At 35.8% G+C, this 144,179-nt stretch overlaps 3 protein-coding genes across 4 annotated transcripts in view; 1 reads left to right on the plus strand and 2 right to left on the minus strand.

Moving 5' to 3' along the window:
• Positions 1-1,638: 1,638 nt before the first annotated feature.
• On the plus strand, positions 1,639-27,838 carry LOC142334862 (epithelial sodium channel subunit alpha-like). The gene is made up of 3 exons (XM_075383188.1): positions 1,639-1,706; positions 17,091-17,272; positions 27,354-27,838. Exons 1-3 carry the CDS (start codon positions 1,639-1,641, stop codon positions 27,749-27,751), a joined length of 648 nt encoding a protein of 215 aa, XP_075239303.1. The 3' UTR covers positions 27,752-27,838.
• A 4,413-nt stretch (positions 27,839-32,251) lies between these two features.
• Positions 32,252-107,796, minus strand: LOC142358447 (programmed cell death 6-interacting protein-like). 2 transcript variants are annotated; one of them, XM_075409848.1, is made up of 17 exons: positions 107,571-107,796; positions 107,124-107,181; positions 106,977-107,037; positions 106,669-106,796; positions 102,305-102,458; positions 101,946-102,067; positions 96,472-96,609; positions 95,712-96,055; positions 95,215-95,392; positions 67,295-67,516; positions 57,640-57,802; positions 57,020-57,297; positions 56,579-56,673; positions 42,621-42,889; positions 33,884-33,919; positions 32,971-33,116; positions 32,252-32,694 (listed from the first exon to the last, which is right to left on the minus strand). In XM_075409848.1, the coding sequence occupies exons 1-17, from the start codon at positions 107,768-107,770 to the stop codon at positions 32,590-32,592; spliced, it is 2,697 nt and encodes an 898-aa protein (XP_075265963.1). In that variant the 5' UTR covers positions 107,771-107,796; the 3' UTR covers positions 32,252-32,589. The 2 variants fall into 2 exon arrangements, with proteins under 2 accessions (XP_075265963.1, XP_075265967.1); XM_075409852.1 differs by lacking the exon at positions 33,884-33,919.
• A 5,861-nt stretch (positions 107,797-113,657) lies between these two features.
• Positions 113,658-144,179, minus strand: part of LOC142358495 (proteasome subunit alpha type-1-like) — a 209,505-nt gene continuing 178,983 nt past the window's right edge. The window contains exons 2-7 of the mRNA XM_075409895.1: positions 115,304-115,348; positions 115,094-115,138; positions 114,628-114,993; positions 114,435-114,564; positions 114,158-114,351; positions 113,658-113,892 (exon numbers count right to left, since the gene is read on the minus strand). Coding sequence (XP_075266010.1) covers positions 113,794-113,892; positions 114,158-114,351; positions 114,435-114,564; positions 114,628-114,993; positions 115,094-115,138; positions 115,304-115,306 — 837 coding nt within the window. The 5' untranslated portion in view covers positions 115,307-115,348 and the 3' untranslated portion in view covers positions 113,658-113,793. The remainder of the gene's footprint in view (positions 113,893-114,157; positions 114,352-114,434; positions 114,565-114,627; positions 114,994-115,093; positions 115,139-115,303; positions 115,349-144,179) is intronic.

Raw genomic sequence — 144,179 nt, forward strand, 5'->3', positions numbered from 1 at the left:
TAATGAATACTTTTTGTAGAGGTAGACAAAATAATTGCAATATGATATATCCTAATCAAAATTTATTCACAATAGATAGACAGAGTGTTAGAGAGAATTGTAATCTATTTATTTTAATTGAACAAAGAGGTAAAGTCCTCATATCTATATATCAAGATTTCTTTAATAATGTTGAACTTAGTTATAAAGATTTTGCTAATATATGTAATAAGGTATGGAAAGAACCTTATAGTTATATTGTCATTGATATAAAAAAAGTAGAAATTTTAATGGTAAACTAAGAACTAATTGGGATCGGAGAGTTTTGTAGTTTAGTTTAAGTTTATATCAATATCTAGAGTTAGATCTATAATTTAGACTAGGTCAACGAAGTTGCTGGTTACACCAGATCTGCGAAGCAGCTTCACTGATGGGTCTTCGACTAGCTGTTTTAATACAGATGGGGCTTCGCCCAGCTGACTACGTCAGATCAACGAAGTTGTTGCTGGTTACACCAGATGTAAAGTAAAACTTAATACATCACCATTAAGGTCTATAGGCCTCCCATGCTCATCTTTAATATGAAATTCTATATATTCTATTCTATCTTTAGTTTCATTTTGATACAAGACATTAGTTGGTATAATATTTATCAAGCAACCTGGTGGTTCTGTTAGAGTAAAAGTATATAGTATGTCTGTGTTATTCCCATTATCTTTAACACCAGATATCACATTACAATGAATGGTAATAGTACTGAAACCCATAATATCAACAATTTTCTGAGATGTATATTTACATTTTTATAAACTATTTTTCTAAATCCTAATATTGGGGCTATTGAATTTTCTATGTCAAAGTTAATTGCTCCTTGTTTTATTTCCATTAAACTTTTCATTTTATTCTTATCAGGTTCTATTATAACATTACCATTAGTTTCTTCTTTTATTAATTCTACTGTTTCGATTAATTCATGTGCACCTGGTATAACAGCCAAATTACGGGTATCTGACCATGTTTCACCTTGGGTATCATATGAGAATTGATTGTTCCTTCTATTCACATTAAACAACGAATTATAAACAGATAATCTAATCAAACCTAATTTTGATGAGTTAAGGTTCAGTATAGGTTCACTAAAGTTAAATTTTTCTGTTGGCTTTATCATTCTAAAGTTTAGTGTATGTTCTTCTTTAGTTTTAGTTAAAGCATCATGTATCTTTTGCAGTTCCCATAAGATTAAGTTATCGGAGAAGCCGCTTCGTGGATCCGTCATTTTTTGGTTTATAAAAATGGATTTAAATTTAGATAAAACTTATGGTTATAATAATGATATATATAAGAGTAAGATTATAATATATAAAGCAAATAATCTGGCAACAATGAATACAATCAATACTAACATTAATATCATACTCAATAGAGAAGAGAACCATTTAAGTTTGCGTGATTCATATCTAGAGATAGAGTTTGTTGTATCAGATGATGCTGTTGGTATATTTGCTAATGATGCTAATGTCAGATTAGTTAATTATGGTATGATGGCATTGTTTAGTTCAGTTAAGCTTGAAACTAGTGGTGGTAGGACTATTGAATATATAGATCATTGTCATCCTAATCTATTGATTTAAATGTTATTAACTAGTATTGATGATGAATATGAGAGTGGGAGATAATGGGAATAGTCAACTCAAAGGTGATCTGGATGCTGCAGAAAGAGGTCATATGTACATGAAGGTTAAGATGAGAGATCTATTTGGTTTCGTAAATGATTTAGAAAAGATTATAAATGGTTTAGGATTCAAAATAATATTAAACAGAACGAATAATGATAGAGCTCTATATAGAATTAATGCTAGTCCTGCTGCAGTTACTATTGATGCTAATATAGAAATTAGAGATATATCATTGTGCGTACCTAGTAATGATCCTAGTAACGATAATAGAATTATTGTTCAAAAGGGTTTAAGTAAAAAGAATAATGTAGACTTTAGCTATTATGAAAGGAAAACATTTTAAAGGATTGCACCCAATGCTACTAACTTCTTGCTTGATCTTGGTATGGAAAGTGGGATGGAAACAATATATAACAATTGATTTTGAAAAAAAAAATGTTAATGAACAAACTCATGATGCAAGTACAATTCATGTAATTAATGTTACTGAATGTTATTGTAAGATTGGTAGTGAGTTTTATCCTGAAGATAGAATGAATATAAAATATGGTACTAATAATTAAAATGAGGTTTTTAAAGAGATTGTTAGCTTTAATAAAGATTATAATGGGCTACCACATAATATAAAACCATATATAAATCATAGAATATTCAAAAGTAGTTATAGAATATATGTATTCGATTTTAGATATCAAAGTGATCATATAGTTCCAGAACCAAAACAACTTAATTTTAAATTTAGTGCTGCAGTAGTAGATGTTTTATGTCATGCATTAGTATTAACTAGAAAGGTTATTAGTGTTAATAGTGATGGTAATAAGATGGTTGACATTAAATCATAATTATAATTATAGTTAATGACATAATCAATGACTAAATCGATGACTAAATCAATGACCAAATCAATGACTAAATCAATGATTAAATCAATGATAATCAAACTTTTTCCTACTAGTCTTAACAAAACTTTTAGCATAAATAGTATCCAGTTTCTTTTTATTATCTAGAGTCAATCCCTTAGCTTCAAGTTCAGTTTTAGGCTTTGGCTTTATCTTAGTCTTAGGTAATGGTTTAGCCTTAGGCTTAGATTTAATAACATTAAAAGGATTATACTTTTTAACTTCCATTATTTTTTATACATAGAAATGAGTCTTTTAAATAAGTTCAAAACTAATTCTTATTGTGTTGGTGGCAGACATTATGGTAGAATTAATGATATAAGTGGAGCTATTACTTCAAAAGGTACTAAAATATTAAGAGGATCCTGCACTAAATGTAGAAGGAATATATCAATGACAGTATCTGATGCAACAATAGAAGCTGAGGGATTGAAAGATTTCTTTAAAAGTGTTGGTAAAGCCACAGTTAACTTCGGAAAGAAAGTTGCTAATAATCCTGTAAGAGCATTAGAATTAGCAAGTAAAATATGAAGTGCAGCTGCATCTAGAAACCCTAGAGCTGCTTTATCAGCCACACCTGATTTAATTAAATTTGCAACTACTGGTGAAGGTATAAAGGTAGTACAAAAAGGAAGAGGGTTATACTTAGGTACAAAGAAAAGATAATTTAGTTATGGTTAAGGCTAAGGTTAAGACTAAGACCATAATTTCAATAATAGTTTTAATCTTACCGATAAATATTAATACTAATAGTATTATTACTAAAAACATTGTTATTACAAAGCACTAATAGCTTTAATCTAAAAAAACACTCAACATATTTTTTTAATCAACGGAGTTGCGGCTTCGCCGATTCTTCTTATATTCTTCATATACCTTGACTAATTCATTATATTCATCATTATCTATTTTATTATCTTTCATTGATTTAGTATATAGTTTTTTAAACTTGTCGCTAAACTGTCTACTTAAAATAAACATTTCTGAATACTTTATAATTTTATTTCTTATTTTAGTATTAATTGTTTCTGATAATGAACCATAAACAGTTGCTGTAGCAGAGGCTGTTGGTATAGAATAAGGTAATGCTATACCTGTTAATGCAACTGATATTGTTGTTGCCGTTGTTGCTATTGATGATAATAGTTTTCTGTTATCGCAGCTACGTTAATATAATTTTTATATCTACTTAACTTCTTATTACCGTATTAGTTTCAGTTTCATAATAATTTCTAATATCTTTTATAATGTTAATTTTGTTGTTAAATTTATTATTAGCTTGAATCTTTTTGTTTATTAATCGTTCTGATACTGATGACAAATCTGGATATAGTAATCTCTCACTCGGAGCTGTTGGATTGGTCATGGACTCCGTCATAGCAATTATGCTAGTCCTGGTGCAGTTACTATTGATGCTAATATAGAAATTAGAGATATATCATTGTGCGTACCTAGTAATGATCCTAGTAACGATAATAGAATTATTGTTCAAAAGGGTTTAAGTAAAAAGAATAATGTAGACTTTAGCTATTATGAAAGGAAAACATTTTAAAGGATTGTACCCAATGCTACTAACTTCTTGCTTGATCTTGGTATGGAAAGTGGGATGGAAACAATATATAACAATTGATTTTGAAAAAAAAATAATGTTAATGAACAAACTCATGATGCAAGTACAATTCATGTAATTAATGTTACTGAATGTTATTGTAAGATTGGTAGTGAGTTTTATCCTGAAGATAGAATGAATATAAAATATGGTACTAATAATTAAAATGAGGTTTTTAAAGAGATTGTTAGCTTTAATAAAGATTATAATGGGCTACCACATAATATAAAACCATATATAAATCATAGAATATTCAAAAGTAGTTATAGAATATATGTATTCGATTTTAGATATCAAAGTGATCATATAGTTCCAGAACCAAAACAATTTAATTTTAAATTTAGTGCTGCAGTAGTAGATGTTTTATGTCATGCATTAGTATTAACTAGAAAGGTTATTAGTGTTAATAGTGATGGTAATAAGATGGTTGACATTAAATCATAAATATAATTATAGTTAATGACTTAATCAATGACCAAATCGATGACTAAATCAATGACCAAATCAATGACTAAATCAATGATTAAATCAATGATAATCAAACTTTTTCCTACTAGTCTTTACAAAACTTTTAGCATAAATAGTATCCAGTTTCTTTTTATTATCTAGAGTCAATCCCTTAGCTTCAAGTTCAGTTTTAGGCTTTGGCTTTATCTTAGTCTTAGGTAATGGTTTAGCCTTAGGCTTAGATTTAATAACATTAAAAGGATTATACTTTTTAACTTCCATTATTTTTTATACATAGAAATGAGTCTTTTAAATAAGTTCAAAACTAATTCTTATTGTGTTGGTGGCAGACATTATGGTAGAATTAATGATATAAGTGGAGCTATTACTTCAAAAGGTACTAAAATATTAAGAGGATCCTGCACTAAATGTAGAAGGAATATATCAATGACAGTATCTGATGCAACAATAGAAGCTGAGGGATTGAAAGATTTCTTTAAAAGTGTTGGTAAAGCCACAGTTAACTTCGGAAAGAAAGTTGCTAATAATCCTGTAAGAGCATTAGAATAAGCAAGTAAAATATGAAGTGCAGCTGCATCTAGAAACCCTAGAGCTGCTTTGTCAACCACACCTGATTTAATTAAGATTGCAACTACTGGTGAAGGTATAAAGGTAGTACAAAAAGGAAGAAGGTTATACTTAGGTACAAAGAAAAGATAATTTAGTTATGGTTAGGGCTAAGGTTAAGACTAAGACTATAGTTTCAATTATAGCTTTAATCTTACCAATAAATATTAATACTAATAGTATTATTACTAAAAACATTGTTATTACAAAGCACTAATAGCTTTAATCTAAAAAAACACTCAACATATTTTTTTTATCAACGGAGTTGCGGCTTCGCCGATTCTTCTTATATTCTTCATATACCTTGACTGATTCATTATATGCATCATTATCTATTTTATTATCTTTCATTGATTTAGTATATAGTTTTTTAAACTTGTCGCTAAACTGTTTACTTAAAAAAAACATTTGTGAATACTTTATGATTTTGATTCTTATTTTAGTATTAATTGTTTTTGATAATGAACCACAAACAGTTGCTGTAGCGGAAGCTGTTGGTATAGAATAAGGTAATGCTATACCTGTTAATGCAACTGATATTGTTGTTGCCGTTGTTGCTATTGATGATAATAGTTTTTCTGTTATCGCAGCTACGTTAATATAATTTTTATATCTACTTAACTTCTTATTACAGTTATTAGTTTCAGTTTCATAATAATTTCTAATATCTTTTATAATGTTAATATTGTTGTTAAATTTATTATTAGCTTGAATCTTTTTGTTTATTAATCGTTCTGATACTGATGACAAATCTGGATATAGTAATCTCTCACTCGGTGCTGTTGGATTGGTCATGGACTCCGTCATAGCAATTATGCTAGTCCTGGTGCAGTTACTATTGATGCTAATATAGAAATTAGAGATATATCATTGTGCGTACCTAGTAATGATCCTAGTAACGATAATAGAATTATTGTTCAAAAGGGTTTAAGTAAAAAGAATAATGTAGACTTTAGTTATTATGAAAGGAAAACATTTTAAAGGATTGTACCCAATGCTACTAACTTCTTGCTTGATCTTGGTATGGAAAGTGGGATGGAAACAATATATAACAACTGATTTTGAAAAAAAAAATAATGTTAATGAACAAACTCATGAAGCAAGTACAAATCATGTAATTAATGTTACTGAATGTTATTGTAAGATTGGTAGTGAGTTTTATCCTGAGGATAGAATGAATATAAAAAATGGTACTAATAATTAAAATGAGGTTTTTAAAGAGATTGTTAGCTTTAATAAAAATTATAATGGGCTACCACATAAAATAAAACCATATATAAATCATAGAACATTCAAAAGTAGTTATAGAATATATGTATTCGATTTTAGATATCAAAGTGATCATATAGGTCCAGAACCAAAACAATTTAATTTTAAATTTAGTGCTGCAGTTGTAGATGTTTTATGTCATGCATTAGTATTAACTAGAAAGGTTATTAGTGTTAATAGTGATGGTAATAAGATGGTTGACATTAAATCATAATTATAATTATAGTTAATGACTTAATCAATGACTAAATCGACGACTAAATCAATGACCAAATCAATGACTAAATCAATGTTTAAATCAATGATAATCAAACTTTTTCCTACTAGTCTTAACAAAGTTTTAGCATAAATAGTATCCAGTTTCTTTTTATTATCTAGAGTCAATCCCTTAGCTTCAAGTTCAGTTTTAGGCTTTGGCTTTATCTTAATCTTAGGTAATGGTTTAGCCTTAGGCTTAGATTTAGTAACATTAAAAAGATTATACTTTTTAACTTCCATTATTTTTTATACATAGAAATGAGTCTTTTAAATAAGTTCAAAACTAATTCTTATTGTGTTGGTGGCAGACATTTTGGTAAAATTAAAAATATAAGTGGAGCTATTACTTCAAAAGGTACTAAAATATTAAGAGGATCCTGCACTAAATGTAGAAGGAATATATCAATGACAGTATTTGATGCAACAATAGAAGCTGAGGGATTGAAAGATTTCTTTAAAAGTGTTGGTAAAGCTACAGTTAACTTCGGAGAGAAAGTTGCTAATAATCCTCTAAGAGCATTAGAATTAGCAAGTAAAATATGAAGTGTAGCTGCATCTAGAAAGCCTAGAGCTGCTTTATCAGCCACACCTGATTTAATTAAGATTGCAACTACTGGTGAAGGTATAAAGGTAGTACAAAAAGGAAGAGGGTTATACTTAGGTACAAAGAAAAGATAATTTAGTTATGGTTAAGGCTAAGGTTAAGACTAAGACTATAGTTTCAATTATAGCTTTAATCTTACCAATAAATATTAATACTAATAGTATTATTACTAAAAACATTGTTATTACAAAGCACTAATAGCTTTAATCTAAAAAAACACTCAACATATTTTTTTTATCAACGGAGTTGCGGCTTCGCCGATTCTTCTTATATTCTTCATATACCTTGACTAATTCATTATATGCATCATTATCTATTTTAATATCTTTCATTGATTTAGTATATAGTTTTTTAAACTTGTCGCTAAACTTTTTACTTAAAATAAATATTTGTGAATACTTTATAATTTTGTTTCTTATTTTAGTAATAATTGTTTTTGATAATGGACCACAAACAGTTGCTGTAGCAGAAGCTGTTGGTATAGAATAAGTTAATGTTATACTGTTAATGCAACTGATATTGTTGTTGCCGTTGTTGTTATTGATGATAATAGTATTTCTGTTATCGCAAATACGTTAATATAATTTTTATATCTACTTAACTTCTTATTACAGTTATTAGTTTCAGTTTCATAATAATTTCTAATATCTTTTATAATGTTAATATTGTTGTTAAATTTATTATTAGCTTGAATCTTTTTGTTTATTAATCGTTCTGATACTGATGACAAATCTGGATATAGTAATCTCTCACTCGGTGCTGTTGGATTGGTCATGGACTCCGTCATAGCGTTGTTTATTTTCATTAGTAAAAATTCTTTCTATTTCTTTCATTATATCTTATTGTTTAAAACCATAATGCATCTCAAGTCTTGCTTTCTCTTTATTATCAACTAACGTACTTTGTAAAAGTATAGCAATTATACACTGTACTATAATTTTTCTAAGAGATTTATTGTAATGTTCCAATTCATTTAGTTGTAATGTTTTGGTTGTGACTTTATCAAATTCACCTTTTCGTAGCTCAGTTATGTTTTTACTTAAAATATCTATTTTATTATTACAAGATAATAAGTTATTGTCACAATAATCTTTATTAACAACATCTTATTCATCTATCGGAGGATGTACATTTGTAATTTTATAGGTATCCTTCATATCAATATTATCATTATCTTCTAGGAATAACCCACGAACCTTACTTAGTGTAAAGTTGTTTGTTGATTGATGATGCCAGCGCCCAGTGGACCTATTTGCTTGGTTAAATCTATTTCTTGTCATCTTTGTATTTGTTTACTGAAAGAAACTGTATCCAGCTTGCTTGCTTATCAGAGAACCTGCTTCTCAGATGACCGAAGGTCATTTTTTAATGATTCCAAAACCTTATTATTAGATTTGAAATCAAACTCAGATTTAAATAATTCTTGTTCATAGTATTTACCTTCAATTATCTCTCCATTCATATCTTCTATCTTATATGTTGGTGGTCGTGTTTTTAGAACTTCTTTGACTTAAACAATTCTCTATTCCAATTAGAAGTGTAACCTTTAGAAAAGATATTACGTTTATCTGCATTTCTAACATAATCACCGACTTTAAATTTTGATGTTGCTTTGGTAGATTTAACATTGTATTTAACTTTATCAGCATTATTAGAAGCATCAACTGGTGTCTTATTAATTGTTGAATGAATGTTATTGTTATATGTTATGACTGCATCATTTAGTATATTTACCCAATCACCATCACCATTGATGAACATTGGTTTATTTATTATATGTAATAATGTTCTATTGAATCTCTCTATAAACACAGCCTTTAAATCACTATAAGTAGAATATAGTTTTGTTTCATATTCTTTAAGTAAAGATTTAAATGTTTTTTTTGTAAAACTGACTACCTCTATCTACACATAACTTTTCTGGTTTCCGACTTTCAGAGCCACCCTATGGATTTTCACTTAATACTATTTTAAAACCAATAGTTATAGATAAACCAGATTTGATCTTTAATGGAATAGCCCATGCATATTTTGTGAATATATCTATAACTGTTAATATAAACTTATAATTATTATTGGGTTTACTTAGAGATGATTTATCAATTAAATCAGCTGACCATGTTTCATCTTTTCATAATGATATTATTCTTTCTCTTCTAAACTTTGTTATTTGAGGACTGAATACTTCTTTAGCTGATAGTTGTTGTTGTTTTTCCGTCATATTTTATTTACCATAGTTGAAAACAAAATTATCTAGTTGCTCTTGGTTAATAAGATTCATAGAAAAGAGTGGCTTAGATATATCTAGCATTTCATCATATAATCCATCATGAACAGCTTTTGTTTCTATTATTAACAATTCTAATCTTTCTACTAAACCATTTAATTGGCAACTTTGTTGATTATTTGGGTTAGGGTTGCTATTTAAACCCCTGCCAAATACATCATCTTTTACCACCAATATACGTTTTATTGTTCTATATCTAGCGCTTTTCTTATCCCCTTTTCCTAAATCATATCTAATATCCTTTAAAAACTTTTTAATTTTGTTTTCATCTTACTCAATATTATCATCATATGTTACATATGATTTTGTAAGAAAGTTATTAAATCCTTCTGAAACCTCATATACCTTAGCCTTAACTAAAATTGCACCCTGCTCTAGAGTTATACTAACACCATTCATTTTATATCTCCTAGTAGGTAAATCTACTAATTTTAATTGAGGATTAGTTTGCGCCCCCATGTCATGAAGAAGTTTGGCTGTTTTTGTATCAACATAAACTGGTGCTATATCTTGACTTTCCTTTACAGCTTCTTTTAACGTTTCACTAATCTTGGAAGTGTTTTCACCCATCCGAGAAGCAGTTTCATTAAACTGGAAACCAGCTTGCTGGATCATCTTAGTTTGTTTATCTAACACTTGAAATTGCCAACCTATTGCTCTTAATGTTTGTTCACTTAATGCTAGATTGTGTTCATTATGGGCTAGCCATGTTTCACTGTTTGCATTTAGTGTTTTAGTTAAAGGATCAAATAACTCTTTTATTTCACCATAATATTCTTGTTGTTTTAATTTATCTTCTAAACTATTTCTTCTGTTTTGTTTTTCTGGATTGTTTAATTTTATGAGTGTTTCTATTTTAGTCATTTTTTTATTGTTATAAAAAATCATTATATATTGTAATAGCAGCTTCAATTAACTTTCTATCATCATTAATGGTTAGTTCTAGAATATTATTAACCATAGGTCTTTGTCTCCATCTAACGATACGCGAAGCAGATTCACTGATGCATTCTTAATCAGGGAAGTGGCTTTGGCCTTGGTTCCCAACCTGCTTCGCAGATTTTATTTATTAAATCTCTTTTGAATAGATATAAATTCTCATCATGAGGATAGCTTTTAATGTTACTAACATAAAATCTTGTATCATCAAATATGTTTAGACTAATCTTACTTGTTTTTGTTGTTGTCAATTTATCACCAATTTTTTGTATTCTACATTCATCTACAGTTCTCTCTGTGTGGTACATTAGTGCATTATAATATTCTTCATGTTTAGCATTGTTACAATTCTTTATTCCTTTCTCTTTAGTTTTATTTGGGTAGTCTTTGAAGCTATATGTCTTTGGTGATAGTGCCACAAACTCTTCTATGACATTACTTCCCATTTCATGTTTGAATTTACCAGGAACTTTAATATTAGTTTTGATTGGGCAATCTAGATTGGACAGATCCATGTGCTCGTCACTAACTTTACCTTCAGTATAACTCAATACAAAACTATCAGTATCCATATAGTGGAGTCGTAGATCTTTGAGTGATGGTTGAAGAATATTATAGAATACATCATACATGTGTAATTCACTTAATTCTAAGATAGTAACACCTATATATATTGGAGAATCATATTCTATTTTTTTCTTTATATATTCATTTTGGCTATAATCCTTATATCTAGTTATAATCTTAAATGTTGGTTTAATTATAGTTCTCATTATCTTTTCTTCATCATGTAAGAACTTACTTGCTTTTCTCACTTACTTTTCTTCATCATGTAAGAATGTGTAGGGGATTCATGCACATTCTTCCATATAGGGAGCTGTTCATTAATTCCCTTACATCCTTCTCTGCTTCAGTTTTAGCTGTTGCTCTTTTATTTGTATTGTTTTGTATAAAATCTTTTTTTAAATTTAATTACTCTATGTATTTTTGTTACTTTTACTCCCATCTTAACATAGAATTTTAGCATCCTATAATGAACCATGTATTCTGTTTTGTTGTTTTGGTCTAAGACTAGTTTCTCTGTTTTTGTTTTGCCTTTCTCTCTTTCTCGGTATCCCAATTCATTATCATTTATCTTTCTTTTATGGGGCATTAATGCTAGTTGCTCTCTGTTCTATCTTTACATGTATCAGTATAATTAATATCGCAAACTATATAGTAACCATGATCACTATCATCTGGAGTATTTAATATAGTATCAAGAGTACTTGTAGTAGTAGTAGTAGTAGTAGTAGTAGTAGTAGTAGTAGTAGTAGTAGTAGTAGTAGTAGTAGTAGTAGTAGTAGTAGTAAACTGGAAGTCCTTATAAGGTAGCTTTTGCATCATTGCATAGCCGTATAAGTTGTTTGCATCAATATATCAGATATTTCTGTTGTGGTACTTCATCCCTGTTTCACCCTTGTTGACTATCTTATCACCCATTTTACCACATATACCACCTCTCTTTGCCTCAACGAAATCATCTAGCATTTGTTTATCTTGTAATGTATCTAATGTTACCCCGCAAGACATTAACCAAGAATCAAAACTATAGCCTGGCAGACTTACATAGTGTAGGGGATTGAGCTTGAGTTCTTTCATACTTAGTTTAACATATTCATGCATGCAGTAGTCTAATATTTCCACATCATTTTGTAAATACTCTATAATTAGATCTTTACCAGTTTTAAGTCTGTTGTCTTTATTAAAGATATCTACTTCTTCTTGTGTTGATAAATTATTCGAGAGAGAGGATTTGAAGTCTTCTTTTTTTAGATTACCTATAACTTCATCATACGAGTCCAAAACCAAGGTATTTATATGGATATAATGTTTTAGTTTTACATCCGTATATCTTCGCCATTTGATCTAGAGGCATAGCTAAGTAGTTATGTATCCAAGAATTTGAGACAACCGATGCTAAACATCTTAGACTTACCAGCAGCTAGTGGTATGTTATCTACTTTTATTTTATCATTATTCTGTTTAAAGAGTTCACTATATAGTAGATTGAAATCATAACCAGAGCCATTGTGGAATATTACAGGATTGAAGTTTTGTTGTTTGTACCTCAGATTACACATTCTACATGCTGGTCTTCTATTTTTAGCAGTTCCATGATAATGGTCTCTTATTTTATTAATACATGTTTTACTGCAGATATGACAAGTGTTATTAGTTTCATGATATAATTGATATTCTTCAATATATATCATTTGTTTGTTGCGCTTGAAGTTATTCTCAGTTTCTATTTCTAATAGATCACTAGCAAATCTTTTGATACAATCAAGAAATAGTATTTGAAATTACACTGCCAGATGTAACCCACACCTATCGGTATGTGTTCATCTTTTACATACATACAGCCATTAGTCGCGACTTCAACAATGCAACATTCTATATCAGCAGTTATAATATTTTTTATATTCTGACGTTTGTGTTCATTTATAAATGTAATTTTCTTCTTCTTAGGACAAACAACCTCGGGTTTGAATGAGTTGTTACATTCATGATTGTTGTATTTAATTTGTGAATCAAACCAATATGTACATCTATCACAATAATATTAATTAATGTTATTTTTATTTGGTCGATCTAACAAGGTTTCTATGTTTTTAATTAGAGCACAGTGTTCTGTTAGCCCATTCCCCCGAAACCAATAGTCTGACATCTTTTCTATCTTTATCAAAATCATCCACTGGTTTAAACAATTCTACTTTGCCCCAGCCACAAGGTGTGTATACCCAAATATTAATATTGTACAATTTTTGTATTCTTAATATATAGCCGAAGTCATCTTCATCTCGTTGTCGTGCTTCAATTAGATTATTTACATATTTACTCTCGTGTGTTGCATTATTGAGAAAGCCACGTCGCGGATCGATAGCAGGATATAGCCAAGCAGTAATAGCCAGTTGCAAGCCTTTATACTTGGAATTGCGTAAATTCAATATTGATTTAGAGTTTTTGAGATCGGAGGGTAAATCTATATAACTACCAATAGATGCTTTAGTCGGTTCAATATATATCTGAATACTTCTTAATCCGAGAAACTCAAAGTCATAGCCATAACCCTCATATATTTTCTTTTCAATGTTTAACCATTGAGTGAAGTCTCTTTTTTCATATATTGCGTTATTAATAATATAGTCAGAGTTGAAAAATATTTTAGTAGTTTAAACTTCTTCTTTGGTTCTCTTTTTAAATTCACACTCACCTGTGATCTTATATTTAAAACTCTTATTTTTTCTATACTGGTAACAGTTTTTAATTTCTTCTAAAGAGTTATTTATGGTTTTGTCTATGTCTTCAATGTAATTTCCAGCCATATCAGTGTATAATGTTCTCTAATATTCAGGCTAGAGTTTGTATCAAAGTATTCTGTGTTTTCTAGATACTTGCGATTATGACTACATGAATTAGTAGTTAGCGCTATTTTATTCCTAAATTCTTCGTGACATTCTTTACACTGATACTTAACTCTGGTGTAGATATTATTATCACCATGGGTCTTTGACCATCCGCGAAGCGATTCAACGGAGTTGTTTTGCAAATAACCGATGTTTCACTATCAGTTTTAGTTTTAGCTTTAGTTTCAGTTTTAGTTTTAATAATATCCTTAGTATTATCTTTAGGTTTGTGAAATTAATCATCTTCATCTGGATTATACACCCTCTCCAGGATTTCATCTTCCACTTCATACTCAAACTCTTTTCTCGCCCTGTTTAAGTGTTCATCACTTAAATTATGTTTGACAATTTGTTTCCTTGTTTCAAAGGCCAAATCGCAAATATAGCAAAAGTTTACGTTTTCTACTTTAGACATTTTTATTTTTATAGACAAAAAATTCATTTTTGAATACATACAAATTAAAAATGTCTACATCAGTAAAATGTGGTGTTTGTAAAGATAAATCATGGACAAAATGTTGTGATAAATGTTTAGATAGTTTATTTGAATGTTATATCAGTAAGGGTTACTTTAAGAATAGAGATTATATTAATCACATGAATATACATTATAATGACCCTAGTCTATATATAACCTGTATTATGTGTAATGAAAATCAACACATCAGCGGATTTAGATTTAAAAACTTTAAGTGTAGATTATGTATTTATTTAAATGGATATAGATATACACATACCAAAGATTGATTCGAGGAATATGCTGAAAGAGTTAACATAAAAGTCTGAAAAAACGAAAAATTGGTGAATTTGCAAACGAGCTTAATATCATTTTCTAGAATTAAGCCATTTCATAACTTAATGGTAGACTTAGAGTGAATATGTAGTAGTGGATAAAACAAGGAAACCAACAAGCAGTAAAATTTGGCCCTATTCGACATGCGCGATTAGCGTTAGGAGAAAGGGTCAAATTTTACTGGTGGTTGGTTTCCTTGTTTTATCCACTACTTAAAAATTCCTTTCTTAAGTGTATGTACCCGCTATGTAACAACAAGCAATTTATTCCTGCAATTCATGAATTGCAAAGAACTCAAAGTACATTAATTAAAAAGATCATGTTCTGTCGCATTTAGTATAATTTTTATTGAGGCCAACTCTTGAAAACGTCACCTACTACAAATTATTTCTAAATTATTGGGGTCTTTGTTAATTGAGGAAATTATTCCCTAATTAACCAATGCCAAGAGCATTTCAATTTGTTTCCATCGCGCAAACTTTTTACTCTCGTGCTTTTAGAGACCTGTTGGAAGAAAAATCGTATTTTGTTTCATGACAAACGAAAAACTAGATTAATAGCGGATGTTATTCCAGCAATCCCTGACCTCATTGCCTGGCTAACTTTTACGCATGTTCCCTTTGCTCAGCTGCCTCGTCGCAGCGCCAGCTCACGACTTAACTTTTTCATCTGGAGCTCCTGGTTGAACTGTTTGAAATGTTTTCAAATGAGGAGAAATATTTCTAAGGATTTTCGATAATAGTTTCTTGCAGTTAGAATGCGGCAATTTTCACTGGAATCTTACGAAAGAGCATTAACCAAGCCAATATATATATCATTATATATCTTGGCTGCCTTTGGGGCCAAATAATATGTGTTTTTATCCATCCTGCGCTACTGACTGAATTGTTTGACCATTTTTCGCCAGCTGGCAGTCGATTTCTTATTTCATATTTTTACATCAGATTTCCATGCCACTTGTCAAGTTCTTAGCAAAGTGTTCGTTTTCGCTCAAAGTATTTGATTTAAGATAAAGCGCGAATTAAAGCGTGAAAGATAAAGCGACAAAAAACAAAAGCAAGTCAGCATTAAATCAAAATCTGGTACACAGAATTCATAAAAAAAAATTACTGGAATAGACTCAGGGTATCTCAGGTGACGGAATTATGTAAAAGTGGGGCTTAAACTAAGGGCTTAAAAATGTAGCTGAAAACTCTTAAACCGTTTTGGAGCAAGGGGCTGTCAAAGGGGTTAAAAGGCTATAAAAGTAAGGCCGCAATAAGAGTGTTTCCTGAAAAAAGCTCTCCTTTTCCAGCCCCACCTTTAAATAACATTTAACCACCTTGCAATGTTAATTACCACGCCTTATCTCCGTAGAAAAATTACCCCGTCACTCACGAGAAAATGGAGGAACTTTTGGAGGACATTCAGTCCAGGGAGTTCTTCGACGATATGAAACAAATATCTTGATAACAAAAACGAAAACAATTCGAGTTTGGACAAACAGTCGCTTATTTTTTTTTGCAGCCAAATACAGTGAGAAGGACAATACGTTTTTTTAGAAGACCAAACTAGCAAAAAGTTTTTCTGTATTTAGAAGTTTAGAAAAGAAATATTTAATTTTCAAAACTTTTTTTAACAGGATAATTCTGTTGTGCATAAATCAAAGATTGTCCCCTATCTCTTCAAAGAACAGTAGTGGTAGGTATTGAAATGGTCATCAAATAATCCTGATCTCAATCCAATTGAAAATTTATTGTTGTAAGTTCAAATCAACAATTAATCAAACTGAAACTTCCTGAGGAAACATAGAAAAGAAACTGCCAAAATTTTACTCAGATGTCTTTCCAAAACTTTACAAACAGTTTATTAGATGTTAAAAAAACTAAAAAGCGATCATTAGTTACCGGACAACCGATTATGTTGTTCTTTTGATAGCTGCACTTTTTGAAAGCTCTTCAGATGTAGCTAGTCTTTTTTGTAACATAGTTTATGATTGTTACTGTGGCTGCTCAGAAAGACATTTCCTATATTTTTTTCCCATTTTTTACCATTTTTTGTCATATTTTTTCACATTTTTTCCGTGTGATGATTCATTATACGATTTTTGGTGCAATTAAATGAATGAGGACAACGACTTGTTTTGATCAGAATTTTTTCCGAATCTTTTTTGGTTGTTTGGCACCGTCTTGTAAAATTCATTGTCGGACACAAATTCCGTTTGACAGCAAAGAAAACTAAAAGCTACTTTATTTTGCTATATCAACTGTTTCAGTGTATTACGTCACTATGACAAAGGGTACTCCCAGATGTTGTGTATTAGTGAGTGCTACAGTGAAATTGAGTTCGATCTGTGCCAGTGCAAAAGTCTAAGCCAGCTGTTCTTCACTGAGACAACCCTAGAGTGTGGTACCACCACGATGACCATGTGTCCAGTCCTTCAAGAAGAGTTACTCAGTTAGTTCCATGAAAATCGATAAATAACGACAGTAATATTGTTTGAGTGTGGCGAAAGGATTTCTCAGAATGATTTCTGACAAAAAATTTGAATTTATTACTCAGCAAAATGTAAATTTTGGTCGAGTAACTTTGCTCAATCTTGTTTTCGGTGTTAATAGTTGCGAACTTATCAATTAAAGTGGTCATCAAAGAAAGGACTACTAGACTAATGCTCAATCCAATGCAAATAAAAAAGAGCTAGGAGTTCTCTGGAGTGAGAAGAGTTAAGGAAATTCAAATAATAGTACTATCCTACGGGCTGGGATCGATTAGAGGACTGGACTGCATCTGAATCTCCCCACATAGGGGCAAACCAAGAAAGCGAAACCCCTATTTTGGATTATTCCATTTTTTATTATTTTGTTTTATTGATAATTGATTGCAAAAGTCCCCCATACTAATTTTGGATTCAGAAAACAAATTGCAGATCAGCTCTTGCACAAATGATTGCTCTTCACAAAATTCGTTTTAAGAGTGGAATTAGTTAACAAGGAGGCTCGTTAATATGCGTTCGCACATGATGTCCCGACCCGAGTTCATCTACATTTTTGACTTAACTGTCAACCAAATGAAGAGAAAATCAAAAATAGATCTTTGAGTTTTAAAAAATTAGTAACACAAACTTCCAAATGAATTACAAAATGACATGCCTCATTACAGCACCCACGAAACCTGCCGTTAATGACACTACTACAGAAAAAAATAAACAACAAAATATGCAAAACAAAATCGTTTTTTACCAAAAAATTCAACATCTAAACTTAAAAGCACCTAGTAACAACGTCAAATTACAATCAGATAAAAGCTTAGCTACACAAATTTAACTTTTTAAAATAAAGAGAAGATGGGAATTTATATTGATAAGACTAGGTAACAAATCGACAAAAAGAAGAAATAATGAGACCTAATTCAAAAAATAACCAATATTTTTAAAACCAAATATTTTCAAACGTCCTAAAAACCTTAGCTTGTAACGGTAAAATTTTTGATAAGTTTCTTAAAAGTCATCGAGAAACCATTAGAATTTTTTTTCAATTAAAATAAACCACAGAACCCGACTAAAGATGAAGAAAAAAAGGACAAAAATTACAAAATAAAAATTGAGAAGACAAATTATTGAAGCGACTAAAATCTTTCGCTGTTTTCGAAATATTATGTTTTTTCTTTCAATTAAATTCACAAAAACTACTTCAGTTAGAATTATACTGAAACGGTAAATATGTTCAGTTAGGCCCCATTTGAAAATGATTGGGATCTGTTACTACGCGAATGTGCTAAAAGAGAAAAAGGAACACAGATTTTGACCACTAACAAAACTTTTACGAAACTGCATGTTCTCCAACAAACAAAGCATCAGTGACGACGTATTTTCAATAGGCACGTTCATAATCGAATTACAGGGAAGGTATGGTGGCCCCAAATGATGACAATTAGACATAAGTTGACAAATAACAAAAATTAAAAAGTTTGAACAATATTTGATATCAAATAATCTCATAAATTTTAACGCTGTTTGCTATAAACTTACTGCATTGAGCAACTTCAATCAATCACTTTTCAGTTAGAAGCTTGTGTGAGCTCTCAACACTTTACGAATAGATAAAGACTAAAAAAACGGGCGAAAACAAAACAGTAAATTGAAAAAAAAAATTCAGATAAAACTGTCGAAGCCATTAAAAAATGAACTATTCAGTCAAAACTTTTTCAAATATTTTTTGATTAATAACATTGGGTATCTCTTTTTGTAACAACATGACTTCAAAAAACCAAGAAGTAAGAACAAATTTGTTTGAAGAAATTTTTCAGAAAAACCGTAGTATCAAAGTCAATAAATCCAATAGCTTTAAACGGAAATGAATAAATAATAAGTTAAGAACAATTATGCCTTGTTGGAAAGGCAGAAGTGTGTGTTTTTTAAAATCATCAATAAGTCGTCGAAGCCATTAAAACCATGCGTTCTCTCTAGAATTTTTATTTCCAATTATTTGAACGTTTTATCTAAGCCAATGGGAGCCCCCAATAGTGGAATAAGCTAAAAAGAATTTCAAAAGGAACCAAAAATTATGATAAAATAGCCAATAATTAAAAAAAAGATATGATACGTCATAGTATCGAAGTCATAGCCGGATTAATTTTGGTTGCAGTATAAAGGCAGGGGTTTTGTCAATAGTGAGACTGACTCAGAGTTGACAAAAACAAGTTTAAGATCGGATAAGGTAATTTTGAAAAGTTATTTTTAAAGTCTTCACAGCCATTAGCTGTACACTCAAATTACTAAATATGTTCACTTACTGCTCTTCAGTAAGCTTAATAAACTTTTCGGTAACGACTATGTCTTACGACTACAAAATTTTATTATAATCTCAGAAATCAAATCAACTATTCAAAAAATTACGAAAACTCAGAGTCGGAGCCATAAAAAACACGGACGATTCCTTGAGTAAGTTGTTTGTTGATTGGGCATAATTTGACTGTAAATGAAATTTGTCTTGAATTTAAATGTGACTGGTCTTTAAGTGACCTGACAAAAATCTAAAAAAATATGAATTGGTTTTCAAAATAAGAGATCTCAAATAGAAGTCAATTTTTTTTAGGAGTAAACATCCCTATGAGACGAAAGCTAGCCTTTTTATGGACTTTGTCTGTTAAAAACACGCAATTGTTTCATTTTTAGAATAAAATTTATTTTTGAATTATTATTTTTATAGAAAAAAAAGCCTTCTTTAAACACGAAAGTCGCTAAAACTGAACAAAATCATGCCAAACATCTCGTGTTCACACAAAAATTTACTCCTCGATAACTCCTAAAAACGAAATCCAAAAAAATCTTTTTAATTGCGAACTCTGCTCTGGACGGGCTTTTTATTGATACCACTCACATTTATCTACAATGAATAAATCGGCCAAAATTGACTGAACAAAAAAATCACTTGAGTATATAGTTTGTCCCCCCACAAGTGGGGTCGAAACAATAAAAAAACCTTCTCGATATCACGGCTTCGGCTAATTGAAGCAAACTATGTGGGAACCGATTGCGTCAATTATTAATCGAAATATGTACCATTTGCAGCGTATAACTATAAGGCGGTTAATATGAAAACAGAAAATCCACCACGACCTATGGGTGAAAAAAGCGGTTTTTAATCACAATTTATTCAGTTCATTTTTAACCGAGTCGATCAGCAGAAAAAGTGAAATAGGAAGAAAATGGCAGTGAAGAAACAAGAAAGATAGCGAAAAAGATGCGAGCATCTGATTAAACAGTTTTCTCAGATATCAGTATTTACACCTAAGAAACTTGATGAAAACCTGATGAAACCTTTTAAATTGGCGGAGTGTATCTGAGTGCCATTATGAAGAACACGAATCTAAATGCATTAATAAGCATTGTCTACTGTCCCAGAACGACAAGCATGGTTATAGCCTTCATTTTTATGGCTCGAAACATTAGCAATTATTGAAAACAAGCCAATAAAACTAACGGATTAATCCAATAAATTTTTTTGCGCAAAAAACAAAAATAGGGAAACATGTGAGAGAGAATAAGATCTGAAGTCAATAAAAATTGCTACGCCAATGCTAAGAAGCTCACGACATGAAACATGCATAGATTTTCTGAGATAAAAGTATTTTATTGTTTTATGGAATAAGAGAACAAAATCAATTTCTACACGTTTTAGAGCAACAAATATGAGGAGAGAAATTAAATATTCGCATGTCCCACAATAACTACAGTGTAATTAATTATTTCTCCGCTTCAACTTGCTTTTGCTAGTAAATCATATCCCTTTCTCTGAAAAGCTCTGCTATAAATCGTTAAAAATTTTCTAGTCTCATTTCCCTGAAGATTTTTTTCAGATTTTTAAATTATTCATTTATTATTAGTAATTTTCAGCTCTTTTAACCTCACCTCTTTTTGAAGTCACCAGTTAGATTAGATCAATGCTTTTCGATTAACATTTATAATAAAACTTTCGAAATCATGGTATTGGAGCACAGAAAAGAACTTAGAAAATATCTTAGAGCTTAGAAACTTAACTTATGTTGATAAACTCAGAAAGAAAACAAACTTACCAGAATTATAACGACAACTGCAGCTCACAATTTAGAAAATGAATGTAAATCAGTTTAGATCTGTATGTTTGTCAAATATTGATATTTATCTACTAATATTGAATAGGAAATGCAACTTTGCGAACCATCTCAAGTGAACTAAATTTTTGCATGTAATAATGAAATGACGCCCACTCATACGCCCCAAAATCGCCTGATATTTGATACTTTAACCTTTTAACAAATGTACACTGTAAATGTTATATTTATTTTTCCGACTATATATACCACTGATTTTTGCTAAATTCTTCACAATTTTCTTCTCTTTTGAATCTCCTAAAATTAACTCTTATTCTCTCAAATATCTTTTGAGCTTTAACAGCTTCAATCTCTAACGTGCCAAAACTCGTCCCGCCTCATCGGGGTTGTTGCGCTACAGTGTTCGTAATCCTGCTAACAGGTTATGGGCCCAGCCATTAGACCATTGACAAGCTAATAGAGTTTTGGTTGAGATTGAAGTGTCAGTGTTGGCAGTTTTAGCTCTTCTAGATTGACGAGAGTTTTAAGATAAAAAATTTGAGATTTCCCTCGTAAATAAAAACTAAATCAGAAATTGTGAAAGAAAAGTTGAAGTTTAAACTTCATAATGGAACCATCAAACAATAGTTTGAAGTGGATGACGTTTAGCGGGTTGGCTGAGGACTACCCAACATGGAGCACTCGTTTCTCTGCCTTTGCACAAACCAAGGGCCTCTTCGAAACGCTCACAGACACAGTTGAGCTACCTGACAGGCCAGCACCACTGAGGGAAGATGCCAATGATGCGCAAACGCGAGAACACGAGGCACAGACTCAAGCTAGAGCTACAGCTGTACAGGAAGATGAGAGCCGCAAAAATCAGATCTGGTGCTAACTGGCGATGACTCTAGACGCCAGCAGCCTCATGCTCATCCGACATGACTGTGTGAACAGCAAGGGTCTTGGAGATGGCCAGAAAGCGTGGCAACTTCTCCAGCAACGCTTCAGAAGTGACGAGACTACCACAGTGATAAGTCTGATGAGGCAGTTGGCCAGACTACAACTTCGAGAGGACGAAGCCATCCACCAGTACTTCATCAGAGCGCAAGAACTGGTCACCCGATTGCATCATGCTGGTGAGGAGCTTTCTGAGACGCTGTTTAATGCAATGGTATTGAACGGACTTCCACAACGATACGAGCATTTTGTGGTGCAGGAGAGCTTCAATCCTGCAGAGAACTTTGTGGAACTGAGGAAGCGTCTCACCAACTTTGAGGAGAGCCGCAGACAGAGAGATGATGTGGAGGAGGATCAGCACGTTGCCATGTCAGCAAAGAACGCTTCTCATCAAATTGGTATACACTCTTCATTCAAATCACATCCTAGGAAGACTTTTTCTAAGCCTAGTAATTCCAAAGGCCCTAGATTGTGTTTTGTATGTAACAAACCCGGACATTTAGCAGCTAGTTGTTACAAAAAAGACAACGCTGTATGTAGTATATGCAAGGCTAAAGGCCACCTAGCAAGTGCATGTAAACAACAACAAAAAAGTCCTCATAAAGGCTTAGCATCTAGTTTAAGCGCTGAGAGCTCATTTGAAGTTTCAAAAACTGATTTAGTAGTAGATTCAGGCAGTACTGATCACATGATGATAGATAAAACTTGGTTTAAAAATTACCAAAAACTAGAAACCACAGTTAATAATCCAGATGGAGGGAAAACAAAAGTTGAAGGAATAGGAGATGTAGATGTGGAAGCACGAGACACTAAAGGTGTACTACATAAGTTGGTTTTTGAAAAAGTTCTGCATGTACCAGAGTACAAAACAAACTTAATTTCGGTTTCAAGTTTAGTTCAAAAGCAACACGAATTATTTCACACAAAAGCTAAGTCAGTTCTAAAACTCAGAAGCAAAGAAAGCTTCAGACTGATAAGGAGAGGCAAATTGTTCTTCTTACCATACAGAAAAGAAAATAAGCACCACTTTTCAAACTTAAGTGGGGGCACGTGTCAAGCAAAACTTTGGCACAAAAGACTTGGACATTTGAACTTTAGAGATGTTGCAAATACAACAGACGAAGCTTCCCAAGCTTCAGATTTTTGTGAAACTTGTGCTTTGGGAAAAATTTCGAAAAAACCTGTTCCAAAATTGAGCGATAACAAAGCAACTCAAAAACTAGAAAGAGTTTACTCAGACGTTTTTGGACCAGTGAGTCCATCAAGTATAGGTGGCAACAGATATGCAATTAGTTTCATAGATGAATTCAGTGGCTACGCAGTAGTAAAATTTATGAAATACAAAACGCAGGCATTGCAAACTTTCAAAGAGTATGTTGCACAATATGGCCGACCAAAAATTTTGAGAACTGATAATGGAACAGAATACAAAAACAAAGCCTTTAAAAAATTTTGCATAAGCAAAGAAATAGCTCGGGAATTCACAGTTCCTGAAACACCCGAGCAAAATGGTGTTGCAGAACGTTTTAATAGAACAGTAGTAGAGGCTGCAAGATGCCTTCTAATAGATTCAAAATTGCCAAAAAGCTATTGGGTTCGAGCAGTAGATACAGCATGTTATGCTAGAAATTTAGTTGTCAAAGACTAAAATACAAAATCAGCCTTCGAAAAATTTTTCGGTAGAAAACCAAGAAGCGACCATCTAAAAGTGTTTGGTTGTGTAGCCTATTCAAAAAACCGCGATGCCAGTAAGAAATCAAAGTTTGATCCAAAAGCAACAAAGTGCCTGTTCATTGGTTACTCTGATAACACGACAGCTTATTTGTTGCAAAACATAAAAACTAGGCAAATTTTCACTTCTCGAAACGTTAGGTTCAATGAAAACAATATACCAGGTTTTCATAATGAAACCGAAGATATAGAAGACAGCTTTCTATATCTAGACTTAGACGAAGTAAGAGAAGAACTTCAGGATACAAGCAACTCAAGTGAGTTAAGTTCAGAGGTTGAATTAACTGAAACAGAGAGCGTTCAAGAAAGTGAAAACAATACAGAAACTGAAGTTGATCAAGAAATTAAAGAAGAAAAACCAAGTCCTAGCGTCAAACCAAAATCCAAAATTAATGTACAGTTTAATCCAAATGTTGCAGTGAAAAACATAGAAAAAAAGCCTTCAAAAATTCCAGTACCTGTCAAAAATTCGCAACAGAAAAAAGTAAAACCACCCTCAAGACTGCAAATGATAGGTAAGCTAGGTCAAATAGCAATTCCCTCAGGAGACCAAAAGACCTTCCAACTTTGGTCAGAGTACGATGAAATGAAAAGATTGAGAAAGGAAGCAGCTCAAGATAGAGAACTTAAGCGAAGTGATAGGTCTAGAGCGCCTCCGGAACGTTTTGGTAAAAGCTATTCTCATGCTGTTCAAAGCACATTAACAAAAAATTTCATCGAGCCTGAAAACTTTGAAAACGCTATTAATTCTGAACAAAAAGACAAATGGCTTGAAGCAATGAAAACAGAGATAGAAAGTTTAAATGAAACACAAACTTGGGATTTAGTTCCGAAAGAAAAAGGACAAAATATTATTCCTGGCCGATGGGTGTACAAAATTAAACATGACTCAAACGGAAATATCGATAAGTTTAAAGCTCGTTATGTAGCAAAAGGTTTTAAACAAATTGAGGGAATTGAATATTCGGATACCTTTGCCCCCACAAGCAAACCTGAAACCTTTAAAATTCTACTAGCTTTATCAGCTATCGAAAACTTTTTTTTGAAACAAATGGATGTAAAAGCAGCTTATTTGCATCATAAAATAGACAAAGAAGTCTATTTAGAGCAACGAAAAGATTTTGAAAAGTTAGACAGCAATGGCAACAAGTTAGTTTGTAAGCTTAAAAAATCAATATATGGACTGAAGCAAGCAGCCAAAAATTGGTATCAGGAGCTTTCAAATTTTCTAATTCAGCAAGGTTTTGAGAGAAGTAAACACGATTACTGTCTTTTTCTAAAAAACAAAGAAGATGAAAAACTTTATGTTCTGACCTGGGTTGATGATTTAGTCATAGCAGGAAACAGTCAAACCGAGATCGACAAATTGAAAAGTTCACTAGAATCAAAACTTAAAATGGACGACAGAGGAGATCTTGAATGGTTTCTCGGAATGCGAATTCTGAAAACAGAAAAAGGAATAACTTTAGATCAAGAAAAGTACACTCAAAATATTTTAGAACAGTTCAATATGCAAGACTGCAAACCAAGCAAAACTCCAGCAGAAAATAACCTAAAGCTTGAAGTAGCTCAGGAAAATTCAGTAAGAGTAGATTCTCATGAGTTTAGAAGTCTAGTAGGTTCATTACTTTACCTAGCTAAGCAAACTAGACCAGATATCATGTGGATCACAAATGTCTTATCACGCTTCATGAATGACCCAACTGTTGAGCATTTCAATGCTGGCAAGCGCGTGTTGAGATACCTACAACATACTAAATCTCTTAGACTCTTTTTCCCATCAACCAGCAACAGCACTCTAGTTGGCGAAACAGATTCAGACTGGAGTGGAGATGTAAATGATAGACGATCGACCACAGGATACTATTTCAAGCTGGGAGACAGTGGGGGATCTGTCAGTTGGCAAATCAAGAAGCAACCGACAGTGTCACTCTCATCTTGTGAGGCAGAATACCAAGGTTTAGCTGCCGCGGTGCAAGAAGCCATTTTCTTGCGTGGTCTTCTTAGAGAACTGGGGTACGAACAGTTTGAGCCCACAACCATTGGAGAGGACAACCAGAGTTGCATAAAGCTTGCAACTAACCCGGTGCTTCACAAACGATCCAAGCACATCGACACGAAGTATCATTTTATCCGAGAACGAGTTGATGACAACTCAATCAAATTGATCTACACACCAACAGATGAAATGGCAGCAGATCTTCTGACAAAAGCTTTGCCACAGCAGAAAGTAGAACAACATCGAGAATAACTATTGGAGGAATCCAGATTCTTACCTAGCGGCAACAATCTGAGTGGGGGTATTGGAGCACAGAAAAGAACTTAGAAAATATCTTAGAGCTTAGAAACTTAATTTATGTTGATAAACTCAGAAAGAAAACAAACTTACCAGAATTATAACGACAACTGCAGCTCACAATTTAGAAAATGAATGTAAATCAGTTTAGATCTGTATGTTTGTCAAATATTGATATTTATCTACTAATATTGAATAGGAAATGCAACTTTGCGAACCATCTCAAGTGAACTAAATTTTTGCATGTAATAATGAAATGACGCCCACTCATACGCCCCAAAATCGCCTGATATTTGATACTTTAACCTTTTAACAAATGTACACTGTAAATGTTATATTTATTTTTCCGACTATATATACCACTGATTTTTGCTAAATTCTTCACAATTTTCTTCTCTTTTGAATCTCCTAAAATTAACTCTTATTCTCTCAAATATCTTTTGAGCTTTAACAGCTTCAATCTCTAACGTGCCAAAACTCGTCCCGCCTCATCGGGGTTGTTGCGCTACAGTGTTCGTAATCCTGCTAACACATGGAAAATTTAGGGATAAGATAATAGACAAAAATTGATTCGGCGAAAGCATGTTTTTTAGACTAGGTGACAGTTTTTCGACTTGAGCTTTGTCGGACTTAGATGAACATTTACAATATTTCAAGGACTCTTTAGATTACTCTTGAGAATAATAGGCCGGCAGGTGTTCCCAGCATCTACAAAAGAAAATATTACAAAATACGTTACAAACTCGATATCTATCAAGTTTAAATCCATTTGGCAATTTTTCTCATTTTATTGCCCACTGGCTATACAAAATAAGATAAAAGCAATGACTACTTCATTTCAAAATTTTCCCTAATTTTGTTTTGTTTTCGCCAAAATTTAGGGCCGAGCGTCATAGAGGGGTGGTGTTGGTCTAAATTCTATAAAATCTATGATTAAATGTTTGCCTAGTGTCTACAAAAATTGAATCTGAACCGGCCTTTTAGGGATATGCTCAGATAGATGCAAACCACAGTGCAGTTTCACAAAATACAACTTTCAGCTGACCTCATCTTCATTTCCCAACCAGGGGTTTCACGCCAACTACAAAATTCTAGACCCACACAACAATGTATCATTTCAATACATGCGAAAGAACTATGCCGAGCTGAATATTAACATGGCATCATTGATCATACAACACACGCATTTGTACCCGAAATACGAGATATTCTCGGCTGGCAGTGCAATGGGGGGTCTATTCGGCTTGCTCCTGGGTGGAAGCGTCCTTTCTATTTACGAATTGGTGGAACTCTTTCTTCGTCTAATTGTTTCGGGATCGAAAACATTTCTAACTTTTATATGGGTGCACAAACAGCGCCATAAAGTTTATCCTTGTTTGTGATGAGATTTGTGTTAACCCTGATTGCACCCAATGCTTCCCCCTTTTCTTCTTACTTACACCTCTTTGTTAGGCTTAACCTGTCCTCTCTTAGCCAACCGCTCACCAGTCGTTTGAGACCAATGCACCCAATTTTAGAATATAATAATTTAATGAGTGAAACAAGGTGAGAAATCTTAGCTTCAATTTCAGATCAAATTTGGTTAGGTAGACTTGGTTCTTTTAGTCAAGGCACACGAGGGGCAGTTAATCAGCTAATCACCTATATTAAATGGTACCCCATGACAATTCCTAGAGAGGGGAGTCCAAGACCTGATAAATCCGAGCAGCTCAAATACACGGCTTCTGCGTAAAAATTCGAGCTGTTTGTTTTTAATTCGAGCTGTTTGTTTTTAATTTGAGCCGTTTGTTTTTAATTCGAGCTGTTTGTTTTTAATTTGAGCCGTTTGTTTTTGCTACAAAAACTCAAGACATATCTTTACCAAAGAGATCCAATGTTTTAGGCCACAATGCGAACCGGAAGTTCAACTTTCGGGTCACTGGAACAATCATTCTTTGAAGGGAGCGAATTAAGAACAGAATGGATAATTTGTACAAGCTGACAAGCGGTTGCTTTCAGTAGTAGCTATTTTAGGCTTAGGGAGGTGGAAGGCTTTGACATGGGCGGAAATGTGGGAATAGAAAGAGATATTAGGGGGCTATAGTGTTGGGGTGCATGGAGCTGCGGGGAAAGTTTGACCCCCTCAGCATAATGAGGGGGTTAAACTTTTCAGATTGAGAACCGCCTTTCACACAAAGAAATTGTCACCCTCAATACATTTTTGGTGCATCGCATACATTGAGACTGGTTAGATGTACGGCTCTAATAGAACTTCATGCCCTCCGAGCGTTACTTAATGCCCTCCGAGGTCATACTGATGGGGTCAAACTTTTCAGATTGAGAACCGGCTTTCACACACAAAAATTGTCTCCTCAATACAGTTTTGGTTCATCGCATACATTGAGACTGGTTAGCTGTAAGGCTCTAATAGAATTTAATGCCCTCCGAGCGTTACTTATTTGTCACGTTTTTGTGGACAACTCCAATGGGTCAAACTAAAAATCGATCAAGCTTTCTGGATTTCATTTTCTGAGTCGTTCATTTTGGGTTGTTTTGCTGATCTACGGCTGTTTAAACGTGCTTTTAGCGAAAAATAAGAAAAGCCTACTCAAGTCAAAAACGCAAAATATTGAGCAAGCTGTGACCTAGGGTGAAGCAAAACTTTTAATCAACGAAAAACAGCAGAATAAGTCGTAATCGAAAATTTTCCTTGTTTTAACAAATCTTGGAGAAAGAATGGACTATGAGCGGATTCGAAAACCATTTAGAAAAAAAAATCCCATCAAAAATTGAACAAAGAGTTAAAATCACAGACAAATTGACGCATGTTTACAGACAATTACCAGCGAGAAAGCAAATTTTTGTTCAAACACCGTTTTCTCTCTCAAATTTGATATTGGTGTGAAAACCCACTCCTCGCAAAACCACTCGCGTTTTCCCTCCATTTACTGTTTTGGCGTGACCAAAATCATCAATTCAATTTTACTTCAAAAATCATCAAAATGTCCAAAGAAATCTTGAAAAACCAGCCGGAAGAATTCTGGAAACTACTGGATGTGGAAACTCACCATATTCATTGAACTAATGAAAATCCTAAATAATATAAAACGTTTTTAAACAACAGAAAAAAAACATGACATGACTGTCAAACATGTAGTGACATGTGATAAAATGACCTTTTAGTTGTGACCTCGAAAAATTGATTGGCGAAAAAACGAGCACCTTGTAAAACAAATATTTTGCTACAATTTACTCCCTTTTAACATACAATCTAACAAAATTTCTCCGAGTAGTAAAAAGACTCTCTGCCAAAACTCCTTTTCGAGTCGTAAAAAGCCAGTGCCCCGAAAAATCAAATTCTTTGAATCACAAAAAATAGTGCCGTTATAATGGCGGGCCGAGAACATGAGAACTGCTATTAAACAAACATAAACCGACAAATGTCGGAAGAATTGCTCTTGAACGACAGGCGAGGCAAGTTAATTCAGGGTCTGTAGACTAAATCAATTTTTCTTCATGGGTGCAAAAAAAACCTGCCCCAACGGGATTAGCACCACTGACCTCCTGATTAACAGCAACCCGCATTACCAACTGCGCCGTAAGTCACTTAGTTTTGCTGTATTGCAACCGATTATATATTAACAACATTACGTCGGAGTGAGAGCAATAGAGATCACTCAAAAATGATGAACGAAAGCATAAAAAAGTCACTTGAGAAGTCAAAGAAAGTTCTAGAAGAAAAGCGCAAAACTGTCAAGCAAAAGATTTTCATAAAAAAAGACACACACGTTTACAATAATTGCTATGAACTGCGTTTAAGAGCAATTAATAAGTAAAACAAAATGTAGTGTCTAAGAGCCAAGCGGGGACGGATACGGTTACGTCGAATTGGGACAAGTTGGTTAGGTTACCGGAGAGTGGGGCGAGGGAATCTTTTACCTTGAATATTACTAGAGGTTACTATTTACTGCCCACTAACACTAAAAATCGAATTAAAATTGAAGTCAATGTTCAAAACATAGCTGGCAGATTGTCAGAAAATAGCCGCAACAGCTTCGTAGATCTGCAGTCCCAAAAAGTTAAAGAATAGACCAAAAACGAGACTCCTTTTTATTAATTCCTGAATGCTTTTATTAGGAATCTGTTTAACTGATAGCTGTGCTTCTATTAGCTGCTATCAAATATCTGTTCAATAAGAGTGACGCGCACATACATGACGTTACATATGAATTAAAGTAAAGAAAAGTCAATTTCAGAGCGAGGAAGTCACTTTTGGGAATGAGTAAGTCACGTAAAACCGAAAACATTATTACGCTGATGAACAAAAACATAACCGACTACCGTCGGGCGAATCGCTCTGAAACGACCAGCGAGCGGTTGGCTTTGCAATTAGCTAGGTAAGGTTTAGTGAAGATAGCTTTAGCTTAACTGAAGGGGCGTGAGCGCAGCGTGGGCGGGGTGCACCGGGTGCCAACAGTGGGGGGATTCAATATCTAAGAACCGCCCTTCGCACCATAAGTATTTGTCTCCAAAACAGATTCTCTGCCTCGCATACTTGAAGACCAGTGAGCTGAAAAATGGTCAAGCGAAAAATTGCATAAAGACCGACAGGACTAATATAATTGCTACAAAATTCATTTGAGAGCAATTAAAAACTCTCCACTAGGAGTGAGAAATGACGTCACGCACGCAATTCAGTTGACATTGCATGAACGAATGAACAAAAAAAGCAGATTAGAAGTGATTGAGGTCATATGGTCGTAACAAAATCATGACAAAGTAAAAACCAAGAGAAGAACAAAAACAGCCTCAGCTATCGCTTTGCGGCCATTAAAACATAACCGACTAACGTCGGGCAAATTGCTCTCAAACGACCGGCGAGCGGTTGACTTCCTCAGTAGCTAGCCACGGGGGGAGCACCGGGGGCTGATGGGGGGCAACACTGGGTTGGGGGGGGGGGCAACAGCGCGGTGGGGGGTGGAGGCAATAGTGGGGTGGGGGGGGGGGGTCTCAACCTAAGAACCGCCCTTCACACCATAAGGATAAGTCTCCAAAACCGTTTGAGCTGAAACAGAGCTGAAAGGCTCTAAGAGCACTTAATGCCCGCTGGGCGCTACCTGTTTATCCCGTTTTTGAGGACGATAAGTCAAAAGCCTCAACGAAAAATCGGTCAAGCGAAAAATCGCATAAAAAAAGAAAGACCAACAGGACTAATATAATTGCTACAAACTTCGTTTGAGAGCAATTAAAAACTCGAAGTTGAAGTCATAGCAAACATGCGTCAGTTTAAAAATCACCTGTAGAATACCAATAGTCTTTGAGGTGTAGAAAGAACAGGACTAGCGAAGATGTCAAAAGAGTTAAGCAGTAGGAAAACCAGCTGCCTCTTTTCATTAATTGTTGTGTTTAAGCGCCCTGTTGTCCAATACTTCCGCTCCTAATTCTACGGGGAGCTGTGCGTCTAACATATACAAAACGTATTTCGCAAAATTAATTTAACTTATATCTATCATGTCAAGATTTATTTTATTTCCAAGGAACAAAAGGTAAGAGTATTTTTACATTTAGCACAGAATCACCTTTCCATCACTTTGGTGGGATAACTAATGCACTATCACAGTTGTTATTCAGATACAAGTAGGAAATTGAAGCGTTTCGTTGAAACTATTTTTAATAACACAAAACAGGTTAAAATGGTACTGATAAATTTTCACCTTACATTGATTATTGTTGTCATCTTGGAATAGTAAATAATTGTTGCTATTATAATTTATAATGAACGCTCATGGTACACCACAAAATAACTAGCGAAAACGAAATTTCCAACTTCACCACCCAAACCATTTTGCTTAAAGTTATCTAATTATTCAACTAATTATTTCAACCAAATATACGCGTGACTATCAAAATTAGGGTTTTGCTCGCTGCAAAAGTGTTTGCTTACAATGCAGAGATTGAGTTGGAAATTTAAAAATTAAGTGCAATTGAATCTAACTAAGAGTATTACGTATTCTCTATTAGAAGTGTCACTGTCTTGTCAACTCTCGCTCAAATAGCAATGAGCAAGCTTAAAAGATTTTGTTAGCAAGAATTGACGAGACAATTCTGATCTTCGGTGCGGATCTTGGGAAACCATTGACACTATTAATCGGGATTTAATTACATCAGTTTGACGAACGTCATGGAAAATGTTCCGAGCTCATGTTCGTTCGATCATGTGGTTGTTGTAATCTCGAATTGTCTACTGTTGAGGCTGTTGTTGTGGGTACGCGGCTGCAGGCCATGGATTCACACCACCAGGGGGAGGTGGCTGTGAGTAGGGGTACGCACCATAAGGGTGAGGAGCCTGTTAACACAGGTCGAATTACCCAACGTCACAGCAAATAGTTTCAACTCCAGAATGACTATAGATCATAATTATACACATAGAATGTCGTATCACTGCGCAGAATCATAACGGGATAATATTCCCACAACGAAATGAAAATGATATTTATTCGTTCAACCCATTTCCGATTACAGAAAACGCACTTTCAACACCAGTACTCCAGGTGCTCAATTGACACTGGAATTGAGGCTCAAAGCAGAGCTTATCCAATTAATTGATTATGAATTAGGTCACCTGTTGGTATGGGTGAGGAGGCTGTCCGTACGGGGGCATCATAGGTTGATGCTGAGGGTACGGGTATCCTCCAGCTTGAGGAGGGGGCATCTGTCCGTAGGGCGGGGGAGCCGTGTAGCCACCACCTCCGTATGGGTTAGCATACACTAAACACACAAAATTATTTTTCTAATGAATACTCTTGCTGCGGCTGATTTGGTCAAACACAAAGTATAGAGGTGAGACGTATATTTGGTTTTGAGTTCTGAGTAATTCTCTGGATCACATTTTTCTTGGACGGCTAAAAGAGAATTTTTAACTCGGAAAGGACACTTATTGTTACTAGCTTCGACCACTCTGCTAAATTTTCATTTACATCAAACCCACAGATTATACCCCAATATGATGCAATAAACATCACACTCCGACCCTGAACCACTACTCTGAATATTATGACAAACACTAACACAAAATGGCACCATTTTCATTCAGAACTATAGAGCATAGACTCATTGTTTCGACAATTCTCTGGAATCATTTAGAGCACAACCATTATCAAAAACGATATTGATGGAAGTCAGGAAACAATAATGAACATAAAATTGAAAGACCTCAGGATAGACACAATCGGAAAGCTGTTTATTAAATAATCTTTGGTGTCAAGGGTTGACTTCTGCTAGATCATAACTTTGAAGCTTCACTTCACAAAAATCTTTATTCGTAACACTTTGAAGATATTCGATATTAAGCTGAAAATAGTTTCAACACCTTTGAAACGCATTTAAAAAAAAATTTCATGTATAGACAGAAACTAGCGTAACGAATTATGTTAAGCTTCAAAATTTGACCACAGAAAACAACTTTCACTGTATTAATGAGCACATTTGAAGGTAAATTCAGCACTGAGAGATCAAGTTAGCATCTAATTTCTTACCATTAGAATTGGGCGCGTTATTGTCAGATCTTTGACCTTTAAATACATTTATTACAACACTGTAAATTAATATTCAAATTTTGCACCTAAACGTCGTAAAATATCTTTAAAGAAAACAAGGCGGCTCGGTAATGTGCGATCGCACATAAGGTTGCGACCCCGCTCATCCACAATTTTGGCATAATTGTCTACCAAATGAGGAACAGATAGAAAAACACAAAAAATTCAAGTATTTTTAAAAAAAACTGGTGTATGAACGAAAAGATAGCCTCCAAAACAAATAACTCAGTGGAGTAAAAAACGATGCATTAGATCGATGAGATATGCCGTACAACAACAACAACAAACATTAATTACATCAAAAAATTTATGTTCGTTTTAAAAAACAAAACTTAATAACAAAGTCAAAATAGCGTCAGATAAAACTGAAAATAAACAAAATAACTTGTAATTTGTTGGGTTATGGACTTTCGCAAGCGGAATAAAAAGCGTTTTTAACTAAGTAAAAGAATTAATTTCTCAGAAATGAGAGAATAACAAAATGATATTTTACAGTAGAATTTAGAGATTTACAGGAGAGATCTGATTATTAGATCAAGATGGTGATTTGAATTTGGGGATGAAAAAGGACTCAAAAATCAGCTGTATATATACCCATTATCAGTGTGAAAAAGTCAAGATACAAAACTAATCTTAGCACCGTGATTTATAGTGGGGGTCGCAAGGGTTACCCAATATGGTTTGCTTCTGCAAATCAGTCGCAAAGGGAACCATAAATGGAATGCATTTGCACTTTTCTAAGAATTCATTCACACTTCCGGAGATATCATCATCATTTAATACATGCTGGGAAGATTTTACATCACTTAATCTAACTCTAATAATAGTTATCTAGATTCACCAATTTGAACCGAATATTGATTCTCAGCACCATTTCTTGACGATTCATTTATATAATTTCTTTGATCGAAGTCATATTGCTTGTCTTTCTAATCTGGTAAGTCAAACTTTCTTTCTAATTCTCACTAAGTTTAAGACTATAGTTTGATCGATATTCTAACACCCCCACTCAGACTTGAGCTGATTGCGTAGAGTCTGCTCCCATCAAAACTGCTCTGAATGTTTCCCCTTTCGAAACGGGTACGGACTTTGTGAAGATGTCCGCTGCCATTTTGTCTGTAGGGACGTAATGAATTGAAATAGTCCCATTCTCAGTCTTGTCACGAATGAAGTGGAAATTTGTCTCGATGTGCTTGCTCCTCTTGTGCATGACTGGGTTTTGGCAAAGTCTGATACAACTTTGGTTGTCCTCTCCAATTGCTATTGGACGTTTCTGTTGGATGCCAAAATCCTCTAGAAGTTGTTTCAGGTAGAGTGCTTCCTGAACTGCTGCTGCCATGCCCTGATATTCTGCTTCTGATGAAGAAAGAGCAACTGTGGCCTGCTTCTTGACACCCCAGCTGAGTGCTGCGCAACGTCCGATGAGCTTGAAGTAATAGCCCGTTGTTGATTTTCTGTCGTTCACGTCTCCAGACCAGTCTGCATCACTTTCCCCCACTAAATCATAACTAGCCTCTTTTGTGTAAGTAAGTTTTAAACCTTTTGAACCTTGAAGATATCGCAGAAGCCGTTTTCCGCACATCCAGTGTTGATTGGTAGGTGCACTCATGTGTCTGGACAGAATGTTGACTGTGAACATGATGTCTGGCCTCATCTGTTTGGCCAGATACAGAAGTGATCCAACCAAGCTTCTGTAGATCCTCTGGTCCACTTCTTCGTCTCCGTTCTGTGCTGTCTGAAGTTTCAAATTCAAATCAGCTGGAGTTCTTGAGGGTTTGCATTGATCCATTTGAAACCGCTCAAGCATTGCTTCTATGTAGCGTTCTTGGTCGACTGTGACTTTGCCCTCTTCTCGTCTAATTCTTAGACCCAGAAACCAGTGTAGTCTCCCTCTGTCTTCCATGTGAAAGGTTGCTTCTAGTGCCTTCTTGACACCAGAGACCACTGTCATACTTCTTGATGCTACTATGATGTCGTCAACCCAGACCAAGATGAAGGTGTGATCCTCTGCCTCTGATCTTGCAAACAAGCAGTGATCGTTCCTGCTTCTGGTGAACCCCTGTCTCAGTAGGAAGTTTGCCAGCTCTTTGTACCAGTTGTTAGCAGCCTGTTTCAAACCATAAATCGATTTATTTAGTCGACATACTAACTTCTCCCCATCTGATCCGCGTTTTACAAACTCCTGTGGCTGCTCCAGATACACTTCTTCCTCGATTGGTGAGTGCAGGAAAGCAGTCTTGACATCAAATTGGTGCATCACATGGCCCTGCTTCGCTGATAGCTGAAGTAGAATCCTGAATGTCTCTGGCTTACAGGTAGGCGCAATAGTCTCAAAGTAGTCCAGTCCTTCCACTTGTTTGAAGCCTTTCGCCACATAGCGCGCTTTGTATTTGTCCACTTGACCACTGGGTCCCAATTTCACTTTGTAGACCCATTTGCCCGGTATGACGTCCCTGTCTGTGGGTGATCTCACTAGGTTCGAAGTCTCGTTGTCTTGGAGTGCCTTGACCTCGTCCTTCATTGACCGGTGCCACTGGTCCCAATCGTCACCTTGCTTGGCTTCGTAGACTGTTTTGGGTTCCACATAGTTGCCCTCAGTCACAGCAAGATGGGTCCTGACTTCTCCAAAAAATTGCGGAACATTCCTTGCTCGTGTCCCTCGTCTGGGCTCTGCTCTGTCCGCGTGTTCCAGTGCATCTTCATTGAAGCCAACTGTCTCTAACTGTGAGAAGTAAGTCTTCTGTGTCACTGTCTTCCAGTGACTCTGAGTCTCTGTGACTCCCTCTTGTTGCAGTAGATCCTTCATCTAGTGCTGTTTCTCCAACATCCGAGGCCTCTTGTCTCAGTGTTGTTTCTTGAGTATTCACGCTCCCTGCGTCATGCCACTCCTCCTTTATTGCAGTAGATGTGTCCTTTCGTTCTCTGTTGTCATCGTCTTGATGACCATCATCTGGGTGCCAGATTCCCAGTTCCGACCCATCATCTAGTAGGTCAGCCGTTTCTTTGTTGTCAGGGATTGAGCCCACTTCAGACTCCTTGATGATCACATCTCGAACTGTCATCACCTTGCGTGTGTTGGGTATGTACACAAGGTATCCGTTTTCTCCTTCAGTGTAACCCACAAACTTTCCTTCCAGTGCCTTGGGTTCAAGTTTGCTGACTTCTCTGTTCCTCTTCCTCATGAAGACTGTGCAACCAAAAATAGATAATTTACTAATTGAAAGCTTAGGTTTTATACCTCTCATCAGCTCTGCTGGGCATTTTTCTTCTCCTCGTCTTTTCCTGTAGAATGCCTGCATCTAAGCAGTACGTCTTGAACTGCTCTGAGAGAAACTCCTTCGCATTGTCTTGCCTCAGCTTCTTGGGCGTCCCCACACTGAGAACAAATTTCTTCAGGCTGGCCAGTGCTTCACTCTTTGCCTTAAGCAAGTCCACAAACACAAACTTCGTGTACTGGTCTGCAGACATTATGCAGAACCGGAACCCTGACAGTGACTCTACTCTGAAAGGTCCCATCACGTCTGTGAACACCCTCTCCAGCTTCTCTTCTGCTTGGGTCTCTGCCACTCTTGGTACTGGAGTCTTTGTGATCTTGGCCAATGCACACACATTGCATACATCATCGAGTTCCCCCACTGTCTCTGGTGCATTCCTGACTACATCCGCTTGATTCAAATGTCCCAATCGTCTGTGCCACTTCCTTGTACTGTCAAGTTTCACGCTGTTGGAACTCATCTTGAATTCTAGAACGCTGCAGGGTAAGTAAAACAAATTATTTTCTTGTGTTAGTTTTACCCGAGTTCCCTTCTGGAGTTTCATGCAGCTGTTTCCTCTCTCGAAAGTGAAGCTATGTCCCCACTCCGTGCATCTTGAGACTGATAGGAGGTTTGAAGAATAGTCCGACACACACAGAACATTTTTGAGTTCGCATTGGAATTCCCCTTTGTTTGAGGGTATGCTGATCCTCACACAGCCTCTGCCCACCACTCTGGAAGCCTCTCCGTTGGGATTTCTGACCACTGATTGAATGGGCACAAAGTCCAGGAACGCATCGATGTTCGTCACTATGTGATCTGTACAACCACTGTCCACTAGCATGCCTGCTGTCTTCCACTGGGTAAGAGCTGCCCAGCATTACTCGTCTGGTGTAGCCAATGTTGGACCCATTGCCACTGACTCATGTTTGCCTCCATCTCTTTGTCTCTTGCATGCCCTGTCTAGGTGACCCTTCTCACCACACTTGCTGTATTGTGCTGTCTCCTTCTTCCTGCAGTCCTTGGCAAAGTGTCAAGGGATCCCACACACAAAGCAGTTTCCTTCCTTGGGTCCCTTCTTGAAGTCACGCTTCACTGCCAGTGCCACTGAACCACTTTGTCCCTTGTGTCTCTGCACCGTGCTCTCATGAAAGTTCTGCAGCCTTTTCCTCAACTCTGTGAAGTTCGTTGCCGGGTTGAAGCTTTCCTGTATAACAAAACTTTCATACCTCATTGGCAGACCATTGAGGACCAAGGCGTTGAAGAGGGTCTCTGAGACTGCTTCCCCTGCTTCTTGTAGCCTTGTGAGCAACTCCTGTCCTCTGATGAAGAAGCTGTCCAAATCCTCAGAATCCTCGAGCAGCAGTCGAGCAAGCTGTGCCACTAAAGTCACCACTGTCGGCGTCTTCACACTCTGAAATGTCTCTTGCAAAAGCTTCCAAGCCTTTGCTCCATCTCCAATGCCGTCATCTCCCACACAGTCAAGTCTCATCAGCATGAGGGTTGTTGCATCTAGAGTCAGTGCCAAATGGCACCACACATTGTTCCGTTTCTCCTTGATGTCTGCAACTTCCTTCTCATATGCATCCTTCAGCACCTTGTGGTTCTTCTTCTCATCATTGGTTGCCCCATTGGTCAGTGGCACAGGCTCATTGGGTTGCTCCTCTGTCCCCAGTAGTGATTTGTAGAGTCCCTTCGTCTGCATCATCGCCACAAATCTTGTGCTCCAGATTGGAAAGTCCTGTGCCTCTCCTGTGTAGGTCAGCAGCTTCACTGTCTGTTGATCCATTGAAGTTTGATCAGGCAAAAGAGTTGTGAAAAGAAAAGGTACTAAGCAGAAAAGGATTATGACTGTCAACAACAAATTAGTTTTGTTTTGGAAATTAATTTTAAGACTTAGAAAATTGCTGGGCCCATAACCTGTTGGGTTATGGACTTTCGCAAGCGGAATAAAAAGCGTTTTTAACTAAGTAAAAGAATTAATTTCTCAAAAATGAGAGAATAACAAAATGATATTTTACAGTAGAATTTAGAGATTTACAGGAGAGATCTGATTATTAGATCAAGATGGTGATTTGAATTTGGGGATGAAAAAGGACTCAAAAATCAGCTGTATATATACCCATTATCAGTGTGAAAAAGTCAAGATACAAAACTAATCTTAGCACCGTGATTTATAGTGGGGGTCGCAAGGGTTACCCAATATGGTTTGCTTCTGCAAATCAGTCGCAAAGGGAACCATAAATGGAATGCATTTGCACTTTTCTAAGAATTCATTCACACTTCCGGAGATATCATCATCATTTAATACATGCTGGGAAGATTTTACATCACTTAATCTAACTCTAATAATAGTTATCTAGATTCACCAATTTGAACCGAATATTGATTCTCAGCACCATTTCTTGACGATTCATTTATACAATTTCTTTGATCGAAGTCATATTGCTTGTCTTTCTCATCTGGTAAGTCAAACTTTCTTTCTAATTCTCACTAAGTTTAAGACTATAGTTTGATCGATATTCTAACATAATTCACCAGAAAAAATGGTTATTCACCAGTTCATAATAAAGCTTGGTAAAAATTAGACAAAAAAGAACAGAAACTTTAAAGTTAGAAACTTCGCTGCATTTAAAAAAAAACAATTAATTTCAAAGTAATGAAAACCATTACGAATCAACTAAAACACCCCATAGGTTTACAATTACCAATGCTTCTATAGAAGAGAATTAAGAACTCTTGGTATTCAATTTTTTATGCAGTTACAAAAAGAACAACAAATAGACAACAAACAAAAAATCAATTAAAACTTGCCAGAAAATGCTTTGGAAGCCACAAAGCCATACTTTGGCCCCCAAAATATGTTCGATTGCACCATCATCGAACACCGATAAAGTATTATGTGGCCACTCATTAATGAAAATAAGCAACAATTAGACAAAAAAATCCATAATTATGTAATACTTGTTTTTTTCGAAAAAAATTTATTTCCAAAGACATGAAGGCCATTAATTACAAAATGAAGAAGTTGAATAGGTTCGTCCATTCTTCCAAAGGAAGGCCTTTAGAACTGCAATTATTCAGAATGTGTCTTACGTCTACAAAAAGAACGTCAAATATGTCACAAATCAAAAATTCATTTACTTTTTTTTGTGAACAAACCGTGTGGAAGCCAGTAAAGTCATAACGAATTCTCTTAAAACTTTAGATTTTGTGACACCAATCCCTTTTGACAATTTCTCTTGGAATGTATTATGTTACCTCTCAATAATGAAACTAAGTAACAATTAGACCAAAAAGAAAAAAGCAAGATTATGTAACACTTGTTTATCGAAAATTTTTTTTCCAAAGACATGAAATCCATTAATTACAAAATGAAAAAATTGAATATGTCCATTTAATCTTCCAAAGGAAGCCCTCGAGAACTGCAATTATCCAGAACATGTCTTACGTCTACAAAAAGAACGTCAAATATGACAAAAATAAAAAATTAATTTACTTTTTTTTGTGAAAAACCCGTGTCGAAGCCAGTAAACTCATAACGAATTCTATTAAAACATTAGATTTTGTGACACCAATCCCTTTAGACACCTCCCTTGACAAAAATAATGTCATATTTGGCCTTTGATTAAGGAGACCAGGTAACAAACAGACAATAAAAGGAACAAAATTGCAAAATTGAAATGTTTTTTTTTCGTTTTGGAAAACAATTGTTTTCTAAGTCATGAAAGCCATTATCAATTTTCTAATCTCAGAACATCATCGGCTCATCTACTTTTCCAGGAAAAGCCATTCAAACCGGGTCATTGTACAGGAAATTAAATACGACTAAAAAGACAAAGTAAAAACGACATAAAAAGACAAAAGTAAAGAATTCAATTAAACTCTTCGAGAAAGTATTGACGAAGCGGTAAAGAACCACAATCTATATCTTTAAGGATTTAAATATTATCAACTGTGCGTTATTTTGAACGCGAAAAATGTGATAATTGAACTGACAATAACATGATAATTTGACAAAATTAGAAAACATGAAAAATGGGCAAATACCTAAAAATTGAAAAATTGTGAAATCTAGTAGAATCAAAGCCAAAACACCATAACTTAAGGCGTAAAACCAGAATAAAGACCAAATGTGAATTCAGCAGAAAGAAGGAGCACTCTTTGATTGCTGACACTAAGCTGCAAGTTGACCAAAGAGAAAATTGGAGGCAAAGTTCATTAAGCCATTTTATATTTAAAAATCAAATACTTTAAAAGTCAAAACGACCATAAGCTTTCAATTAATCAAGTAGATAAATTAATTTCGAGCTAATTAGGAAGCCAATAGGACCTATCACTATTGAGCTTTGATATGAAATGTTCTGTAATTTTTTTAATATAAAAAAGATCGAACGTTTTTTAATAAAAAACCGACTGATGACAATCCGAAATTTTTGTTTGGATTGTAACGGTCCAAGATTGGTAGAGAACTAGTCCTGCTAATGTTGATTGTGCATTAGGAATTTTTTATTATCGGAATGTCATTGATATAGATATTTTGTTTGTTAAAAAATCAAAAAAATGCTGCGTTTTTGATAATCAACGAATAAAGTTAGCAAAAAACAGCAAAGTTTTATTTACAGAGCACTCTCAACGGAAGTTGAAGTGGAATTAGCCCCCTTTTCAGTCTACAAAGATTGTGTTAGTGGTGTTTGGGTGTGCACTTCCAGCAAATTTAATCAGAGTGGACTAAAGAATCTTATTTCGTGCTGTTTTTGATGAAAAAGTCTGAATTTTGTGAAATTTTTAGCCGGAATTTGTGACAAAAAAATTCAATGAAAATAGCCGACAATGTATTTTGTCTTTAAACGTAAAATCAACAACATTTTCATGAAAAATTATTAAATTTTATCAAAATTGGCGAAACTTTAGTCAAAAATTCCTAAAAAAGGTGAATGAAATCAACGGAATTCAATTTATTTTCTCGAAAGTTTAAACCTCAATATCTCCCTGTCAAAAACGAAAGTCAAAAAAATCTTTTTAATTCCATATTCTACGCTGGACAAGCTTTCTAATGATACCAGTCTCAACTCTCTACGATGAATATATCGATCGGCCAAAATTGACTGAACAAAAAAAAACCCAGTTGAGTATATAGTTTCTCCCCCCTCAAGAGGAGTCGGAACAATTATGGTTTTGCCTGGTCGTAACATGAACTCAGAAACTGCTCATTTTTGTAATGCTTATGGGAGATAATACAATATGCTAAATTTCATGTTGATTAATGTTGATGATGCATCAATTCAAGATGCATCAATTCAATCAATAACTCATCTCACTGAATTTACATTACTAGAAACGTGTTCTCTACATATAGAGTACAATTAAAATCCACGGCAGCAGCTACAGTTAATTCGACAAAAATGACGTTATTCACTTACTTTGATGCGTCATAGGCATGTACGGGTTGTACGCGGGCATGGGGGCGGGTGCTGCGGCAGGAGCCGATGGATTAGCATAAGCCGGCTGTTGCACAAATGGGTTCGTGTTCTGTCCCATGGGTGCCGAGGAAGCGGGCGCTGTAGCTGCAGGTGCTGTGGTAGTCAAGGTGGGGCCAGAAGCTGTGGTGGTGGTGGTTGCAGGAATATTTGCATGATAAGAGGGAGTGTTAGGCTGACCAGATGTCTTTGTCGCATTTGAAGTGATGTCTCTGGAACAGATCCAATTTTACCGTCTAAATTCTTCTTATAAATATTACTCAGACCACATTTACAGAGCATAAAAGCTATTCTATATAACACCAGAACTTTAGTTTGCACCTGCTAAATTTTTCGAAACTTAAAGCACTTCATAAAAGCACTATATTTCAAACATACCCGGCAGATTGCCGGAAAATAGCCGCCGTTGATTCCAATAAGCACGATTGGGATTGAAAGAATAGAAGATATTGAAAAAAACAAGATTTTTGTGCAAAAACATTTTTTAAGTCCGATTTATTTTGATGGCATTTCGTAGTTGAACATAACGTACTTCTGTTTCTTAGAGAGAGGCTACAGGGGCTACTATCAATACCAATAAGCATTAGAGATGGTAACTAAGACTTATAGGAACGACGTTCATATAACGGGCATCTAAAATTGGGCTTTATGGGTTTATCCCGTTTCTACTTCTGACTTCAATTTTTTATACTGACTCTGTTTAATTTGAGCTGCTTTGCTGAGCAACTGATGTGCAAAATCACTTTTAGCAGAATGAGAGAAGAGAGAAACTAGCCTAGAGAAGTCAAAAAGATATCACGCAAAATGTTGAAAAAGCGGCAAAATGAGGTAAAGTGAAACAATTTTTTATTCGACGAAGTAAAAAAACATAGCCGGAAGAATTCCGGAAACGACTCGAAAAGAAAATCCATTTAAACGCCATCCAACTACTCATCAAACAAAACGTGCCTTCACTAATTTATGATTATCTTGAAACAAATTCATGAAACAAAAAAAAGTAAAAACATCGAAATCAAATCTGTTAAAATATGATAAAAAATCTGATCAAATTTTGTTATAAATTGAGATCCCGAAAAAACTATCTCTGCCAAAATAACTTCATCAAAACAACCAGTAATTAAAAAAAACCACTTATGTGAATTATGAAAAAATACTTTAGGCTAAATTATGAAAAAAAGCTCTTAAAAACAACTTTCACTGAATAACTGGAAAAAGTTACTAAATTTTTTAATATTTCAAAAAGCATATAAATGCAAAGAAAAATTCCCTTCAGCCAATTGGGTATCCAGATGGTCACAAAACAATAGGCAAGTCATAATAGGCAGAGAAACTTAGCTAAAAACAAAAACGAAAAACTGCAAAAAAATTAGGAAAAATAGTTCCAATTTTCGCCATTTTTTTGTCATATTTCGCAACAAAAAAATGATTTTTACCCACAAAACTGTAACCAATTGTCATCATAAATTTTCTCAAGTAGAAGGGGTTTCTTCAATATCCATTTGAGCCAGTAAAACAAAAAAATCGTCAAAAAAACGCAAAATTTAGCCCGAAAATCAGCAAAATACATTAAAAACCTCCGAATTATCATAAAATTCATATGAATTTCCAGAAACCTTCAAACCACTACCGAAACCAGCCTAAAATTAAAACAAAAATGATAACCAAACCTCTTAACCAACATAAACGAAAAAAACTGCTTTAAAATGCCGCACGTGAACAAAATTTCGCTCGCTTAGAGAAAATTTTTTCACACATCAATTTCTCGCTCTCTCAAAAACAGCGGTATGAACAAAAACCACTTTCTTTTCGCTCCGCTCTTCACTTTTGTTCAGCACCAAAATCACTCAAAATTTTTTCACGCGTTTCATTTCCCGCTTCAAAAATCACTCCAATAAAATTGATTAAAAAAACATAGCAGGACAAGTCCTGACGTACAATTCAAAGAATTTTCATTGACTAAACAGAAAAACTAGAACTAGAATGGACTATGAGCGAATTGAGAAAACCATTTTAAAAAAATCAGAAAAAAAAGAAATAAACAGAAAATCAATGTCAAAATGCCTCATGTGAACAAAAAAACCACTAGCGAGAAATGGAAATTTAATTCAAACAAAAAATCAGGCTTACAATGAGCTGTGAATGGATTGGGAAGATCATTTAGAAAAAAATCCGATCCAAAAAATCGAAAAAACAGTAAAAATCAGAGTGAAATTGCCGCATGTGAACAAAAAACCACTACCGAGAAACCGAATTTTTGTTCAAACGCCGTTTTCTCACTCTACTTTAAAATTAGAGCAAAGAAAATTCACGCCGCAAAACCACTCGCTTTTTCGCCCCATTTCCTGTTTAGGCGTGACCAAAATCACTACTCCAATTTGACTTCAAAAATCATGAAAATGTGTGAACAGATCCGGAAACAAAGCCGGAAGAATTCCGGAAACGACTCGAAGTGAAAATCCAATTAAACGCCATCCAACTACTCATCAAACAAAACCTGCCTTCTTTAACTTATGATTATCTTGAAACAAAGTCACGAAACAAAAAAGTAAAAACAATAAACTCAAAGATGTTAAAATATGACAAAAAATCTGATCCAATTTTGTTATAAATTGAGATCCCGAAAAAATTATCTCTGCCAAAATCCACTTATGTGAATTTTGAAAAAATACTTTAGGCTTAAATTATGAAAAAAAGCTCTTAAAAACAACTTTCACTGAAAAACTGGAAAAAGTTACTAAATTTTTTAATATTTCAAAAACATATAAATCCAAAGAAAAAATCCCTTCAGCCAATAGGGTATCCAGATGCTCGCAAAACAATAGGCAAGTCATAATAGGCAAAGAAACTTAGCTAAAAACAGAAAAACGAAAAACTGCAAAAAAAAATTAAGAAAAATAGTTCCAATTTTCGCCATTTTTTTGTCATATTTCGCAACAAAAAAATGATTCTTACCCACAAAACTGTAACCAATTGTTATCATAAATTTTCTCAAGTAGAAGGGGTTTCTTCAATACCCATTTGAGCCAGTAAAACAAAAAAAATCGTCAAAAAAACGCAAAATTTAGCCCGAAAATCAGCAAAATACATTAAAAACCTCCGAATTATCATAAAATTCATATGAATTTCCAGAAACCTTCAAACCACTACCAAAACCAGCCTAAAATTAAAACAAAATGATAACCAAACCTCTTAACCAACATAAATGAAAAAAACTGCTTTAAAATGCCGCACGTGAACAAAATTTCGCTCGCTTAGAGAAAATTTTTCAACACATCACTTTCTCGCTCTCTCAAAAACAGCGGTATGAACAAAAACCACTCTCTTTTCGCTCCGCTCTTCACCTTTGTTCAGCACCAAAATCACTCCAAATTTTTTTACGCGTTTCATTTCCCGCTTCAACAATCACTCCAATAAAATTGATTAAAAAAAACATAGCAGGACAAGTCCTGATGTACAGTTCAAAAAATTTTCATTGACTAAACAGAAAAACTAGAACAAGAATGGACTATGAGTGAATTGAGAAAACCATTTTAAAAAAATCAGAACAAAAAAAAGAAATAAACAGAAAATCAATGTCAAAATGCCTCATGTGAACAAAAAAACCACTAGCGAGAAATGAAAATTTAATTCAAACAAAAAATCAGGCTTACAATGAGCTGTGAATGGATTGGGAAGATCATTTAGAAAAAAATCCGATCCAAAAAATCGAAAAAACAGTAAAAATCAGAGTGAAATTGCCGCATGTGAACAAAAAACCACTACCGAGAAACCGAATTTTTGTTCAAACGCCGTTTTCTCACTCTACTTTAAAATTAGAGCAAAGAAAATTCACGCCGCAAAACCACTCGCTTTTTCGCCCCATTTCCTGTTTAGGCGTGACCAAAATCACTACTCCAATTTGACTTCAAAAATCATGAAAATGTGTGAACAGATCCGGAAACAAAGCCGGAAGAATTCCGGAAACGACTCGAAGTGAAAATCCAATTAAACGCCATCCAACTACTCATCAAACAAAACCTGCCTTCTTTAACTTATGATTATCTTGAAAGAAAGTCACGAAACAAAAAAGTAAAAACAATAAACTCAAAGATGTTAAAATATGACAAAAAATCTGATCCAATTTTGTTATAAATTGAGATCCCGAAAAAATTATCTCTGCCAAAATCCACTTACGTGAATTTTGAAAAAATACTTTAGGCTTAAATTATGAAAAAAAGCTCTTAAAAACAACTTTCACTGAAAAACTGGAAAAAGTTACTAAATTTTTTAATATTTCAAAAACATATATATCCAAAGAAAAAATCCCTTCAGCCAATAGGGTATCCAGATGCTCGCAAAACAATAGGCAAGTCATAATAGGCAAAGAAACTTAGCTAAAAACAGAAAAACGAAAAACTGCAAAAAAATTAAGAAAAATAGTTCCAATTTTCGCCATTTTTTTCTCATACTTCGCAACAAAAAAATTATTCTTACCCACAAAACTGTAACCAATTTATGTAAATCGAAAAACGTGATCAAAAGGTAAAGCGAATTAAAGAAAACATAGCAAGACAAGTCCTGACGTACAATTCAAAGAATTTTCATTGACTAAACAAAAAAATAGACCAAGAGCAGACTGAGTGAATTGGGAAAACCATTTCTAAAAAAAAAGATAAAAAAAACAAAATCAATGTCAAAAAGCCTCTAAGGATAACAAAAACCCACTAGCGAGAAATGTACATTTGATTCTAACAAAAAAGGACTAGAATGAACTATGAATGGATTGGGAAAACCATTTAGAAAAAAAAATCCGATACAAAAAATTGAAAAAACAAACAGTAAAACCAAAGTGAAATTGCCGCATGTGAACAAAAAACCACTAGCGAGAACACGAATTTTTGTTCAAACACCGTATTCTCACTAACTTTAAAATTAGAGCGAAATTTCACGCCGCAAAACCACTCGCTTTTTCGCTCCATTTTCTGTTTCGGCGTGACCAAAATCACTACTCCAATTTGACTTAAGAAATCATAAAGATGTGTAAACAGATCTTTAAAAAAAGACAGCGCCCTTTGAATTGTAAAACATAGCCCGAAGAATTCCGGAAACGACTCGAAGTAGAAATCTGACTATTCTCACTAATCAGATGCATCACCAGCATATTACCAATCGACAGACATTGTAACCAATTCACAAAGAAAAGACTGGAGAAGTGGAAACTTGACAAAGAACAAAAGCAAAAAATAATATTCTCTAAAATCCAAACAAAATTCTCTACAAAAAGATAACATGCAGCTTCCCATCCATAACTCATAGAAATCAATTAGTTATATATTTGGCTAGATCAATCGCCCACCTAGTACTTGCAGAGAAACGTTAAACAACAAACTAAAAAAAAGACTAAGAAAAACTCTTTAACGAATTAGAGTTTTGTATAATTTGTTTAAATGAAAACTGCCCTGCTAAGCCTTCAAGTGCAAATTCATAGAATCAACACCTACAAAAATGCTCCTTATTGAGAAAAAGTTACCAACAAAAAAAACATTAAATTGGAAGAAATAGGCAAAAAAACTTAGAAAAAAGACAAAAAGTGGCCAAAATTTGCTCTGATTTACTCGATTTTCTTTAACAAAAACAACTCAAAACTAATATCAATCAAAATGAGAGACATCCAAAAGAGCTACAACAACTGAATTCCACTAGAAAACTCCCCAAATGCTATCAAAGGTTGAGGAAGAATAGAAACATTTAAAACCAAATTGAACAAAAAAAAAACGAGAAAACGTAAGGTGTTTTTTTAATTTTACAAGAAAAAATAAAGCCAAATAAAGTTACTTTGAGCAAATAGAGCAACGAAATGCTCGCAAAATAATGGGCAAGTCATAACAAGCTAAAAAAAATTGTCTAAGATTGAAAAAAAATTGCACAAAATTAAAAAAGTGGTTAAAAAATTCTCTATTTTTCTGTCATTTTTCTTCAGAAAAAAATGTTTTATACCAACAAAATTGTAATCAATTTATATCCCTGATATTCTTTGAGTAACGAGCTTCTATGCAAATTGCACTTAAAGCAGTAAAACAAAACAAAAGGCCAAAATACATTGAATTTCGTCGAAAAATCAGCAAAACTGATCAAAAACCTCCAAATTTGCATAAAACTCAAATTATCTACTTGAAACTTTCAATTCCTATCAGAACGAGCTCAACTCCAATACATTATCATAATCAGACCTCATAAACAAGAAAAATTGCAAAAAAACTGCTTTTAAAAGCCGCACGTGAACAAAAAAATTTCGCTCGCTCAGAGAAAATTTTTTCACACATCAATTTCTCGCTCTCTCAAAAACAGCGGTATGAACAAAAACCACTCTCTTTTCGCTCCGCTCTTCACTTTTGTTCAGCGCCAAAATCACTCCAAATTTAATTTCCAGCTATAAACCAGCCTAAAACTAAAACAAAATCATAACCAAACCTCTTAATCAAAATAAATGAAAAAAAAACTGCTTTAAAATGCCGCACGTGAACAAAAAAAATTTCGCTCGCTTAGAGAAAATTTTTTCACACATCAATTTCTCGCTCTCTCAAAAACAGCGGTATGAACAAAAACCACTCTCTTTTCGCTCCGCTCTTCACTTTTGTTCAGCGCCAAAATCACTCCAAATTTTTTCACGCGTTTCATTTCCCGCTTCAAAAATCACTCCAATAAAATTGATTAAAAAAAAGGAGTTCTCCAATACTCCTCTTCGAGTCGTAAAAAAAGACAGCGCCCCAATACAATTCAAATTCTTTGAATTGTAAAAAGGACATCTCCAATACTCCTCTTCGAGTCGTAAAAAAATAGGAGCGCTATAATAGCCGGCTGAGATGAGGGCGGCTATTAACAAGGAACATCTGCTATTGGTCTCGACTAGTCAGTTATTGTAGAAAACTACATAAAAAATCAGCGTGAGGCTCAGAGTGGATTGATCGCTCAGTTACTCAATGTTGTATGAATACGCAATTATGGTACGCAACACGTGCATTTAAAACAGTCAAAATAAACAGTACACAAAATCAAGATCGAGCAAAACCACAGTATGAGAGTAGCAAATAATACAGAACATATGTCTCGGCAGATAGAACAGTACTTTACCCCTGTCTAAAAATGAACAAATTCGTGGTTAAATGTCACAATTATGACGCAATTGATAGTCCATAAAATCGTAGAGTTAATGAGCTTAAAAACCATATATTATTGTGCTCCGAGAAACGGTATGCATTGGAAACAATTCTACTAAAATGGCGCTTAAAACCGTGTAAACACCAACAGTCACACCGTTGACAAAGTCACCCAACAACCATCTAACCAAAGTAACTAGATTCGAAATTTAAGAACGGCTAATTCTTTTTCATCATTAGTGTTACATAGAGTTTTAGGATATTCGATTTATTTAAGCTTGAATCTAGCTCGTGAGTCCGTGATGGTATAATTGTAAGTGATATATAATGTAGGTCTTGCAAGTTCTCGTTAACTGTAATTTGCCATCAAAAATTCAATTCAATTCAAAATCATTTAAATGGTTCAGATCGACGAACGTAATATGGTCTTTAGCGGCAACCTGCTCATACATACCCACAGTCTATTGATCTACAAAATCGCGTTATCAAAAATGAGCATCTCGCAGTCAAGACAGAATTCACGGAAAGATTCAGACATCCCGGGATGGTAGTGCCCTTCAAAATCGGTCTTTTCTTAAATGTCAAGAAAAAATAGAGAAAAAACTGCACTATAGATTGTCCCATTTGTTCCAATACTTCCAATAAATTTCCTACTGGCTAACTCATTTATGATGATATATATAACCAACTACGGTGGTGAGAATTGCTCTAAACCGACCAACGCGGGGCTAGCATTAGTAGCTACCAGGTTATGTTAAACATCACTATTAGGTGGCAAGTTTCTTGTTGGGATGGTACAATCTTCATAAAACTTCAAATTCATCGGGAACTTATATCTCCTCAGCTATTTTGGACAAACGTACATTTGGAGACTAAAAAGACTAACAAAACTTCAAAGCAATTTACCCACCCACCCCCCCCCCCCCCCTGGTCCCCTGTTTTTAACACTTTATCGGGACAAAAATACAAATCAAGTCAACTGCATTACCAATAAAAGGTATAATACCGGAAGCTACTCGAAGGCTCGTGCAAATTAAACTCCAGAAATAGCAATTGCCAAAACAGACAAATCGTAGCAAAAATAGGGAAAGATGCCCGTCAGACTGCCGGAAAATAGCCGCCATTAACTCCCATAACCACGATAGTGTTGGAGGAGCAGAAAAAATTGATTGATGTACGAAAAAAAATTTGAAGTGCGAACAAACTATTTTTTTAATGAGAGGATACAGAGTTTATTATCAAAACCAATGATCATTAGAGATAGTAACGTAGACTTATAAGATCAAAGTTCAAGTTTCAGTCATCTATAATTGGACTTCAAGAGTTTATCCCGTTTCTAAGTAATGGTTAAGTGACTCTGCTTGAAGTCACTGAGAACTTCTGGCGTTTATCGAGAACCGCGAAGCGGTTCGAGATATTAAGTCAGAATTTCGTAGTGAGTTCTGCAGAGTCACTTAACCATGCTTAAAACACGAAAAGCGCACATTTTAAGATGACGAAAGTCAACGAAATTCAACTTCTGGCTAAGTAGCAACTTCTGGCACTTTGACTTCTGGCACTGCAGACTTTCGGCATTTTAAAATGTACACGTGTTTTAATTTTGATTTCGTTTTTTGATACTATTCTCTTCATTTGCTTTGCTGCTTTGACTTCTTTGCTGAACTGCTGTTTAAAAACATTTTGAGCAGAACGAGCAAAGAATGAAACCAGCCTAGAAACAGATTTCGCGCAAAATTTCGCCGCAAAGTTCATGCAAAAAAGCGGCAAAATTAAGTAAGGGACGAAGTAAAAATGCATAGCCGCAAGAAATCTGGAAATGACTCATAAAACTAAACTAACCTAGTAAAAATTCTATTATTCATTTTGAAACAATAATGGAAATGAACATTGAAAAAGTATCTCACCAGAAAAGCTGATAAAGCATCTGATAAAAATTTATTTGTAAGTTGCGACTACCAAAAACCATTGAAAAAAGAGCATGGGATGCGGTTAGTTGTCATCGAACAAACAACTACCACATGACCGAAAAACCAAAAAAATTCATGCAGAGAAAGCCGAGGTAAGGGAAATATCCGCCGTTGAACGTCTTGGTGCACATTGGGATTGAAACAGAAAAAAATAAGAGAGAGGAATTGTCAGAATTTTTCTAAGTGTCAAGTGTTCTTATTTGGTGTGCAAATTCTGCAAAAACGGTTTGATTCTAAAATTAAACTTAATTCACCTTCTAAACTGAACGTTATTCAGCAAAAAACAAATGCCAGCTAGCAATCGCTTTACTGAACTTTGATAACCTAATGTACTATGACTAAATGACCGGGCTTTATGTTTACCCCGTGTCTTTCGATGTGGCCCTTTTGACTTTGACCGTATTCACTACCTTACATAACTCCATGAGTGAAAGCCATTCAGTTGCAACAGTGAAAAGGGTAAGTCAGAAGTCAAACGTGAAAATTGTGACTAATGTAAAACGAAAAACGTGGTCAAAAGGTAAAGCAAATTTTAAAAACATAGCAGAAGTCCTGGCCAACAATTCAAAGAATTTCCATTGACGAAACAAAACATTAGACCTAGGATGAACAACGAATGCATTGGGAAAACAACTTAGAAAATAACGCAACGAAAAAATCAAAGTTAATTTGCCGCATGTAAACAAAAAATCACTATCGAGAAAGCGAATTTTTGTTCAAACACCGTTCTCTTACTCTACTCTAAAATTCGAGTTAAAAATTGATGCTGAAAAATCATCCGCTCAATCTCCTTTCGGCGTGACCAAAATCACTTCACTGTGACTTCAAAAAACATAAACCGACAAATGTCGGAAGAATTGCTCTTGAACGACAGGCGAGGCAATTTAATTCAGGGGCTGTAGCCTAGATCAAATTATGCGTGCAAAAAAATTTTTCCTCCGCCGGGATTCGAACCACTGCCCTCCCGATCCACAGCCACAACTACTAACCACTGCGCTACAGAGCACATACCTCACTTATTCTGCAACCGAATTTATATTAGCTTTACTTCAGAGCAATAGAGATCACTCAAAAATGAAGAACGAAAGCGTGAAAAAGTCACTTGAGAAGTCAAAGAATGTTCTAGAAAAGCGCAAAACTGTCAAGCGAAAAATTTGCATAAAAAAGACACACACGTTTACTATAATTGCTATGAACTGCGTTCAAGAGCAATTAATCATGAAAATGTGTGAAGAGATCTTAAAAAAGGACAACGCCCCAATACAATTCAAACTCTTGAATTTTTTTTAAAAAGGAGATTGCCTAAATAATAGCCGTCGAGAGGCTGAGGGCGGCCATCAAAAAGTTACAAAAGTGCGGGCTTTTTCGATCGAATTTCGTACTTATACACCCTCCTATTTCTTAATGAGAGGATACAGGGATTAGTATCCTAAGCAATAGACCTGGTAAATAAGACTACTTAAAAAGTTCAAATACCGGGTGTCCAAAATTGTGCTTGTTGGGTTGATCACATTTCCATTTTCTATATTGATGCTTTTCATTTTAGATTACTTTGCTGAATAACTTCTGTTTAAAAGCACCTTGAACAAAATCAGTTAAAAACTGAAAAGAGCCAATGAGAATGAGTCAAAAAGAGCAGATGAACGCGTCTACTAAAAACGATACCAAAATAAGTCAAAACCTTGTCCTCGAATTGAATTCTATTTAGTAAGTGCAAAAGTCATTTTTTGGAGTGAGGCAGGTCAAGGTGCCTGTTTTTGATTTTAACTCAGACGCTTGAACAGAAAAAAATAAACTACTAAAAAGCAAAGCAGATCGATAGAAAACCGATACACAATTTTGGTCCGCAAAAACCTTAGAATACCAATACTCCCCTTCGAATCGTAAAGAGCAACACTATTTAACTTCTTGCTAAAAACTTTGTCTGTGAGCAACTCATGCGCCAAGGTACGAGGCTTTTGCGCGGATCGGAGTTGACCCAATTTAATGACTTTAAGGCAAGTTATGCGTCCTAGAATACTTTCACAGGGTAACTGTTCAAGATCGCCACTCTTTTACAGAATTTCCCGAAGTCTCAAAAATACTAGATGCAGTCAATATTAACAAATGCTTAATTTGCTAAGGCATTTTTGTACACCATACAAAACTTTTGGGAGAACTTAGAGCTGTGCCTCAAATTGTTCTCAATGCCTAACTAAACTCTCGCAAAATGCAGATGAAATAACACTGAAAACTAAATTCTTGAGCTAAAAAAAACGTCGGTAGTCAATTCAAACTTGCCAACTCAGTTGCTTTGTCCAATGTTTAGAGCTCAGCTACTGTTCAGGAGTATGGAAAATACTCTCTTTCCCAATTGCTTACTTAGGTCATCTCATCCTACGCCTAACTTGTTCAGTGGTAGAATTTAGTGGCATCGCATTTACAGAAACATAGCCGGCAGATTGCCGGAATAGCTGCGAAAGAATAGACCTGCGTGTCATATAATAGAGATAGAAACAGATACCGAACGAACTAAATTGAAAAAAAATCGACGCCGCTCAAAAAACTAGGTAACAAAACATTCAGCGATAAATTAATAAAGCTTGTTGAAATTCATTGCGCAGAAGCCTTTTATTAGGGACCTTTACTGCGCATATGAGTTCCTTTGACCTTAAACAAATTCAAATTAAACTTAAGTTTTTAAAGTGCAAAAGTCATTTTATTGAGTGAGGTAAGTCACGTATGATCAAAATTTAATCACGCAAATAACCTTAAAACTTTTGCTAAAGTGAGTGAGAAATGACGTCACACGCGCAAATGCCGTTAGTGAGAGGAAGAAGTCATTCAGAAAATTTGACTTTTTCAGCTTTGCTGTGTGAACAAATGTAAAACGAAAAAAGAGCGTCAGACGACGAAACAAAAAACATAGCCGGAAGAATTCCGGAAGCGACTCGAAGCACCAAAACTTCACAAAAAGCTGAAGCCATTACCTTTTGTATTAAACCATAACCTCATTAACTCCGAGGGTCTGATCTAAAAATCGGTGAAATTTAAACCACTGTCACCAAGAGAAAGAAAGTGCAGCAAAATTTTATTATTGAAAACGTTTGGTAACGTTAAAAAAGTCTGAAATTTTCAGGATGGTCAAAAAACTGATAGCCTGACAAAGCTGACAGGGCCATCAATTGCCCTCAGATAGTTAATGATTCTAATCTCAAAAAGATCGCGAAAGCAAACGGCAGATAAAAACTTTTCAAAAAAGACAGGAAAGTCAAAATTATTCAAAAAAGAGTGCTCAAACTTAAGAATCAGAGAACCACTACAATTAGAATTCTAATCACGACAATTCAGACAAAAATAATACATGATTCTTCTTTGTTGTATATATGCTAGACAACATGATTTCATATTAATTCAAAAATTAAAATAATCATAGAAAAACAAAAGCAACAGAATAATATTCAAAGGCAAACAATCGTCTAAAAACAATACCCAGCCCGGAATAAAATTTCAATGAATAGTAATAAGTCGAAATGTTGGCAAAGACATTCTAGCAAACTCCCAGTACTGCCTTATATTGAATTAAATCAATTGCAAACCGAAGAAACCAAGATCTAAGAAAAAGCTGAATTCATTCAATTTTTTAACAACTGAAAAAATCAATATAACGAAAACAAAAGTAGGTGCCAGGACAAAACTAGAATGATACAAACGAGAATGTGAAGAATATGGACACAATGTTAGGAACACCGTAACAAAAAGACCAATTCTTGATTTTTGAAAGTTAAAAATCAAATTTAAAAAAATCAAGAAAAACGAGTACATTTCATTGATCAGCATTCGAGACATTGAAAAGACAACGAGTCATTCGAGACAAAATCCAACTTGCTGAACAGAATAAAACAAGAAAAAGCAGAATCCAGACATACGAAACAATGAAACATTTTGCAAAAAAGTGTTCAAAAAATATTTAAGACTGCATTTATGAAAAAAATTTATCTGTTTTTTCAAAAACTTAACACCAAAAATGATTGAATTTTTATTGAAACGAAATTAAAGTCCCTCATGTTCCCCAAAATACTATTTCTAGTATCTAAAAGCAAAATACAAACAAAAAACTGAAAAAAAATGCAAAAAACTACGAAAATCGGATTAGCAAATGTACAATTTTATGAAACAAAATTACATCGAGGTAGAAAGAGGCATTGAGTATATGAATTATCAAAGGGAAGTTGCCATATTAACTGATTTTTGACAAAAAACAGCTAAAAGATCCAAAAATGAAGAAATTAATAGAAAAAAAGCCAAAAATTAACTAAAAAATCAAGAAATATGTGCCAATTTCGCATTTGAAACGCAATTTCAGGCTATACAAAATACTGTGCTAACAATTTCCGGGGTTTACATTTCAACATAGCATCGATTAAAAATTATTTCTACAAAAAACCAAATTACAAGCAAAAAAACTAGGCCACTTAGACGAAAAAACGGCTAAAAGCGGTTATCTATATGTGCCATTCAGTCAAAAACTACTTTTCAATGTCAAAAAGTCATTCACTAAACGCAGCGCATGATCAAAAAACTTCTCTCGCTCAGAAAAAATTAGTTCACACTGCAATTTTACTCGCTTTCGCTTTTAGGTCAAAACATCGTCTGAACGAATAGTACTTCCGGTAAAAAAAAAAAAAACCTTAAGAAAACCAATACTCCTCTTTGAGTCGTAAAAAAACCAAGAACACCGCAATATAGCTACGCTCAGCTTACAGCTTCGCAGCTATAAAAAAATGATTCACTCAGAAATGGTTAGTCGGTAACTTACTTCAGAAGGTCTTCCTTCTCAGTGCTGCGCGCAAATACGAAGTCATTCACTTTGCTCTGATGTGTCAAAAGTATCTCTGTCAAGTCTCCATAAAACTAAACAGATAAAAAAATCTTCAAATCATTTTTTGACTTTCCATACGAGCTAAATAAGCGAGCTGATTAAAATAATACATTTCATAGATATGTCACGCCTTTTGATACCACTCTATAAGGATAGCAATTCTCTTTGGTCAGTATTCTTTTTTTCCAGATTAAAATTAGCCAATCCGGTCTAAACAACGCTTAACTCTGAAAATTGACCCGATTAAAAATTCCCTTCAAACCTATGTTGACAGAAATAAATTCAATGACTTTCAAGAGTGTCAATCAGTTCTCCGTGAAATTTAAATTTATGATGATTTTAAAAATAGAATATTGAACAAAATGTGCAATTTCGTACCTTTTGACCTTCACCCAAGTGGTTTACGAGCGTCTCGTAGGCATCGTATGCTTGTGCGAGCTTCTTGAGAAACTCATCACGCACTTCATTGTTGCCGGAAGAGAACTGTGCGAAGCGCGAATGGACAGTCTGGATTTGCTCGAGGAGCTGCTCCTGTTTCATGAAAGTTTCTCCTAAATCAGTCCTTGCATCTCCAAGCATCTCGTTTAACAGGGTTTCTGTCACAGACGCAGCCTCGACACTCCCACTGGGAGTCATTTCACCCAGAAACTTAGCTTCTGCAAAAATCACAAGTCGTAGTAAGTCATTTCAAAATAGCGACGGAACATTTGAAACTAATTCCCTAAAAGTACCTCGTCAAATGTCTCCAATTTGAGCAAACAGCCCCGAACTGGCCTTTATGGTCACTAATGACCTAATGATCAATTTTGCAACATTAGGAGGATTCGGGCTTAGTTGATCCAAGTTTTTTTTTTTAAAAACGAACCACGCAGGCAACATAGGAAAAATTATCCTCATATGAAAATTAGGACAATCTATTTTTGATTTTAAAACATTGCCCTTGGATGCGTTCTTCGCCATCAACAACAAATGTGGGTGATCTGAGAGCCTGTACTCACTGATGGTGGCCGTGTCTGTTTTGGCTTGCAGCTTCTCTTCAATACGCGACCTCTGCACCTTGATAGCATCAACTTCCTTCATCAGTTCACGCAGCTGCTGTGCCTCCGGAGAACGAGTCGCGTCATTCGATTGCGAAGACGGCAGCTTTCCCTCTATTTCGGCCTAAAACAAATTTAAAAAATTCGATATTCCAAAAATAACATAAATCCCATATAGTTCTAAAGAAGAGCAGCTCTAGTCTTAAAGAGTAGGCAATGAACATAGCCGGCAGTTACCCAGAAAATTGCTACGATAGCTTCATAGAATTTTAGTCGCCAAAACAAAAAGATAGCTAAACAAAATTTTGAAAAGCAGGTCGCCTGAAAATAGCCGCGATAGACGCTTGTAGCCTTCCATGAAATGAAACAACTAAGAAATAAGATAGACAGATTGACCATCAGTCCTTTAATAGAGTTTTTGGGTTTGATTCGGACTGTCACTTTTATGAGACATAAGCTCTATAGGGAAAAAGCCCTTAGAACTTTTTCAAAATCAATATTCGAAATCAAAAACTCAGGACTCTAATACTCAAAAATTAGGGCATATACGTTTGTCACCACTTAAATGTACACCGTGATGCAGACTAGTGAATTTCATAAAATTTAAAGTTCACTAAGTGAGTTCAGAAGTCATTTTTTTGAGTGAGTTAAGTCACGCAATTGACCTAAAAGCAGAACAAATGACGTCACGCACACAAATTTTAATCGCAAAGCAGTAGAAGTCACTGAAATTGAAAAAATCAATTGCCAGAAGTCAGGCCGCAAGAATTATCGATGGAGACAACCAATTAAAAAAACACGATGTCCCCAATAATAGCCTCTATCGCTTCGCGGCTATTAAAAAAGTCGAAAATCTTGTTATGTCTTAATTGATTAAGACTTATGAACTGCAGAGCTGCCCTTAAAATAGATTAAATTATCCTCTATTGACCACAAATACTCCAATTGAAGGAAGCGAAAATCATTTTGCGAGAGGAGAACTCATTTTGAGAGAGGTAAGTCACGTGTGACCAAAAAATATTGGTCACTGCGGGGGTCAAACTTTTAAAACTAAGAACCACCCTTCACACCTTAAAAAGTCTCCTCAAAACAGTGTCAGTGAATTGCATACTGAGAGGCCAGTAGGGTTTCAGGTTCTAGGAAAGCTTCTCCGCCACTTAATGCCTTCCGAGTGCTACCTGTTTATCTCGTTTTCGAGGAAGTGTACATGGATAAGACGAAAATCAGTCATGCAAAAAATGGCATAAAAAAGACCACAGGACTAATATAATTGTTAAAAATTTCGTTTGAGAGCAATTAACGAGGGCAAAAACATTTATGGAATCCGAATATCACACTTTTTAACGCAGCGTGAATTACTCTTTTCCTTATTTCAGAGCCACTAATTATTCAAAAAATCAACAATAGCGCAATAAAAACATGGCAAAATCACAGTCACAATCAACAATCCAGAAAACTTTATTATTAAATTTCATCGAAAAAATAGCCGGCAAATTGCCGGAAAATAGCCGCCGTTGGCCCGCTCGACGAATATTGAGATTGAAACAGAATAAGAAAAAATTAAGAGATGGAAATAGATAGAATTTTTATAAGTGTCAAAGTGTTCTCTTTTGATGTGCAAATGCAGCATATTAGGTTAGATTCTAAAATTTCACTTAATTCAGCTTCTAAACTGAAGGCTATTGAGCATAATACTAATGCCAGCTAGCAATCGCTTCAATGAACTTTGATAACCTAATGCATTATGACTTAATGATCGGGCTTTATGTTTATCCCTCTTGGCTTGATTTTGCTCTTTTGAGTTTGACCGTATTCACTTTATGACATAATTAAAAACGTGAAAGAATTTAAAATCCATTGAGTTGAAACAGTGAGGGAAGTAAGAAGTTAAACGTCAAAATCGTGACTTATGTAGAACGAAAAACCTGATGGTAAAGCGAATTAAAAAGAAGAGCGCTTAATTAATAGCCATTGAGGGGCTGACGGCGGCTATTGAACAGTACACCTCATACGATTTCAACAAAAAATTGAATCAAATAGCCACTTCAACAAAGGTTAGCCAGTAGATTTCCAGAAAAAAGCCGCTGTCGACCACTGACCGACGTTGTGCTTGAAACACATAGAAACACAAAATAAACCAAACTGCCATAACTTGTTCCACAGTTTCAAAAGATTCAATGAAAATGCTGGATTCGGTCTCTAAACTGAAAGACAATAGACTGAATACTCAAAACAGTTAGCATTCACCCAAACTACTTCAGATTTATAATGCACTGAGTTTCAAGGAACAAAGCTCTAATGCCATGGCATTAACCTCTTTGTTTTTTTTAACTTCTTTCGACTTAAACGTAATTTACTACACGAAACGCAGTTGTTCAATTAATTCTCAATTCTAAAGTAGAAACAGTGAGTGAGGTAGGTCGAACATGAAATCCTTGATATCAAAAGAACGCGATCAAAGCGTAACGCGAATAAAAAGGAGACCACCCGCCGTTTTACAGCGTCTATTATTAAAATCTAATAGAATTGGACTAACCAAACTAGCCGTCAAAACTCCATATCTGTCTTTTTAATTAAACAAAGAACGTCTATAGGACATAAATAAAAGCAAATAAAACACAAAAAAAATAATCAATAATAATAGAAAACCAGCCAAACAAAAGGCCGAAAACAAATTGATACCGCAGGAAGATTTTAGATCCAGTAAACATAAGCCGACTATCGTCGGACAAATTGCTCCCGAACGACAGGCGGGGAAATTTAACTCAGGTGGTAAGGATTCGAGCATCCTGCCTCCAGAATCCCCGACTGAAGCATTCACCACTCGGTAATGGTTCCCTTGTTATTTTCTATGATACAAGCGCTATTATTTTTTAACAAACTTTACTTCGGAGTGAGAAAAACTGAAATCTCTCAAAAAAGAAGAATTTAAGTCAGTTGAGAAGTCAAAGAATGTTCTAGAACAAAAGCGCAAAAACGGTCAAGCAAAAACTTTGTCTAAAAACACGTTTAAAATAATTGCTTCAATTGTTCATGAGTAATTCATCTCTTCGTCAAACGTATATTTTGATCTCAAGAAGATGACCATACAACCTGCATACTAATTCGCTCCTCCGTTTGCCGTTAACTCTACTAACATAACATTTGCAATCCAGAAATAATTGAAAATTTAAACAAAACCGACTAACGTCGGGTGAATTGCCAAACGACAGGCGAGCAGTTGGCATCGGTAGTAGCCAGCTAGGGCTTAAGGACGGCGGTGGTGAGAGTGGAGGGGGTCAAGCGTTGAAGGCGAGGGGTGGGGGCCAAGCGACGGGGATGGGGATGTAGGGCAATACAATTAAATTCTGTAGAATCAAGTTTGTCGTATTTGAACGAACAGATTACACGGAAACAAAGCCGAATGATGGACAAACTTAATATGTTTAACAATCTCCTAAACACTAGTCAATGCAAAAACACAGCATGAACGGCAGAATCATTAAAATATACAAACTTACATGCATTGCATGCTAAAATTGATTTTAACAAACCATGTCATATTCTAGATTCTATCAAATTGTACAAGTTCACCAAAAATAATTGCTCCAATTCATGTGGACGCCGAATATCTTTCCTACTTATTACAAACTACAGCAAAGTGAAATCAAGTACCGAACTGCGGATAGCTTCAAAAATTGCTTACGAAAAAGATGCTCCACAGTTTATTTATAATTTTCGCTCCTTTATTAAAAAACAGCGACAAATTCAACACTTCCATTTCCTATTTTTCCAGAACAATTTGAAACGAAAAAAAAGCAGATGAATTAAGGGACATAGCTTTGGTTAACTTTCAGAATCGTAAGACAAAAAAAACATTTTTGACATCAAAGGTAAGGTTATAACGACAGCTAAGTCTCTTGCCGGCCGTAGAGCTCAAAAGGGTCATTACAAAAGGAAATGCGACTAGGAATAAATGAATCGAATACATAACACCATTATTTATAACACGCAATTTAACTACTTTTGTGGTAAAAATGACTTCAAATAAATGCCATTTGATTTTAAAAGACCCAATCGAATTGGTTAAACAATGCAGAAAACGCTCTGTATAAAATCGCAGCTGATCCTATACATACATTGCAATTTGAATACGAATTAGAATCCTTATTTGAGGAGAATCCTTTCATTTCTTTGATTCGCCTAATTTTCCAAATCAAGCTAAGTGATCAGTAGCTGTGCGAGATGGTATACTGAAAACTAAACCTGTACTAACCAAACTTTATAACGAGAAAACTCCTTGCACTTCTTTGATTACTTACTTTTCCAAATAAAGCTAATATTCAGGGATCACTAGCTGTGTGAGCTGGCATTCTGAAAACTCAACATGTACTAACCAAAGTTTAAAAGGAGAAAACTCCTTACATTCCTTTGATTCCTCAATTTTCCAAATCAAGCTAACTAATATTCAGGGAACACTAGCTGTATGAGATGGTATATTGAAAACTAAACCTGTACTCAATCAAAGTTTATAAGGAGAAAACTCCATACATTTCTTTGAATCGTTAGTTTTCCAAATCAAGCTAACTAATATTCAGGGAACACTAGCTGTGTGAGATGGTATATTGAAAACTAAACCTGTACCAAACCAAAGTTTATCAGGAAAAAACTCCATACATTTCTTTGACTCGTTAATTTTCCAAATCAAGCTAACCAATATTCAGGGAACACTAGCTGTGTGAGATGGTATTTTGAAAACTGAACTTGTACTAACCAAACACGTATTAACCAGAGTTTATAAGGAGAAAAATTCCATACATTTCTTTGAATCGTTATTTTTCCAAATCAAGCTAACTAATATTCAGGGAACACTAGCTGTGTGAGATGGTATATGGAAAACTAAACCTGTACCAAACCAAAGTTTATAAGGAGAAAACTCCATACATTTCTTTGAATCGTTAGTTTTGCAAATCAAGCTAACTAATATTCAGGGAACAATAGCTGTGTGAGATGGTATATTGAAAACTAAAACCGTACCAAACCAAAGTCTATAAGAAAACTCCATACATTTCTTTGAATCGTTAGTTTTCCAAATCAAGCTAACTAATATTCAGGGAACAATAGCTGTGTGTGATGGTATATTGAAAACTAAAACTGTACCAAACCAAAGTTTATAAAGAGAAAGCTCCATACCTTTCTTTGAATCGCTAGTTTTCCAAATCAAGCTAACTAATATTCAGGGAACAAAAGCTGTGTGAGATGATATATTGAAAACTAAACCTGTACCAAACCAAAGTTTATAAGGAGAAAACTCCATGAATTTCTTTGAATCGTTAGTTCTCCAAATCAAGCTAACTAATATTCACGGAACACTAGCTGTGTGAGATGGTATATTGAAAACTAGACCTGTACCAAACCAAAGTTTATTAGGAGAAAACTCCATACATTTCTTTGATTCCTTAATGTTCCAAAAAAAGCTAACTAATATTCAGGGAACACTAGCTGTGTGAGATGGTATTTTGAAAACTAAACATGTACTAACCAAACACTTACTAACCAGAGTTTATAAGGAGAAAACTCCATACATTTCTTTGAATCGTTAGTTTTCCAAATCAAGCTAACTAATATTCAGGGAACAATAGCTGTGTGAGATGGTATATTGAAAACTAAAACTGTACCAAACCAAAGTCTATAAGAAAACTCCATACATTTCTTTGAATCGTTAGTTTTTCAAATCAAGCTAACTAATATTCAGGGAACAATAGCTGTGTGAGATGGTATATTGAAAACTAAAACTGTACCAAACCAAAGTTTATAAAGAGAAAACTCCATACCTTTCTTTGAATCGCTAGTTTTCCAAATCAAGCTAACTAATATTCAGGACACAATAGCTGTGTGAGATGGTATATTGAAAACTAAACCTGCACCAAACCAAAGTTTATAAGGAGAAAACTCCATAAATTTCTTTGAATCGTTAGTTTTCGAAATCAAGCTAACTAATATTCAGGGAACACTAGCTGTGTGAGATGGTATATTGAAAACTAAACCTGTACCAAACCAAAGTTTATTAGGAGAAAACTCCATACATTTCTTTGATTCCTTAATTTTCCAAATTAAGCTAACTAATATTCAGGGAACACTAGCTGTGTGAGATGGTATATTGAAAACTAAACCTGTACTCAATCAAAGTTTATAAGGAGAAAACTCCATACATTTCTTTGATTCGTTAGTTTTCCAAAAAATCAAGCTAACTAATATTCAGGGAACACTAGCTGTGTGAGATGGTATTTTGAAAACTAAACATGTACTAACCAAACACTTACTAACCAGAGTTTATAAGGAGAAAACTCTATACATTTCTTTGAATCGTTAGTTTTCCAAATCAAGCTAACTAATATTCAGTGAACACTAGCTGTGTGAGATGGTATATGGAAAACTAAACCTGTACCAAACCAAAGTTTATAAGGAGAAAACTCCAAAAATTTCTTTGAATCGTTAGTTTTGCAAATCAAGCTAACTAATATTCAGGGAACAATAGCTGTGTGAGATGGTATATTGAAAATTAAACCTGTACTCAATCAAAGTTTATAAGGAGAAAACTCCATACATTTCTTTGATTCGTTAGTTTTCTAAAAAATCAAGCTAACTAATATTCAGGGAACACTAGCTGTGTGAGATGGTATTTTGAAAACTAAACATGTACTAACCAAACACTTACTAACCAGAGTTTATAAGGAGAAAACTCTATACATTTCTTTGAATCGTTAGTTTTCCAAATCAAGCTAACTAATATTCAGGGAACACTAGCTGTGTGAGATGGTATATGGAAAACTAAACCTGTACCGAAACAAAGTTTATTAGGAGAAAACTCCATACATTTCTTTGATTCCTTAATTTTCCAAATCAAGCAAACTAATATTCAGGGAACACTAGCTGTGTGAGATGGTATATTGAAAACTAAACCTGTACTCAATCAAATTTTATAAGGAGAAAACTCCATACATTTCTTTGATTCGTTAGTTTTCCAAAAAATCAAGCTAACTAATATTCAGGGAACACTAGCTGTGTGAGATGGTATACTGAAAACTAAACCTGTACCAAACCAAAGTTTATTAGGAGAAAACTCCATACAATTCTTTGATTCCTTAAATTTCCAAATCAAGCTAAGTAATATTCAGGGAACACTAGCTGTGGGAGAGAGTATATTGAGAACTAAACCTGTACTCAATCAAAGTTTATAAGGAGAAAACTCCATACTTTTCTTTGAATCGTTAGTTTTCCAAATCAAGCTAACTAATATTCAGGAAACACTAGCTGTGTGAGATGGTGTATGGAAAACTAAACCTGTACAAAACCAAAGTTTATAAGGAGAAAACTCCATACATTTCTTTGAATCGTTAGTTTTCCAAATCAAGCTAACTAATATTCAGGGAACACTAGCTGTGTGAGATATTATATTGAAAACTAAACATGTACTAACCAAACATGTACTAGCCAAACATGTACTAACCAAAGTTTATATGGAGAAAACTCCTGACATTTTTTTGATTCCTTAATTTTCCAAATCAAGCTAACTAATATTCAGAGAACACTAGCTGTGTGAGATGGTGTATGGAAAACTAAAACTGTACCAAACCAAAGTTTTTATAAGGAGAAAACTCCATACTTTTCTTTGAATCGTTAGTTTTCCAAATCAAGCTAACTAATATTCAGGGAAGACTAGCCGTGTGAGATGGTATATGGAATACTAAACCTGTACCAAACCAAAGTTAATAAGGAGAAAACTCCATACATTTCTTTGAATCGTTAGTTTTCCAAATCAAGCTAACTAATATTCAGGGAACACTAGCTGTGTGAGATGGTGTATGGAAAACTAAAACTGTACCAAACCAAAGTTTATAAGGAGAAAACTCCATACATTTCTTTGAATCGTTAGTTTTCCAAATCAAGCTAACTAATATTCAGGGAATACTAGCTGTGTGAGATATTATATTGAAAACTAAACATGTACTAACCAAACATGTACTAACCAAACATGTACTAACCAAAGTTTATAAGGAGAAAACTCCATACATTTCTTTGAATCGTTAGTTTTCCAAATCAAGCTAACTAATATTCAGGGAACACTAGCTGTGTGAGATATTATATTGAAAACTAAACATGTACTAACCAAACATGTACTAGCCAAACATGTACTAACCAAAGTTTATATGGAGAAAACTCCTGACATTTTTTTGATTCCTTAATTTTCCAAATCAAGCTAACTAATATTCAGAGAACACTAGCTGTGTGAGATGGTGTATGGAAAACTAAAACTGTACCAAACCAAAGTTTATAAGAAAACTCCAAACTTTTCTTTGAATCGTTAGTTTTCCAAATCAAGCTAACTAATATTCAGGGAAGACTAGCCGTGTGAGATGGTATATGGAATACTAAACCTGTACCAAACCAAAGTTAATAAGGAGAAAACTCCATACATTTCTTTGAATCGTTAGTTTTCCAAATCAAGCTAACTAATATTCAGGGAACACTAGCTGTGTGAGATGGTGTATGGAAAACTAAAACTGTACCAAACCAAAGTTTATAAGGAGAAAACTCCATACTTTTCTTTGAATCGTTAGTTTTCCAAATCAAGCTAACTAATATTCAGGGAAGACTAGCCGTGTGAGATGGTATATGGAATACTAAACCTGTACCAAACCAAAGTTAATAAGGAGAAAACTCCATACATTTCTTTGAATCGTTAGTTTTCCAAATCAAGCTAACTAATATTCAGGGAACACTAGCTGTGTGAGATATTATATTGAAAACTAAACATGTACTAACCAAACATGTACTAACCAAACATGTACTAACCAAAGTTTATATGGAGAAAACTCCTGACATTTTTTCGATTCCTTAATTTTCCAAATCAAGCTAACTAATATTCAGAGAACACTAGCTGTGTGAGATGGTGTATGGAAAACTAAAACCGTACCAAACCAAAGTTTATAAGGAGAAAACTCCATACTTTTCTTTGAATCGTTAGTTTTCCAAATCAAGCTAACTAATATTCAGGGAACACTAGCTGTGTGAGATGGTATATGGAATACTAAACCTGTACCAAACCAAAGTTAATAAGGAGAAAACTCCATACATTTCTTTGAATCGTTAGTTTTCCAAATCAAGCTAACTAATATTCAGGGAACACTAGCTGTGTGAGATGGTGTATGGAAAACTAAAACTGTACCAAACCAAAGTTTATAAGGAGAAAACTCCATACTTTTCTTTGAATCGTTAGTTTTCCAAATCAAGCTAACTAATATTCAGGGAACACTAGCTGTGTGAGATGGTATATGGAATACAAAACCTGTACCAAACCAAAGTTAATAAGGAGAAAACTCCATACATTTCTTTGAATCGTTAGTTTTCCAAATCAAGCTCACTAATATTCAGGGACCACTAGCTGTGTGAGATGGTATATTAAAAACTAAACATGTACTAACCAAACATGTACTAACCAAAGTTTATAGGGAGAAAACTCCTGACATTTTTTTGATTCCTTAAGAGTTTGAAATTTAGATCGGTACATTAGAGCCGACAAGGAAAACAGCCTATATTTGACTGCAATATGTAACGAACGCCAAAATCGACATACCTTTGAGAGTGAGAGAATGCGCATGTAGTCGATAGTGTTCTCAAATTGTGTCTTCACTTTGATGTCAGCCTCCTTTGACCTCTGAAGGAGAGCTAGGTACTTTGTCTGGTCGTCAGTTAACTGTTTCGTGAGCTGTTCACTTGGGGTCCGATTCCACTTCTGCTTGTACTGATTGCGCAACTTTTCATCCTGTTCTCGCTCCTCCCTCAATAATCGTACACTCTAAACACAAAATCTCGTGTTCAGCTGTTGAAATTTTAATTTTTTGTTCGCCAAAGCTGTCCATAAAACATAAATTTTCCAAAACAGCCTTCCCAAAAATCTTTTTAACTGCATTTTAGGGATACTGTCCCTGGATACTGCATTTTAGGGACAAAACTAAAGTATTCATTAGAAATGGACTCACTTCACTATAGACTAACTAAAAAAGAGCGCTCTTTTTCAACGAAATAATTCATTTTCCTCAAAAGTAACGATTTCTCTAAAAACAAGTTCAATATTAATATCGCAGATGTCCTGATTGAATGTCAAAAACGATGAAAATCTTGACCTAGAACAGTAACACCGCATTTGTATCGTGGGAGTCGAAAAACAGATTAAACCAAATAGATATAATATACTAAATTCAGTTCATCGAGGCAACTGACATTGAGAGAAACACGTGTATATTAATATTTGCTTTAACCTTGCCTCGGCAAATTCACTCCGGGTAACCCAATTATTGCATCAAAGCGCAATAAAGCCATATTAGAAAAGATAAAAGGAAGGAGCATAAGCAAAATTAATACATCAATTCATCTCAGGAAAAAAACAAATTTCCAATCCAGTATCAAATTAATTTCATACATCCTTCCAAAAATGGCAGGTGAGGGAAACAGGACATCTTCAATATCTCACGATGTTGGTAAGTATTTACTTCTGTAGAATTACATGTTAAAAAGATTTTGAATATTTAAATTTGGCTCAGTTCGCCTCTCATTTCATTTCTTTTCAGAAAATTTTGGTCCGTCAAGAGAGGACAATATTACTCAGGAACAAGGAACATATGAGCAGAGCGAAATAAGGAAAAACCGAAAGAGTCAAAACAGCGAGAGTGAGACTGAAAACAAAGGAATGCGCCTGGAAGTCCCCGAATCAAATAAGTGCACCTTTAAGTCCAACAGACCAAATACAGCAACGGGTGGTCGCTCTGTCAAAAACAAAACTAATCAAGATAAGTTCAATAGCTGCTTGATTGACTTCTGTGCTCTTGATCAAAAAGATTTTTTTTATAAATTTTGATCACATTTAAAAGATTTGAATTTGTCAAACATCAAAAGCATAGAGCGCCATTCCTTAGATTTCATTCGATAATTTTCATCAATTGAGCTTGACAGTTCCCGTGACACTTGTTGCTACCAATTCACAAGAGAAAACAAAATTTCGGGGGCTAATTTACCACAAAGCCCAGAAATGGGAATTATTAGTTACAAAACAACGAGGTCACAATTTCTTTTAGATTCAAGCTTGGCTGGAATGGAAGTTGACTTCGACAGTGTTTTCTTTCACACAAAATTTACCGAAACAGAACAAGCAATAGCCAAGAGTGGAGACACTGCAATAGGCATTGGACAGCCCTCAATACACACATCCAATATCTATGACTCTACTTCCCGTGTTAATGTTGCAATCACTGCTCTAGGACTTATCACTCTATTCGTTCTCGTTGTCATCGGATCCCTCTTCTTTACAAAATACTGAATAAAGATATTTTGACAAAAACTCAGCTTATAATTACCTTCAAATTACTCCTTCTTGCGCTCAACTTAAAATCGTGAGCAAACAAGTCCTTATAATACTGATTACATAACCCTTATTGCACAATATACGTTTTTGCTTTTCCAGTTACTGAAATTTCGTGGAACCTCATCTGTCAGGACTTTCCATTTCATTTCAATAAAATAACAGTAAAATGAATTTAAAACGGGCGCAGCCCATATTTTTGATCCACAGAAACATGCACCTTACTACAAAGTGCTCTATAATTTGTTTGAGAGCAATAAATATACTTGAAAACATCTATTTAATGTTGAGCAAACCACCTTCAGTGGTTAAAAGCATCCAATCCAACTGTACTACGCACGTCCCTTATTGTCAATAATTGATCCTCATAAATGTGGTTTCTTGAGTAATTACAGCGGAACAGCATTAGGCAACAGCGGTCTATTCTCTTATCATTCCCCACATTTCAGACTGTTTTCAAAGCAAGCCGTGAACTAATTTCCCACGAATTGAAGTAACTAACTGCCTGACAGCTAACTTTTTTACAGCGATATTAAATTAGGACAGTATGCGCAAAAATGAACAAGAATCTAACAAATGAAAATTTTTTCAAAGCTAATATTTCAAGAATCAACCAATAAACATAACCGACTAAACGTCGGAAGAATTGGTCTCGGAAGACTAGTGGGAGCTCTAATCGATTGCAGCCTGCTTCAGTCGGGGGGGGGGGGGGAGCCTAAATGGGACAAAAGAAGTTCAATAGTGGGCTTCAAATAAACACATTAGAGGTTAACATATACCACTATTAAGATTTAAAGTACAAAATGGCACCAGTTTCGGCGCACTTTTCCTTTGACTTTTAGTATTAAATTGCCGCCAATTGAGTTCAGCTGCTTGAAATTGTGATTGAGAAATTTTTAGATCACGCAAAACGCAAGAAATCAAGGGCATTTTTTACAAAAAAAATTTGCATAAAAAAGACCCACATGTTAACATTAATTGCTTCTCTACGAGAGCAATTAATAACAACAGATTATGAAAATGGTGACACTGCACACCCTTGAAATGCGTAAACAAAACAAAAATCTTAATGGAATCAATGCCAGACAAAGCAAAAGGAGAAAACTGACGAAATTTGTGAAGCGTCAAGTACTAAAACCACAAAAATACATACAAAATCCTTAACTCCTTAACAGCATACGATAAAACTTAAGTAGTCATAAAACATCCCTGAGCAGTTCAGATTGCTGAAAAGCAATATTAGAACAACAAATTTTGAAAACGGCACTTCAGTAAACAAAAAGTAGATAAAAGTAAGTAAATAAAATAAATCAAACTTTACCGCACTAGAAAGCTAATGAGAACAGTCAATTTCAGAGAGAGCAATAAGTCAACAGCAAAATTAACAAAAGATGCAAGACTCATTAAAACAATTTTTTGAAAAACCAAAATCATAAAAATGATTGCAAAGAATTCAAACAACTTGTTAGATTCAGTTATGCTTCATTGGCAACCCATGAAGCCTATCATTAATGAGACTAGGTGTTAAAAAAACTCCAAAACAAAAAGTTTGCAAAAGATCATTGAAAACAAATTAGGGAAAAAATTTAATATTACCAGCTCTCAAAGAGAATTACGAGCTAAACAGTAGCCTCGCTATCACTCCGCGTCTACTAAAATAGATAACTAAAAAGCCTTTTCAAAAATATTACGTTCAATATTAAGTTCATACCAATTCCTCCTTGCCTACTATGAAATAATTTTATTGAAATTGTTTTACTCTATTACTTTATATTTTTCATTCAATTTTGAGACAAACTCACATAAAAAAAACCGCACTGATTTTCTGGTAGCACAAAATGTTTCCTTCAAAGTGTCGACTAGTTGCATTTTCTAAACGTCATTCAACCTGTATAATAAAAATGATTCATAGCAATTTTTTGCATCAAATTGGTTGATGATATCTGCAAAAGTATATTGAAAAACATAGCCGGTAGAAAGCCGGAAAAATAGCTGCCGTTGACGCGCTTGACGCACATCGGGATTGAAATCGAAAATAAAATAAAAGATAAATTGACAGAAATTTACACAACTACAAAAAGTGTTCCAATTCGGCGTGCAGATTTAGTTATATTCAAAAACTATACTTAATTTAGCTTACAAACTGAAAGCTATTAAGCTTAATACTAATAATGGACTTCGATAACCTAATGCACTATGAATTTATAACCGGGCTTTATCGGTTCATCCTGTTTCTTTTGGTGTTCCGAGCCTGACCGTTCTTACTGCATTGCGTTAAATCAATGAATGAATTAAATTTGAAATCTATTCATTTGAAATAGTAAGTGAGGTAAGTCAGGTATCAAACGTGAAAGTCATGACTTATTTAAAAAAACTGAGCACCTAAATAGCCGTTGAGAGCCAGGTGGCGGCTATTTAACAATCAAAAAAGGATGTTATTGGGGAAAAATTAATTTTGCACTTTTGACATTGACAGTATTAACTACATTGAGTAACATTGCGTGAAAAAATTTAAATGTTAAAGTCCCTTTAGTTGAAAAAGTGAGTGAGGTAAGTCACGAGCCAAACGTTATAATCGTGGCTTCAGTAAAACGAACTTGATCAAAAGGTAAAGAGAATTAAAAAGGGAGAGCGCCTATAAATGGCCGTTAAGAAGCTGACAGCGGCTATTAATAAGTCAAAACCATTTCGACCTGTCGTTTCCAACATAAATAGTACTCACCTTCTATCCTCACATAGAAAACTTTCTTATTAAGTGTAAAAGTAATTTGGAGTGAGGCCGGACTTTTTTGCTTTTAATTCATACTCTTGAGCAAAAAGGCAAACTACTAAAAAGCAAAACAGATCGGTATAAAAGCGATAGAAAAATTCGGTCCGCCAAAAACCACAGACTACCAATGCTCCTTCGAATCTTGAAGAGCAAAACGATTTGAAGTCTTGCTAAAACCTTTGTTTGTGAGCAATTCATGGGCCAAGGTACGAGGATTTTGAGTGGAGCAGATCTGACCCAATTGAATGGCTTGAAATGAAGTTATGCGTCCTAGAACATTTTCAGAGGGAACACCAATTTTTAACAGAATTTCCCGAAGTATCAAAAATACTAGGTACAGTCAATATCAAAAAACAACCGACTAACGTCGAGCGAATTGCTCTCAAACGACCGGCGAGCGGCTTGCTTCGACAGTAGCTAGCAACATTTTAGTGAGGCTAGCTTTTTGATGGGGCGTGAGGGGGAGCGCAGCGAGGGGGGTGCACCACGGGGGGGGGGGGGCAACAGTGGGGGCGGACAACGGTGGGAGGGCGGTTTTGGCTGCACGGGGCCCTTACGGCCTGAGCGATGTGCAGGGGTGGTGATTGGGGGGGGGTGAGAGGATGCTCATGTGTGTGTGTGGGGGGGGTGGTTGTGGGGGTAGGTGTGTCAACCTCTAAGGACCACATTTCACACCATAAGTAAAAGTTTCCAAAACCGTTTCTGTGAATCGCATACTTGGGGACTGTTACGCAGATTTTTAGAGTATTTATGTGGGTTGTTATTGATACAATTATGGAGATAATCTAGAGTAGTTATTGCCATATTTCCAAGGCCTTATTTAGATGTTTCACAGTGCGATTTTTAGCAGATATATTTTAATAAAGTTAGCTAGGAAAAGCCTTTTACTGAGCGGTTCGGATGTGCGATATATCCACTAGTTGCCTTGGTTTCGGAGTATCTGCGATCTCAACATTATTTCTGACGAGTAGTCTCTGACTTGGAAAGAATTTTAAAAGAATTGCCAGTTCAATCTTTTATTATTTCCTCTGTTAGAATTAAGAAAGATGTCACAATAATTGAAAGAAAGTTTTAGTTTTTATCAACTGATTTCTGAGTCGGTTCGCTGGTGTTCTGGAGATAGTGGGTTCCGCAAGATTGTGCCTTGAGTTGTATTGGTCCTTCGCAAATATTTACTGATCTACAAGTTGGGCATTTCCGGCTTTTGTACGTCTCTTGATGTTTGTTAAGTACATATACAAGTTCCGTATTAGCACCTACTTTATCAGAATAATTACTTCACCAAGTACATAATCTCTTATGAAGTTATTTACTGATTATGTGAATTTATCTTCAAAAAAGTAAATATTGAGGCTTTTAGGCACTTGAAGTGTTTGCTAGTAAAACTGTCAATCTGCGGTTGTTTCTCGTAAACATAAACAAATTAGAGGTTACAGGCCTAGATGGGAATACTGGCTATATATGGCCTTGAAACTAACTGAATATTAATTAATATAAAGCACTTAATTATGGATATTTTAATGAATATCATCACGTAACTGAGGGACGAAATAGGGGCGTGACACTACCCGACTTTATGAAAATTTTCCATGAAAATTTTGAGAAGGAACTGGGTTTTTACAATTTTTCTATAAAACGTAAAATCTGCACGAGTATAAGGATATAAACATATTTTTGTTGGAGCCACCCAATTTATGTTTTCTTAGAAAAGAGTTTTGGAACGAAAGCATTTAAGTTAAAGACAATTAAAGAAGATAAGAGAAATAAAGGTTAAGTTAAGATAAATTAAAATGAAGAAGGTTGAGACAAGGTTAAAGGCTTTAAAGAAACATTTAGGGGAGATAAAATGCGCTAATTCAGAAGAAAAAAGTGAAGACATAGATAAAGTGACGGTTAAAAGAACAGCGGAAATTAGCACTGGGAATAATCATGGTTATTTCTGTGAATAATGGCTCTAAACTTTTGAGGAGGAGACACATATGGTCAAACTGGAGGGTTGGTTTAAAGCACTGGTTTAGGTTGTGAATTGAGGTACTAGTTTGAACTTATGAAGCACTGATTAGTTAAGCTTAATGAATGAAGAGATAATATGTGAGAGGAATAATACTTGTCAAACTTATATAAGACTATCAAGAACTTAAAGCATACTCTCCTCTCGGGATTGAGCTTGATGGTCCAGTTCGTCGTCTGTGTTAAATCGGTCCATGGTGTTGAGTGATATGGTAGAAGTTGCAGGCATGGAATTTCGTCGTTGTCGTTTGAGGGTTCCAAGTTCTTCTGGAGAGATGACTGTTGGCGGTTGCTTGAGTTGTTTGGCAAGAGTTGTGACTACATCTGCTTTCAGATGTTTGGGTACGGAAACTACTGGGTTTAGCGGTACATTGGTTCCGTTAAGCTTCATGAAATTCGGTACCATTCGTCGTACAAAGGCTACTTTATGGTATAAGAACATGAAGAGAATATGTAACGCTAGATTTCCGATAAAGACAATGATTGTTAACGAGAGAGAAAGCTTGATCGGAACGTAAGATTCAAGTTTATCAATTAGTGCTGGCTTCATTTCAGTGGTAATTGGCTTTGCTATGGCATCTAGTGACTCTGTTGATAATTTTCTGTTCGAGTAAATAAATTCCGTTTTAACTTTCTTCAATAAATCGAGATTTGCTTCGGTGGGAGAGTCATACTTCGGAAGTTCATGTATGTTAGGCACTGAATCAATTAAATGGGCAAGTGGATCTGGTAATGTAACATTAATTCTGGTTGCTGGAAGGTACTGACAACTTTGTAAATCAGCTCGAATCTTAATGTTGTCACTGAACATTGTATGTCCACATTTTAATGTGATTAAACAGATGTTACAACCTTTGTGAGGAACATTGATGTGTCGGCCATTTTCGTCCGTACCAATCTCACTAAGGGTATAATCACTTGAAGCTGATGTTAGGAGCCAAATTCCGTATCCAAGGTTCTGTGCTCGTTCTGGGTTGGGTAACACAACCTTCTCTGTATCACATACTTTCAATGCTGAGATTGTGTGGTGAAACTTGAGGGTTGCTAGACACGAGGAGAATCCTAGGTGGGTTTCCATTGTCTCATGACAGATTCTGTATCGTGGCGATCCAAGGCAGTTGTCATACTGAGCTTTCGTCAATACTGTGGTTTCCATCTGTCCTTCTGAGATTGCTAAGTATTCTCCCTCTATTACATATCGTAAGGCGTCTACGGAGTCCTTCTGAGGCATAGGGATTACTATTGCACGATAAACTTCGAACACTGTCTGGCTAGAGGCTAGGGGAATGGCTAGTGTCAGTAAAAGTCCGTCTTCAACTGTCGAAATCTCTTGTACTAATTTCGCATCGTAGTACGAAAGTATGTCAGTCATGGGTATTGCCAAAGTTAGACGATCTGGGGCGTTCTTTTGGCTATCATGGACTGAGTCAAGGATCTTTATCAAAGATTTACGAGGCACTAAAGAGACGTTGTCAGCAAAGTAGTAATGGACTTGGAAGACGTTTGTCAAGCAAAGTAGGAATGGCATTTATAACATTAATTCGAAAAGAATATAAGGCTGCTCTGTAACTTTTAATATCTGCATAAAGAGTGAGAAGTAATGAAGCTGCTGTATCAAAGTTAAAATTCAATTGTTGCTGTGATAATTGGATTTCCATGCAGGTTGCTAGTGCATTCAGATTATGATCTATAAATGCGAACTGTTCCTCTACTAGTTTCCAGTTTCTGTTCTGGTTTTCTTGCATTTCGTTTTGAACTTTGTAAACCTTTGCAAGTTCGTCAGCAACTAGGAAGAATTTCTCATCGGTTTGTGCGCCGATTTCCATTACATAGTCATTGAGGCTGTTGAAACTGTTGGCTAATCTGTCGATGTTCTCAGCATTTTGGGACGTTCGCTGACAAGATCCGAAAATTCCTGTAATTCCACCGCATCCTCCGCTACTCATTGCGATTCCTGGACCAAAGAGTCCAATTCCAGCAACTGCGGCAGCTATTGCAAGCGGGGCGGCTCGTTTTTGTCGAGTGTGAGGGTCTTCTTCGACTCTGGTAAGGAGTTTTTCAGTCTCGTTGCGTAATTTAAGGACTTCAATTTCGACTTCTATGGTTTTATTGAGTATTTTTGTGTAAAGCCAATCAACATTGAAGGCAGCTGTTTGGTTCCGGTAAGTAGTGCTATGGGTAAGGTTGCAAAATTCCGATTGCGTGATCCATTTTTTCGAGAGTTCATTAAGTAGAGTCTCTACTTGTTGTCTGATAGTGAAATTATAGCGAGGAAACGGTACTAAAAATTCCACATTTATGAACTTTTCGGTAATCAGAATGTTTCCTTCTTTATGGAAGATGATGCCTTTATCTAGAGCTGCTTCTGTATTAATCGGGGTTTCAAAAGTGGGGCCGAAAAGTAAGAGATTCAACACAATTGTGAGGAACATTTTCATATTTCAATAATATCGGCTATGTTTCAGGACAATCTTCTACTAATGTGGTTCTTCTGAGTGTTTCAACTGGCTCTATTTGGTCTTCCGGTGTTTATTTGCTCATTTAGTTACTTTACTCGGGCTTCTAGATCTAGTTTTCTCAATATGGCACTTGTTTATGTGATGTTTATTTATTTCAGGTGTACTTTACTTTTAGGTGATGTGTGCTGATGTGTGTATTTATTGATATTACTACTGAGTATGCTGTTTAAACATGTTGAAGTGTGGTTATTTGGTTGAATGATGGGTGTGTGATGATGGGGGTAGTGGTTGTGGGGGTCGAATTATGCAGTCTTTACATGTTTTTCGAGTTTTTCAGATTATTTTGCCCACAATATTGCACCATGTGCTTTAATATCACTGTTTCTGCCATAATTATTGGGTGCTGTGGGAATGGGACCAGGTTTGTTGGAAGGAACGCTGTTCACTGGTCAAGATTGAAACATCCAAAGTGCAATATGACAGCAGTAGATGATATAGTTATTGATAATGGGAGTGGTGGTGGGACTGAGTGGTGGATTATTATTATATTAGTATTCTTTTTATTATTATCATTAGTATCTGGATTGTTGGGAGTGTGGGCAAATCGAAGGAGGAGGAGGAGGGAAGTGGGAAATTCAGGGGAGGCTGTCGAGGAAGATTCAGTGTGACTTATTATTTATTCTTATTTTATTTAACTATATTAATAGTTGTAATATTGTGTAATAGTAATATTAATATGACTGTGTAAGGACTATTGGGACTGACTGTAATATTGTAGTTTTACATGTAATATTGACTGGTGCTACTAATATACTTCGTACATGGTGCTAGTAATATGGTAGTAATTAATATATCAAGACTTGTTTTGTGGGGGGGGGGGGGGGGGGGTTGAGGATATAAGTAGGGGACAAAAGGAAGAATTAGAGAGGCGTAGTAAATAAGTGAATGCTAGTGAAGGGTGTAATTGTGTGTTCAAAGCGTTGTTGTGTGTTTTGTGGCATGTGTTATTAACTATTAGTGGTCATTATAGCATGGTATTTAAACGTCCTTGGCATTTATTGCATAAATTGTTCTGTTTGTGTGTTTTCATTCCTCTGATTGTTCATTTTTGACTTAACACTTTAGTTTTCTGCTTGCTTAATAACTAGTTTGACTCAATTTTTAAACTTTCAGATAGTTATTGTGAATCATGGATGTTGCTCAGTATGAGGATTTTCTGACTTTCTTGCGAAGCAAGTCGTCTCAGTCTGAATGGATGTATCCATCATTTGTTCGGTCATCTGAGGAGCGACGAGCTTATCGGGACAAAGCAGAACATATGGTACTGGGGACAAAGAACGTGGGAACATCAGAATTGGCCGTACATCGGGAGGTGTTGATGTACAAAGTGGAAGTGAAGGTGGGCACCGAGATGCAAGTTCAGGAGAAGGAAATTCCAACTCAGCAGATGGTGTCTCAGGAGTTGGCTTCGCTTCATGTTGGGTTTAGTGCTTCTGCAAAGCACATTACTCGTGTGAGGTCACAAGTCGATCGCCTGAAAGCTGCTGGGTTCTTCTTTCCACGGTCAATGGGAGGATTGGGGTACGAGTTTTACAATGACATTTATGCTGAGCATGTGGACATAGTGTCATTCAAAACTCCAAAGTTGCTTGGTGCGGCTGGTGTGAGGGCCGAAGTTGGTGGTCTGTGTGCTCTCAGTGCTCTGTACTACACTTTAACTGGTCCGAAGTCAGGTATTTGTTGTGTTTTGTCGCAATTTTCACTAAGTTTATTACTTTAATTCACATTTGTTTGGTTTGTTGCAGACAAGAAGGTTCCCAAGCATAATGTTCGCGCTCTACGCTTGGCTATTGTGGCCAGGATGCGTTCGCCTGGATTCTCTGAGCTTGTAAAGGACCAGTTAGGGTACTTTGTGTCGGAGTATGAGATTGCTGAGAGTGAAGATAATGGGTCGTTGGCCGAGTTCTGGGTAAAATTTTATTGTAATTACTGTTAATTTTGATATGTGCATGTGTAGGTAGGTACTCCTTGAGGTTTTGTTGTTTAGTTTGTCGGTATGGCTTCTTTCCTGGGATGCAACGTCAATATTTATTGGCAGAATACTGAGGAAATGGGGGGCGGCTGGGTGTGTTACAGGCATTCTATCAATGCTAAAGCCACCGCTCCTGCTGTACTGATCCAGTGCATCGGGAAATTCATCGACAATGAGTATCGGTACCATTGTGAGCCAATTGTGGACTTTCCAAAGTGAGTATTTAACTGTTTTTGTGAATATTTATCGTGTTTTTCATATAATTTCGAGGCTTTTTGTTTATTATAATGACATTTAAACAGGTTGGACGATACTGAGCGGTACGTGACTCGTTCTACTAGGACAAGGGGTCAGTCCGGTCAGTGTACTAGTGGTTGTGGTACCGTAGCTGAGGATAGCGCCGATGAGAATTGACTAGTGTTGGTGCAATTATATTCATCATGTAGTTTAGTTTCATCTATAGGTGAGTTTTTACTTATTTATTTGTCAATTGTAGCTTTGTTAATTGGATTTGACTGTTGGGTCTAGCAGCTGTGAAGTGTGTGAACGTGTGGAAACATTTTAATTGCAGTGTGTGACTTTATAATGACATATTTGTGAAAGTGAAATTTTGGTGACATAACGACTTTTTTGATTTTTGGGCATTAACTTTAATTTACTTGTCAATTATTGATCATAGACTGGTTCTAATGGTTCTAGATACTTAATCTGGTTGTTAGCAGCACTTGTGTGTAATTTGAACTGGTTTGGAAGAGTATTTGGTACTAATTTTTACATGTAATTTTTTCGTAATTTTGGTGATTTTTCCGCATCAGGGCTGGCGTGGTAAATATGTGAATTTTTCAATTTTTATTGAACTTTGAGCAAATTTTTTTGGCTTGGCCCACTCAGTAGACATCGGTGGGGAATAACTATGCAATAAATTCAGGTTTTTGGACACTTTTTGGTCATCTTTTTTACTGATGTCTGAAAAAACGAAAAATGCAAAAAATTGAGGGCTCCAGCGTCACTCAATTTTTAAATTGCTCCGACCGGGCTCAAAATTGACAGATCGCTTCAGTGGCTTGAAAAACCCTGCAGCGCAAAAATTTGGCGCAATTTAAGCATTTTTCGCAAAGTTATGATTGTTTTCGTGATCTGAACCTGGTTATTTTTGAATCATGAAATTTCGGTCTGAATAAGTCGTCAATGTTCATACATTATCGGTATTGAATGGTTAAAATGGTACTGTCTGTGCTTGGTACTAATATATGTTACTGAATTATAGGGTTTGAAGCTGTTTATCGGGTCAGAACATTGATTTTTGCGTCCAAAATGCTAATTTTTAAGCGTGATTTTTCCACTAATTGAGCTTCTTCGAGACATGTGTCAGTCTGTTTATTCTCTAGTGGCCTAAATCAGGTGCTAACTCTTGTTACTGATATCTGTGGCTATCAGGGGTAGCATTTTGGTAGGTTTGGAGTTGATTAACTTAGGTTTTATACCAGTTTTTCTGTGAAATGTACTGAATTTTTGCTTGTGAAGCGTCATGTTTCGTGCATAAGTTGACATAGATTGAAGATAATTGATTTTTGACAGTAATTGTGGGTCATACTAGTGAGTACTATGTTGGTGGCAACTATTGGTGCAGTTTGGTGCATGATTTGACTATAATATGTTGACTTTTTCAGTTTAGAATTTCGGACCACATTTTGTGAAATATGTGCAATTTTCGATTTTTTCACTTTTTTCAACATTTATGAGTTTCTATGCGATTGTATGGGTTTATTGGGCTTGGGTAACTACTAGGGAGACTGAATATTGGATATGGGCTCATAATTCGGCTGTTTGATACTATTTTTATATTTTTATGTTCTAAATTTGGCTCTGTTTTGACGAATTTGAGAAGAGTTTGGTAAGCTTCAGTATTTTGCTATTATTTCAACATTTTACTTAACAATTTTCAAAATTTTGATATGGGCGTGTAGAGCTTGAGCATGCGGATGTTTTAAGCTAATAATATCAGGTTTTCGATCAGTATTTTGGATTTTATGAACATGTTCGTGAATTTTCAAAAAGTCTCCAAAATTGAGGGGCCCAGCATCACTCAATTTTTAAAATGCTTCGATTGAGCTCAAAATTAGTGAATCGCTTTATCGGCTCAACAAACCCAGCAGCGCAAAAATTTGGGCAGTTTCAACTATTTTTTCGCGAGTTATAACGTTTTTGCTGCAGTGAACCTGGGTTTTTTGAAAAGGCTCAGATAGGGGATAGGTTATTGGCTATGAGGCTATGAAAAACTTGTTCAAAATGATTGATATTGCTATGGTTGGACTGCTCATGAGTAGGGCTAACTGAATTAACAATAAAATTGGGCATATTCGGGTATTAAGATGCATTTTTGATCACTTTTTCTTGAAATTACACTCGATTTTTTTTTATTTTCGTTACTTTGGCAGTCTTTTCTCAGCTTGTATTGGCACTAGGGGGCTGGGAGTGCATATTCTGAGAGATATAGATGTGGGAGTGCTGATGGTATGGTTAATTGCTGTCAGAAGTGAATAATTTTGATTCTAGTGGGAAATAACTGGATTTTTCCTGACAAAATTGTGGCGTTTTGAGAGCTTATTTGGGTTTAAGTCTTCATGGTTGATACTGGGATGAGCTGGGAGTGGTTTTTATGGTACAAAAAAGCTAGTGGGGGGTTGCACTAGGGTTTTAGGGGGTATAGGTGGCTTCAATCGGGTCATGTGGGAGATAAAATGACAAAACTTTTGAAGCAGTGAATTGAAGCAGAAGCGCGATTTTCGTTTTTTCGTCATTTTTCAACATATACTTGGAAATATTGGGTTTTAACGGTTGTTTGAGGTTGTACCATGTGGGTGGCAGCTGTGAGTAGCTGCTGGAGGCATTTGGGACAGTTTTTGGCATATTTTTGGGGTATAATTTACACTACATTTTAATCAATTTTAGCACACTTTGGTAGGGTTCGGTATTTTTGTCATAACTCAACTTTTATTGATTTTTGACGGGATTTTTGGGTACTGGGATGTCAAGCGTGAGCAGTAGGACGGTCTAGGGCTATAAAATGGGTCAATTGGGTGTTTTTTGTGGGAGTTATCATTGAATTCGAGCGGATTCGAAAAGTGTCAAAAATTGAGGGCTCCAGCGTCACTCAATTTTTAAAGTTCTCCAAATCGCTTCAAAATTTGCATGTCGTTTCCTCGGCTTGAAAAATGCTGCAGCGCAAAAATTTGGAATGATCGGGGCATTTTTCACAATTTCATGACTATTTTTCTGAAGTGAAACTAGGATTTTCGGAAGGGCCAATTTTAGGTAGGGCCAAGTTTTTGGTACTAAGAACAGGTCGAATGGGGTCAAAAATAGCTGGAATCGCTTCTACTGGATGAGGGCTTTTCAGAACAATAGGTTAATCCAGGTTCAGACAAGTAGTTCTGGAGATATAACAAAATAACTAGGATTTGAGGTCAAAATTTTTCGAATTTTTAGCGATTTTTGGACTTTAGGGCTAAGTCGCTCAGGCTTTTTGGACTTTTTGGACAAATGAAGGGTGCTGCTAGACTGTACTGGGTCTGTACATGCTAATGGATATAGATGGTTATGGGTAGAGGGTCGAAGACTTGGCATATAAGCTCAAAAATAATGTTAAAATCCAATTTATCATAGCCACTGGCGAGTTTTGGGAGACTTAAGTGTGTAATTCCTGCATCTATTACTATTTCTCTCAGTTCATAGAGACTTGCTAATACTGATTCGTATGTGGGTTTGTGGTAGTATCTGAATTTGGTAACTAAGCTGAAGATATAACGTTCAGAAATGGGGTCGAAGTAAATTAAAACTGAGCCAATATCAGGTGGATATCTAAGTCTAATTGCACTTGGGGCTGCTGGGTACCAGCTTTTGACTTGTCGGGCTAATCCCTTTGCCATTGCAAGGTCTGCTGATATACAGTGTGCAAAAGAGTATGGTGAATATAAGATATCTGTTGGAGCACTTAGATATGTTGCATTAACTTCTTGACTAAAATGGTTTAAATTTTGATTAGATGAGCCTGGTGAAGATTTTTTCGATTGAGATCTAGTTACTGGTTTATTTGCTGAACTGCTGGGCTTTTTCCCTGAATATTTTGCTATGCTAGCTCTTACTTGATCTAATTTTGTCTCTCTACTTGGGGTAGTTGACTGTTGTGCTGCTTGTGCTGATGCTTTTATTGCTTCGCGTTTTTCTTCTTGTTCCAGTCTGGTACGTGCGTTTTTTGGTCTAGGACTGCCTGATCTTCTAACTTGGTTGGTTAGGTAGGGGTTTGTTCTATCTTCTTTATGCAACATTATTTCTCTATCACGTTTAAATCCGCGTACATTTTTCCGCTGTTGGTAGTCTGTTGACTTGAATGAACTTTTCTCTGGTTTTCGTTTTGGGTTATAAGGTCTGGCTCTTATTTTTCTATCAGTTAAAGCAAATTGTTCTTCGTGTGTTTCTGGAGGCGATCCAATATCGAATGGTACTATTGACGGTTGTGGCTGTTGAGATGGTAGAAACATTTCATCATCTGATGAGGATGATACTAGAGGAACACGAACTTCTGGTTCTTGTTGTCTGATTTCATCAGCAATTAACGGATTAACAGGTATTCGGGCAATTTGTTCTGCATCCAGGTTTAGGTCAGCTAAATTTTCATCTGAACTGCTATTTTCATTAAATAAGTTTGGAATTGCTTCTTCTGAGCTTGAGGAATCAATTACTGGAAGATTAACTGGGGCAGTTCGTGGTCTAACTGCTGGTGCTACTACCCTTGGTGGGGCCGGTGGTGCTGCTGGAGGTGCTGCTACTGCTGGTCCTGCTAATGGTCCACCTAGAGGAACATTTATGGTCACTCTGACTGGATCTTGTTTCTCTTTTGTAGCTTGTTTTATTTCCTTTTCTTGTTCATTTATCAGTTCTGGAATGTGTTTATCAAAAAGCTCTGGCTCCATGTGTTGTCTTCTAGATGGATCAGGTTGAAAATTTGCAGGGTTGATAACCTCAAGGTCTTCGGGAGTTTCACTTGGTTTAATTGGTTTTAATCTGATGCGGTGAACACATTGGGTGTAATTCGTGTTTACTTTTCGAATGATGTAGTTAGAGTCAGTAAGGACTTTTTCCACTTTATAAAGCGGTAGCCATTTCTGAACTTGGGAAGCTATTACTGTTGATTGCTCTAATAGCCTAGGGTTTAAAAGTAAACAGAATGATTTCTCCGGAATCGGTTTTGCTGATGCTTTTTGATCATAATACTTTTTGTACTTCAAGTATGCAGTTGTTAATTTTTCTTTGTTTTCTACAAACTTTTGCATCATGGCATCTTGCAGTTCATTTACAAAATCGGAATTTACTGCTACTGCATCCATTACTTTTCTGGAGAACCGTATGTCAAGGGGTTTTATGGGTTCTCTGCCATGGAATAAAGTTGAAGGACAACAATTTGTTGCTGAATGATATGAAGTATTATGAATAAAGGTTGCAAGAGGAACATATTTATGCCAGTCTTTCCATTGTTCTTCTGTATTAAGTTTCAGAATTCGCTTCAGTGGTCCGTGAGATCGTTCTACTGCTCCAATAGTCTGAGGGTGCTTTAGTGAGGCATGTTTTAACTTTACTTCTAGTAAACTTGCTAATTCTGACATTAATTCAGAAGTAAAGTTAGTTCCTAAGTCACTAAGTATTGTTTGAGGAATGTAGCTGTGTTGGAAGAACACCTTTACTAGTTCTCGGGCTACTGTGTCAGCATATCCATTTGTTAATGGAACTGCGAATAGGTACTTTGTGAAGACATCTATTGCACTCAAAACATACTTATACAGCGATGACTTTAGGGGGCCTACTAAATCAATTTGGAGCATATCTCCTGGATATGATTGTAGTGAACTGACTGGTTGTAACTTGGGTGTGATGTGGCTTTTTGGTACTCTGTTAAGTTGAAGACAAGTGAGGCAATTTTTGATGAAACTAATGAAATGTTCGGTGAAGCCTGGATAATAAAATCGCTTTCTAAATTCCTGAATTGTTGCTTTGATGCCTAAGTGACCTGCTGTTTGTGCATTATGGAGCCTAGATATAGTCTCTTTCCACAAATGCTTAGGTACACAGAATTGTTTATGAAGTACTTTTCCAGTATCATCATAAAAATTCCGGTATCAGACATTCCCTTCAAGAATTAATCTGTTCAAGTGCTTGTGATACTTTTTTAAACTTGTTGTTGCATACTTTAAGTCTGGTTGTTGATTATTTTGTTGTATCCAACTTATTACTGTTCTAATGTCTGTGTCTTTTTGCTGCTCATCTGCTAAGTTAAGGGTAATTAAGTTGTATGTAAGATCTGGGAACTCATCTAATGGATTTGGGTACTCAATTGAATTTATTTCGTGTTTTCGTTTAAGTTTTAATAGCCCTTGTATTTCTGTGATTGGTGAGTTACTTTGACGTTTTTTGTAGTCTTCATAATATCCAAGCTTTTTAAGTACATCAAGTTCATCGTTATTAATTTCATTACTAAAGTTTTCAGTATCAAATAATACGTTCAGTTCAATATCAGGATTTTGTGCTTCAGTATCTATTTCTATTTCTCTGACTGGAATTCTATCTGTTAACTTGAAAGACATTGTTGCTGTTTTGTCATTCTCCATTCAGGAGAGGAAATCTGCTGCGTAATTAGCGCGTCCAGGAATGTGAGCAATTACTATATTACATGCGAGTATTCTGTCTAAACAATTCCAAAGTGATGGCGGTATTACTTTTGACTGGAAGAATTGTGTGAGGCTTTTGTTGTCAGTTAATATAATAACTTGTTTGCTTGATCCCCAAATGTAGTGTGAAAAATAGTCCAGCGCGTAGTACAAAGCTAGGAACTCTTTGTAATAGATTGAAAACTTTAATTGCGTTGCATTAAACAAATGCGATCCAAACGATACGGGAGCGTATGTTTTCTTTTCTTTCTTTCCTGTTTCGTTTACGTAGTCTTCCACCATTAGCACAAAACCTGCACCGTGGTAACTAGCATCGCAAAGAATTACATACTGTAAGCCTGGTTTTGGCAATCGCAATGTTACATTTGTTGCTTCCATTAAATCTTTCTTTATTACTTCTAATGCCTTTACATGTTCTTCTGTGGTTTCTATTACTGCATCCTTCTTCAGGAGCTTGTAAAATGACATTAGTTTTTCACCTAGGTTAGGGATGTAATTTCTAAGAATTGCGTGAAGCCGATTAATCGCTTTACTTGTTTTGTCGTTTTTGGCATTCTAAATTTATCTAAAAATTTAGTTATTTTCGCTTTTTCTGGTGATATTCCTTCTGCACTGATATTATTTCCAAGGAATTTCATTGTATCTGTTGCTATTTCACACTTTTCAGGAGACAATTTCAGTCCTGATTGACGTATACATGTAAAGATTTCTCGTAAAGACGGTACCAATTGTTCAAAATTTGTTACTGCATTTCCAATATCATCCATAAACTGGGTACAATTTCCTGAAGCTAAGCATGGGTCCAAGTAATGTCTAATAAAGGAACTGAATCCTGTTACTGACTTATTCAATCCTTGTGCAAGACATTTATATGCATAAGTTCTCGAAGCAAAGTTAAATGCTAGCAGTTGCACTGATACATCGTCTGCCATTTGCACACAGTGATATGCTTGAGAACAGTCAAGTTTCGTAAACAATTTTTTGCCGGCAAAGTAATTTATTGCGTCACTCATGTTGGAAATCGGGAAGTTGGTATTCACGTAGTCATTTTTTAACAAGTGGTTTACTTTTCTCAAGTCAATTAATAGTCTGAGTCTTCCTGAATTCTTTCGTTGAGCGAAAAGTGGACTACTATATCTTGATTGAGACAAAGTTGTTATCAGACCATAGTAATGCATTAGTGCTAGTTCTACTTGTAACTCATTTCTCAAATGGACGGGCGTTGGAGGGCCTTGTTCGTAAATTGGTATGCTTCTTTCTGGAGTTAACTTTATTTTCAAATCTGTATTGTATCCGACGTCAAATCTATGCTTTGCAAAAATGTCACTGAATTCAACTAATAGTTCACCTACTACTGCTTTTTGCTCATCATTGAGGCCCGATTTTTCCCATGGGAATTTGCTCAAAAAGGTTATTTTATCCTGATAATTACCCTTTGGATCTAATTTCTCCATTTCTTGCAGTTTTAACAATTGCTCAAATATTTCTCTCTGCAAAGGCGACAAATTTGTCGGATCTGGGCACGTTTCAGGCGTTGGGAACCACAATTTTTCATATTCCGGGGCCGGCTTTGCTGGTTGGGCCTTTCTTTTTGGCGTATCTGTGACTTGAATTAATTGATTTATTTCTGTTAAATAATTTTCACTCATTTTTGCTACATTTATTAATTGAGGATCTACATCTAACAACTTTTCAGCTTGGTCTGATGTTAAGAATGAAAATTTGGCTATTTCTTCGCCTTTATGTATGGTAATTGGGTGATCGGTAATGTTCAGGACATAGATGTACAGAATGTTATTTTAACTTTACTTAAAGAGGATGTTAATATTACTTCACTGTCTTTTTCAAATATTTCGTTTGGAATTATTACCCCACAGAGGTCAGTGAATGATTCTAGTTTATCATAAAGCTTGCATTCTAATACTGCTTGTTGATTTGGCTGTAAGACTTGCTTTTTCTGTGTATAAACTCCAAATTTTTTACGTTTTACCACTCTTCTAGGTTGCTTTTCTGGCTTTATTTCGTTTATTTGTAGTGTTTGATCAGGGAATTTAATGTAGCTTTGTCCTGGGCAGATGCTTACTTTATGTTTAACGAAGAATGGGTTGCCTAGGATTACAGGAGTTGTGACAATTAATACAAGGAAATCTGTAAATGTTTGTGTGCCCAATTTAAATGTAATTTTAATTGCTTTATCAATTTTAACTATGTTGCCGTTTGCCATTTTAACTTTGTCTAGATCTGGCTTTTCTATTTCTGTTATTGAATTGATATTTGTATTAATAAGTTCCTTGTAAAACTCACGACTTATCACGTTGGCAAATGCTCCTGTATCGATTAGTGCACGTCTTTCTAATTCACCATTAAACTTAACTTTAACATAGGACAATGTTCTGCCTAAAAGTGGGACAATGCTGAATAATTGCTGAACATGTGGTGTTGGCTTTGGTGCTGATTGAGGTACTTGTGTTGGGAGTTGCACAGAATTATTAACTTTACTTTTGTTATTATTACTTTTGCGTTTTCTACGCTTTTTGTTACTTTTAATATAAACTGGCTCTATTACTTTATCTAAACTAGGACTGGACGTGCTTTCGTAATAATAGTTAACTGAGTTTTTATAATTTTTATTTTGTTTTTTAAAGTTGGGTGGCTTTATTAGTTTTTTTGTTGATTAAATGGGAAATTCATACCTCTCATATTTCTATTTTGAGGGTTACTTGCACGGTTAAACTGATTTGATTGTTGAGTGCTATATCGGTTGTGTACTGGACTATCGTAAACTATACCCTGTCTAAGAAGGTTTTGAGTGGTATTTTTTGTTGGGAACCGGTAAACTGGTCTATTAACATAAGCTGGATGAACAAATGGGGGACTATCTGAAGGTTCGGTCCAATAATTACGAGTTTGTGGCTGTTTGTTAGACTAAAACGGTCTAGGGGCATTAAATTGTGGTCTAAACTCTCGGTAATTGTTAGCACGGGGGGCGTACTGTTGCTGGGGCCGATAGTTTTGCTGAACTGGACGGTAATTAGACTGATATTGAGGGTAATTTAGTCGATAATTTTGGTATTGAGGGCGGAAATTTTGTCTATAACTTTGTTTGTAGACTTGTTGAGGGTAATGTGGTGTGAATGTGTTTACTGGTTCTTGTTCTGATGGCTCATTTTTAGGTGCTGTTCTCTGCTCAAGTTTCTGCTCAAGTTCTTTCTGATTATTTGAAATAGTAGCTATTGCTTTTAACATTTTATCAGTATTTGATTCAGTTATTTCATTAAATCCGTCGTCAAAGTACTCTTCTCTGTTACACATCTCCCTTATTGCAATCTGTTGGCTAGCTAAGGTGCATAATTGATCAATGGTATCTGTATCTGGCCTTTCTAAAAGCTTAGGCTTAAGCCAGTTTGGCATGGACTTAATAAAGAAGCGCTTTATTTGCTCGTTTTTTCGATTTTCTGACAATTCAATAGCAGATTCTCTTGCTGCTGTCTCTCTTTCGAATCTACGGGCTTCAGCATCACCTCCTCATGCTGCCGCTACTACTATTTCAGGTGCTGGATATGCTTTATTGGCCTCTGTTCTTAACTTTACTAAGAAATTTTTAACAGTGTCTGTTTTTGGATTAAACTTTTGGTTCTCTAACTTTATGATTCTAATTTCTCTCAAGTCATCCTGCGTGAATCTGTTCCTTAGAGCTGTTATACTGTCTTCAAAGACTAGTCGGGTAGCCTCTGGTAAGGTCAAGAAGTATCGTAAAGCGTCTCCTTTTAAATGTAATTGCAAAAAGTTCGCTTGTTGTGCGTTTGCGATTGCTGCGACTCCGATTGCACCTGTTATTAGTTGTTCAAACTCGTTAAAATTGTCCGTTTCTGATCCGGAAAAGGGCGTAATGTTGATCTGCGCGTGTGCCATTTCGCTTTTTACCCGTTTAGATTATATACTTTTCGTTCAATCAGTCTTATTTTCGTTCTAAAGTATTAAATAGCACGTTTAACTTAACTTAATGGAGAGATTAAGGGGATTTAAGTGAAGAAAACAGTTAAATGAATAGCACAAGAATATCAGAAAAGAAATTACTGAAACCATTCGTTCAGAAAATAATAAAGAAGGGCTGCTTATAAGCCTATTCCTAAAGCTCCGGTCGAATCGTCAGACTTATATCGTTGAAGCCGTATGGGCCGCCGAAGTCTCACCTCTAAAGAGTGCCCCTTAGTTTAGGAAAATTCGTGGGGACCACGACCGCACAGGCCTTGTGGAAGCTGCACTCAGATAGGCAACAGCATAATTGACCGAAGTCACTGTTTGATTCATTAACCTCCGGAGCTGGGTGGGGAAATAGAATATAATTGTTTTTTATTTTTGTTTAAACTTTTGTTTTGCCCTCTTTTAATTAATGTTTAAGTGATGGTTTCAGTAATTTAGCTTATTCTGATGTTATCTGATAATCAGTAATGATGTTGTCAAGGTTAATATCTCTATCAGATTGAAGTTTGTTACGAATAAGGCCAAATTTGCGAGATTTCTGATTTAAACTTTTTGCTGTCCAATAAATTGCTACACGTTTATCATCTTTATCTAGCACATAAATAACGATGGACTTATAAGCTGAAGAGGAAAAGGCGCTTACTATCTGAGCTTGTGTTTTATTGCTGTTATGGGTATAATTGATGTTATTTCCTTCAATATGTTCAACAAAATTGGGGGACGCTCGGCAATTATTAATAGCGGGGAGAATTTGTTCTTTATAAATTGACATAAATAAAGCACCAAAGTTAAATTTACAAATTCATTTACTCACAATATCCTCGCTTGCCAATACCCTGTGTTGTTTTTGTCCGTTGTGGCGGCTGTGGTTGAGTTTGTTCCAGTTATTGTCCACTCAAACACTTTTGTATTACTGTTACACTTAGTCCACAGAGACACAAACACAGTTTCCACCCATTCTTTCCTTTGTTACTGCTTTTTGTGTTATCATCTTGCTCGGAAAGGAAGTGCTGGATGTGGTTCTGGATGATTGGAGGCTCTTAAGGTAATGGAGAAGAAAAGAAGGAAAACAACAGAATAAAGAAAGGAAATATCGAAAATATCAAGGAATTAATCGAATTATCGGTCCGTTAAACTGGAAAACAGTTAATAACTCCTGTCACCATGTTACGCACTGATTTTTAGAGTATTTATGTGGGTTGTTATTGATACAAATTATGGAGATAATCTAGAGTAGTTATTGCCATATTTCCAAGGCCTTATTTAGATGTTTCACAGTGCGATTTTTAGCAGATATATTTTAATAAAGTTAGCTAGGAAAAGCCTTTTACTGAGCGGTTCGGATGTGCGATATATCCACTAGTTGCCTTGGTTTCGGAGTAACTGCGATCTCAACATTATTTCTGACGAGTAGTCTCTGACTTGGAAAGAATTTTAAAAGAATTGCCAGTTCAATCTTTTATTATTTCCTCTGTTAGAATTAAGAAAGATGTCACAATAATTGAAAGAAAGTTTTAGTTTTTATCAACTGATTTCTGAGTCGGTTCGCTGGTGTTCTGGAGATAGTGGGTTCCGCAAGATTGTGCCTTGAGTTGTATTGGTCCTTCGCAAATATTTACTGATCTACAAGTTGGGCATTTCCGGCTTTTGTACGTCTCTTGATGTTTGTTAAGTACATATACAAGTTCCGTATTAGCACCTACTTTATCAGAATAATTACTTCACCAAGTTCATAATCTCTCATGAAGTTATTTACTGATTATGTGAATTTATCTTCAAGAAACTCAAAAAAGTAAATATTGAGGCTTTTAGGCACTTGAAGTGTTTGCTAGTAAAACTGTCAATCTGCGGTTGTTTCTCGTAAACATAAACAAATTAGAGGTTACAGGCCCAGATGGGAATACTGGCTATATATGGCTTTGAAACTAACTGAATATTAATTAATATAAAGCACTTAATTATGGATATTTTAAGGAATATCATCACGTAACTATGAGGGACGAAATAGGGGCGTGACAGGGACTAGTGAGCTGAAAGGCTCTAAGAGCACTTAACGCCCGCTGGGCGCTACCTGTTTATCCTGTTTTTGAGGACGGAAATTCAAATGCGTCAGACGAAAAATCGGTAAAGCAAAAAATTGCATTAAAAAGACCGACAGGACTAATATAATTGATACAAACTTCGTTTGAGAGCAATTAAATAGCTTACTAATTTGCTAATGCATCTCTATACACGATACAAAACTTTCTGAAAAACCTAGAGCGGCGCCTCAAATTTCTCTCAATGCCTCTCTAAACTCTCGCACAATGCAGATAGAATAAGACTGAAAACTAAATTCTTGAGCTGAAAACTCAGGCGCATCTTTGGAATTAAAAAAACGTCGGCAGTCAATTCAAATTTGCCAACTCAATAGCATTTAGTGTTGCGCGTCTGACCTTGACCGAAATTACTGAATTGCGTATATCAATGTTTGAAAGAACTTAAAATCAATTCCGTTGAAACAGTGAGTGAAGTAAGTCAGAAGTCAAACGTGAAAATTTTGAATTGTGTAAAACAAAAAACAATGATCAAAATTTAAAACGAATTGAAAACAAATGAGAACGCCTAAATAATAGCCGTAGAGAGGCAGACGGCGGCATTAAGAATAGTCCTATCTATCCCATCTAACACAAATTGCTTTTCTCGTTTTCGCCCACTCGAAATTGCATTAATTCCGAATTCCGTTTATGGAAAAGTACTGTTTTCAGTTCAAAGCAAGCCTGTCTTTTTCGAGACAAGACAGCAATTTCAATGGCACCTTTCATCTGAGCATCGTCAATATTTTTTGCACGGCTTCAATTTTCATTTCGCCACGTACAAAGAGTTTTGAGAAAAAAGTAGAATATTATTCATATAAAGTAAAAAAGTTGACAAGGGATTGATCTCCAAGGTACACCTACCTCAATTTGTATTAGCTTCAAAGTCTGTTAAGCTTGGGAAGAAATAACATTCTACCATTAGGAAAACTTTTTCAATTATAGCTGGCAAATCGCCAGAAAATAGCTGCAGTCAACCCGCTTGACGCACATCGGGACTGAAACACAGAGAAAAAAGAAAAGAAGAGACAAAAGTTGACTGAAAGCTAAGTGACAAAAAAAATCAAATTTGGTGCGCAGTAATTCAGCCTTTGAACAGAAATTGAAGGTTATAAAGCTTAATACAACACTAACGCCAGCTAGCAATCGCTCTAATAAACTTTTATAACCTAATGCACTGATTTAACGACATGGCTGTATCCCTTTTATCCCGCTTCTTTTGACTCATCGACTACATTGCGTAATTCAATGAGTAACCGAATGTAAAATCCATTCATTTAAAACAATGAGTAAGGTTAGTCAGGAGTCAAAGGTGAAAGTCGTTACTTATGTAAAACGACAAACGTGATCGAAATGTAAAACGAATTACGAAAACCTAGGACAACTCCTGGCCTACGAGTCAACGAACTTTCATTGACTAAGTTTAAAAAAACGATCTTAAAAAGACTAGGAATGGGCTCAAACATAGACGGCAGATGGCCGGAAAAAAGCCGCTGTTGACGAGCTTGATGCACATCAGGATTGAAACAGAAAAAAAAGGAGATAAATTGACCGAATATTTCTCTGTTTTTATTTTCAGTGTCAAAAAGTGATCTGAAATGGCGTGCAAATTCATTTGGATTCTAAAACTATACTTAATTCAGCTTGTAAACTGAAAGCTAATAAGCTTAGTACCAATGTCAGCTAGCAAGCACTCTAATGAACTTTGATAACCTAATTCTCAATGACTTAATGAACGGGCTTTATCGGATTATCTCGTCTCTTTTGATTTAACTATTTTGACCTCGACTGTATTGACTATCTTGCGTAATTCATTGAGAGTGGATTTGAAAACCATTCAGTTGAAACAGTGAGTAAGGTAAGTCAGAAGTCAAACGTGAAAGTCGTGACTTATGTAAAACGAAAAACGTGATCAAAAGGTAAAGCGAATTTAAAAAAACATAGCAAGACAAGTCCTGACGGACAATTCCAAGAATTTTCATTGACTAAACAAAAAACTAGACCAAGAGCAGACTATGAGTGAATTGGGAAAACCATTTCTAAAAAAAATCAGATAAAAAAAACAAAATCGATGTCAAAAAGCCTCTAAGGATAACAAAAACCCACTAGCGAGAAATGTACATTTGATTCTAACAAAAAAGGACTAGAATGAACTATGAATGGATTGGGAAAACCATTTAGAAAAAAAAATCCGATAAAAAAATTGGAAAAAAAACATAAAAACCAAAGTTAAATTGCCGCATGTGAACAAAAAACCACTAGCGAGAACACGAGTTTTTGTTCGAACACCGTATTCTCACTAACTTTAAAATTAGAGCAAAAAAATTTCACGCCGCAAAACCACTCGCTTTTTCGCTCCATTTCCTGTTTCGGCGTGACCAAAATCACTACTCCAATTTGACATCAAAAATCATGAAAATTTGTGAACAGATCTTAAAAAAAACATAGCCGGAAGAATTCCGGAAACGACTCGAAGGAGAAAATTGCCCATAATTATGACTAAACAACCAGTACAACCATTGTGTAGCCCAAACCCCCACATTTCCTGTTTCGAATCATTTTAACTTCAATTTGACTTCGAAAATCATCAAAATGTGTGAACAGATCTGAAATAGAGACAACGCCAAGATCATTCCAATACTTTGAATTGTAGAAAAAGGAGACACCTAAATAATAGCCGTTGAGAGGCCGAAGGCGGCTATTAAACATAACCGCTTCGGGCGAATTGCTTTCAAACGACTGACGGGCGGTTTGCTTTGTCGGTAGATCGGTGTGGGCTAGCTTGTGGGGTTACGGATGAATGATTTCGAGGAGATTGAGTTGGGGGGGGGGGGGGGGGGCTAATGAGCCGTAAGCCTCTGAGAGAACATAATGCTCTCCGGGCTTTACCTATTTATTTTCGTTTCTGAACACAAAAAGTCAAATGGTCAGACGTAAAAAAAACGATGACGAAAAGTCTGTATTACGAAAAATCGCATAAAAAGCTAGGCATGACTAATACAATGGCCACAAACTTCGTTTGAGGTTAATTAAACATGTATTAATTGTTCCCAGGGGACGGTATTTTTATAAGATTTGCAAAAAGACGCATTTTGTTAGTTTGTCAGGGTCACCGAAACCTGTTATGACAACTTCCGATTAAGGAGCTCTGACATTCATCATGCTATTACCAGGTCTGATCCGAAATTGGGCTACTATTTAAATTGGATTCGAAAAGTAGCATTCAATGCACATTTAATACACAAAAATTGCAGCAAAAGTTGTTTGAGCGCAATTAAACATTCTGGACTGTCCGCTTATGGCACATCTGCGAGTTGACTGCACGCACCCTCTAAAAATACCGACACACAAAAGGAAAATATAAAAAAAATCCACTCAAAATTCCACGATACGAATTTAAAGAAATCACTAAATAGGCAAAGCAATATGGATATAAGAAGACCTCAAAAGGATCAGGCCAATTCTGATGCAGAATCAATTCGTTCTATTATCCTTGGCTGGTTTGCTCTGAAATTAACCGCACTGATTACTACAAAGTTTGCATTGCATAAAAAATTTCAACTTCAAAAGGTGCGTCAATTTCTACAAATTCAGCAACACGCCATAAGCATGACCTCAGGGCACAGACTTCTTTATCTTTGAAATATTTCAAAGCAATGATAATGAAGCTAATCGTGAATTAATGAGAAAATGACAATCTGACGAAAAATTTAACATTTTATGTCGAGACTGTATCTCTTACCCAATACTTTTAAGAATGCACTACTCAAACTTGCCTTATAGCAAAATCAAAATAGATAAAATCTAACCTTCAGCGTATTCTCTGAAAGAGAGCAGGCATTTTCGTCTATGTCAACCAATATTAGACTTCCGATCGAAAAACGATTTATTTTCCCCATATTTTGATAATCGACTCGAAACGGCTTATTCACATGAGCCGAAAAAAATTAACACTCAACCAATCGACAATAATTCCAATTAGCACAAAAAATCATTTATAACCGCCTACAATCAAACTAATTTATCTGATCCACCAATATTTGTCAATACCTAATGCCATGTAATTCCATTACAATCACTACAAACCTCGTCCAAAATTTCTTTATTTCGCTCCAGTAATTCGGGTAAGTCAGTGATCCTTCTTGTGACGTTGTCAATTCCACCCTGGCTCTGCAGTTTGCTTGCCTTTTCCCACAGAGACGCGGGCAACTCTCCACTTCGTGTCTCCTCCAGCGCTGCCGGAAGATTCAGCGATGCCAATACACTTAAACAATCAGCAAGTTTTCATTCAACATGCTTAAATTCCACAACCATGCAACTTAGCTTTAAACAAACGATGTAGCGTTCAATAACATATTTCAAGGACAAGAACGTCTTAATTTTGAACTGAACTTTCTATACCAATGAAGGAAAAAACGGTTCAACAGAGAAAATAGCCGCTATCCAATAAATTGAGTCTTATCCTACATTTAGTTCATCCATACATACCAAAACCTCAATTTTAATCGTGTTAACTTAGTCATTCGACATCTTTCCATCAGTTCGAGTTGTCATAGCTAATGTGCAAATCTTCATACTCTTACCCATTCAGAGTGTCATTCGCCTCCCTCAATTTGGCGACTTCAACTGAAACCAGCTCAGTCTTCTTCTGTTTGAAGAACTCCATCGCACTAGTCACAGCCAACGGAGTAATCGCCCCAAAGATGTCCTTGGAATCTTTCGACAATTGCTTAGCCGCATCAAAAGAAGTTGGCTTAGCCAAGATAGTTTTCTCAGGTGCGGATAGAGTCTTAGTGTCCGGGATAGGTTCATGATAGATGAGATTATTGTCCTTCACGGCCACATTCAACTCCGACTTCAAGTCGTTTTTGAGATTGTTCGGAAGGAGGTCCATCGTTATTTTGTGTTTGAGGAAGGTATCTGCCATCTAAATTGAGCTACTTTGCTTTAAACAGTCCATGAGGACGAGTCGTTTAATCTTGGTTACTTTGGAGTACTCAGACAGTGCTCACAGTGGTTCAGTACGAAAAGCAGCAATTTTTCAACACCTTTTGAGTGAAATTACAAAATTGCATTAATAGATTGTTTGTTGATAATGCAAACTTCTTAGTTTTCTCAAAACTTAGTACACTTCCGTACCTTCACAAACTGGGCTACATCTGAGAAGATTAAAGCTTAATGTAATAAGTAGCAGAACACTGAGTATACATTGCCTTTGAAAACTTAAATATTTGCATTTAGCCGACCCTCAGAGGCTAATTCTTATTTCGATTTAGAAAATTATTCGAAAAGCTTAGGCAAATGTTTATGCGAGAATAATCATAATGATAATGATAACATTACCTGGTATCTGGCAATCTCCTCTCCGTACTTGCACTCTGCCCCGGGGGAGTCTCTCACCCGTTTCAGTTCTTTACCCAGGTAGTAGTGTGACAGTGCCTTGTAGTGGTCTATCTTGACCACAACATCAGGCAACCAGTTCTATCAAATATAAAAACAATTCTCCAATTTTCTATTATCAAACATAGCTGGCAGATTGTCACAAAGCAGCTGCAATTGCTTCCTTGGTCATTAAATTCAAAAGAACACTAAAAGGCCAAGACCTAAATATTGATAGAAAATCTTTTTTCTAAACCGCAGTGATGTCTTAACTTGATCTGTAAAAATTTACTTAAAACACGAATTTTTCTAAGAGCCCGTAAATCTTTTCAATTATACGGTTTACCTCACCAGTAAAAATCAGTAGAGGAGGGAGTTCGAGTGAGACCGAAAACTAAATACGCAAAAAGGTCAAAAAATTGAAACAGCCGTCAAATTGATAAAATAGCAGTCGTTGACCCCCTTGACGCACATCGGCATTGAAAGAGAAAAAACAGAAAAGACATCTATTTTTGAAAGACAAAATGTGTTCCCATTTGGTGCGCAGTGTCACTAAGGTTCAAAATTAAACTTGATTCAGCGTCCGAATTGCAGACTATTAAGCTAAATACTGATGTCACTAGCAATCGCTCTTAGGAACTTTGACGTAATACACTGCGACCTATTGATCAGTGACAGTCAAAAAGAAACAGTGACTGAGGTAAGTCAGAAGTCGAATGCGAAAGTCGGTACTTATATAAAACCAAAAACGTGATCAAAAGGTAGGACGAATTTTAAATACAAAGCAGGACAAGTGCTGAAAACAATCCAAAGAATTGAATTAACTAATGACCTGACAATTTGATTTTCTTGTGCTAAAAAGCCCATGACCATGTAAGTGCAAAAACAAAAATCTAAAAACAATTAAAAATTTCGTGTTCCACATGTTTTTGCAACAATAAGAAACAATCACAACATGTTATAAAAATTGGCACTACGCATCCTTAGACTGAGTACACAATACAACATCCTTGTTGGAATCAAAGAGACAACACGAAAAAGAGACAAAAATTGAAAAAAAACTAAAAACCATTTTTTTAAACAGTGGTGTCAAAGAAACATGCCAATATTCTTAAGCACAACATACAATAAAAATTTTAGAAATCAAACAATCTTTCAGCAGTTCTAAGGGCTGGAAACGGGACAATAGAGCTACAAATGAAGACAGGAATCAGAAACATATCGAAAACGGCATCTCAGTCAATGAAAACCTTGGCAAAAAATTTAAGCCAGTAATTGTTCTTTTTGAGACTCCACGAAAGAAAGCATAAGAAGAACATAAGAAAACAACAAAAACATGAAAGACAACAGTTAATTTTTTAAACAAAGTGTCAAACACAAACGATTGCTTTGAATCCAAGCAATTGATTAGATGAAAATATTCCGCTAAAATTTTTCGCTAAAATACCTCGCTGAAAATTGTTTCAAAACAAACAGCATAAGTCCTAAGAGCAGTGGCTATCACGTGACGCAAACAATTCCAAAAAATTAAGCATCCTTAACAACCGATAAGACCTGTCATAAATGAGGCTGAGATAGGACAACAAAATCAATCAAAACTTCTGATAACAAATGTCAATGAAGTCAAAAAAACCCCTAGCCATGAGCTGGAACCAATATTAAGATTAATTGAAGTCAAATATAACAGAAGCCAAATTAATAAGTCAATAACTAGCTGAAAGTCAAATATTGACCCAGGTTTTAAAAAAGTTTCAATAACCAAAGACTGGAAAATAGAAGTGAAGCGGGGGTCAAACTTCAAGAACCGTTGTTCATAACATGAATTTATGACTCAAAAATAATTTCGCCGAAGCGCACTCTTGGAGTCTAGTAAGCCGAAATGCTTTAAGAGAAGTTAACGTCCTCAGGGCATCCTTACCTGTTTATCGCGTTTTTGGAGGACGAAAAGTCGAAAGAATCAGACAAAAAAATCGGTCCAGCAAAAAATTGCATGGAAAAGACTACGGTACTTTTCACAGTGCGACAAACTTTTTTAAGAGCAAGTGAAAACATTTAGCGATAAATTAATACGGCTTGTTAAAATCCACTCCGCTTAGACATATGAATAACTTAGGTGTTCAATAACTTAAGACTTTAAACTTAGGTTCTCAAGTGCAAAAGAAATGACCTCATGCAAGGTTACAGAAATTTGACTCTCAGCTTTGCTGTGTGAAAAAATGTGAAACAAAAAGACCACCAGACAACGAAAAAAATCAGGATCAATTTTCAACTACAAATGAAACATAGCCGGCAGATTGCCGGAAAATAGACGCTGTTACGCACATTGGGATTGAAATAGAAAAACAAAAAAAAAAGAGAAAAAATTGACCGAATTTTTTTTAAGTGTCAAAAAGTATTCGAATTTGGCGTTCAGTTTAAGATATATTCAAAAACTGTACTTGATAGACCTTCTAAAGTGAAAGCTATTAAGCTTCATACTAATGTCAGCTAAAAATTGCTCTAGTGAAATTAACCTAATAAACTCTAGATAACCGAATGCACTGACTTCATGACCGGGCTTGATCGGTTTATCCCGTTTCTTATGATTTTGCTCTTTTAAAAATGACCGTATTCACTACAGTAATTCAATGCGTAAAACAATTTAAACTGCGTTCTTTTGAAACAGTGCGTGAGGTATCTCACAAGTCAAAAGCGAAAAATGAGACTTATGCAAAACGAAAAAAGTGATCAGAAGTTAAAGCGAATTAAAAAAAAAACAGCCGAAGTGGCTCAAAAAATTTTCATTTACTAACCAAAAATCTGGACCTAGAATCTACTATGAATGGACTAAAAAACCATTTACAAAAAAATCAAGATCTAAAAGATGAAAAAAAAGACATAAAAATACAAACCTAAACAACAAACTAACGCAGAATGGAGTATGAACGGAATGATAAAACCATTTAGAAAATAATCAGATAAAAAAAATCGAAAAAAAATCTTTGTCAAAAGGCCGCATGAAAAACGTCATCAAAAGCTAAAGCGAATTAAAAAAAACATAGCAGGAAAAGTCCTGACGTACAAATCAAAGAATTGTCAATGACTAAACAAAAGACGAGACCTAGAACGGACTAAGAGTGGATTGGGAAAACCATTAACAAAAAAGTCAGAAAAAACAGTAAAATCAAAGTCAAACTGCCGCATGTGAACAAAAAACCACAAGCCAAAGCGAAATTCTGTTCAAACAGCGTTTTCTCGCTCTATTTTGAAAATAAAGCGAAAAATTTTTAACGCCACAAAGCACTAGCTTTTTCGCTCTACCTCCTGTTTCGGCGTGACAAAAATCATCACTTCAATTTTACTTCAAAATCAGACGGACAGCACCCAACAGCAAAGACTTAAAAAACACAGCACCCAACAGCAATTCAAAATCTTTGAATTGTAAATTAGACAGCTGGACAAACTTTATCATAACAAAGCTACCTCACGTTAGAAAGCGGCGTTCACTGCATAAAATCGCAACAGAAGTTGCCATATACGCCAATTTTTGAAATTAAGCCCTCTTAAAGATTACAAATTCAAAACAAAAAACAAAATCAACAAACAAATTGTGAAATTTGAGCCCATATTAGACTTGAAATGCATTGTTAGGCTCTCAAAAAAAACTTGCATTGATTTCAAAACGGTTTCAGATTAAATCAGCATTGACTGAAGTTATTCCAAAAAAAAAATTACAAACAGAATTGGCAAATAGCGTCAAAGTAAAAAAAATGCATTAGCTGCCAGTCGATGAGTTCAATCAGCTGCAAATAGGCGTAATTAGAAACATAAATCATATTAATAGCACTCAAAGAAACAATGAAAACAGCAGTCAAATTGCCGCACGTAAAAAAATTGCAACCAGCTCCAAACGCACTCACTTTTTGCTCCTTTCACTACCCCAATGAGATTTAGATCACCACTCCAATTTAACTTTTCAGACTTGAAAAAACGTGAAAAAAATCTTTAAAGCACACCACAACAATCCAAATACTTTGCATTGTATAAAAGGATAGCGCTGAAATGAAAGCCGTTGAGAGCTTGACGGCGGCTATTAAAATTTTGATTAAAAACAAGTAAACATATCCGGCAGATTGCCGGAAAATAGCCACCGTTGATTCCAATAAGCATAATTGGGATTGAAAGAATAGAAGATATTGAAAAAAAAAAGATTTTTGCACAAAAAAATTTTTTAAGTCCGATTTATTTTGATGGCATTTCGTAGTTGAACATACTTCTGTTTTTAGAGAGAGGCTACAGGGGCTACTATCAATACCAATAAGCATTAGAGATGGTTACTAAGACTTATAGGAACGACGTTCAAATAGCGGGCATCTAAAATTGGGCTTTATGGGTTTATCCCGTTTCTGTTTCTGACTTCAATTTTTTAAACTGACTCTATTCATTGCTTTGCTGAGCAACTGACGTTCAAAATCCCTTTTAACAGAATGAGAGAAGAAAGAAACTAGCCTAGAGAAGTCAAAATTATTTCAAGCAAAATGTTGAAAAAGCGGCAAAATGAGGTAAAGCGAAACATTTTTTCATTCGACGAAGTTTAAAAAAAAGGAGCGCTATAATAGCCTGCTGAGAAGATGAGGGCGGCTATTAATAATTAATGTGCACTAACACATTGTTCTGACCAGTCGTAAGCAGAAAACTTCATTACTAACAAATTTTAACTTACGCAACTCTGTTCCATCAATTTTCAAAAATACTGTTACGTCGTTTTATTGAAGTCTCGGGCTTTAAAAGAAGTGAAAAAATTGCTAAAGGGCAGCACAGTTTCCCAAATACTAGATTTTATTTTTTGGAGATAGTAGAAATGTGAGGAGGGGTGCAGAAAGATGGGGAGTACCAAACCCATATCAATTCAAAATTGCAATTCATTCTGCTTGCTCAGCAGCTTCATTGAACCGAACACTTAGTGCCCGCCACAGCTTTGTGAGCTCTCCCTCCACAGACACTAAGTGCCCTCGTGGTTCAGCTTATCCCGTTTCCGAAGACGGAAAATCAACTTAAAACTTAAAGCGAGCAACGAATGTTTAAGTGATTAGAAATTTTTACAAGGCACGACTACAATAATTGCTTCAAATTTCATTGGAGAGCAATTTAAAAAACTGTTGCCAACATTTTCAAGGATGACGCGTGAAAAGAAAGTGGAAATTATTGACAGACCTTAAAAACTCAATTTTTCCATAATTATTGGCCAAAATTATCTCTCACAAAAAATCCAGTTTCGTTGACGGAGCGTTAAAACAATATATTTACAACTGAAACAAAATTCAGCAAATAATGTTGCTAATCTAAATCCCAAATAGCACCAATCCTCATCTATTCCTATTTTAACAAATCTATTCCTATTTTAGTACATGCAGACGCATCAATCTCAAATAAGATCTCACTGATTGCGAACAACTTACAAAGTCGTCCTTGAGTACTGAGGAGACAGCTCGCTGAGACTCTGCTTTGGAGTGAGCTGTTTCGTACAAGTCTGCCACTCCAGCTGTCACTTGGGAAAGCACCTTTGGTTTCATTTTCCCACCTGTAATACACTTTAAAAAATTTACACGCTACAACAAAAGTACATCAAATACCAAAAATTTGCAGTAGGACAAATGAGTCTCGGATAAGCGGCGTTATCCTCGTGAGAACTATAACTGGTCCAACAATACAGGGTGATTCCCGTCTATATTAAAAACCAGCAGGCCACAGACCTAATATTGATATGATACCTATCTGAACATTTTTATAATGAAGCATGTTAAGTATCACAACTTACTGATGTAGGCCTTGATCCAGATACATTCTTGAGCTTGTGCTTGACAGAATGCGACCAGAAAGCTGAGGAACTCAGACGAGAGGTCGTTTGTAGAAACCTGGCCAACCATTGCGGCTCCATGATCTCGAAGATACTCGAATATCCCTGCTGCTTGCTAGAACATAACACATTTTGTGATTATACAAATTTTCTGAACTTAAATCGAAAAATTAACTTCTACGACAGCAAATTCAGTAATTGCGAGTAAGCAAGAAAAATAGCACAATAGCCTTCTAAGAACGCAGCCTTCTGAGAAACCTCTCAGAGAAGGATCTAACACATGATCTCCACTTCGGTGGGTGCAATCTTAGATTTGTGAGCAGTATACTAAGGACAGCTCTTGTTCGAAAATGTAGTGTGACCACATTTAGGGTAGACACCCCATATCTCAACAAAAAATGGTTTTTTGAGTGAGCTGAGGCCAGGAGGTGTTTTCTTGGGGTGGATTAATGTAAGGCTGACTTGTATTTCATTAAAAAAAACAAATTGACAAAAAAATTGAGTTCCGTTGGTTTACTTTTTCACTATTCGTCTTTGTTTTAGTTCTAGTTGACGGACAAATTCGTTTTTTGGAGTAAATCTAACAAAAAGTTGATTTATGGACCAATGTCATTTTCGAACATTTTTTGCCCTTATCAGTTAAATTTTTTTTGGACGCCACAATTCGAATTTTTAGCTTATTTGAGCAAACTAAAATATTTTGAACGCGTATTGACCTGCTCTTGCGAATATATAAAAATCTTTTACAAAAATTTGATAGAAGTTACTCCATGCTCAAAAACCATAATCGAACATTTTTACGAACTTTGGTACAACGAACACTTTTGGTCACCAAAATTCTAAAAATGAATCAAATCGGATGATGAATAAAAAAAATTTTTCAGTAATTTATTTTCAAACCCTTGAGGAGGTTTTGTGGCTTCTGGGTCTGGAAAAACTTGAATAATGACAATGTCAAAAAAATTGAAAATTGAAGTTTTGTCAAAAAATGCTAAAATTCGCCATGTTAAAATGTTGCAAACCATTCCATTAAATCAAAAAACCATACAGTGACTTATTATCAAACCCTCGAGGAGGTTCCTTGGCTCTTGAGGCTAGAGAGCCCTAAAATTGATTAAATTCAAAACACTTGAAAAAAATTGCAAGTTGCATAAAAAACTGCTAAAGTTTGTGATAAAAGTTGATAACTAATCCATGGCCAAACAAAATTTTCCAGTAACTTATTGTCGTTTTGTCAACGACAATTACAAAAGTTAAAATTTACAATATTAAAATTGCAAGTTTTGTCAAAAAATGCTAAAATTCGTCATTTTAAAAAGTTGCAAGCCATTCTTTTACCACTAGAAACTTTGCAGTAATATATCACCAAACTCTAGAGGAGGTTTCTTGACACCTAGTGCTAAAAACTCAATAAATGACAAAATTGTCAAAAAGCTTGAAAATTGTAAAAATTAGTATAAAATTGGATTACCAAAACAAATAGCTCTTAATCATAAAAAGTACTTATGTCTTGCAAAAGACCTTTATCTACTTTAACCAGCCTAAATTTTAGACTGGGCCAACAAAAAATGACAAAAAACACAAACGATTGCAACATTTTGGGCTCAAAAACTCTAAAAATAACCTTTTATCCTTAAACTACGCATTCCCGGTAGCTTCATCACACTGAGCACTTGAAGGACTACTAAACGCGGCTAAGGGCCTCTAATGCAACTTATAGCCCACTAGGCGCTACCTGTTTATCCCGTTTTTAAGGACGATAAGTCAAATGGGTCATGTGAAAAATCAGTTTTGCGAAAAATCTTCGTTTGAGAGCAATTAAAAATGTTTAAAGTTATCCTATTTTCCTCAGTTAAAACAAAATCGATATTGCCCAAATCAAAAGGCCACGAAAAATCATCCCAAAGGCTAATATCAACCAAAAAAATACGCCAGACACTGAAAACATGAAAAAGTACAATAACCGCTAAAAAAAGCCACCAAAACGGCGAAATCTCAAAAATAATATAAAACTCTAATATGATTGAGATGGACAAAAATGCCCCTACAGAAACAATTATTTGTTAAAATGGTTTACAACAACCACTTTACTCGAAAAAATTCAGTGGAAACTAAGAAAATTGCTTCGAAAAAGCCACACGTGATCAAAATATTTCGCTCGCTCAACAAAATTTTTTTACACCTACTTTTCTCGCTCTCTCAAAAACGCAGCATGAACTGAAAATCACTTTCCCTTTTCTCGCTGCTCTTCAATTCGTTCAGCCGTTTGACCTAAACACTAAAGTTTTTACGTCCGGCATTGATTAACATCTTGTTTTAAATACACTCCAAAACACTACCGATAAAAAAAAGACGCTCCCCACAAATACTCAAAGACACAAATACCAGCAGGACTAATATAACTGCTACAAACTTCAATTCATAGCAATCAATAACGCGGTTTCGGGACTTATTTTAGGTTTTCATAACTCAATGCTAATCAATTTTAAGCCAGATGTTCACCTCATGACGTAAATCAGACCAGTTACAAAAAGGACAAAGATTATTTAGCCACCCAAGCCCTATTGCTGCTACAAACCTTTTGATGCTTATAAGTGGCGACCGTTTTGTTCTATACTGATACGTTCGAACTGGCTGTAACGAAATTTATAGCAATTACAATGATTGTGTGAATTACATAATCGATACTCATAAGATTATCGAAATAAAACATACCCGGCAGATTGCCGGAAAATATCCACCGTTGATCCCCATAACCAAGATTGTGATTGAAAGAACAGAAAAAAACTAACAGAACATAGCTGGCAGATTGCCAGAAAATAGCCGCAATAGCTTCATAGATCTGCAGTCTCAAAAAACAGTAAAAAAAGACAGACCAAAAAAATTCGTCTTTTCATTGAAAGCTATGTTATATTTTGATTTAAACTCTGTATTAATTTTTGCTGTCTCTATTAGCTGCTCTCTACTAACCTTCATTTAGAGTGAAACGCACCCATTTGACCTTATCTCTTTGAATTAAAGTAAAAAAAAAGTCAATTTCAAAGTGCGGAAGTCATTTTTGTGAGAGGTAAGTCAAGTGTGACCAAAAATATAATCACGCGTATGAAAAAAAAACTCGCTCCACTAAGAGCGAAAAATGACGTCACATGCACTTCAGTTAAAATTGCATGAACGAATGAACAAAAAGCAGATTTGAAGTGGTTGTGACGTCATACGGTCGTAACAAAAATCGCGACCAAAAAAAAACCAAGAGAAGGCCAATAATAGCCCCAGCTATCGCTGTGCGGCTATTAAAATTGATTTTTGTACACAAAAAATTTTAAAGTGCGAACTATTTTGAAGTCATTTTGGAACATACTCCTGTTTCGAAGAGAGACGATAGAGGGGCTATTACCAACACCCATAAGCATTAGAGATGGTAACTAAGAACAAGTTCGAGTAACGGGCATCTAAAATTGGGCTTATGATTTTATGCCGTTTCTAATTCTGATTTCGTTTTTTGATACTGACTCTTTTCACTTTGAATTGCTTTGCTGAGCAACTGCTGTCTAAAAGATTTCACGCAAAATGTTGAACAAGCTGTGAACTAAGGTAAAGCGAAAAATTTTTATTCGACGAAGTAAAAAACAGCAGGACAAGTCCTGACGTACAATTCAAAGATTTTTCGTTGACTAGACAAAAAACTAGACCTAGAACGGACTATCAGTGAATTAGTAAAACCATTTCTAAAAAATCAGATAAAAAAAAAGTTGAAACAGAAAATCTAAGTCAACGCCGCATGTGAAAAACCACTACCGAGAAATGGAAATTTGGTTCAAACAAAAAACTAGGCCTAGAATGAACTATGAATGCATTGAGAAAACCATTTAGAAGAAAAACCGATCCAAAAAATTGAAAAAAAAACAGTAAAAATCAAAGTGAAACTGCCGCATGTGAACAAAAAACCACTAGCCAGAGAGCGTTTTTGTTCAAACACCGTTTTCTCACTCTACTTTATTAGAGCGAAAAAAATTCACGCCGCAAAACCACTCGCTTTTTCGCTCCATTTCCTGTTTCGGCGTGACCAAAATCACTACTTCAATTTGACTTCAAAAATCATGAAAATGTGTGAACAGATCTTTGAAAAAAGACAACGCCCCAATACAATTCAAATTCTTTGAATTGTAAAAAAAATAGAAGCGCTATAATAGCCGGCTGAGAAGCTGAGGACGGCTATTACATAAATAAATTCTCGAAGCAAATGCAGGGGCATAGAAATTAAGTTCGACAGTAAGAAATAACATAAGCTAAGAATGTAGAAAGAATGTAGAAAATTCAATGTTTACCTGGTAAAATTTAGTGGCCGTTTGCATTGAGGCATCATCGGTAGAACGGATTCCAGCTGCAATTTGACTCATGAAAGCTGCCACATCGTAGAGCACCGCTGCCTTCTCAAATCCACTGTTCGATAACGCTACACAGCAAAGAATAGATAATGTGTATAACCAACTATTTACCTCAAAACTTGCACATTAAGATTAAAGAAATTTTCGGGAGTCCAAGTTAAGGCAACTGATTTCTTATTCAGGCTGTCGGATTTTGAAAAGTCGTCAAAAGCAGAAATGGAACATTTTCAACTTCTGGTTTCACTCACATTTTTTGGCACCGAACACGCCTTTGCCAAAAGAGTCCCTCCACATAAAAGAAACTCGAATCTAAAACAGATGCAGTGATACTTTTATCATTTGAAAAATAAGATAAATCTAATCGGGTCCCTGTGTCGCTTAAGATTAATTCTTACCTCATTATTATCGGTGATAGGGAATCGTTTTTCCATAGATGAGAATTGATCGTAGTATCTAAACAGACAAAGTCCCTCCAAAACTCTGAACAATCAGCACGCACCAATAAGCCTCAGCATGTAGATTAATCCATCTACCTTTATCTCGTATCATTCCGATCTAATGCTGACATATGACTCAATAGACACAAATGACTCAGAATCTATATAATGCTAGCTTCGATCGATTTTCATTGTGTCTTCAATATTGCGTTTAAGGAAACATCACAGTATTCACACTATTGATATTTCTATTAATATATCCCTATGCAAAAAGTAATCAATACAACTAACAAGTCGTTACAGAATCTAAGGACATGTTAATGGATTGAATCACTAAGATCTGAAAGGTCTATATTTTATTAACAATATATAATCGACCAGATAAAAGTGCATTCAATTTCCTACCTCTGCAAAATGTTGAGTCCGACTTCAGTCCTGTCGGGGAAGACAAGCACAGCCGTGTTTCTGCTCTTGGTCAGAGTAGCCAATGCATGTATAGCATCTTCTTCACTGGTACCAGAGCTTCTCACGTGACTCTTCAACAGCTTAGCAAAGTCGATTTCACTTGTAGTCTTCAACGGAATGCCCTTCAAGGACTTAGCCATTATTGATGATCTGAAAATAGTTCCAGACTGTGAAACGAAAAAGAACTTCCAAAATTAATATAATACAGCTTCACCTTTTCACATTCTTCTAGCAAAATATTTGCTGAACGTTATTTGGAAGGATATTAGAAACAACAAGGAGCCGAGTAAGGTCATAAATTCATTTTAACACACTCTTCCCAATGTCCCATTAGAAGAGCAAAACAACGAAATAAATTGATCCAAAAAATTAAAATTCATTAAAATTTTCCATTAGAAAATTTTCACCGTCATAGCTGCTTCTATATACCAAAAGCACGTTAAAAATCAATTTTGAAAAATTTCGATACCTGAAGATGCATGAGAGTGTTTTTTCTCAAAACAAAATCACAGTAACGAGGATCTTAAAAACTGGCCAAAAAACCGGAATCACATTATCATATGTTAAAATCATTTCAAAAATCATTTCAACACACCTGACGTCAAAACCTGAAGAATGTCTTTGCCCCATACAAATATTGCAGTGAATTTCATTAAAAAGGAATGTACAAAAGAAAACATCCGAAACAATCCAGATTTTAAAAATCTCAGTTGATTTTGCATTTGAACCACATTATATGGCTAAAACGGCTAAAAACGGTCAGCTTTTCGCACCTTTTTGTACGAAGAAGCTATTAAAGGTCAAACAGTGTTTCGCTCAATAAGCACATGAACAAAGAGTTCTTTCACTCTGAAAAATTTGTTGAACATAACAATTTTGTCAATTCTGATCTGAGGTGAAAATTCTGCCTGAATCAATATACTTCAATTTACAAAAACCTATAGAAAACCAATACTCTTGTTCCAGTTAAAAACATAGACGGAAGAATTCTGGAAACGACTTGAAGAGTCAGCAAATTCAGGAAAAACACCTTGGGATTACAAATAGAACAAAACAAAACAAGCCATACTACAAAAATGCGGTTTGATATCAATAGTCGCAATACTGACAGATGGACAAAAGGATTGATTAGTAGTTGAATTCGAACTATTGGCAGAATAAATTTCAAGCACGGTTTTTCAACCCACACTCTAAAACAAAACAAAAAAACATTTCAAAATTATAAAGCAAACGTGACCTGGTAACTCGAAACGGGACACTTTAGAAATTCTATCTTGATAAATTTTTCTGATTTCAAGTAGTGCAATTTTCGCGTGTTTGATTTTCGCGTGTTTGAACGCTCACAAAGTTCTGCAATCCCGAGAGGGAACTACTCAAGGCGACCCACTTGCAATGGCAATGTATGGACTAGCTATTTTGGCCCTCATCGAAAAGGTTTCCGACGACAACCTGATTCAAAAATGGTACGCGGATGACGGAAACGCCGCCGGATCGGTCGAAGCGCTGAAAGTCCTTCTATCGAAGTTGAAACTGCATGGTCCTTCATTCGGTTATAATGTTATCAAATGCCATCTTATCACCAAAGCAGAGTTCGTCAGTGACACAAAAAACGTGTTTAAATGTGAAGAAGTAGATATTATTGATGGATCAAGAGTCCTTGGATCTGTTATCGGAAACGTGGACTCCTGCAGACAATACTATCTACGTATATTTCAAAAATTAGCCAAACACGCGAAAATTGCACCTCAAAATGTGTACAAATGCTTGACGAACTCTGTGCAGCATAAATTAACCTTCTTATCGAGGACAACGCCAGACACGTTCGACTTGTTGGAAGAAGCCGAGAAAGTTATCAATGATCACCTAATCCCTAACCTTGTATGTAACACAAATTATGACGAGACAAATTATGACGCGACATTTTCACTCCCCGTACGCGAAGGTGGACTCAACATCATTCGCCCTGAAGATAGAAGTCTCGAATACGAAGGTTCAAAAACCATTTCAGAGCCGCTATCCCTCGGGGACGTATCAAATATCGAGTCCGAACAATTAAAAAGCGTTGAGAAGATCAGAAAAGATAAATCAGTGAAAATGATTGAGAAAAAATCCAGCATTAAAAACTGTTTGAATGCAAACAAAATGTATGCAATTGATCTAGCCTCTGAAAAAGTAGCTTCATGTTGGCTTATCGCCATGCCATTGAAAAAGTATAACTTCAATCTGTCCAAGTCTGAATTCAGAGATGGTATTGCTCTTCGGTATGGTTGGGAGCCCCCCAAACTTGCGTCCAACTGTGTTTGTGGCGAGCCGTTCACAGTTGCCCATGCCTTTCACTGTCCCAGAGGCGGGTATACCCACTTAGGACATAACGACATCCGTGACTCTTTCGCCAATCTGCTTGAGGAAATTTGTTTTGATGTTGAAATCGAGCCTAATCTGCCGTTGCAAGGTGAGTCCTTTGTAAATAAAACCACCAGCACTGAAGATGACGCACGATTGGATATTAAAGCCAATGGCCTGTGGGACAGCAGATTCACAAAAACGTTTTTCGATGTAAAAATCTTCAACCCCTTTGCCAAAAGCTGCCCGAAAAATATCGAAGACGCGTATAGCTACCATGAAAATATCAAAAAATTGAAATACGAGCCTCGAGTTATAAATGTTGAGAAGGGCACTTTCAGTCCGTTGATTTTTTCTTGCACAGGAGGAGCAGGACCTTCAGCAACTCGGGTGATAAAGCAAGTTTCCAGCAAACTCAGCCTTAAGAACGACGACTCCTACGCCAACATCATCACGTTTATCCGAACGAAAATCAGCTTTGCGCTACTCCGGAGCTCCGTGCTCTGCCTGCGCGGTTCCCGCTCGCTCCGACCACCGCAGCCGGTCGAGGCTTCCGTGGGGGCGGTTGTCGAGGAAGGGAGGCTTTTAAGTTGATACTCCTTTATTTGATTTTCTTTTAGATTTGTTTTACGTTCTGATAATTTTTATCTCACTTTAAGTTAATTGCTGGTTTGTAGCAAACCCTTCGCTGTTCCCAACCTTCTCTCATCTCCTTTTTAAATTCGTTCTTTTTCTTAACTGGTACCGATTGAACTAATTTTTGCCACCATTTTTGTAAATACTGTTCTCGACCTTTCTGTAACTGTTCTGATTAAACCTCACATACATTTTGTCTATATGCTATTGTAGTTTGTTCCCTTCTAATTTTAATTTTCTAATTTCAAAAAAAAATTTCAAGTAGATTACACACGAAAAAAGATTCTTGGCATCAGCACAATATTTTTCCAATAAACGAATTTCATTATCGGAAGATTAAATGAAAATTTTGAAAAATATCTGAAATCTTAACTTGATTTTAAAAGACCTAAAAAACGAAGAATTTCAAAAATTTATCCCGGAACATACATCTTATATACGGAACATATAGCTTATGAACACAATTCAACTCACTTTTTCTGATTCCTTTTTATAAAAACCTCACATGAAAATATAAACCAAATCATTAGAAAAATAAGAAAAAGAAGCTAGGGCAAAACGACCAATATAAAAAAATGCTGCGAAACAATTATGGGAAATAAAGGCAGTACTGGAGCTCTGCTGTTTTCTCTGTGCAAAACATGTATTCTCTTGAAGGGAAAGAAAATTAGGAACAAAAACCACCTCAGTCAATAATAAACAGTAGCATAATGTTAAGGCTCCTATGATAATTAGGCCTGATCGAAAAAGAACGTTTAAGTAAATATTTGAGAAAAATTACTATAAGATGTCAAAAATCCCTCTATACCACGTGCTATTTTACAACTTCAAAGGTTTACAACTAGTATAAAAGTGAAAACTCTACCTAAAATAACTTCAAATCCTCTTTAGTACACATGAATTTGAGAAAACCTTCAAAAACTCAAGAATGAAGAAATTGCTGCCAAAAATGACAATATCACCTGAAAATTGGACATTTTGAGCTTTTTATTAAGTAGAAGTTTCATGGGCTTCTAAAAAAATCCTAAAAAGAAATAATAGGTCCCGGATAACCCTCTGTCAGTTCATCAAATTTTTCCAATATTCTTATAGAAAATTCAGGGTAAAAACACGCCAATTGGTCAAAAAACTGGCTTACGGCATGCACTAAAATTCAAAAAAAATATCATCAAAATCAAAAAGTCACCAACTCAACCACAAGAACAAAAATAGCTGGCAGATTGCCAGAAAATAGCCGCAAAAGATTCGTAGATCGGCAGTCTAAAAAAAAACAGTAAAAAAGACAGACCAAAAAAACTTCGTCTTTTCATTGAAGGCTGATCAGTTATATTTTGATTTAAAATCTGTATAAGTTATTGCTGCCTCTATTAGCTGATCTCAATTAATCTTCATTTAGAGTGACACATACCCATTTGACCTTATCTCTTTGAATTAAAGTATATAAAAGTAATTTCAAAGTGAGGAAGTCATTTTTGAGAGTGAGGTAAGTCAAGTGTGACCAAAAATTTAATCACGCCAATGGAGAAAAATACTCGCTCCACTAAGAACGAAAAATGACGTCACGCATGCAATTCAGTTGAAATTGCATGAACGAATGAACAAAAAGTGGCTGTGACGTCACATGGTCGAAACAAAAATCATGACGACGAAATAAAAAAACATAGCAGGACAAGTCCTGACGTACAATTCAAAGAATTTTCATTGACTAAACAGAAAACTAGACCAAGAACGGACTATGAATGGATTGGGAAAACCATTTAGAAAAGAATCCGAACAAAAAAATTGAAAAAACTTTTAAACCTTTTTTGAGGCAAAACTTTTTCCCTCTAAAAATACCTATTCCAAAAATAAGTTAAAAACCAATTTTTGTTTCTGAAATCGCTCCAGTATTATATCAGCAAGACCTGAAAAATAATCATTGGCCCTTGAAGATCGATTAACTCGAAAATGACCAAAAAATTAAAAAAAGAAATCAATTATAAGGAAATGTTGCTGAAAATCGTGATATAAAAATCTTCAGAATCACTTCTGTGTCTCTAGAGGCTATCCAACAACCCAATTCCAAACTTTAAACTCATAAGCTCATAGATCGATAGACAATAATTTTTAAAATTTCAACTTTCAAAAAATAGAAATTCTATTAAAAGGATGAAAGCCATTCAATTGCCCCCTAGCAAATTTCGCAATTTTTGCTTTTAGATCAAACTGGTGAGCACACTCAAAATTTGGTTGAAACAACAAAATATAGCGGGGAAAATTCTGGAACCATTTCAAAGAGCCGTCTCAGCCTTAAAAAATACCTAAAAAAAGCGGATAACTTTAAAGGCTAAAATCAAGCCAATAACTAAATTCAAGATAAACGTGCGAAGAATTCAATTACTACATGAAAAAGAGCACGTCAAAACGGAAAACTTTCCAGCAAGCAAATAAGAACATTAAATTTTTCCGGCCATATTAGGAAAAGTACAATACGTTCAAATTTCTCTTTTTTAGACCGAAAAATTTGAGAATTTTGGCAAAAAACACTCATTTTTCGTCATATTTTTCATTAAAAACTGCTGTTGTACCATAATAATTGTAATCAATTTTCATTAAAAGGGCTACAAAAATGCCTATAGTACGTGAACAATTATCATTTGGAGAAAATTTTTTGGCTGTCAATTTCTCGCTCTCTACAACAGCCGAGTGACCCAAAATATCTGCAGTCAAATCTCAGCAACTTCATTTAAATTATCACTTTCACTCCAAAATTATCGCTTAAAAAGACTCCTTGATTATTCTTCCTCTTTCAGTCGTTAAAATTCTCTCTTAGGTTCGGAAAACTCGCTTGCGAACCTTTACTCTTCTAAGTAGTAAAAACGAAAGCATTTAAGTAAAAACCTTTTGGGTTTTAAGTAAAATTCCTTGAAAAGGTTCGAAGACCTCCAAAATCTTATTTGCATCTGTCATTTGCCCATTTCAAGAACCAAATTCTAATTCTATTTTTCCACCTTTGATATTTTCCACAGAAAAAAGCAACTCAATCAAACATGCTGATTCGTCAAAAACTTTGAGTTTGGTAAATTTCAGCAATTGAACTAAACCATATAGTTACATCAGGATTCAAACACAGTTCAAAAAATTATCATAACTTTTAAATCAGACACAAATTATGTTAAGGTATCCCAGTGGACAAAATCTGAAATTATTGCATGGCGGCATCATCGGCTCCGCCTGCAGCTGGTTGCTGAGCGCCATCGTCGGTGGTACCAGCACCATCTGGTGCCGGTTGGTCAGCTTCCTCCTGCAAATTATGAAACAAGTGATCAAGAGAATCTGTTAGTAACAAATGCATCCTTACGGATAAATTAATTGTTCTTTATTTTTCATTGTTGGGATTTCGCTATTAAATTTGCCACTAACAATTCATGATTTGCATTTTAATCATACCTTGCAATTTAATTTTGGACTTTTCGCTTTCTATCAAATCCTACAAATTTAGGTTCTGGTTGATCAGCACGCGTTCTAACACGAATTCCAGCCCAAAAAAGTTTTAACGCTCTTCATACCTGGACATCCCTTGATGGCTTCTTCGTTTCCACATTCTGCAGATAATTGTCAATTTCGACTGGTGTCAACTTGCGGAAGTTTAGGTCTTTTCCGAGGAATCCCAGTTCCACATTCTCGTTTGTCATCTCCTGGTCATTGGCTAGAGAGTTAGATAGCGCATGCATTGCGTGGGTAATGAGTTCCTCCAATGAGCCTTAAAAACATTGCCTGTTTCATTTTGTTTTTAAATTATTTGTTTTTTCTTGCAACTAATTAGCAACTTTCTTTATTCCTTACATGATTTGAAAACGTCAAGATTTCTCTCTAGATATGTTCGAGCTGATTGCGACCGGGAGCCAATAGCTGTAGCCTCACATTCGTAGAAATTAGCAGATGGACACGTTTGAAACACGTGTGATCCCAAGTCCTGAAGAAAGAAACCATGAATTTATTTTGGTTAAACTTTCCCCGAATAAATGAAATAACTTACATCATAGCCAATCACCAAAAGGCCAACACCGTAAGGTCTGCGTCCGTATGTTTGAGTATATCTTTGCGATTTATTTGCTACCGTCCTTGCAAGTCGTTCGATTGACAATGGTGTGTCGAAGCTCCATTTACTGTCCAAGCATTCAGTTCTCATAAATTTGGCTAACTGTTGCCCATCTGCCAGCAATCCTGACATTGAGCAAGCTACATGGTTATCTATTTCCATAATTTTGTTTTGGCTTTTCACCAATTTGCTGCTGGATCTCTTCATTGATGCAACAATTGCATATTCGGGGCTCTTTAAAGCTAATGTAACAGATCCCAGCTTCACCGCCTCCATGGCATACTCAATTTGATGAATGCGTCCCTGATAAAAACATTGCCATTTTTTGCTATAAAATCTGACTTCTCATTTTCGTTTATCTAATTTACAGCTATCACTGAAGAGAAGCAGTTTAACATCTTACTTGAGGGCTCCAAACGGTGATATCATTGTCATACTGGTTCCTGAACTAAAACACGTCACACATAGGCTTTAATTGAATGCAAAAAAAACAAACGTATGGATCTCTGGTCACATGTAAGCGGTGATAGCCTATGATCCTTACCATTCGTAATCTACATAGAAAGCTTCACTTTTGACGAGTTAATCACGGAAAAAGACCCTACAGTCTTACCATTGTCACTGAAGATGAATCTGACGGCTGATAAACAAAAAATCTGAAAATTAAATTTGTTTAGAGTAAAAGGCAATAGAAGAATTAAGGGATCTATTCTGTTTTGTCCCCCCCCCAGCTCAGTGGGCTTAAAATTTTTACGCCCCCAAGCGCACGTGCTATTTTTTACATAGTAACGTGCTGTATAACATGAAGTTTGTAACTGCGGCGGGGGGGGGGGTCGTAAAAAAGATTCGAAGTAAGTCTCAGTTAGCAAATTATATAAGAAAGAGTGACAGTTTTTAACGTCGCGATATCTAGCAATTAATAAAAACAGGCTGCAAGCACTAGTTTGGATCCTCTTTCGAAGCACAAAACCAACCAACTCGGATGAATTGCTTAGAAACAAGGGGTCTTTCCAATTATAGCCCCCCAGCTTAGTGGTCAGACAACCTATAGCCCCCTCCATTATATTAATTACACCATAATGGAGAGCTATAATGGGAAAGACCCGAAACAAGATAGGGGTTGGATTTCTTTCAGCGCGGGGGCCACTGATGACTGGAGGTTGGCTTAGCGTGGGGTGAGAAAAATATCAAACAATATTAGTTTTAAGGGGGTCTTTCGCATTATAGCGCCCCCTACAACCTACATAACATAGCCGCCAAGTTGCCAGAAACTAGCTTCCATGGCTTCATAGATAGGGAAATGGAATTGATTGGATTTTCAGCGAATTGCAATTATTCCCTATAACTAATTGACTGCAAGGCCATTCTAAAACAGTTAACTGATTGGTAGAAAGCCTACTAATTGTAATTATTTTTACAGTTATATTTCCATAAACACTTAAATTTCCATACAGTGAATGAAAATTTGAAAATGAAACTGGACCCCCGAATTATACCAAAGAATCCCAATCAATTATTCTGAAATGAATTTAGCTCAATATTGAATACATGGTAAAATTAGTACAAAATTTAGAACATCAAGGGTTTTCACCCGTTTTATAACTCAATTGAGTTTAATTTATTCAATTTGTTACAGTTTCCACATTTGCAAACTATTCGGGTCTTTCCCATTATAGCCCCCCCCCCCCAGCTTAGTGGTCAGATAACCTATAGCCCCCCTCCCCAATCATGGTAATTATATCATAATGGGGGCTATATTTTTATGGGGGGCTATAATGGGAAGACCCAACTATTCTTCAGCTACTGTTCCTCAAAGAAGTTCCAGTATAGGTAGTAGAAGTAGAAAAGGATTGAATCAAGTTTCTGATCCCTTTTGCAATTTTCACATTTGCATGATGCAGCAGGTGAATTTTTTTCCTTTGTAGCGAATGCAGAAATCATGGCAAAAATGACACCTTACTATGACAAACATTTTCTGGATCTTTTCCCTTTGTGCCCCGCCGTACGTTATGCGTCCCCCAGTTACAGAGCACGTGCCATTACATAGTAAATTACTATGTAAAAATATTGCACGTGCGTCTGGGTGGGGGTGCAAATAATATGCGCCCACTAAGCTGGGGGGGGGGGCACAAACGAAAAGATCCCATTTTCTATATTTTGTATACTTTCAGCACTAGGTTTGTTCGGTGGATGTTTTCGAGTCTTTACTTGTCCACTTATGCATATGTATTTCTTCTCGGCTGTTGTTAGGCAGTACTTTCTTAATCACATTCTATGTGCGATATCATATTCACCTTCTTTCAAAGCAAGATTTGCTAAGATCATGCATGGCGTTTCCTATGATGTCGAGGTTGAGCCGACTCTTCACCTGCTTCAAGGCAAGTCCTTTATAAACAAAACTATTCGAAAGCTGATCAAGAAGAAGAAGAAAAAAGAAACCGGCAAAGAAGAAATCGAACAAACGCCAAAAGGACAGAAAGAATAAGCGGAAAAGCAAGAAAGCAGAAGAAGCAGAACAGCAAGAGTAAACAGAGGTAAAAGAGAATGTGAGACCAGAACTGATGCCATCCGTGGTTGGCAGCATTAGGCTTGAAATGAGGAATCACTCCGCAATTGTTCAAAACAGACTTAATGGAAAACTTGATAAAATGTCAGAGAGACAGGATAGACCACTGCGGAGTGGCACCCATAAAAATTTTGTGATAATGGATGGCCGTGAACTTCCAAAGTTTGTACTTGACATCTTATCGTTGGGACCTAAACACCCGGTTAGGCACAAGTTTATTGTGGTGCACTTCCTTGCAGACGAAGACAAACTTGTACGTGAGTTACGCGAGAATAACACTGAGGATGAGAAGCTTTGTGAAATTGAGGCGTCGGCAAAATGGTATGCTAAAAATGTACGCGAAACCCCAATGGATAGAGGGGTCAAAAGTGCATTATTACCTAAAAGCCAATGATTTGCTGGCGGTACCATTTGACAAAGGCTGCGGTTTCTGTGTGATGAAGAAGTCAACGTACATGGAAAAACTTGATAAGGTGCTGAACTCAGATCAGTTTCAAGAAATCAATGGAGCAAAAGATGATATTGTGATCAAAAATGAAAAACAGATCAATAACAGCCTGCAACAATTAATGAAGCAAAAAAAACTAGTGACAAAATTTATCAAAAACTCAGGTCAACAGGTTCACAACCAGCAAGGCTTTATGGCCTGGCAAAGGTACGTAAAAAGATACACCTCTCCAACTCCAACTTGTTCTTTCGATATCTGGTAGCAGCTACGAAAACATAAACAGATTTCTGACACCATTTTTCCAGAAACTACCCGGCGCAAACATTGAAACCAACACGCAAGATGCTAGAATGGCCTTAGAGTCTCTCACTCTTGAAGATGACGAGCAGATAAAATCTCTTGACTTAAAAAGTTTGTACATCAAAGTTCCGGTTGGAGAGGCTATAGAAATTGCTCTAAGAGAGCTCTATTCAAGCAACTTAGCTCCAGATATCCAAAGATCCGCCATGAAAAGTTTGCTAAAGCTTGCTGTGACGAATGTTCATTTCAAATGTAATGGACTTTGGTATGTACAATCAGATGGTCTGGCTATGTGTGCATAATTGACTGTAATACTAGCAAACGTGTGGATGAAATCGTTTGAGGCATCACTGCAAAAACCAGAGCTCATTGAAAATAATTCCAGATCCGATCAAAACGGGAGGTGCAATGAGTGTAAACGGAGAGTGACTTTCCGAGGAAGAGGAGTAGAATGTGAGTCATGGAAAAACTGGTTTCATGCAAGATGCCAAAAGATATCGAATGAGGAAGACACCAACAAGCAGGATGTTGTTTGGATTTGTACTTATTGCAAGAACCAACAGATAGTGGGGCGTTATGAAGAGATGAAATTGTTTAAAGGTATGTGGATGATATTATCTGCACGGTTCCTGGTGACTCGGACGAGTATTTAAAATTTGCAGATTTTTTACACAACAACCTGCAATCTAACTGAGAAAAAGTTAACATGGAAGGAATTTGGCTTTTCTTGACATTAACGTAAATGCTGACAGCAAAAGTAATATCACCTGTCTTTGGTATCAAAAACAAACTGACAATGGAAACAAGCCAAATTATTGAAGCTGTGCACCACTTCAGCATAAAAAAAATGTGATTCAATGGACGGTTCAAATGGTTTTTAATGCAACATTTTTTTGGCTGGCCTTTGATCAAGCTCTCGAAAAGAACAAAACCTGCTGGACCAAATATCAATATCCAGAGGATTGGTCATCAAAAATAGTGAACCAGACTCTAGAAAAGATAATAAGTGGCGGTAAAGACCAATTGAGAGGAACACCAAAAGAGCATCAAAAAAGCAAGTCTAGATCTTATGATAAGCCAACTATTTTTCTACAATACAAAGGCAACTCTACTCAAAGTTTTTTTTAGCAAATGGAAGAAACTATGCGAGTTGCAAGTGGTTTTTACGACGCGGAATAATGAGATCATGCCTCCCCACCCTGAAATCATCTTTCGATAGAGACTTGAAATCCCACGTGGTATATGAGATTAAATGTAAGGGATGCGGATCCATCTATGTTGAACAAACAAGCCGGCATGTTACCACAAGGATAACAGAACATCAAAAAAAGGATTCACAGGTGGGTCAACATCTGGTTGAATGTCGTGGCGCCACGAATGGCATTGAATGGAAAATTCTGGACGCCTCTCGGACGGTAGAAAAAGTAATGATTATCGAAGCTATATACATCGAAGCTGAAGCCGGCACTGAACACACGCGATGAATATAGGGGCGGAAACTCACGTTAAAATATTAGTTCAAATTATAATTTTGACTAGATGAGGATACATAGGGCAAAAAACATTCTGTGCATGACAAAACGAAATCTATAAAACCTCCACAAGAGGAATACTTAATTTTAGGCAAATTCGGAATAACCCTAAAAGAACACGTCCAAAATCGAAAAATCCGGAATAGGAATGTTTTTAAAAAAATTGATAACGGATAAAAATAAGAGTTGTAAATAGGCTAAATATTGTACAAATGAAAAAATTTTTGGTTGAATTTATTAGAAAAGTTCTTATAATTGTTTTAAGTGTGGTCCCAGACGTAAATACATATTTATTTATCTTTTAACAATTTGTAAAACAGTTTTAACGTGACGATGAACGCAAAGTTCTAAAACGTTTGTTTTAAATATCGGAAGTAATTTTAATTTGAAAAATCGGTTTCTTTTACATTAAACAGAGTAAGTCACTGTTTATCCGATTTTTTCTTTTTTTTCTGCTTACTGAACTTGGAGGTCTTGTTATCTCAGGATCGCAATCAAAAAAAGTAAGGAAACCTCAGTATTAGTACTTACGTTCCCCTAAATCACACTTCCCGTGGACCCGGAGACATGTATTGTCTTAGGATCGCGGAATTGTGTAATTGTGTAATTGTGTAATCTCCTATCAAATCCTGTGAATCCAGGAGCAATTAGCTTGCTTTGGAATCGCGCATCTGTGTTGGAAAGTCACCCCCTCGGTTGAGGTGTAAAGCTGTCAGTGACTGCGGAGGTTTCAATTTGTTACCTCGGAATTGCGACTGGTTTGTAAAACGACCAAGCTGATTCGATCAGAACCCGAAAGCACCTGCAAAACGTGCTCCCTCCCCATCAGCAACAACATTGCAGTATTCAACTGTGTCTCGTGTGGCGACTCCATGCAGCTGACCCCAAAATGCAGTGGAAAGTGTGAAAAAGCCATATATGGACTAGAGGAAATCCGACAAAATGTTCTGCTCATATGTAACGACTGTGTGCAGAACAGCCAACGAGACCGATTTCTAGACAACTTGGCATCCAGCAGAAAATCCGCAGACATGGCGGAAATAGCGAAGAGCTTCGATGAAGTCAAACTTGAGATGTCCAAAATCCAAGCCGAAATCAAGTCCCTTCCGCCCTAGCCAACAAAACTAGCCGTGTGTCCACCAGCACAGCCGATCATCCAGAAAAAGCCAACATTCAATAGATTACGCTTCCGGGGGATCCCCGAATCCTTCGAAAAAACCGCCAGAGAGCGTTATGACGAAGATGTTCAGAAAGTAAAGGAAATCCTCGCCCACATGAAAAGTTTGCTAAAGCTTGCTGTGACGAATGTTCATTTCAAATGTAATGGATTTTGGTATGTACAATCGGCTGGTCTGGCTATGGGTGCATCATTGGCTGTAATACTAGCAAACGTGTGGATGAAATCGTTTGAGGCATCACTGCAAAAACCAGAGCTCATTGAAAATAATTCCAGATCCGATCAAAACGGGAAGTGCAATGAGTGTAAACGGAGAGTGATTTTCCGAGGAAGAGGAGTAGAAAGTGAGTCGTGTAAAAACTGGTTTCATGCAAGATGCCAAAAGATATCGAATGAGGAAGACACCAACAAGCAGGATAATGTTTGGATTTGTACTTATTGCAACAACCAACAGATAAAGGGGCGCTATGAGGAGATGAAATTGTTTAAAGGTATGTGGATGATATTATCTGCACGGTTCCTGGTGACTCGGACGAGTATTTAAAATTTGCAAATTTTTTACACAACAAGCTGCAATCTAACTGAGAAAAAGTTAACATGGAAGGAATTTGGCTTTTCTTGACATTAACGTAAATGCTGACAGCAAAAGTAATATCACCTGTCTTTGGTATCAAAAACAAACTGACAATGGAAAGAAGCCAAATTATTGAAGCTGTGCACCGCTTCAGCATAAAAAAATGTGATTCAATGGACGGTTCAAATGGTTTTTAATGCAACATTTTTTTGGCTGGCCTTCGATCAAGCTCTCGAAAAGAACAAAACCTGCTGGACCAAAAATCAATATCCAGAGGACTGGTCTTCAAAAATAGTGAACCAGACTCTAGAAAAGATAATAAGTGGCGGTAAAGACCAATTGAGAAGAACACCAAAAGAGCATCAAAAAAGCAAGTCTAGATCTTATGATAAGCCAACTATTTTTCTACAATACAAAGGCAACTTTACTCAAAATTTTTGCAAGCAAATGGAAGAAACTATGCGAATTGCAAGTGGTTTTTACGACGCGGAATAATGAGATCATGCCTCCCCACCCTGATATCATCTTTCGATAGAGACTTGAAATCCCACGTGGTATGTGAGATTAAATGTAAGGGATGCGGATCCATCTACGTTGAACAAACAAGCCGGCATGTTACCACAAGGATAACAGAACATCAAAAAAAGGATTCACAGGTGGGTCAACATCTGGTTGAATGTCGTGGCGCCACGAATGGCATTGAATGGAAAATTCTGGACGCCTGTCGGACGGTAGAAAAAGTAATGATTATCGAAGCTATATACATCGAAGCTGAAGCCGGCACTGAACACACGCGATGAATATAGGGGGCGGAAACTCATGTTAAAATTAGTTCAAATTATAATTTTGACTAGATGAGGATACATAGGGCAAAAAACATTCTGTGCATGACAAAACGAAATCTGCAAAACCTCCACAAGAAGAATACTTAATTTTAGGGCAAATTCGGAATAACCCTAAAAGAACACGTCCAAAATCGAAAAATCCGGAATAGGAATGTTTTTAAAAAAATTGATAACGGATAAAATTATGAGTTGTAAATAGGCTAAATATTGTACATATGAAAAAATTTTTGGTTGAATTTATTAGAAAAGTTCTTATAATTGTTTTAAGTGTGGTCCCAGACGTAAATACATATTTATTTATCTTTTAACAATTTGTAAAACAGTTTTAACGTGACGATGAACGCAAAGTTCTAAAACGTTTGTTTTAAATATCGGAAGTAATTTTAATTTGAAAAAAAGGTTTCTTTTACATTAAACAGAGTAAGTCACTGTTTATCCGATTTTTTCTTTTTCTTTCTGCTTACTGAACTTGGAGGTCTTGTTATCTCAGGATCGCAATCAAAAAAAGTAAGGAAACCTCAGTATTAGTACTTACGTTCCCCTAAATCACACTTCCTGTGGACCCGGAGACATGTATTGTCTTAGGATCGCGGAATTGTGTAATTATGTAATTGTGTAATCTCCTATCAAATCCTGTGAATCCATGAACAATTAGCTTGCTTTGGAATCGCGCATCTGTGTTGGAAAGTCACCCCCTCGGTTGAGGTGTAAAGCTGTCAGTGACTGCGGAGGTTTCAATTTGTTACCTCGGAATTGCGACTGGTTTGTAAAACGACCAAGTTGATTCGATCAGAACCCGAAAGCACCTGCAAAACGTGCTCCCTCCCCATCAGCAACAACAGTGCAGTATTCAACTGTGTCTCGTGTGGCGACTCCATGCAGCTGACCCCAAAATGCAGTGGAAAGTGTGAAAAAGCCATATATGGACTAGAGGAAATCCGACAAAATGTTCTGCTCATATGTAACGACTGTGTGCAGAACAGCCAACGAGACCGATTTCTAGACAACTTGGCATCCAGCAGAAAATCCGCAGACATGGCGGAAATAGCGAAGAGCTTCGATGAAGTCAAACTTGAGATGTCCAAAATCCAAGCCGAAATCAAGTCCCTTCCGCCCTAGCCAACAAAACTAGCCGTGTGTCCACCAGCACAGCCGATCATCCAGAAAAAGCCAACATTCAATAGATTACGCTTCCGGGGGATCCCCGAATCCTTCGAAAAAACCGCCAGAGAGCGTTATGACGAAGATGTTCAGAAAGTAAAGGAAATCCTCGCCCACATGGATATCGACTGCCCAATGGATGATGTAAAACGCGTTGGAACCTGCGAAAATGAGAAAACAAGAACCATAAAAGCAAATTTCTCCAGTGAACATCATCGGCGACTTGTCCTGCTGTCCGCTCACAAAATTACAACCTACGGGAAACCAATTTTCGTGAGCCGAGAACTCAGTCCGGACGAGAAAAGACTTGAAAATGCTTGGTTTATCAAGCGTATATACCTCATACATGTCGAGAAAATGGACCTAAAGAACTTGCGAATTCGCAATCTTAAACTGCAGAAAAAGGAAATCAACAAATGGATGGACGTTGATGTCACTCCTACTGGCAGCAGCTCATTTTCGGAACAAAATTGACTACAAAATAAAAACAAACTCTAAAAACTCAGTTTCAATGTGCGAAGTCTGCTCGACTTCCAAAGGCGACAAATCTTTGCAAATGAAATAGCAAAGAAGAACTACGATGTACTCTGTCTCACGGAAACCTGGTTAACAAGCGATGTACCTGACAATGCACTCTTTCTTACTGGATACAAAATCCACAGAACTGAGCGACCTACTGAAAACCATAACTCAAAACACGGAGGAGTTCTCATTGCAGTGAAGGACATTCCTCACTACAGACTGAAAAACGCAACGCACTCGGAAAATTAATCAATTGCGTTACAAACTCCAACTGAATCACCTGTAATTTGCTGCATGTACAACCCTCTTAAATCTAGCCCTTACAGGGCACCAGCCAGTCAATTCCATGAAACCCTGGAGGAAATCGAAAAGCAAATGAAACAACGGGACAATTACACCTTATAAGTCAGCGGCGATCTCAACCTCCCTGGAGCTGATTGGAACAGCGTGCTCTCAGATAGTGACTTCGAACTCTCGCTTCTCAACAACTTTGAAACCCATCGACTTCAGCAAATTCTGCCTTGCAAACGAAATCAATCAGTGGATGTATGCCTCGCCCAATCTCCTGACAGATTGAGCTCGCTGAAATCGACAAAAACCTCACACGGGATTACAATCAACGGAAAGAGATGCTCCGACCATCAAGCATTCCAGACAACCATTTCCATCGACATATCAGCTACGAAACCAGCCCCCAAAGTGAAATATGCATATCACAAGGTGGACTGGAAAGCATTTAACAGCCACATCAGAGACCATCCTTTTTCAACCAACTGCTTCAGCAACGTCGATGAACTTGTTGACCAATAGAACCTATGGATCCAAAAGATGGTCGAGATGATAATCCCCTGTGTCACTCAGCAACAAGCAAACCTTCCCCCATGGATTTCCTCTGCCGTATCACACGAACTGAAGATCCTCGGAACGATGAAAAGGAAATACGAGAGAGCACCGACCCTCAAACTCCTGATTAAAAAAAATGACGCAAAAAACTTCTCAGTTAGAAAATCCTGACAGATCAGGCAGTCTATGAAGACAAACTCTTCAAAAACCGCCGAATGTCTGACCTACAGAAATACCTAAAATCCCTACGCAAACGAAAACACTTCCCTGATGAAATGTACTACAATATTGTGCAAAATGGACAAGAAACAAAGAAGACAGCCACCGCCGATAGTGAAAAATGCAATCTCTTCAACGACTTCTTCTCCGACGTTTTCACCAAAGATAGTAAAATCAGCGAACCCTCAGTTTACCCAAAACCGAGACTCAACTACCTCAGAATTTCTGAAGAAGAAATCTAAAGACAACTACTGGGCCTCCAGGTAAACAAAGCGTGCGGCCCAGACAACATCAAAAATATAATCTTAAACAACGCCCCAGCTTTGGCAAAGTCTCTCAAACTTATCTTCCAAACCTTTCCTGATAAAGGAAAATTCCCGTAGAGCTGGAAAACAAGCAAGATCACCCCGATCTACAAAGAAAACGACAAAGCAGTCATCACACAATATCGACCAATAAGTCTACTGGAGAACGTCTCAAAAGTCTTCGAGAAAGTCATCTTCATTGAACGGCTTTACCCAACGACAGAAAGAACTCTCTCTTACTCCCAACACGGTTTCAGAAAGAAACGATCAGCAGTCCTTCAGCTCATCCTCTTCACAGACGAACTATGCCAGCAATTTGAATCAAAAAAACGCATTGACATTCGAACTCTGTATGTTGACTTCAGAAAAACATTTGACAAAGTAGCGCACAAAATACTCATCCAGAAGCTCGAGGACATTGGCCTCGTACGAAAGCTACTCCAGCTACTCGAAAGCTATCTCACAAACCAAACGCAACGCGTCAATATTGGAACAAGCAAATCAAAGACCAGAAATATAACCAGTGGAGTACCACAGGGATCAATTTTCGGGCCTCTGATGTTCAAAATCTACATTGAAGATCTCCCCAAAGAAATCTCAGAGATTCCGGCCTTCGGATAGGCGGATCATTTCAAAGCAATTACCCACGATGAGCAGGAATGCGTGACCACTCTCGGGGAAACACACAAATGGAGCAAAGCAAATCATATGGACCTAAACGTTAGCAAAAGTAAAACTCTCCTCATCAGAGGGGATCTAGCCAAGCGTGATGAGGCATGTCTCGAAACCGTTGCCACCCAAAAAGATCGCGGAGTCGTAATGTTTCGAAATCTCTCTTGGAGCGCAAATTGCCAACGTGGAACAACCAAAGCGTGGAAAACCTTCTACACACTCAAACGAAATGATTCGAGCAGAACCTCACTGGAAACGAAACTGAACGCGTACATAGGATACGTAGTACCGTACTCACCTACGCCTCTCAAGTCTGGTACCCTTCGAAGACTGACATGAAATCAATCGGGAAAATCCAGCACAAGGCCAAGAAGTGGATATGCAGTGGAAACGACGAATACCATCAAAGTCTCGAAACACTGAAAATACTCCCACTCTCCATGTACATGGAAATGCATGATGTCTTCTATCTCCTCTCAATCCCAGAAGGCAATTACTACGTCCCCAAAGACAAACTGACAAAGCGAAAAGAAAGCGACACAAAACAAAAGCATGAAGTTGAACTCCCCAAATACCGACTACAAAAATCAGACGAAAACTTCTTCTTCAGAGCCGCAAAGCTATACAACATCATCAGAAGAACAACGGAGAAGCCAAAGACGAAGAAACTTCTGAGAGAGATGGACCAAAACTACTTCCACAGAAGCTACAACGAACTCGACAGCTGCACCTGGAGACTTCTATGCAACTGTGGAATCTGCAATCCAAAGAAAAAAACTTGTGCCAAACGAAAACTGAAGAGTTTACAACCGTGGGCTCCATCCCTAAAGACTCTTATACTACTACTAGTACTACTACTACTAGTACTACTACTACTACTACTACTACTACTACTACTACTACTACTACTACTACTACTACTACTACTACTACTACTACTACTACTACTACTACTACTACTACTACTACTACTACTACTACTACTACTACTACTACTACTACTACTACTACTACTACTCCTACTACTACTACTGTTTCAACACTTTAATTCCAAATATGAAATAAAGGCACGGTTGGCAACAAATACAAACAAAACAAGAAGAGTTATTTGTTTGGTTATTCTGTGAAGTGCTGTACGACGAAATTGTTGAAGGCATTCTTTGACCCGGTTGCTGCTTTCTCCTGCAATCTGGTGAACGATACTTTGTTTCGTACACAGTCTCCTTCGATTTGACTCATCCACGTTTTCCGTTGCCCCCCAGGAGCGCGTCCAGCATGGACGTATTGATCGGGCGGTTCCCAATCGAAGGCACTGCGGGCTAATCTTCCTGGTTCCATTCTCTGGATGTGTCCGTACCATTTTATCCGTTTGAGCATGATCATCGTGGATAGTTGGGGCATTCGTGAACTTGACATAATTTCTTTGTTCGTTGCTTTCTCCAGATATGACACACGTAGAATTCTCCGAAGACAACCACAGTGGAAACTCTCAAGTTTTCTCTCCATTAATTTCGAAAGAGTCCAAGTCTCTGAGCTGTACAGCACGGCTGATAAAACGAGTGCTTGTACAAATTGCACTTGAGGTGCACGCTGAGCTGCTTGCTCTTCCAGAGATTTTGGAAGTTAGCAAACCGTTGTCTACCTTCTGCAAGTTTGCAATTGACTTCCTGCAGGTCTCCATGCTTGAGGCTGACATATGATCCGAGATACTTGAACGCTTCTATGTTTTCAGACTCGTTTCCGAGAACATCTTGTACTTTGCAGGAAAACACGCGTGTGGCAATTGCTTTAGGTTTGCCACAGTATCTCGATTGGTGAACTTTTCGGCCATTGACTGTTTTGAACTTTCTTTCACAATTGTCACTGGTAAGGCTCGCCTCTAGTTGCTCGAACTTCGACTTGTCGACGACATTCTTTGACAAACCGGCTTTGCAGAATCTTGTTTGGTGCACTTTGCATCCGGTAACTGTACTGAATTGCCGTTGACAATTCTGACATCTTAAAGACTCTTGGTCAGCCACCACTGACCGACTCTACTACTACTACTACTGACTACTACTACTACTACTACTACTACTACTACTACTACTACTACTACTACTACTACTACTACTACTACTACTACTACTACTACTACTACTACTACTACTACTACTACTACTACTACTACTACTACTACTACTACTACTACTACTACTACTACTACTACTACTACTACTACTACTACTACTACTACTACTACTACTACTACTACTACTACTACTACTACTACTACTACTACTACTACTACTACTACTACTACTACTACTACTACCACTACTACTACTATTACTACTACTACTACTACTACTACTACTACTACTACTACTACTACTACTATTATTAGAAAGGATGAAAACGCGCGACTAGCCATTAAAGCGAATGATTTATGGGGTTCCAGGTTGAGCCGTTATTTCTTCGACGTGAAGATCCTTAACCCACACGCCAAGTCATGCACAAATTAACACAAGTTGTTGAAGTGGCTCAAGAATGAGCAACAAAAACTTGAGGTCAAGAGGAGTACGTTCTGCTCGTGTTTTCCTGCACGGGAGCGCAGGACCATCACTAACGAGCACTATAGTACAATTCGCTAGCAAAATTGCAGAAGAGAAAGACTAATCATACTAGGCCGCAATAACATAAAAACACACGATAATAGTTTTTGCTCTCATGCGCAGCGCCATCATATGCCTCAGAGGTGGCCGTGGTTCCAAAACGCCGACTGATTATATTTTTTTTGCAGTCCCATGATGCGGGGGTTGAGATTATGTTCATAACAAATAAAAATAAATACAAAAATTACTCTCATGTCGCAGCTCTAAAAGAAATATAATGCCTTGTCTTTAAAATAATATACGACGCAGCAGCGTCCAAATTTAATTTGAATTTTAGTTCTCATGACGCAGCTCTAAAAGAGTTATAGTGCCTTGTTTTTAAAATTATATACAATGCAGTGATTTCTAAGATTGTATAAAAAATAAATTCTCATTACAAGACGCTAGAAAAGCTTAGCAGCTTTTCCAAAGCAATGGGGTAAACTACGGTATTTTTTGGCCCTTTCAGTGCTTATAGCCTAATTGCTGAGATAAACTTATTAAATAGATATGTAATGATTTCTACGACATTGTTTCTCAAGGCCAGACGCTCACAACTGGACCTGTAGACATGAGCATCGCAAGAACCCACCCTTATTTGAAAGATTGTATCGTTGATAATTTGACGTTGTACTTTCAATCAAACTTTTATTTTAGAGCAGAGCCAAAATTAGAAAGATAGCATTAATTTTTCCCTAATATCTTGTTTTGTTCTGTCCGTTTTCTCCACATAGGAGCACATGAGCCCAATCAAACCTCGATTGAAGCCAAATTGGTCTGAGAGGCTTGTTATCGGGACATCATAAACGAGGTGCATGAATCCCAGAACATTTCAGTCTAGTGTTCACTCCTAAAGAGTTGCCATTTTGAAGAGGTGCCCGAGTTTTCCAAACTCCTATTGCAGTACCTATCACAAAATTCAAAAAAGCGTTGTTCTTTTTGCCGGGTTTAATGCTAACCGAAATACTTCCCAACAGCTCGCTAATGATTGGCAAATAAAATAATTACTTTTTTATATATAATACACATTATATTTTCCCTCAACTGTAATTATGCCAAATACTATTCCTTCAGTTAAGTAACCTCATATCAATCAGAGTTTAATTGATCTAAAATTGCTTCGAAATTTGCGCTTTATATTTTTTATCCTTGGGTAATCATCCTCAGTTTTCACATCATCTTTGACTTCACTTTTTTGGTAGAGGTTGTGAACATATCTCATACTATGGCTATCGCACATTTGCTAGAATGCTTCTTCTCTTGATTTGTAATTTTGCTCAGTACTAGAATCAGTTTCTCCCGCAATGTTCCACGACAATGAATGTGACACTTCGCATAACGGTTTTCATGATCAAAGTGAATGCAGTCATTGTAAGACTCTTCTATGGGACGCCTGCATTTGCTGCAAAAGATGCAGCTGGCTTCAAATAAGTTTCAGTGGTTTGAAATGTTCCCTCGAACAGCCTACAGGTTTTTAATGTACGCAATTTTTTTGAAAAACATCACATGGAGAGCGTAACGTCCTCATTACAGATCCGCCCACAGACTTACATACCAAAAACCTGAACATACAATCTTTTACCACCAATAGAAGACCACATTTGTGCTGATGATGCCAATGATGGACCTATAGTCGCAACCCCCCCCCCCCCGAACGTAGCTCGAAAAAACAAAAGACTTACGAAGCGTTCTGGCAAACACTGCCAGGAAACTCCGATAAGATTGACAGAATTCATAGAGATTTCTTCATCATACTGCACAAAAGCAAAGCAAAAATTTGTTGAATGCTTCCATGAATTTCTGAAACAGATTGCAGAAAGGGGCATCAATGAAAAACTTTCATTGAATGTTACCGCTACATTCTCCCAAATGGTTCTCCCTTATTGAAATCGCCCAGCGACGGTTCAGTTACCAAGTCGCTTGCTCGACGCCTAACTTTATTGCGCCAAGGCCGTCTTGATGTGCTCCTCCTAGAAACTAGAGATCAGCTGTATAAACTCCGTACGACCCTAAAACGGCAAAAGTGATAAACTGAAACAATTCAACAATTTCATGAAGATGGGAAAAGTTTTGAGCGCCATCAAATGTTGCAATGGTGAACCACTATATGGACAGGATACTATCACCAAACGATGCAATCGACGGAAAAAAAGTATATAGGTTGCTAAAAAAAACATCCAACTCCCTCTCAAGTAAACTCTAATTACATAATTGATGAAACACGTTTGAGTACAACCAGTACCAACCCGCAATCTTCAAAAAACATATGTGCATCCATCGTTAAAAGGGCAGCCTTGAAGACACTTAGCAGCCACGAATCGTCCAATTCAGACGCAAACGAAATGTTCGATTTTTTCAAAGAAGTTTCAGCAAACATAGCGAAAGCTGTAGCCAATATTGCTATGCGTATGGCAACTGAAAAAATTATGTGAAAAGTCTCTTGAAGCTTACAACGCATGCAAACTAAGTCCCATCAACGAAGCACGGTGTTTGACTTATTGACATAGGAGAAATGTTTCGTCGCATCATAAGCAAATGCGTCATCAAGCGTAAAGAAAACGACCTACGCTTCTTGGGCCGCAACAACCAACTTTGCTTCAGCCAAATGTGCAAAATTGATTCCTTATTTCACTCTCTGCGCTCGCAGTTTGAAAAACCTGAAACTGAAGCTGTTCTCCTAATAGACTCAAAAAAAGCTGCCGCAACCGTAACTTGGCAGTTGAAAATATCAGAGGTACTTGCCCCGCCTTATGTTTTGTTGTTCAAAATTCGCATTCAGCCCCGTCTGATTTATAAGTTGCAGGTAAAACACTGCAGTCCCTAGAGGGCACAACTCAAGGGGATACCATTGCTTTAGCTGTGTATGGATTAGCCACCCTTGCCCTGCTCTGGCTTGTCCAGAATACGCAAGTGTAGCAAAAATGGTACGGAGAAGACGGCAGCGCAGTAGGACATTAAAAGGATTTACTCTTATCCTTCAAACAACTCACTGAACATGATAGCTATTTTGGATAGATCGTAAACGACCGCAAGTGTCAATTAAAGTAGAAGAAGCCTCAAAGACCAAGGCGTCCAGGTTGTTTGAGGGACCGCAATTGAAATTGTTGATAGCTGCCGAACTTTAGGGTCTGTAATAAGGAAGAGGAAGCCTATGAGACCTCTAAAATAATCATACCTCTATAATATCCGAATTTGTTGAAAAAATTAGGGAATGCACCAAAAAAAAGTTTCGTTTCAAGGACAACACCAAAGTAACGGAATATTTTCACAGAAAACGAAGGCAACATCCAAACGCAAGTCCTACCGTCGTTTGTGACTATCATGTTTTTCAGTCTACACGGCAATTGTTTTTGCTACCAACTCGGAAGCGCGGACTTAGCATATGGAAGCCAATTAATTACCAAAAGGAGAATGTCGCTTCGCAGACCACATGCGCTCGTCTTGAAGATGAGGATTGAGAAAATACTCCTCTCACACAATAATGCATAAGACCAATGAAACGCACACGGGAATAAATTTCAATCGCCTAAGAACGGTTTTTTTGGAAAACCTTCAGGCCGAGCAACACCAGGTAACAGAAATAGCACTACAAAAAGGAGCTTCGTACTAGCTCACAGCTCTACCGCTTAAAAATTACGGTTTCGCACTAAAGAAGTCGGACACACATGAAACAGAACAAGATCTCAGACATTTTTGCTAATATCATGCATGACGTTGTTATGATGCCAAAGTTGAGCCAATATTTCAGTTGCTTCAAGGCAAGTCATTTATACACAAACTACTAGCACTGATGAAAACGCGCTACTATATATTAAAGCGAATGGCCTAGAGGGTTCAGCCGTTATTTTGCTGAAGTGAAGATCTATAACCCACTCGCCAAGTCATGTCGAAAAAAACTCGATAGATGCGTGCAAAGCTCATGAGTCGTTGAAGCGCTTGAAGTACGAGCAAGGAATCCTTGAAGTCAAGAAGACTTCAAGGATTGTGTTTTCCTGCATGGTTTTTCTGCTTGTGTTTTCCTGCATGGTTTTCCTGCATGGGGGCGCTTGTGTTTTCCTGCATGGGGGTGCAGGACCATCATTAACACACACTATGGTACAATTAGCAAGCAAAATTGCTGAAGAGAAAGACTAATCATAATTGGACGCAAAAACATAAAAAACACACAATAATAGTTTTTGCTCTCATGCGAAGCACTTTCATATGCCTCAGAGGTTGCCGTGATTTCAAAGCGCCGACTGATTATGATTGTTTTCGCTGCCCCATGGTGCAGGAGGTCAGTTTATGTTCATACCAAATAAACATATATAGAAATTTTATTCTCATGTCGCACCTCTAAAAGAAAAAGAGTTCAATTCAATTCTAAGGACTCAGCTTAAAAAGAATTATAGTGACTTGTCTTTAAAATTAAGGACGACGGAGCAACATCTAAGTCTATTTAGAATTTTAATTTTCCTGACGCAGCTCTAAATGAGCTATGTTGCCTTGTCTTTAAAAATATTTACATTGCAGAGATGTTTCATAGTAGAGGATCACTACTCATCTATTGGATTGCCCTACGCGGCTTATGAGCAAAAACAGTTTCTTTGAGATTTTAAGTAACAAAACAGTCTGCATTTAGAATAGTAGCTATATTTGCTCTGACCGCCTCTTTGAATTCAACCAATTCTTGATAAAAACACTCGATTTCAAAAATTTTTACAGCATCAATAAATTGTTAGAGCTTTCAAATCACACAATAAAGCAATATTATTGTTTAGAAACCAAAGATGATTGATGATAACAATAATTCGCCCTTAACAAGTAAGATATCTACCAGCTCTAATTAAAAACTTACAACTAACAGGAACAGAGAAGTTCACAGAAAATAAAAAAACAAATGTTACCAAGATGATGGGTTCTGGTTTGTTTCTGGCTAATTTCTAACTGGTAAGGTATGATTCCAAAAAGGGTGGTTTTACTTTCCTTATGAAGTGTGAGCAACAGGCACCCAAACAGAGGCACACGAATTGGTTCGTAAACTCTCAAAAAAGGAACTGTCACCAGATTGCAAAAAACTTTTGATTGGCATTAGCATAATAGGCACATTGGAAAACCTTGAGCAGTCTCGAGATGAAAATGAAAAAAATTGTTAATTAATAATCCTATTGCATATCACTGCTCCAATGATCTCTCCTCAAAATATTGTTCCTCATTACAAATTTTCATTAAGGAACTTAAAAGTTTGTGAACAGCGATAACAACTGAGATGTCATTGGATATAATTTTTTGAATTTGAATGATGTTCATTTAAACTAACAGCTTGGTTGTAGCGATTAAACTAACAAAATTGGTTGCTCTCCTATCTTCTATTAACATGGAAAAGCAACATCTCTCCCATGGTATTAAAGCGAAGCTCAAGCATTATTATTAACGCTTCCTCATAAAATATCATTTCCAGCTTTCTAAGAAATTTTATACCTACCCCAGCAGACAGGAAGATTTTCGTGACCTCTAATTGTTATTATCAGCTTGTGATCCAAAAATCAACCAATTTTATGATCAATCTCATCAAAGATCTCTATTAGGATGGAACCGTTTGTTTGTTATACTGATGATGTTTCCATTGTTTCAAGTTAATGACCTTAAACATGTTCTGTTCTTCATAACAACTGTCAAAATATATTAATTAGTTTTGCTACTGTTTTACTCAGGAATTCCGGGGTCAACATATGCATATAGTGTCTAAAAACGCAAGAGTATGTAAGTTTTCGGAAAGTTTCAATGTTTCCTCCGAAGGTGTGAGTTCTTTGATAGAATGATTTGTCGTCTGATTAATTTAACGCTGCTTCCAAGGAACGTTGACACAAAAATATATCCAAAAACTGCTTTTCCTTACAACACGACAATCAACACGGCTCAGAAAGGTGTCTGACTGAAACCTTATCATCTAAATGTACAAGATGTCCTCAAAAAGAAAAAAACATTTATGCAGAATAGTACACCCTATGGGTCCCAATTGTTTTATTTGTTCCGTAGAAACAATGTTCTATCAACTCTACGTAGAACTTTACAACTTTACAACAAACTAAAGAAAAAAATTACAGAGGATACAATTACAAAATTTACCAGGATGATGGCTTCTTGTTTGTATCTGGCTAAATCTTAACTCTTAAGGTGTGATTAAAAACGGAGTGGTTTTAAATTTCCTAATAAATGGTAAAAAACAGGCAACCAAACCAAGACAAACAAATTGGTTGATAATTTCTCAAGAAAGAACTCTCAACAGAATGCGAAAATTTTTCGACTGGCATTAGCATTTTAGATCGAAATGAAATGGAAAAATCTATTTGTATAGACTGACCAATCCATGCTTACCGAGGGTCCACAATAAAGTGGAGAATAAGATCGGAACAAATATTAACCAACAAACTAACAACATGCTCAAGCATAGTAGTCAATATGAATCTTTCAGTTCAACCAAAAAAATTATTGACTTGAGCATTGAAGAATTTAAAACCCTTGTTTCGTTGTTTGTGCAAGGCCAACATTGGAAAAGTTTGAGGATTGTCGATATGGAAAAGATAAAATTTGTGGAAATGAGAATCCTATTGTATCTCACTGTTCCACTGAATCCTTCGCAAAATATAGCATTTCAATGATATGCATTCAAACTGACAGAGTGGTTTGCCAACTCTCAGCAACTGGTTGCTCTCTCATCTTCTATTAACATCAAATGGCAGCATCCCTCAAAGGGATTAAAGCAATGCACAAGCATTATTAATAACGCTTAATTATAAAATAACACTTCCGGCATTCGAAACCAAACCTTAAAATTACCCCAAACAGACAAGAAAAATTTTTCGACCCTAAAGGCTAAATATCAGCCTTTGAATCAAAACTCATTCAATTTTATGCTCAGTCCTAACAAACATCCGCATTAAATTGAAAATGTGAATTTTTCTTGTATTGGTAATCTAGCGCACTACTGCTTCCATTTCTTCTAGTTAATGATATTGAACATGTCTGTTCTTGATCCCAACGATCAAAATGTAATTATTAGTTTTGCTTTGTTTTTACTCAGGAGTTCCAATGTCAACAATGACAAACAGCGTCTAAAAGCGCGAAAATTTTTGTAGTTTTCAGATAAGCTCTACTGTTCCCTCCAGAAACAGGATTGTTAATTGAAGGAGTAGTATTTTTAATAAAGTCATTGATCCTCTGATCATTTTAACCCTTCTTCCAAGGGACGGCGCCTCAGATATAAATACAGTACTGCACGTGTTATTTATACTGGTGATCTAGGGAACTTATACTTCAATTATTTCTAGTTAATGGCATTGAACATGTTTAATGACCAAAAAAATGATTGACTTGAGCATTGAAGAATTTAAAACCCTTGTTTCGTTGTTTGTGCACGGCCAACATTGGAAAAGCTTGAGGATTGTTGATATGGAAATGATAAAAATTGTGGAAATAAGAACCCTATTGTATCTCACTGTTCTACTGAATCCTTCGCAACATATAGCTTTTCAATGATATGCATTCAAACTGACAGAGTGGTTTGCCAACTCTCAGCAACTGGTTGCTCTCTCATCTTCTATTAACATCAAATGGCAGCATCCCTTCAAAGGGATTAAAGCAATGCACAAGCATTATTAATAACGCTTAATTATAAAGTAACACTTTCGGCATTCGAAACAAAACCTTATAATTACCCCAAACAGACAAGAAAAATTTCTTGACCCTAAACGCTAAATATCAACCTTTGAATCAAAACTCATTCAATTTTATGCTCAGTCCTAACAAACATCCTAATTAAATTGAAAATGCGCTTTTTGCTTATACTGGTAATCTAGCGCGCTACTGCTTCCATTTTTTCTAGTTAATGATATTGAACAAGTTTGTTTAACCCTTCCTCCAAGGGACGGCGCCTCAGATATAAATACAGTACAGCACGTGTTTTTTTACTGGTGATCTAGGGAACTTATTCTTCAATTATTACTAGTTAATGGCATTGGACATATTCTTTTCTTCATCCCAGCTATAAAAATGTATAAAATCAGTTTTGCTATTGTTTTTAATCAGGAGTTCTGATGTCAACCTTGGCAAAAAGTGTCAAAAGGCTTATGTTTTAAAGCTTATGCTTACTCTAAAAAACTCATGTAGATTTCAAGAAAACTTTAATATTACCTCCGAAAACAAGATTTTTTCTTAAAGGAGTTTTTTGAAAGAAAGATTCATCTTCTGATTAGTTTAACGCTGCTTCTAAGGGACGCTGACAAAAAAATAAATCCAGAACTTGCTTTTACTTACAACAAGACCATTAACCTGTCTCAATAAAAGGATCCCAGCGAATACATATCACCTGATCGTAAAAAATGTTCTCAAAAAGAAAGAACAACTATGCGCAATAGTACACCGTCTGGGTACGAATTGTGTATTTAATACTGAAACATCTGGTTTTAGTGATGTCTCATTGTAGGGGATTACTACTCATCTGTTGGATTGTCCTACGTGGCTGAATAGCAAAGCCAGTTACTTTAATTTTCTCAGGAAAAAATTGATTATAGAACAGTTGCTATTTGTGATTTGCCCACCTCTTTGAATTCAACAAATTTTTGTTGAAAACTTTTGATTTCGAACGAAGTTAGTGCATCACTAAACTATTAAGAGCTTTCAAATCACACATTACAGCAACATTTTTGTTCAGAAAACAAAAATGATTGACGATGAGCAAGTTTCCTCCCTAAACAAGATATCTACCAGCTTTACAAAAAATTTACAAAAAACTGAAGGAAAAGAAAATTGGAGATGATACATTTACAGAGATGATGGGTTCTGGTTTGCACCTGGTTAACTCTCAACTGGTTAGATGTGTTAACAAACAGGGTGGTTTTACAAATTCTAATGAACTGTAAGCACCATACACCCAAACAGAGGCAAATGAATTGGTTCAAAAATTCTCAAAATAACAACTGTCACCATAATGCGAAAACTTTTTGGTTGGCAGTAGAATAATAGGCAGACATGAAAATGAAAAATCTATTCCAAAGACTGACCTACCCATGCCTACCGAGAGTTCACTACAAATGTGAAGAGAGGGATCTGAAAGCATAGTTCTCAACTTGACTCCGAAAGTTTTCAGTTACACACAAAAGTGATTGACTTGAGCATTGACAAATTTAATATCCTTGTTTGCGTTGTTTGTGCAATGCCAACAATGGAAAACCTTGGGAAGCCTCAAGATGAAAATGAAAAATGTTGTGAAATTAATAATCCTATTGCATCTAACTGATATAATGATCCCTCCTAAAAGTTTTGCTTCTTAATGTTCAATTTCAGGAAATTAAAAAAAATTTTGAACAACGGTAACAATTGTGATATCAATGAATATAATTTGTTTAAATTTATTAAAGTGCAATTAAATGACCAGCCTGGTTTGCCGACTCTCAAAAACTGATTGCTGTCTTATCTTCTCTATTAACATCAAATGCAGCATTCCTCCCGAACGATTATGGTGAAGCACAAGCATTGTTAATAACGCTCTTTTATATAATCACGCTTGCAGCTTTCGAAAAAAAACCATATAATTACCCCATAAAGACAGGATCAATTTCGTGACTACAAATAGTAAATGTCAGGCTGTGAATCAGAAATCAATCAATATTATGATTAATCCTAACAAACATCCGCATTACAATAAAACTGCGCGTGTTTTTTATACTGGTGATCTAGGGAACTTATTCTTCAATTAATACTAGTTAAAGGCACTGAACACGTGCTGTTCTTCATCCCAGCTATCAAAATGTATTAATCAGTTTTGCTATTGCTTTTACTCAGGAGTTCTGTTGTCAACCTTGGCAAATAGTGTCTAAAGGCTTATGTTTAAAAGCTTATGCTTACTCTAAAAAAATTACCTCCGAAAACAAGATTGCTTTTTAAAAGAGTGAGTTTTTTGAAAAAAAGATTCATCTTCTGATTAGTTTAACGCTGCTTCTAAAGGACGGTGACAAAGAAATAAATCCAGAATTTGCTTTTCCGTACAAGAACACTATTAACATGGCTCAATAAAGGGGATCCGATTGAATACTTATCATCTTAACCTACAAAATTTTCCCCAAAAAAAAGAAAGAGGAACAATGCACAATGGTACAGAGTCTGGGTATGAATTGTGTTTTTGTTCCACAAAAAGCTGGTTTTAGTGATGTTTCATTGTACGGGATCACTACTTATCTGTTGGATTGTCCTACGTAAGTTAAATGCAAAGCCAGTTTCATTAATTTTCTCAGGAAGAAAATTGCTTAGACAAAAGTCGCTATTTTTGATTTGACCAACTCTTTGACTTCAACAATTTTCTGTTGAAAACACTTAATTTTGAACAAAGTTATTGCATCACTAAACTATTAAGAGCTTTCAAATCAAACAATAAGGCAACATTTTTGTTCAGAAAACAAAAATGATGATGATAAGCAATTTTCCTCTCTAAACAAGCAGGATTTTTGCCAGCTATACATAAAAACTTGCAGAAGATACAATTACAAAATTTACCAAGATATTGGGTTCTGGTTTGCATTTGGTTAATTCCCAAATGATAATGTGTGATACCAAACAGGGGGGTTTTACAAATCCCAATGAACTGTAAACACCAGACACCCAAACAGAGGCAAAAGAGTTGGTTCATAAATTCTCAATAAAAGAACTGTCACCAGAATGGTAAATTTTTTTGAATAAGAGCAAAAGCTTAATAGGCAGACATAAAATCAAAAATTTGTTACTATAGGCTGACCAATCCTTGCTATTCGAAGTCCAATAAAAATTCGGAGGAAAAATTTGAACAAATATTACCCACAAAACTGACAACCTGCTCAAGCATAGTAGTAAATCTGACATTAAAATTTTACAAATACACAAGATGTTGATTGAATTGAATCTGGATGTTTGTGTTGTTTACACAGTGCCAATATTGCGATGATCCCTCCTCAAAATATTATTTCATAAAGCTAAATGTCCAGAACTTAAGAAAAATATAAACAACGATGACAATTATGATATCAATAGAGATAATTGTTCCCTCCGAAAACTTATGAATGATATTTAAATGTATCAGGTGTTTTATATAATGACTCATCTTCTGATAAATTTAGTGCTGCTTCCAGGGCCCAGTGACATACAAAAGAATCAAAAACTTGCTTTACCTTACAAGGAGACTGTCATTATGGCTCATAAAAGGGTCCGATTGAAAATTTATCATCTAAAATTGAAAAAAATTCTCGAAAACAAAGAACAATTACGCACAACAGTACACTATCAGTGTTCCAATTGTATTTTTTGTTCCACTGAAGCCTGATTTTAGTATTGTCTCATAGTAGGGGATCACTACTAATCGATTATATTGTCCTATGTAGCTTAAGAGCAAACCTCCTTTCCTTTAAATTGTCAGGAACAAAACGGCTCATACAACAGTCGCTACTTTTATTCAAAAAACTGATTGATGAATAGCATATTTCCTCCCTAAGCAAGAAGGATATCTACCAGCTATTCGTAAAAATTTACAAAAAACTGAAGGAAAAGAAATTTGCAGAGGATACAATTACAAAATTTACCAAGATGATGGGTTCTGGTTTCTATCTGGATAATTCCCAACTGGTAAGGTGTAATATCAAACCATGTGGGTTTACAGTTCCTAATGAATTGTATGCAACAAGCACCCAAAAATGTAAACGACTTAGTTCTTAAACTCTCAAATAAAAACTCTCTCCAGAATGCGAAAACCATTTGATTGGCAGTAGCCTAACAGACAGGCAGACATGATATCAAAATTTTCTCCTTTAGACTTACCAATCCACGCTTACGGAGGGTCCACTACAGGTTGAAAGGAGAATCTGAACATATATTACCCAAAAAACGGACAACATGCTGAAGCATAGTATTAAATCTGACTCTGAAACTTTCCAGTTACAGAAAAAGCTGATTGAACTGAGCATTGAGAAATTTCATTTCAATGTTTGCGTTGTTTGCGCAATGCCAACATTGGAAAACGTTGAGCAGTCTCGTGATGAAAATGAATAAAAAATGTTTAATTAATGTTCATTAAAAAGATTCGTCTTCTGATTAGGTTAACTGTGCTTCTAAAGACCAGGGACATAAATATCAAAAACCTGCTTAATCTTACATGGAGACTATCAACCCGGCTCAAAAAAGTATCCGATTGAAACTTTATCATCTAAATGAACAAAATGCACTAAAAAAGGAAAGAACCACTATGCAAAAAAGTACACGATCTGGGCCCCAATTGTATATCTTGTTCCAGAGAAACATGACTCTAGTGGTGTCTCATAGTAGGGGATCACTACTCATCTATTAGATTGTCCTACTCGTTTTAACAGCAAACTCCTTTTCTTTAATATTGTCAGGAAAAAACTGCTTATATAACAATCGCTACTTTTTCTTTGAAGGCCACTTTGACTTTATTAAACTCTTGTTAAAAATACTTGATTAGAACATTGTTAGTGCGTCACTGAGCTTTTAGGAGCCTTCAAATCACACTGTAAAGCAACATTTTTGTTCAAAAAACAAAAATGATTGATGATAAACAGTATTCCTCTCTAAACAGACTGGAGAAAGAGAGTTTTACAGATGATACAATTACAAAAAATAACAAGATGATAGCTTCTGGTTTGTATCTGGCTCATTTCCCTCCCATGGGATTATGGCAGGGCACAAGCATTATTTAAAACAATCATTTATAAAATCACACTTCCAGCTTTTGAAATAAACCATATACTTACCCGAAACAGACAGGAAAAATTTTGTGAACTCTTAAAATAATTATCAGTCTGTGAATGAATAGTCAATCAATATTATGATCAATTCAATTAAACATCCGCAATAAAAAAACCGCATTTTCGTTATACTGATAATCCAGGGAACTATTGTTATTTCTGTTTAATAACATTCAACATGTTTTGTTCCTCATCCCAACAAGAAAAAATTATTTATATATTGTGATACTGTTTTATATTAGATATCCAGTGTCAACAGTTGCGAATACTCTACCAAAGAAGAAAGTATACCAAAGAAATGCTTTCACTTTACCTCTGAAAACAAGATTTTTATTAATAGATGTGCGTTTTTTTTTGATAGAATGATTCATCTTCTGAATAGTTTAACGCTGCCTCTAAGAGCTGTTGACCTAGAAAATATTCCAGAACCTGCACTACCTTACAACAAGACTATCAACACGGCTCTAAAAAGAGGGTCTGATTGCATGGTTATCATTTAAATGGACAAAATGTTTTCAAAAAGAAAGAACAACTATGCACAAAACAACACGATCTTTGTCAGAATTTTATTTTCTATTCGAATGAAACATGGATTTTTGAGTTTGATGATATGGATATTTTCATTACAAACAAACAACAAATTTTTTTTTTCAGAACTGATCGTGTTTCTTTGCTTGGACTAAAAACCAAAAAAAGCGTAGACATGTTTTGATATTTGTGACAAAAATCGTTTTCTCCAAATATTTGTGATGATTTTAATTTTCTTACATATTAGCTCAAGAGTGTACGGGTCTTTTTGAAAAAGACCAGTTAAATGTCGTCATTCCTGAATGTTATTTGTTATTCTGTTATCCGATTAGAAAAATTCCACGGCTTTTTTTACCGACTAGCAGTGAACATTGATAGTGCAATTAAAAAAAGAAAAAATAGTACTGCTGGGTGATTATGAAACTAACTGTTTGCATAGCCTGGAAAGTAGTATGGCTCAAACCGTAACAGTTACGTATTTTTTGCATACTGTTAACGGAATCAATTCAATTCCTAAAAACCGAGGCAAGAATACTAAAAGCTCGTTGACTACATAAGTAGAGACTGTTCAAATATAAACGACACTATTTATTGTGATAGCATTTAAAGGGTGACCTGCCCCTCTAAGTATGTTGAGGTTTCGTATGATTAAAAGAACTGTAACGCAGGTGATTTTCAACACAACCTTAAACAACAAACCTTTCCAAAACGTTCAGAAAAACTTTAATTTTATGCCTTAAATTTTACTCAAAATTTTACGACAGCGCTATCGAACATTTCTGAACAAATTGATGAGAAACTATATTTTTTTGCGTCAACAGACAAATGGTTGACTAGATAATCAAAATAATTGATGATCGATTCGGATAGGTTTTTTTAATGAAAAATGCTAATGAAAGTTTTTGATGTAAAAGGACGATTGTAGATTTTTAATGACAACGATTTCAACAGAACTCTAAAAATTTCTATTGAAGCAGCAGAAACCAACAGGAAGAATTGGGTGGTCATAAATAAGATAAAAACTCTAGAAAAAAACAGGACGTTTGGTTCAAAAAATATTTTTGGTGATTATGTAAAACATAAATTAGGAAAATCTGCAATTAAATTTGAAAACAAAAAAAAAACGACGTATTTTTACACCGTCATCTGGATGACTTTGAATTATCTGGAACAAACATTTGTTCGGGAACCTAAATAGTTTTTCTACCAAAATGCAAAATTGTTTCTGCAAAATAAGATAATTGTTTTGTTTGGAATGAACTACCTAAGGAAATTTAATTCAAACAAGACGGAAAAACTTCCCAAACAACATAGAACATTCTTCATCTCAGCTTTTAACTTAAACCTTTGTCTGTGAAGAGTTACTTGTTTAACATGGAGTGATTTTAAATTTGTGAGATTGAAATAGAATTTTGGGTTGACGCTTGTAAATGTATCAATGTAAGGTTTAACGCATTTTTTCGTTAAATTTGAGAAAATTATGAATCTAAAATTATGAATATAAAATGCACTAACAGTTTATAATCAGCTAATTACTCGTTGAATTGTAGTTTGCAATTTATTTGGAAACCATGCCTGAGAGCAGTAGTTAAATATCGGTAAAACGTAACATAAATAGGCATTCAGCTCTGATAGAAGCTGGCCCTTTTGCGAAATGTTTCTTTGGAGTTTGAAAAATGCACAAAAAATGGTATAATAGAGGGTGTTGTTTATAATTCCCTTGACGCTGAGAAGTTGGGTTTTAAAGTCCCATCTAATTTTCTCTTCACCACAACGACTATGTTCATCAACATTGTTTTGTTCAAAAAACTATCCAAAATTGGCGTATTTTCTTGATGTCTAATTGAAGGTTTGCTTGGTTGATCTGATGAAGCTATAGTCAGTCTTGTTTAGTAGGGGTTTTGGCATTATAAAATCATCTTCTATTTGTCTCGTCTTATCTTTTATTTTCTGAAGAATCATTGCACCATAATTCTACGTCATTCTTTTCAACGTAAAAAATCTAAGCTTTAAAAGAGTTAATAATTGCAAGAGTTCATGGTCATCCAGATTTGAGCTTTTGAAAAATTTTGTCCCGCTGTTGTTGTAATGTTGCAAACACTTGAAGATTTGCTTCCTGGCGAGCCAGGCATAAAAAGCATAATGTAAAAGTAGCAAGTATTCTAATTATGTGTTATTTTTCCCTTTAAAATCACATTTTGATATAAAGTTTCTACTCCTCGATATGGTCAACTCGTCTTTTGAATTTTATTCGGAAACAACCAAGCCTGAGAGCAGTAGGTAGTTATCGGTACAACGCAACCTACCCGGGTTGAATTTTTCCGCCCAAAATGATGTAAGAGTGGGGCTGCAATGGGAGGACTTTTTAGGAAAATGCAGCTCAAAATTCTTACGTCTTTT

Source organism: Convolutriloba macropyga, chromosome 2, assembly GCF_964194025.1.
Source record: "Convolutriloba macropyga chromosome 2, txConMacr16.3, whole genome shotgun sequence".
Taxonomy (NCBI): Eukaryota; Metazoa; Xenacoelomorpha; order Acoela; family Convolutidae; genus Convolutriloba; species Convolutriloba macropyga.

Excerpts from the sequence above, each read along its gene's own strand:
- LOC142334862 (XM_075383188.1), top strand. The coding sequence starts at position 1,639 with ATGAGAGTGGGAGATAATGGGAATAGTCAACTCAAAGGTGATCTGGAT. Across the intron at positions 1,707-17,090 it reads GCTGCAGAAAGAGGTCATAT|TGTATTACGTCACTATGACA; the intron begins GTACATGAAGGT and ends CAACTGTTTCAG. Across the intron at positions 17,273-27,353 it reads CCTTCAAGAAGAGTTACTCA|GGATATGCTCAGATAGATGC; the intron begins GTTAGTTCCATG and ends CCGGCCTTTTAG.
- LOC142358447 (XM_075409848.1), bottom strand. The coding sequence starts at position 107,770 with ATGGCTAAGTCCTTGAAGGGCATTCCGTTGAAGACTACAAGTGAAATC. Across the intron at positions 67,517-95,214 it reads ATAAAGAAATTTTGGACGAG|AGTGTACGATTATTGAGGGA; the intron begins GTTTGTAGTGAT and ends TTTTGTGTTTAG. Across the intron at positions 57,803-67,294 it reads GCATTCTCTCACTCTCAAAG|GCCGAAATAGAGGGAAAGCT; the intron begins GTATGTCGATTT and ends AATTTGTTTTAG.